The sequence below is a fragment of the Schistocerca nitens genome, chromosome 7 (genome assembly GCF_023898315.1).
Source record: "Schistocerca nitens isolate TAMUIC-IGC-003100 chromosome 7, iqSchNite1.1, whole genome shotgun sequence".
Lineage (NCBI taxonomy): Eukaryota > Metazoa > Arthropoda > Insecta > Orthoptera > Acrididae > Schistocerca > Schistocerca nitens.
The window spans coordinates 522,285,130-522,429,308 of record NC_064620.1 but is presented as its reverse complement, the minus strand read 5'-3'; the positions used below and the strand labels follow the sequence as shown (position 1 = coordinate 522,429,308).

At 44.3% G+C, this 144,179-nt stretch overlaps 1 protein-coding gene and 1 pseudogene across 1 annotated transcript; both read right to left on the bottom strand.

Moving 5' to 3' along the window:
- Positions 1–31,918: 31,918 nt before the first annotated feature.
- Positions 31,919–32,035, bottom strand: LOC126196266 (5S ribosomal RNA; annotated as a pseudogene).
- A 19,672-nt stretch (positions 32,036–51,707) lies between these two features.
- Positions 51,708–111,315, bottom strand: LOC126195731 (facilitated trehalose transporter Tret1-like). Its single transcript, XM_049934360.1, has 5 exons — positions 111,141–111,315; positions 91,309–91,597; positions 80,112–80,391; positions 59,042–59,350; positions 51,708–53,937 (listed from the first exon to the last, which is right to left on the bottom strand). The coding sequence occupies exons 1-5, from the start codon at positions 111,313–111,315 to the stop codon at positions 53,437–53,439; spliced, it is 1,554 nt and encodes a 517-aa protein (XP_049790317.1). The 3' UTR covers positions 51,708–53,436.
- Between the last annotated feature and the right edge of the window lie 32,864 nt (positions 111,316–144,179).

Below are 144,179 nucleotides of genomic sequence, written 5' to 3'. Positions count from 1 at the left end.
TTTGCAGCTGCAAAATATGGATAAAATTAAGTCTATGGATTTGTTCTCAGTCTTTAAATGCTGAGACTGGCGTAGATAGACCATTTTTTAATAAGTTCTTACTTTTCACTGAATAGCCATGAGTGTAAATATTTATTAAAAAAGTATAACATCTCTATTACAATCACTGATTTTGGGAAACTCCTGGCTAAATATTATTCAGTCATAGTAACAATGAGAGATCCCCAGCTGTGGGATCGATTTTCCGAAACCATCTATACAGCGAAGTAGGTTAAAATCCTGGGTATCACCCCTACAACCATTCAAGCTGGTGGTTTGCGAGTAATCGACGAAAAAACAAAAATGCGGAATTTTGCATGGCATTTAACAGCATTGAATAAGTGAAATCGTATTGACTGATTTCGTGATGGAATGTGCAAAAGCGTTGTGGGTTCAAATCATGTTAAGAGACTTAAGTTTTTTGTTTTTAAATCTTTATCGAGATGATTTTGATCATTAGTTTTCTGCAGTTAAGGAGTTTAAATTTAATTTTATATTTCTATTCCTTTGTCACACCATTTTTATCATCATACCAACTTCTTCATTTGCCCTCGTTTTTCTTCATATCATTCTTTTTCCGTTTGAAATCTTTGTGTGGCTTTAATTTATTTTATGTATTAATTTCGATTTAATTTCTCCTTTCGTTTAAATCTTCATCTGCGTTATTTTTTCTGTATTGCAATAGGAATGTAGCCTATATTTTCAACGTATGTATGACGATTAGTATCTAAAAAACTGCGCATCTTTTAGTAAAAATACATTTTGGACACCATTGCACAGTCGATATAAATAGGTTATTTCGTCTTTTATTTTTTAACCGATAGACTGACGTTTTGAAATATTTAAATATTATGGTAGATAAATATAATTAAATTCACATTCACAAAAATTCCGAGCGGAAAAAGGATGGTAGGAAGAAAAATGGGGGCAAATGAAGAAGTTGGTATGATGATTAAGATGACGTGACAAAGGAATAGAAATTTTTAATTACATTTAAACTACTTAATTGAAGAAAACTAATGATCAAAGAATTTCGATAACGTTTTAAAAAGACAATTAATTTAAGGCACGTAACGAGATTTGAACGCACAATCTTTGCACATCAAAGCAGTACTCTGTTCATTCCACCTCGGAATTTGTCGACACAATCCTTTTTATTCAATGTTATTGAATGCCAAGAAAAATTCCTAATTTGTTTTTCTGTCGATTACTCGCAAACGAGGGTCCGCCAGGGTGAATGGCTGTAGGGAGTGGCACCTGGGTTTTAACCTACATCACCGTATAGACGGTTTCAAACAATCGATCTCACCGCTGGGGACCTCCCCTTGTAAGTACGATGCATTCATCCGTCACTAAAATGACTAATGCACCCTAAATTCAGCGTAGCAGAGGTGCTTGATGCAATATATCTATTGCATGCATACATCCACGTTTCACGCGGGCATGGTGTGTCGTCAAGAAACGGCCAAATGGAAATCGTGACAACCCCAGCACCTTGCTAATACGTTTCAAGAACTATTACAAGAAAGTGCGCATCTAAGTACACCATGTCTTGTGCAGCACAGAATCTACGGACTGTGAAATATGTATTATATTAGGATTTCATAATCACGGGTGGACTTACAAAGAATATTTGTGCCTTAACGACTCAAATATTTAATAGAGCATGCAGTGCATTGTATTAATTTGCAACAAACCCCTGGCAATACCGCTGGGGAGTGGCCGTTAGTTTGCTCGCGGGCAGGTGCAGCTAATGTAAGCTGCCTGCCAAGTAGCCGTACTGCACGTGTTCTGCACACGCAAGAGTCACGTGACCACCACTACTCGTGGGCGCGTGGCCAAGGCAGTATGGCCCCTACGCTACAACCCAACTGCCAGATTGCCCGCGCCTCAGTTGTTTGCACACCCGAGTCCATCGCTGACTGCAGGCGTCCTGCTGCCCACGGGCTGACACTCGAGCCAGGGATGGGAAAAAACCGACCAGTATTTTCTCGATATACGTTTGGTCTCGGTTATAACAGATGTTTTTTATTTTTTAATCATAACCCGCTACAAAACCGTAATATCAGTTAGCCGTAGTAGCAGTGCTAAAATGTTTCGTTCATAAATAAGCCTTTTTCTAAAAAGAAGTAATTTTTATTCGTAATATTTGCACTGATTTGAAATATTGCGTTATTGTAGAATATGGGAAAAGGGATCAGTGCTATTTTAAGATTAACTATGCCGACAGAAACGAGCAACAAACATATTGCATAATAATTAGTACAGCATTGCTGAGACAATAATGTCCCTTTTGCTGTGTGTTGTTGAAGGTACGCGTGTACGTGCAGTCTGCAAGATTTGTCCCCGCCTGATCTATACTGAAATTTCACGCTATCGTCGTCAGATATCCGTCGTACTGCAGAATGGCACCAACACTATTCTGGAAATAGTTTTAAGAGATGTCGCAGTAATGAAATAGATGTTTCATTTACTGTAAAAGATTAACGACTTGTCTGCCAGTTCTATGAAATAATAAGAGTGAAGAAATTATGGTAACAGCAATAAATTAAAAACTTAATAATTCATTCATAGTACACAATAAAAATAGGAAATAGCTGATCTTGTCCCTATGCCTACATAATTAGCTTTACTTGCATGTAGCCCTTGAAAACGGACAAATTAACACGAACAACGAAGTTGTACAGCCTCAGCTTTCATCTTTTAGCACTGACTACTCTTGAAGACCAAACAGAGGTTTGATCCTCGATTACAACATGATTTTTGAGCTGAGTTACAAAAAATTAGAATCAACCACCTACGACTTTTCGAGAAAAGAAACAAACGGTGGACGGACTCAGTTTTCTTATTTGCTTGTTTAATTCAGTATTTTGATTCCATGTATCTTGTAACTGAGAGTGTAAAAATTTTTCATTTCTATATTTATTACAGGGAATAATAGGAATAAAAACAGAAAGTTGGTTACTTCTCAAGACGGTTATTCTGAGCGTTTTTACCAATCAGGTTAAACTGGTATGGAAAAAAGCGATGTAACCGAAAACTGGTTGTTTTAACGATAACCGCAATCCCTAACTAGATCTAGGACACCCTATATGATACCTGGTAATTAAGGAAGGCAGGATGGGGACGGGGCCCAAATCAATTACTGTTGGTTTACTTTGCAATTTCACTCATTTATTTTAATAAATAATTTTTGAAAACAAGACAGTGAAGTCGCAATCAAACTTTTAAGGCACGTAACCACAATCACGGCTCAAGGACTTTAACACGAAATATGGCAATTATTTAAAATTTAACAAATACATAAAATATAGACAGCCAATAATTTTGAAGACAAGCCAACGTGGTCGCAATCAGAATTTTAAGGCAACTAACCGCAATCACGGCTGAAGGCCTTTAACGCCCAAAATGGCAATTACTAAAAAATTGTTCAAACATACATACAATGCAGACAGGAAATAATTTTGGAAAACAAGCCAATGTAGTCGCAATCGGAATTTTAAGGCAAGTAACCACAATCACGGATGAAGGCCTTTAACGCCAGAATCTCAATTATAAAAAAATTAAACAAACAAACATAAAATACAGACAGCAAATTATTTTGGAAAACAAGCCAATGTGGTCGCAACCAGAATTTTAAAGCAAGTAACCACAATCACAGATGAAGGCCTTTAACCCCCAAAATGGCACTTATTAAAAAATTTAACAAACCTACATAAAATACAGACAGCAAATAATTATTGAAAACAAGCCAGTGTGGTCGCTATCAGAATTGTAAACCAAGTAACCAGTATCACGGCTGAGGGCCTTTAACGCTAAAATGGCAATTCTAAAAATTTTAACAAATATACTGTCAAATGGCAAATGGCATAGCAAAAGTTAATTAAAAAGAAACAAACAACAGATCACCAAACAGGTGAGACAAATTAAGGTAAGTTAATAATACAATAATAAAATAAAACACAAGGGCCAGTGACAGAGTGTGCTCTAGGAGTCGACCTCTGAGTACGTCAAACCAAAAACACTTTCGAGAGCCAAGAGAAAGGCAACCAAGAGTTGGATTAAGATCATAAGATGCCAACTCGGACTAGTGGCAGTCTAACGAGCGACTAATGATAATCTTGGTGAGGTTACCTGACATCCAACAAAACAAATGCAAGATTTAAAATTATGCCAAAGCCGGAACTGGCGGCAGTCTGGGCTCCGCTCGCAGAATACTGTGCTTAGAGCGCCCGGAACAAGAAGGAATGACTCCCAATAAGGTAGAAGAACGCCACCCAACCTACAATCAAGAAGCTGTGAAACTTACACGCCTCATTGGACAGCGGCAGCAAGTCGAGGAAATGTACACTGCCGTTACATACACTAACCCCCAGAGCAGGTAACTGCAGCGTTAGCGGCCAAAAGACAGAAAAATACAGCTGGTTGAACTTAACAAGCAGGCCGATGTGGCCGAGCGGTTCTAGGCGCTTCAGTCTTGAACAGTGCGACCGCTACGGTCGCAGGTTCGAATCCTACCTTGGGCATGGATGTGTGTGATGTCCTTAGGTTAGCTAGGTTTGTGTAGTTCTAAGTTTAGGGGACTGATGACCTCAGATGTTAAGTCCCATAGTGCTCAGAGCCATTTGAACCATTTTTTTGAACTCAACAATGTAAGAAGCTGAAAATAGTAAACAGTAATTAGAAGCTCAGGAAGGCTAATCAGATCCGCCTTCCCCAGGTACTCCACTCGCTGCTTTTTGCTTCGGCGACACTACGAGCAGCAACGCGAACCCAAGTCGCTGGAGAATCGCGAGATTTCACAATGGTGGAGGTTTCTCTATGCGAATAGCAATGCACTCAACTTAAACATGCAGGATCCGGTTTCGACGAGGTCTTGCACCCTCGTGACCACTGCCCTTCGATCTGGCAGTCCATACAGGCTGCCAGCGGTCCCGGCGTGTTGTCATTCTGCTTGGACCTCGCTGCTCCTGCGTCCCCAACTGAACTCCATACTCACACCACACGGAAGACGCACCAGGTCGCCTAAAGATAGGGCAGCAGAACTACATATCGATAAGCGCCACTGCTGCCACTAGCGGACAGGCAACGCTTACGAAACCGAGTGGCGCCAGTGAACATGAGAAGAAGACAAACAACGCAACCATGCCAACTTCGCGATACGGTCTGGCAGGAACCTACACACGGCACCAACGCGAACCACAGCATGGCTCACTATAGTAGCAGAATATCCTAAACAAGCATTCTCAGAAGCCAACACTCGGCAGTTCGGGGTGTTAAATGAATAATGCATGTCATATATTGTTTAAACTACTTACTGTTTAACAAACAACTGCCTGCCATATCGATGTTGATGACGCTACTTCGAAAAACAAAATACGCAATCGTCTGTGGCGTGTCGAGGGTGTAGTATTCTACACTGCACAATTCATGACTACTTGCCGAAAATGTAGCAAGATTCATCACAGGAACTTGGAGACATTGATTTAATTTATGGTACAACAGGATGTAGTGTCTGGAGAGCCGATCGAATTTGTAGAGAGATGAGTTTCGCAACACGTAATCCAGCTGTACGTAGGCGTGTGTAGATGTACGAGAATGTGGACAGAGAGCTGGCCACAGTTCTCGACAAAGAATTGTTCACGCCATAGAATTTGAAGAGATGATGTTAGATTGCGTGCGAGATATTTCATCAATAAGCACTCGCCAAGTTGATCTTGAAATGCGCACTTCGGACAATAGAGTGTGAAGAGTAGGCCTACTGGCGTAGCAGAAAATTAATCTCTATCACATACCTGTACAAGCAATGGGTTAGACGATTTTAAACCCATTACTTTGGAATGCATGTCCTGAGACTGTCAAACAAAAAATAAATATTCATCTGCGGTTAGTAGCTCCTTATCTCACAGTTCTCACTATTCGTCCATAGTGGTTACAGCTATAAACTTTAGCTAAACCCAAACAAAATTTTCCATGACATAAAGGCTCTTATTGTGGTGATAGATCGTATCAGGCGCGGTTCGAGAACACTTTTGAACACAAGCATCATATTACTTGGGTCTCCCCTCCTTCCGCCCCTCCCTCACCACACCTCTTAAAAGACACCAGTTGGCTCACCTTACGCTCTTGGTAACACCTTTAAAAATAAATCTGTATCTAGTGATCGTGGAAATTGGTTGTTTTTCCTTTAAAATAAGTAGTATGTGGACATTTATCTTTAACAAAAATAAATTTCTGGATCTTATTCCAATGCTAAATATTAAAACAATAAACAATTTCCAATTTTTAGTGAAAGCAGAAAGCATATTGTTGCTTCAATAAAAATATGCTATCTACAGGGTGTTTCAAAAATGACCGGTATATTTGAAACGGCAATAAAAACTAAACGAGCAGCGATAGAAATACACCGTTTGTTGCAATATGCTTGGGACAACAGTACATTTTCAGGCAGACAAACTTTCGAAATTACAGTAGTTACAATTTTCAACAACAGATGGCGCTGCAAGTGTTGTGAAACATATAGAAGACAACGCAATCTGTGGGTGCGCCATTCTGTACGTCGTCTTTCTGCTGTAAGCGTGTGCTGTTCACAACGTGCAAGTGTGCTGTAGACAACATGGTTTATTCCTTAGAACAGAGGATTTTTCTGGTGTTGGAATTCCACCGCCTAGAACACAGTGTTGTTGCAACAAGACGAAGTTTTCAACGGAGGTTTAATGTAACCAAAGGACCGAAAAGCGATACAATAAAGGATCTGTTTGAAAAATTTCAACGGACTGGGAACGTGACGGATGAACGTGCTGGAAAGGTAGGGCGACCGCGTACGGCAACCACAGAGGGCAACGCGCAGCTAGTGCAGCAGGTGATCCAACAGCGGCCTCGGGTTTCCGTTCGCCGTGTTGCAGCTGCGGTCCAAATGACGCCAACGTCCACGTTATCGTCTCATGCTCCAGAGTTTACACCTCTATCCATACAAAATTCAAACGCGGCAACCCCTCAGCGCCGCTACCATTGCTGCACGAGAGACATTCGCTAACGATATAGTGCACAGGATTGATGACGGCGATATGCATGTGGGCAGCATTTGGTTTACTGACGAAGCTTATTTTTACCTGGACGGCTTCGTCAATAAACAGAACTGGCGCATATGGGGAACCGAAAAGCCCCATGTTGCAGTCCCATCGTCCCTGCATCCTCAAAAAGTACTGGTCTGGGCCGCCATTTCTTCCAAAGGAATCATTGGCCCATTTTTCAGATCCGAAACGATTACTGCATCACGCTATCTGGACATTCTTCGTGAATTTGTTGCGGTACAAACTGCCTTAGACGACACTGCGAACACCTCGTGGTTTATGCAAGATGGTGCCCGGCCACATCGCACGGCCGACGTCTTTAATTTCCTGAATGAATATTTCGATGATCGTGTGATTGCTTTGGGCTATCCGAAACATACAGGAGGCGGCGTGGATTGGCCTCCCTATTCGCCAGACATGAACCCCTGTGACTTCTTTCTGTGGGGACACTTGAAAGACCAGGTGTACCGCCAGAATCCAGAAACAATTGAACAGCTGAAGCAGTACATCTCATCTGCATGTGAAGCCATTCCGCCAGACACGTTGTCAAAGGTTTCGGGTAATTTCATTCAGAGACTACGCCATATTATTGCTACGCATGGTGGATATGTGGAAAATATCGTACTATAGAGTTTCCCAGACCGCAGCACCATCTGTTGTTGAAAATTGTAACTACTGTAATTTCGGAAGTTTGTCTGCCTGAAAATGTACTGTTGTCCCACGCATATTGCAACAAACGGTGTATTTCTATCGCTGCTCGTTTAGTTTTTATTGCCGTTTCAAATATACCGGTCATTTTTGAAACACCCTGTATTAAAGTAGATGTAAAGATTTAAAAGATGAAATTTGTGTTATTTTTTTAGCTTCGTGAAGGAACTTTGTAAGTCAATAATTTTCGAATTGTTAACATTGTGCAGCCCTGTCAGCAACTGTGATAATTGAACATGTAACACGTCAGCCTCAGTTGCAAATAGAAACCAAACATTACCCAGGTTTCAGCCAAAATAATTTGGCCTTCTTCAGAAGCGAGTGACACTAAACTACTGCATGCCAAAGTTTGGCCAATTCAAGTATAAAACTGTAGCACCGTAGTTAACTAGTCATAATCTACATTACTTGGGCTGGAGAGAGAGTTCCAGTGCAGCTCTCGCGGCCTACCGACCTCGTCCGCGCAGTGGGGCCTGCTGTTTCTCTCCAGCCCAAGTAATGTAGACTTATGACTGGGTACTACGGTGCTACAGTTTTATACTTGACATGGCCAAACTTTGGCATGCAGTAGTTTAGTGTCACTCGCTTCTGAAGAAGGCCAAATTATTTTGGCTGATACCTGGATAATGTTAGGTTTCTATTTGAAACTGACACTGACGTGTTACATGTTCAGTAATTTACAAATTATTTCTCTTTCTTTCGGAAAGAACGGTACAGAGATACAAAAAAAATTGCCTGATTTTATAGTGACGTTTTAAACATAAGACGCCCATCGACTGCATGAGATGTACCTTACATATGAAGAAAATTCACTAGTAAGTAGTTAAATTTCAGAAAACTGGCCATGAAGATAGTTAAAAATTCATTAAAACGTTCAAAATTTTCATGTACTCTTCTGAAGAGGCTAACACAAATTTGGGTATGATAGCGAAAGATAAATCCAGAAAGGAACAAACAGTCTTGAAATAATGAGTTACTGTTGCAGCGCCAGCGTCAGGGACTGGAGTGATGTCTGCGAAAGATAAATATTCTCTCAATAAAGTCATGTGCGGTCGATACGTGGAACACAAACTGTAACATGTAATGTGCTGAAGTAAAGAGACTGAAAATTTTTTACACTGACGCGGGATTTCTGATGTTCGAATTCGTTTCTGATCGTTAAGGCATTTGTTCACTACAGAGCCCGTTTGACGCCATTTTCATACTACTTTTTGCATTGTAGGCTTTGCTGGTGGTTTTGCCAAAACACTTCCAGTCTTAAACTCTTGCAGAAACAATTCTGCACACGTTTTCCACAGATTGTGCTAAGCATAATACTCGACAATGAACACACGCTATTTTATAGACAACACCATTTGGTGCTGCGTTCAGCTGGTCACGTTTGCACCCTTCACTCAACACGTCATGACACAGCGAAGTACTCGGCCCCCAGCATGGGGGAGCTGTGCGTGTGCAGACATGTGACAGCATCCCACTTGTGCATTGCCAATGCTGTTTTCAGCATTTTTTGTGATGAGCTGTTCTTCTGTTTATTAAAAAAGATTAAATTCCGCGTCAGTCGTATAAATATTTTCCAGGCCCGTTTTATTTTGTGCATCCTGTAGCATTGTACTTCAAGTTAAGGTACGTTTGCACCCCTCACTCAACACGTCATGACACAGCGAAGTACTCGGCCCCCAGCATGGGGGAGCTGTGCGTGTGCAGACATGTGACAGCATCCCACTTGTGCATTGCCAATGCTGTTTTCAGCATTTTTTGTGATGAGCAGTTCTTCTGTTTATTAAAAAAGATTAAATTCCGCGTCAGTCGTATAAATATTTTCCAGGCCCGTTTTATTTTGTGCATCCTGTAGCATTGTACTTCAAGTTAAGGTACGTATTTCTTCAGACAGATTTCAGCTCAATTAGAATTGGTCTTGAGCAACAAATTTACATTCCAGATACACTGTAAGAAAAAAAAGGCGTACCACTAAGGAATTATCCGAATGGGATGGAAATCGGTAGAAGTGATGTACATGTACAAACAAATAATTACAATTTCAGAAAAATTGTGTGATTATTCAAGAGAAAGAGCTTCATAAATATAGCAAGTCAGTAACATTGAAAGGGTCTTGCAGTCCCCTTTCATTATCATTTTATTTGCTTTCCAGTGATACAAAACTCTCTGGTAGGCGTGAGTGAATGAATACGTGTGTGTTTCATGTTGCTATACGGTGGTTTAGTCTGCTGCAGAGAATCAGCGGTAGTCGTACAGAATGGCCAACCGCTGTAGATTTCAGGTAGGGAAAGAGGTTTGCTCTCCTTGTGTGAAAGTTACCGGTGTTAGGATGGTGGCGGAAGCCTCATGTCTGGTTTTTCCTGACCACGGAATCGCGTGGAAGACGTTGGAGTGTGTGAGACGGGCAGTCTGCTCCCAGAGATCCGAGGGTCTGCAGCCGAGCTCTCTTAGAAGGACGATGAGTTGGTTTAACTGCGTGGCGCCTTGTCTCGTAGCGAGTGGGGAGCTTTTAGCTTTTGGTCTCGCATCTCGTCTTACAAAGATTATTCAACATTGTCGCAGCAAGGAAAGCAAGGCTTCTGCAGACTTTCAGTTTGATTCCTAATGCAGACTTTGATCCATAAGAAGAACGTAACACAAAGGTGTTGCATATGTAAGAAGTGCGCCCTCCGTTCAGTGTGTACGTTTGTCTGCCTGCAACTGCGTTTGTATACGTTCTAATCTTTCCTGAATCATAATAATTTTGCCTCTTCATGAATTTTCTTTGTCTCAATTACCTTATGTCCGTTGGAAGCCATCCACGTCGAGAGTTTGTTGGCCCACTGCCATCACCCTTTGTCCATTTAAATGTGCCTTCTGAAAAATGTTAATTGTTCGCGGCTGCGTGGTTTAATGTGGTTAAATCTTGGCCACGGTATGTAGAAATTGTGTCGCCACAAACCACGTGGGCGTACGAGTGTGTTGGGAATCGTGCACTGTTTCACAAGAAATTGTACTTAGTTACCAGGCAACAGCAGTTGTGTAGATGCATCACATAAATGTTTTAAGGAATAAATAATTTTGCCACCAATCTTATCCTATGTAACTATGTTAAGTCTCTATTACCTACGCCAGTTACCTTTTAGTTTCCTTGTTAGCCCATACATAGCGTTTCCATTCGCACAGGTCCAATAATTGGTGTTCCCTTTTTATCAAAAACAAATTCATTAGAATAGATGTTGTTTTTAGGGGTGCTGCAGCAAGCTGCTCTTATGTACAGTGTTCATGCATTATTTACTTTATTTTAATATTTGACTCACGTGAACAATGCCTGGAACAAACTAGTAATTACATACCATTCTTTACGAGTGATGGTGCAATGAATGTTCTCTTATGAGTCTTTTTTCTTACGATTAAATTAATTAATTTTCCGATTCAGCCGAACCCTTTATTGCCGTGTAGCTAGAGTTGGTGGCGACCAAATCTTTTACGTTGATTTCAATGTCAGATAGCATTTGCTTATTGAAAGTGAGCTTCACGCAACTTACACATAACGCCAATTTTTTCCGCTACTTACACATAGCGACCATGACGCAACTTCACTTACAACATGTTGGTCCACATTGGGCCCTTATGTAATTATTCGGCTTGACACTGATTGACAGAGTTGCTGGATGTCCTCCTGAGGGATGTCGTACGAAATTCTGTCCAAGTAGTGCGACAGATCGTCAACATCCGGAGATGGTTGGAGGGCCCTACCAACAATTCTCGAAACGTTATCAATTGGGGACAGATGTGGCAACATTGCTAGACAAGGTATGGCTTGGTAAACACGAAGGCAAGCAGTAGAAACTCCAGTCGTGTGCAGGCGGGTATTGCTGAAAGCCCCACATGGCTTACCATGAAGGGTAACGAAACGGGGCGTAGAATATCATCGACGTACCGCTGTCCCGCAAGGGTGTAACAGATGACAATCGCAGACGACAACCAAACTGCCCTGCTATGAAACAAAATGGCACCTCAGACAATCACGCATGGTCGTTGGACTGTATGGCGGGCGACCGTCACGTTATTATCCACCTACTGTCTGGAGCGTCTCAGGACACGTCTTCCCTGCTCGTCGGGGCTCGAATCGGGATCATCACTAAAGACTGTTCTACTCCGGTCAATGAGATTCAAGGCCGAAGACGCGCCACACAGTGGCGGGACATAACCTCGCTGCCACCCGCCATACGACCGGATAAACAGGTATAATAGCCTGGCGTGCCATTTCTTTTCATAGCAATACCCCTTTGGTTGTCATACGCAGCAATCTTATAGAACCGCGGTATGTCGACGAAATTCTTTCGTTGCCCTTGATGACAAGCCATCCTGGCTTGTATTTCAGCAAGATAGTGGCCGCCCGCACACGGCGAGGGTTTCTACTGCTTATTTTCGTGCTTGCCAAACCCTGCCTTGGTCAGTAAGTTTGGCCGATCATTCCCGAACTGAGAACATTTGTAGTATTATGGGTAGGACTCTGCAACTATCTCGGATTTTGACTATCTAATCCACCTTTGGATAGCATTTGGCACGATATGCCTCAGCCTCCCCCCCCCCCCCCCCCCCTGAACTATGGACCTTGCCGTTGGTGGGGAGGCTTGCGTGCCTCAGCGATACAGACAGCCGTATCGTAGGTGCAACCACAATGGAGGAGGTGCAGCCTTTTCAGTAGTTGTAGGGGCAAAAATCTGGATGATTGACTGATCTGCCCTTGTAACACTAACCAAAACGGCCTTGCTGTGCTGGTATTGCGATAGGGTAAAAGCAAGGGGAAACTACAGCCGTAATTTTTCCCAAGCGCATGCAGCTTTACTGTATGGTTAACAAAAAAGAATGACTAGAAGAAGGGATCGGTTGCTAGGACATGTTCTGAGGCACCAAGGGATCACAAATTTAGTATTGGAGGGCAGCGTGGAGGGTAAAAATCGTAGAGGGAGACCAAGAGATGGATACACTAAGCAGATTCAGAAGGATGTAGGTTGCAGTAGGTACTGGGGGATGAAGAAGCTTGCACAGTATAGAGTAGCATGGAGAGCTGCATCAAACCAGTCTCAAGACTGAAGACCACAACAGCAACAAGATGCCTCAGGAGCAAATCCAACAACTCTCTCAATCAATTCCAAGCCGAATAACAGCATGCATAAGGGTCATATGTGGACCAACACGTTATTGACTTGTTCAGTTTATGAAGTTCTTTCTCTTGAATGAGTCATCCAATTTTTTTGAGATTGTAATCCTTTGTCTGACTATGTATGTTACGTTTACCAATTTCCGTCTCATTCGGATAATTTCCCCGTAGTGCGTCCATTTTTTTTGTAATACTTTGTAGATTTATACTATCACAATATTTGCTACTAAAGTTAGTGGCCTCTTGTAACCACAGATTCGCAGTCATCTCATTAGTGGTTAGTTTTTAGACCAAGTTTTGCTTGTGCTATCTAGTGGTTTCAGTGATGTCAGTTTCTACAGGTTCACATATGGAACAATAGTTGTCACCTTGACAGAAAAAACACTTATATTCTTGAATCTTTTTTTATAAACCTTGTGGGAAGCAATACCATTTGACTCTGAACATTAAATACATAGAATCAAACTAACCTCTTGTAGAGTGCGCAGTAATGCTCGGTTTAGGCAGAGGTACCTTCAGCATGTACTCAAACTCGAGTACTAAGGTATCAGTGTTAACAAATTGACTGGCCTCAAGTATATATCCTTTAGCTAACTGTGCGGTAAAACTTTTATTTTCTGATCTTTATATATTTCTTCGCAAGGATCATTGGCGTTGACACTCAGTATATCTTCACATTCCCCTGGTTTTCGAAATGAGTGCAGACTATACTCTACAAAGAACTCATGATAAGATTTACATTTCATCTGGAGAACCGTAATAGCTCGGTGGTGAAAAGTTTTGTGTACGATTTTTACACATAACAGTTAGGAGAGGTAGGCTACAGAGCGGTGCGGCAACTGCCGTCATAGGAAAGCTGGACAGGAGCAGAAATTAAATGGTTCAAATGGCTCTCAGCACTATGGGACTGAACTTCTGAGGTCATTAGTCCCCTAGAACTTAGAACTAGTTAAACCTAACTAACCTAAGGACATCACACACATCAATGCCCGAGGCAGGATTCGAACCTGCGACCGTAGCGGTCTCGCGGTTCCAGACTGCAGCGCCTAGAACCGCACGGCCACTTCGGCCGGCAGCAGAAATGATTAGCGGACAAGTTAACACAGTAAACACAAGATTTGCTTAACTTGTATTTCTCCAAGCGTACGAAAACTCATTCCAAAAGATACAGCAAGAAACAGAGTCCCGTATCAAGATATTAACACGGAAGAGGCTCCATGCACAACAGCACAAACACTGGTGTCGGAGACGCGACTGCATAGCGGCACGTAGCAAGTGGCTCTGAGCGCAAGTGGGCTGACTCGCTGCCGCCGGCCATTCTACTATATATCACAGCAGCGGAGGGAGGGTGCTCGTGGTATGCAGCCGCTAGAAGCGTGGCTCAGCGGGTGCACACCATTGGGTCTGCCAGATCCCGCATGACTGCTGTCAGCGTCAGCGTCAGACAGAGACTTGCAATTTCACGGGTATGACGCCGTGGGGTGGTATCAATATGTGGCACCACAAAAACAATTTAGGGAAGGTTGAATAATTTGGCAATACTAAGGTCAGGATTGTCAAAATATGTCCTTTGCCGTTTGCCTTGGCAATAATGTGAGGATTTGGAAGGAAAATGCTCCCAGTGCGATCGAACAATTGCCATATTTCTGTTGCTATTTTAAACGATCTTTTGCTGCGTTTTTCTCTTTTGTCTTATACTGCAAACGCACCAGCATTCATCGTGTTTACAGCTGTTTGTAAACGACGTTTGGTAAATTGCACAACTATCTGGAATATGGATTTACAACCTATTGTACGACTGTGGCTATGTTTTAGGTGATAAATATATAGTGATGTGACAGAAGTTATGGGATACCTCCTAAAAATGTATCGGACCACCTTTTGCCTGATGTAGTGCAACAACTCGACGTAGCATGAACTTGTAGTGGACTGTTAAGGCAGCCAGTCCACAGTGAAGTAGCCGAAAGGGCACGCGTCAACTCACGCCGTCTGGCGTTAAGTCTGGAACAGGATTCGTAATGAATGTGATAAAGAAAAGAACGTAGCTACTAGAACACTTAACTTTTATATCGTCCTTTGGTATACAGCATTCTTGATGATACAAGTGAGACTATCTTGAGATACATGCAATGGTACAAATGGCGCCTTGCTAGGTCGTAGCCATGGACTTAGCTGAAGGCTATTCTAACTGTCTCTCGGCAAATGAGAGAAAGGCTTCGTCAGTGTAGTCGCTAGCAACGTCGTCGTACAACTGGGGCGAGTGCTAGTCAGTCTCTCGAGACCTGCCGTGTGGTGGCGCTCGGTCTGCGATCACTCAGTGGCGACACGCGGGTCCGACATGTACTAATGGACCGCGGCCGATTTAAGCTACCACCTAGCAAGTGTGGTGTCTGGCGGTGACACCACAGAACTCAACAAGGAAGTACCCCTGATGAATAATTTAGTCACGCTGCCTCTATTTTTTTTTTTGTTTGTTTGAGTTATCAGTCGTCTGACAGACTCAAACATTCTACACACCAATATGAATAGTTTCCCCAACGATTTTAGAAATTCTGATCGAATTTAACTATTCTTTCCGCCGTATTTGATTTGAAGACTTCCAAAGCTCTTGCCCGCATCTCGTGGTCGTGCGGTAGCGTTCTCGCTTCCCACGCCCGGGTTCCCGGTTTCGATTCCCGGCGGGGTCAGGGATTTTCTCTGCCTCGTGATGGCTGGGTGTTGTGTGATGTCCTTAGGTTAGTTAGGTTTAAGTAGTTCTAAGTTCTAGGGGACTTATGACCACAGCAGTTGAGTCCCATAGTGCTCAGAGCCATTTGAACCAAAGCTCTTCTAAATTTTGATTCTAGTGTTTTCGGATCTCCTATCCCTTCCCTGTCGACTCCTATTTCTTTTTTGTATAACATCATAGAGACTCTCAGTGTACTCTTGCCACCCATTCGCTCTCTCGTCCGCATTTAACAGTGAAATTTCCATTGCGCATTTAATGTTACCGCCCTTGCTTTTAATTTCACCGAAGATTGTTTTGACTTTTCTATACACTGAGTCAGTCCTTCCAACAATCATTTTTTCTATTTCTTCACTTTTTTCATGCAGCTATTTTGCCTTAGCTACCCTGCACGTTTTCTTTATTTCATTCCTAAGTGACTTGTATTTCTGTATTCCTAAATTTCCCGGAACATTTTTGTACATCCTTCTTTCATTGATCAACCTTCTTTCGTCGATCAACTGAAGTATTTCTTCTGTTACCCTTGGTTCCATCACAGCATCCTTTTTTGTATCTAAGGTTTTCTTTCCAACTTCTGTGATTGCTTTTTTAGAGATGGCCATTCCATTTCAAATGAGCTGTCTAGAGAGCTATTCCTTATCGTAGTATCTATATTCCTATATATAGCGTTCCATAACTGACTAAGTGTTGCCACTGCAGGATTTTGTGCACGAATTGACCTCTGCATTACGTCCCATAAATGTTCTATGGGATTCATGTTGGGCGATCTGTGTGGGCAAATCACCGCCTCGAATTATCTGGAACGTTCTTCAATCCAGTTGCGAACAGTTGTGGCCCAGTGACATGATGCAATGCTGTTTGGACACACGAACTCCATGAACGGCAGCAAATGGTCTCCGTAGCCGAACATAACCGTTTCCAGTCAATGATCGGTTCATTCGGACCAGGGGATCCAGATCATTCCATGCAAACACAGCCCACAGCATTTTCTACCTACCACCAGCTTGCACATTGCCGTGTTGATAACTTGGGCCTGCTCCACACTTGAACGCTACCTTCAGCTCTTACCAACTGAAATCGGGACTCATTTGATGAAGCCACAGTCTTCCAATAGTTTAGGGTCCAATCGATGTGGGTACGAGCCCAGAGAGATGCGCTGTTAAATAGGCACTCGTGTAGGTCGTCTGGTGCCATAGCTAATTAAAGCGAAATTCTCCCGCGCTGTCATAACGGATACGTTACCGTACATCCCACACTGATTTCTGCGGTTATTTCACGCAATGCTGCTTGTCTGTTACCACTGACAACTCTACGCAAACGCCGCTGATCTTGGTTGTTATGTAGCCGGCCGATGTGGCCGTGCGGTTCTAGGCGCTTCAGTCTGGAACCGCGTGACCGCTACGGTCGCAGGTTCGAATCCTGCGGTGTGGCCGTGCGGTTAAAGGCGCTTCAGTCTGGAACCGCGTGACCGCTCCGGTCGCAGGTTCGAATCCTGCCTCGGGCATGGTTGTGTGTGATGTCCTTAGGTTAGTTAGGTTTAAGTAGTTCTAAGTTCTAGGGGACTGATGACCACAGATGATAAGTCCCATAGTGCTCAGAGCCATTTGAACCCATTTTGGTTGTTATGTGAAGGCCGTCGGCCACTGCGTTGGCTGTGGTGAGAGGTAATGCCTGAAATTGGTATTCTCGGCACACTCTTGACACTGTGGATCTCGGAATACTGGATTCCCTAATGATTTCCTGAATGGAATGTCCTATGCGTCTAGCTGCAACTACTATTCCGTGTTCAGAGTTGGTAATTCCCGTCGCGCGGCCATAATGACGTCGGAAACCCTTTCACACGGTGCAAATGATATCTCGGTCAATGCGCTGCCCTTTTATACGTAGTGTACATGATATTACAGACATCTGTATTGGTCCATATCGCCGTTGCATGACTTTTGTGACTCAGTGTATGAACAACTACGGTTCCGTCCAGCTTAGTTTCAAAAGATGTTTTAGAAATTTTTTTCTTTTCTATTGAACTTAAAATCAACTATCTTGAGAGTTCTTTCCACCTATAGCCCAAAATCTGTCATGCACCTGCTCTTATATTTTGGGTTTATTTTTACAAATCATTCTCTTGCGCACCATTCCTTATTGACTTCAAATTTCTTAGAACTGGCTGTCTTACCAGTTGTTGGCGAAACATAACATTGTCCAAAATTTTTTGCCCTCTTCCCAAACTCTTTCTTCCACTTCCTTTTATGAATTTTATGTTTTCTTCCAATAGCATTGTTCTCATATTCACTCTCCTTATGGCTATATTATCAAAATCACCTTCCATACTTCTTTACAGTTTGTTGTCGCTTCGAATGTGATGTTATCAAAACTAAATTCCACGCTAAATAGACCACACCATTACTGAATAAGTCTCAGCACAGCGCACACGGCCGGCCGGATTTTCCGAGCGGTTCTAGGCGCTACAGTCGTAAACCGCGCGACCGCTACGGTCGCAGGTTCGAATCCTGCCTTGGGCATGAATGTGTGTGATGTCCTTAGGTTAGTTAGGTTTAAGTAGTTCTAAGTTCTAGGGGACTGACGACCACAGCAGTTAAGACCCATAGCGCTCAGGGCCATTTGAACCATTTTGAACAGCGCATACGAAACACAAGCTCGAGCGGTGCGGAAGTGTTTGTCTACTGTCTACAACGGTCTGTGGAACAACTTGGCGTCGCACGGCCGTCAGATATTTCTAGAGGACGTTGTGTCTCTCGGAGAATAATAAAATTTTCTCAACGGAAGTACTTGTTAGTACAGATTCAATATTTGCAGGAAACAGGAAAACGACTCAATGGACTTAAAGTTGTTATTCCAGGGAATGACTTAGTTACAAAAGGAAATGATGATGGCTGTGTTCCATTCTCAATTTCTTTGCATTCCGTCAATCGGGAGATTTAAAAGTGATATACAAACGACACCTCTACAGGCATGGGTTCCTCATCAAAACTTTATCTAAAAAAATCCCCTGTACAATCCATAAGAGTCTCTAATTGTAATTGTGAAGCACCCCTTATACACTGTAAACGGTAACGACCTTATACAGTAAACCCGAAATTGCCTTTAACTCTGTCCATTTAACCCCGTTATAAAAAAGGCGTGTAGTAATGTGATTCATTTTAAATTATTTACAGAGAATAAAGAAGTTTTTAGCTCTGTAACATATGGGTGACGTATATGCTTTCTGGCTACGAAAAACTATTTTCGTTGCAGGCATATAGTTAGTCTAATAGTGCCCAGGTACGGCAACGAGAAAAATACAGAGATATGACGAGTGTATCCAATGATACACTGCTACTAAAGGGATAGCAAGATCTTTTGGCTGCATAAGAGCCCATACACATCATTATCAAGTGCAAAATGTGGATATCACATTACTCTAAATCTTTATTTCGGTAGCTTTCAGTTGAGTTCACAAGTTTACTTGTTAGTGTCAGACCTGAATTCCCAACCCTCGTCACTGTCTGGGATGTGTCCAGTGGAAGTCATAAATTTTTACAACCTCCACTTTCCGTTCTCCACCGGCCTCTGGACCCTCTTTTAAGACTTTTTCACGACTAGTTACGCCAATTACCTCTCATCTTCTGCGTTTATCCCCCTCCCCCTCTCCACAAGTTTATGCGGCTAGTCTAACTCCCTCGGTATCGATGCACTCCTTTTTTTTCTTATAGCCGTACGTCATACACAACCGCAGACATTTGCTAGAACAAGTCGCAGGATGACTCGTAGTACCTTGTTTCTCTCTTCCAGTGATTATTGCTGCTAACCGTGTGACTTCCTCACTATTTCCTTTGTGGTAATTTGAGTCGTTGATTTAGGCTCACGTCACATTTATCACAGTAGCCGGTCTGCAGCTTGGGACAAGCGCTCTCAGCTATAGCCGATTACGGTAACTAAGTTCCGCTTGATTATGCAAACCACAAAATCAACTTATTTAATATTTCTTGCCCAAAAATGTTTGGGCACATCGTTGTACCGTTGTAATTGGAATCTTATTTTATTCTGTTCTTAATTTCCAGGTTTTGTAGGACCTTCAAATACTGGTTAGGCAGTTTGTATTGTTTTTCTTTTAAAATTAAACTTCTAGGATGAGCTACGAAATTAACTGTGCAGTTCATTTGCGCCTCCATTAGAGGCAAACATTAACACTGCACTGGCAGTGCGCTATTGATGCGGGCAACGCTCAACCTACACTAACATCTCGGCCCTCTTTAACGTCGTGGAGATCGATTATGTTACACCGCTCTGAAGCTCATGTATTTCTTAACGAAATAAATCTTAGATCGTTATAATTTAGTAATCAGGTTTGCGAAATAATTTATAAGCAAGTAAATGCATGGATAAATCCCGTGGGATTAATGATGTTGTCAAAATAGGCTATTTAGCGTTTAAATCAAGTAAACGTTTGTTGACAATAATTCATACATTTACGAACTGCAGCGGTACACATTTGTGAGTTAAAATGAAACAAAGATAACTAATAATAATAGTGCTGCAGACCAACGTAAACAGTACACGTGCTTGCAAAGTTCGTTAAACAGTCCGCTGAAATTCGAAAGCAAACTCTTGAAGTTCGGAAACATAGTTTCTCACTATTAATACGACATAAAACATTATCTTAATTAAACAGTGCGACAACTGGAAAACGAGTCCATCATCATATGCGAGTCTCATTGACAACAATGTTCTCAGCTGCCTCAAAACATATAAGTAAAATTTGTACCGGTGCTCAAACTCAATCACCGTTATCACAGCCAAATATTTTAAGTCTAGCGAAAGGTTAGAATACACACACCAAAAAATGTTTTGTATCACCCCGGTTCCCAGAACTCCGAAAGATAGACGTTGACTGTGGATATTGTATCACAGACACAGTCCCTTTGACTGTTCAGAGATGCGCTACGCTCGCAGGTTCGAATCCTGCCTCGGACATGGATTTGGGTGACGTCCTTAGGTTAGTTAGGTTTAAGTAGTTCTAAGTTCTAGGGGACTGATGACCTCATAAGTTAAGTCCCATAGTACTCAGAGCAATTTGAACCATTTTTTTTTTGAACTGTTCAGAGATGTCACTAAACCCGCCCAAAGATGTAAACAACCATGCATGAGCAGCTCCTATTTGACGGAGGGGGGCCGACAGCCGATCAGTTCCACTCATTCCACTAGGAAGGGGGTACACGACTCTTGTTGTCTGTAGTTCAACCATGCCTACACGGTCAATACCGCGGTTCGATCGCGTCCGCATTGTTACTTTGTGCCAGGAAGGGCTCTCAATAAGGGATGTGTCCAGGCGACTTGGAGTGAACCAAAGCTATGTTGTTCGGATATGGAGGAGATAGAGACAGAAACTGTCGATTACGTGCCTCGCTCAGGCCGCGCAAGGGCTACTACTGCAGTGGATGACCGCTACCTACGGATTATGGTTCGGAGGAACCCTGACAGCAACGCCGCCTTGTTGATTAATGCTTTTCGTACAGCCACAGGACGTCGTGTTACTACTCAAACTGTGCGGAATAGGCTGCATATTGTGCAACGTCACTCTCGACGTCCATGGCGAGGTCCATCTTTGCAACCACGACACCAGCACGGTACGGATGGGCCCAACAACATGCCGAATGGGCCGCTCAGGACTGACATCACTTTCTCTTCACTGATGAGTGTCGCGTATGCCTTCAACCAGACAGTCGTCGGAGATGTGTTTGGAGGCAACCCGGTCAGGCTGGACGCCTTAAACACACAGTCCAGCGAGTGCAGCAAGGTGGAGGTTCTCTGCTATTTTGGCGTGGCATTATGTGAGGCCGACATACGCCGCTGGTGGTCATGGAAGGCTCCGTAACGGCTGTCCAATACGTGAATGCCATCCTCAGACTGATAGCGCAACCATATCGACAGCGTATTGGAGAGCCATTCGTCTTCATGGACATCTTGTGAATGACTTCCTTCAGGATAACGACATCGCTCGATTAGAGTGGCCACCAAGTTCTCCTCACTTGAACCCTATCGAACATGCCTAGGATGGATTGAAAAGGGCTGTTTATGGACGTCGTGCCCCACCAACCACTCTGAGAGATCTACGCCGAATCGCCGTTGAGGACAATCTGGACCAACAGCACCTTGACGAACTTGTGGATAGTATGCCACGACGAATACAGGCATGCATCAATGCAAGAGGACATGCTACTGGGTATTAATGGTACCGATGTGTACAGCAATCTCGACCACCACCTCTGAAGATCTCGCTGCATGGTGGTACAACATGCAATGTATGGTTTTCATGAGTAATAAAAGTGACAGAAATGATGTTTATGTTGATCCCTATTTCAGTTTTCTGTACAGGTTCCGGAACTCTTTGTGTTACGGTGCTCGCTTATTTTCAAGTCCGTATCGATCTTAGTGCTGAGTTTTCACTCAGATGGCGCTTTGGCGTTAGGCGGTTGTTTCCGTGTGTGATCGCTGGCCGCAGCTTACTTGGAGGGTGTGAGGAGGAAAGAGGTGGCGGCCTTGGCGTGAAGATAGTTCGGCTCGGCTGGGGTTGTTTTGCGTCTGGACGCCGAGTGGGGCCCGATGGGAAGACCGGACCGTGTTTTTACGGTTAATAGTGTGGACAGCGGTGTGGTGTGCCGTTTAACTTGATTCGCAAGGGGAGCAAAATCTCGCCTGTTGTAGTTTGTCGTGCCTGAGTTTGAAATACCTTCTATGTGCGGCGGGATGTCATTTCGTCCTCCTGTCTCCCGTCGCTGGGATTGCTATCCTCGTTTACCGTCCCATGGATGTACACTCCTGGAAATTGAAATAAGAACACCGTGAATTCATTGTCCCAGAAAGGGGAAACTTTATTGACACATTCCTGGGGTCAGATACATCACATGATCACACTGACAGAACCACAGGCACATAGACACAGGCAACAGAGCATGCACAATGTCGGCACTAGTACAGTGTATATCCACCTTTCGCAGCAATGCAGGCTGCTATTCTCCCATGGAGACGATCGTAGAGATGCTGGATGTAGTCCTGTGGAACGGCTTGCCATGCCATTTCCACCTGGCGCCTCAGTTGGACCAGCGTTCGTACTGGACGTGCAGACCGCGTGAGACGACGCTTAATCCAGTCCCAAACATGCTCAATGGGGGACAGATCGGGAGATCTTGCTGGCCAGGGTAGTTGACTTACACCTTCTAGAGCACGTTGGGTGGCACGGGATACATGCGGACGTGCATTGTCCTGTTGGAACAGCAAGTTCCCTTGCCGGTCTAGGAATGGTAGAACGATGGGTTCGATGACGGTTTGGATGTACCGTGCACTATTCAGTGTCCCCTCGACGATCACCAGTGGTGTACGGCCAGTGTAGGAGATCGCTCCCCACACCATGATGCCGGGTGTTGGCCCTGTGTGCCTCGGTGGTATGCAGTCCTGATTGTGGCGCTCACCTGCACGGCGCCAAACACGCATACGACCATCATTGGCACCAAGGCAGAAGCGACTCTCATCGCTGAAGACGACACGTCTCCATTCGTCCCTCCATTCACGCCTGTCGCGACACCACTGGAGGCGGGCTGCACGATGTTGGGGCGTGAGCGGAAGACGGCCTAACGGTGTGCGGGACCGTAGCCCAGCTTCATGGAGACGGTTGCGAATGGTCCTCGCCGATACCCCAGGAGCAACAGTGTCCCTAATTTGCTGGGAAGTGGCAGTGCGGTCCCCTACGGCACTGCGTAGGATCCTACGGTCTTGGCGTGCATCCGTGCGTCGCTGCGGTCCGGTCCCAGGTCGACGGGCACGTGCACCTTCCGCCGACCACTGGCGACAACATCGATGTACTGTGGAGACCTCACGCCCCACGTGTTGAGCAATTCGGCGGTACGTCCACCCGGCCTCCCGCATGCCCACTATACGCCCTCGCTCAAAGTCCGTCAACTGCACATACGGTTCACGTCCACGCTGTCGCGGCATGCTACCAGTGTTAAAGACTGCGATGGAGCTCCGTATGCCACGGCAAACTGGCTGACACTGACGGCGGCGGTGCACAAATGCTGCGCAGCTAGCGCCATTCGACAGCCAATACCGCGGTTCCTGGTGTGTCCGCTGTGCCGTGCGTGTGATCATTGCTTGTACAGCCCTCTCGCAGTGTCCGGAGCAAGTATGGTGGGTCTGACACACCGGTGTCAATGTGTTCTTTTTTCCATTTCCAGGAGTGTATATCGATGGGCTACGCTGCTCTCCGTACTCTACTAGACGCTGGTGATGGAAGTGCGTCGTTCAGCGGCACGTTAGTCTGGGTGCTTTATGTTTGATGTTCAAGTGCATAGTCTTCGAGTGGCACTACTTAGAGTTTGCCTTCGCGGTTCTAGGCGCGCTGTCCGGAAGGGTGCGACTGCTACGGTCGCAGGTTCGAATCCTGCCTCGGGCATGGATGTGTGTGATGTCCTTAGGTTAGTTAGGTTTAAGTAGTTCTAAGTTCTAGGGGACTGATGACCACAGCAGTTGAGTCCCATAGTGCTCAGAGCCATTTGACCCATTTTTTTTAGAGTTTGCCTTGCGCAGTTAGATTGGAGTTTATTTTGTCTTGTGGTGCTTCCGCTTTCCGTTAACGAAGGTTAAGCTTGATTCGGCACTCCGTACGACGCTTGGCACCTCAGCAGGCGGGTCGGGGCCATCTTCGCGACTAAACGGAAGCCTTTGGACTGAGAGGTCTTGTGTTTTGCATATTGTTCATAAATTGTTGTTTCGGTATTAAGTTGACTGAGGTTTCTTATGGATTTCCCGGCATTTGGTCTGTTGTCCGGCCCGGGCTAGGTCTCGTTATTTTAAAAGTCGGTCCTTGTTTTGCCTTGGTACGATTTTGGTTTACTGCCTGGTGGTTCTGGTAGTACGCCGGGTCGCTGTGGTTGTGTTGTATTTTGTATGGGGCTGTGTGCTCGGAGCCGTGGAGTACCATTTGTGTGAACCTTAAGCTCATACTCATATGATGTGATTTTCTTAAATTATTGTATTTTTATGTCATGTTATTGTTTTTTAAATTTGATGATCACTGGTGTAATGTTCCAAGTATTAAAATGTTTCAGGTAGCTATTACTTGGGTGGAACGCGCGGAACCGCAACGGAGAGAGTAGTTGCGTGCCGTACCTGTCCGTTGTGGGCGCGGCCTGTTGTCCATTGTTTGTTTTGGTGCACCTAAGTTTAAGTATTGTGTTGCCTCCTCCCTTGCGGCCCTGTCGTGTTGTTCTCATAAACATTTTCTTCAAGGCACTTCAGTTAATTTTTTGCTAGTATTATTTTAATTTCTTACATTGGTAAAACTGTGCGGCCTTCATTATGCACACTGTTTGTCATAATGTCTCATATGTCATGATGTGTGAGTGTAATGGTGCAATAAATTGGATGATTGTTATTTCTGTTTCGGCGCCCTTCATGCCTCCTTTCTTGTCCCTATTGGTACGCTATCCTTGTGTTGGTAACCCACATCATCGGAACCGAGTTGACGCAAAACTCTTTTTGATGTGTGTATCTGCCTATGCCCACCCTAAACTGTCCTGTCCAAGCCTACTCTCAGAATACTTATTCTGCCTCCAACGAAAAGTTAACATGTTTAATTAGCGTGGCTGCTTCGCTGCCCACAATGTTTCGGTTGCCGCCGAACAAACTCACCTGCAGAATAACATTCACAAAAGATGAAAGCCTCCAACAGTGGAAGATCGGACCAAAGACTGCTGCTAGCTCTTAATAACCTTCCGTGATGCGTCTATCTTAAATAATAGAAACTATAAGTAAAACTATAACTATCATTCAAAACTAAGGCTCTTTGTACATGTAAACACAATATTAGAAAAAAAACAATAATTATCACAGTTATTTTGTGACCGCTCATTACAAAAATAATACAGTATTACATAATTTATTAGCAAAATGATTACATCCGGTTTTGGAACGTAAAAGAGTTGCGTTAAATTATAATACAGATGTGCCCAGCTTTTAGAAAGAACGTCCTGCTGCATTATAAATACATGTCCTTTTGTGCATGTATTTTATTATTAATCTCACTTCCGTAGCCATTTAATTTCACTCAGCTGTACGTAGTCATTGTCTGGGATGAGTAGATGAGGAACTAGATGACTCACGCTGCCTTCACGCTATGTGTAGCTGAAACTTCCTGGCAGATTAAAACTGTGTGCCGGACCGAGACTCGAAATCGGGATCTTTGCCTTTCGTGGGTAAGTGCTCTACCATCTGAGCTACCCAAGTACGACTCACGCCCCGTCCTCACAGCTTCACTTCTGCCAGTACCTCGTCTCCTGCCTCCCAAACTTTACAGAAGCTCTACTGCGAACCTTGCAGAACTGGCACTCCCGAAAGAAAGGATATTGCGGACAAATGGCTTAGCCGCAGTCTGGGGGATGTTTCCAGAATGTAGTAGGAGACGAGGTACTGGCAGAAGTGAAGCTGTCTGGACGGGGCGTAAGTAGTGCTTGGGTAACTCAGATGGTAGAGCACTTGCCCGCGAAAGGCAAATGTCCCGAGGTCGAGTCTTGGTCCGGCACACAGTTTTAATCTGCGAGGAAGTTTCATATCAGCGCACGCTCCGCTGCAGAGTGAAAATCTCATTCTATGTTTATCTGTTCAGAATTTATAGCTCTGGCAAATTTACATATTTGTATTTTGTAAAAACCGTCTGTAACTTTAGATATACATACAGGATTTGAAATATAGCCTATTGTGGTGTTTTCTGCTGTCATCAGCTTTTATTTTATATGCCGTATTATGTGATCTAGTGATTCATTTGTTATTTATTTCTATTGTCCAGCATATCATTCATAGTTAAAAACGATAGTGAGTTTTTTAATACTTGTCTTACAAGGGGAGATAAAAAAAATTCCGTTTGAGGGAGATGATGCAGCGTATACGTAGCGCGATTCCGATGGGGGTATGTAACCGTCGACATGTGGGCAAGGGATTAGTGTGCCATTCGTGTCTTTCCGATGCGCTTGCGATAAATGTGGAAACGTTAACTGTGGCGCCGTTATTACTAAATGCGTACAAACAGGACCAGCGTGATGTTATTCTTTTCATGGCTGCTGAAGAACAAACACTGGTAAACAGGCATAGGACAATGAAGAATCTGTATGGGGGAGCATCGTTGTGGGATGGTGCGCTACGTTCCATGCAAACGCACGTCGCTATATCGCAAATATCGAAACGCAGAAGTTACGCCAACTCCACTGGGAGACAATCGAGCATCCGCCTTATTGTCCTGATGACTCCCCACCCGATTATCACTCCTTCAATCCCTTAAAAAAGGCCTTGAAGGACCGACGACCCCTGTCGGACTAGGATGTGCAAAAGGCAGTTAGGGGCTTCTCCACGCAGCAGGTGCCTTATCAAACGCGTATCTTCAACCTGGTATGTCGGTGGGATGATGGCCTCAACGCTCACCTTGGTTTTGATAATTGACACATTGTTTCTGAACTGTACGCCCTTCGAACGGAAACTTTTTAATCGCCCCTTGCAGAGTATGCTTAGAGTTGCACTGATCTTGTCATGTCGCTGTGATTTTTGTAGTCTATTTGGTCTTGTTGTGTCGTGTGTGGAAGATATCTAACCTAGTTTCCCTGAAAATGCAATATCCAAATTGTATTTCATTTACTATAGTCGATGTGGGTCTTCCGCAACCACCTCAGTCAAGCGTGTGTGGACCCTACGTTTAAGTTACCGGGTACACTGGTCATTCCGCTTACATGGGACGCTCCTGCCCTGCTCAGCTGCTGCACTGACGGTTAAGACATCATTCTCCAGTGCTCGCTCCGCGAATCTACTGTTCATGTCACAGCATGTGCATGACGGCTAGGACAAGAATGCAAACTATGACAAGTTATCTGAGCAGTTAGCGAAGACTGTACAGAGCCTAACCAACTGGGAATTAAGAGCATAATAAAGTACGAGGGACGTTCAGTAAGTGATACGACACTTTTTTTCTCGGCCAATTCTGTCCGATATCCCGCAGCTTGGACGGACACAGTTGTGACCCCTGCAACGTGGAACGTGCGGACACTCTCTTTCGAGGTAATCGATGGAGCACAATCAAACAACTCGCTGCTAAACTGGACGTCTCTGTTGGTAGAGGTCACATACTCGTCCACCAGTGGGAGTACTCGAGAGTGTGTGCCGCTGGGTTCCTCGCCGCCCAACAGAAGACCATAAAGAGCAACGAAAGACCATCTGTGCGGAGTAGCTTGCACGTTACGAGGCTGATCCTGACAATTTTTCGTCGAACATTGTCACAGGCGATGGAACGTGAGCTCATCACTTCGAATCTGAAACGAAACGGCAATTCATGGTCTGGTGCCACACCAGCTCTCCTCCAAAGAAAAAGATCAAGGCCGCACCGTCAGCCAGTAGAGCCACGGCGACGGTCGTCTGTGTCACTGAAAGTGATATCCTCCCTCATAGTGCAACGATCAACTCTGAAGCTTATTGTGGTACTCACAGGAAATTGAAGAAACCATTTCGCTTATTCATTGCAGCAAAAATGTAAACGAAAGATATTGGTCTGTTCTTCCGTATCCACTCTGCAGCCCGCTTGTCCCACTTTCCGATTTCCCTCTGTTTGGCCCAGTGGAGGATGCACGCCGATGGGAAGCAATACATAGATGATGCAGAGATTATTGATGGAGCAAGACGTCGACAAGTGGAGTGCTACTATGAGGGCATACAGTACCTCCCAGTAAGGTGGTGTAAGACCATTGAATTGAATGAAGATTATGCTGAAAAATAGAGTTTAGTACCCAAAAGAAAATGTTCAAATGTGTGTGAAATCTTATGGGACTTAACTGCTAAGGTCATCAGTCCCTAAGCTTACACACTAATTAACCTAAATTATCCTAAGGACAAACACACACATCCATGCCCGAGGGAGCACTCGAACCTCCACCGGGACCAGCAGTACAGTTCAGGACTGCAGCGCCCAAGACCGCTCGGCTAATCCTGCGCGGCGTAGACAAAAGAGTGGGGAATAATATGGTGTACTGGAATCCTCAATAAACTTGCTTTTAGGAAAAAATGTGTTGCATTATTTATTCAACGCTCCTGATGATAGTACAAATGTGCCGAGACATGTTTTGTCAAGAAAAGTAACAGAAACAGACTTTACAGACTGCACAAAGTCCCATACTCAACAACTGTAATCGGCTGCAGTTGAGCCCAGCTGTCTCAAAAGTCACAGAGCTAATTTGATAAATGTGACAACAGACCAATACCAGTATCTCTAAATTTGTTCTGAAAAAAAAACAACCAAATTACTGGATCCAAAGTACGCGGTTCCGCCATTTGCAGCCAGGTGACAAGCTTCGAATTCATGAGGAACGTATGGCATAGTGGAAATGGCGCCGAGGCCGCACAATGTGGACCAACAGTCGCCTGGTACTGTGCATCAGCCTTCAACTTGTTTTTGGCAACAGGTCGCGGTTGTGTGTAACCTACGCCCAAAATAATTCATGGCATCTGTACTGAGGGAGCAAGTACTCTGTAGGGTGGTACAAACAACATTCAGTTAAAAAGATGGCGGCCGGGCGGTTCTAGGCGCTACAGTCTGGAACCGCGCGACCGCTACGGTCGCAGGTTCGAATCCTGCCTCGGGCATGGATGTGTGTGATGTCCTTAGGTTAGTTAGGTTTAAGTAGTTCTAAGTTCTAGGGGACTGATGACCTCGGAAGTGAAGTCCCATAGTGCTCAGAGCCATTTTTAAAAAGATGGCGCCGTGAAATTCTGACGCTACTTGCGTTGTATTCTGGGGACTCTTCGTGACGCAGGAGGATCCCCTGCTAGTATAAATAAAACGTTTATCTTGGATGTCTGATGGGCACATTCTCTGTATTCCGTACAGGACATTCCTAGAGTAAGAGCAGAAGAGGAAAGTCTTCGTACGGGCTCATCTCAACTGCTTAAGTGCCACCAGAGCTGTGTAAAAACCGTCACTGAATATGCTGAATTCTGCTGGTGGTGCGTTCTTAATATGATGTCCGGGAAAATTGCGGAACAGACAAATAAGCCCCCTTGCTTGGAGACATTTGTGTGTAAAAGACAATTGTATGTATGTTGTTGGATAAAATTTTCCCTGTTCAATATACGCAGAAGTAGTTTAAGATTAATAATGGGTCTCTCTACCAGCCAAGGTGGCTGCTCGCTCCGACATTCTCGAAGAACCTTCATTACTGCTGTGTTGTTTACGTACTTCCATCTGATTCGCCCCAAATCCCTAATGGGTTTGTGGCTCATGGTGTGTTCAGATGTAATCGCTCTGGTGGAGGGTGGGAAATGTTGGAGGACGTTGAGATACTTTCACTGACTAACTTTTAACGGCACGTTGCATGGTCAGGAGCTGCTGCCGGGAGAAAATGGGGTAGAAAATGAAGGCTCTCTGGCTTCGAGAAAATGATGGCTCTCTGGCTTAGACACGGAGACTAGCTCTTGTTTCCACAGTCGCAGTGATCCACATCAATAATGGATAAAACTTTTACTAGCTCATGCTGCCTCATGGTGTAATACGTCAAAATGGTTCAAAAATGGCTCTGAGCACTATGGGACTTAACTTCTGAGGTAATCAGTCCCCTCGACCTTAGAACTACTTAAACCTAACTAACCTAAGGACATCACACACATCCATGCCCGAGGCAGGATTTGAACCTGCGACCGTAGTAGCAGCGCGGTTCCGGATTGAAGTGCCTAGAACCTCTCAGCCACCGCGGCCGGCTGTAATACGAGGGCTATTCCGAAAGTAAGGTCCGATAGGTCGCGAAATGGAAACCACGGTAAAAATCAAAAATGTTTTATTTGCAACAGTTAGATACACCTTGCAGCTACTTATCTCCATAGTCGCCGACCCGACTTAGACGTGTATCGTAGCGTTGTACCAACTTTCCCATACCATCGCTATAGAAGGCAGCCGCCAGTGCTCTCCGCCAATTCTCTACGCTGGCCTACGGCTCGTTGTCTTGTGCCGAAATGTTGTCTTCATAACCAGCGGTTCATGTGACCTGAGCTGAAACTCAGAGGGAGACAATTACGGGCTGTATTGTGGGTAATCTCACATTTCCATTTGAAAACGATGCAGGAGCATCTTCATTGCCCCTGCAGAATGCGGCTGAGAATTGTCTTGAAGACGAAACAGCACGACAGTTATGTAATGTTAGCTGCATAGCTTCAGGGGAAATTTCTCACCAGGCCCCCGTACTTGGCGGCAGACACTATTTTCTAGACATCTTTACGCACTCACTGCGAGCTCAGAAATGAGAAGAGCGACGTGATGCTAACTGGGGTTATACTAGAGACACTACCCAACACATCTGTGCAAAGCTTTATCGGATTTTCATAGTCGTTTCCATTTCGTGACCGATCGGACCTTACTTTCGGAATAGCCCTCGTACGTCCAGCACCATCAGGTACGTAGTTCGCTCTGAACCATACACGGTATGGCCACAGTCTAGACGAGACCGAAAGCATCCTTTATAAAATTTAGATGTACTAGATCTATCTGTACCTCAGAACTTTCCATCGATACACTTTAAAATACCTAAAACTTTCAGTGTTCTTATTTTAAGTTCCCGCACATTTGGTAGCCATTTGAACTTTCGATCAAATGTCAGATTAAAATGTAGAATGCTGTCTTGAAAACGTAGTTTTGGTTCATTAAAATGCGACAGATATTATTAAAATGAACACCCATTGTTTTACCTGTTGAAAAATGAAAACATGTCGTTTATACCCAATCCTCAAATTCTGAAGCGTCAGCTGTAGTGCAAGGGTTGTTTATGCTAGTGAGGAGCAACAAATCTCAAATCTTAAAATAGCCCAGTGGAAGCTAAATTCCTTCACTGCAATTACAAACGACATTTATACTCACGAAAGCAACGATAAGCGAGAGAACTATTGCACAGTCACCTTAACGGCCCAAACATTCCAGTAGTTTATATAATATATTATATATATATATATATATAGCACTCCGTCTGCAGGCCGCAAGTGGCCCATCGGGACCATCCAACCGCCGTGTCATCCTCGGTTGAGGATGCGGATAGGAGGGGCGTGTGGTCAGCACACCGCTCTCCCGGTCGTTATGATGGTTTTCTTTGACCGGAGCCGCTACTATTCGGTCGAGTAGCTCCTCAATTGGCATCACGAGGCTGAGTGCACCCTGAAAAATGGCAACAGCACATGGCGGCTGGATGGTCACCCATCCAAGTACCGGCCACGCCCGACAGCGCTTAACTTCGGTGATCTCACGGGAACCGGTGTATCCACTGCGGCAAGGTCGTTGCCATATATATACAGGGTGATTCAAAAAGAATACCACAACTTTAAAAATGTGTATTTAATGAAAGAAACATAATATAACCTTCTGTTATACATCATTACAAAGAGTATTTAAAAAGGTTTTTTTTTCACTCAAAAACAAGTTCAGAGATGTTCAATATGGCCCCCTCCAGACACACGAGCAATATCAACCCGATACTCCAACTCGTTCCACACTCTTTGTAGCATATCAGGCGTAACAGTTTGGATAGCTGCTGTTATTTCTCGTTTCAAATTATCAATGGTGGCTGGGAGAGGTGGCCGAAACACCATATCCTTAACATACCCCCATAAGAAAAAATCGCAGGGAGTAAGATCAGGGCTTCTTGGAGGCCAGTGATGAAGTGCTCTGTCACGGGCTGCCTGGCGGCCGATCCATCGCCTCGGGTAGTTGACGTTCAGACAATAAGGTTTCATAACTAACCTTTTTCGTAGGACTCTCCATACAGTTGATCGTGGAATTTGCAGCTCTCTGCTAGCTCTGCGAGTCGATTTTCCTGGGCTGCGAACAAATGCTTACTGGATGCGTGCTACATTTTCATCACTCGTTCTCGGCCGTCCAGAACTTTTCCCTTTGCACAAACACCCATTCTCTGTAAACTGTTTATACCAACGTTTAATACACCACCTATCAGGAGGTTTAACACCATACTTCGTTCGAAATGCACGCTGAACAACTGTCGTCGATTCACTTCTGCCGTACTCAATAACACAAAAAGCTTTCTCTTGAGCGGTCGCCATCTTAGCATCAACTGACGCTGACGCCTAGTCAACAGCGCCTCAAGCGAACAAATGTACATCTAAATGAAACTTAATAGCTCCCTTAATTCGCCGACAGATAGTGCTTAGCTCTGCCTTTTATCGTTGCAGAGTTTTAAATTCCTAAAGTTGTGGTATTCTTTTTGAATCACCCTGTATATATAGGAAACATTCCTCACACACAAGTAAAGAAAAGATGTTATGTGAACATGTGTCCGGAAACGCTTAATTTCCATGTTAGAGCTTATTTTAGTTTCGTCAGTATGTACTGTACTTCCTCGATTCACCGCCAGTTGGCCCAATTGCAGGAAGGTAATGTTGACTTCGGTGCTTGTGTTGACATGCGACTCATTGCTCTACAGTACTAGCATCAAGCACATCAGTACGTAGCATCAACAGGTTAGTGTTCATCACGAACGTGGTTTTGCAGTCAGTGCAATGTTTACAAATGCGGAGTTGGCAGATGCCCATTTGCTGTATGGATTAGCACGGGGCAATAGCCGTGGCGCGGCACGTTTGTTCAAATGGTTCAAATGGCTCTGAGCACTATGGGACTCAACTGCTGCGGTCATAAGTCCCCTAGAACTCAGAACTACTTCAACCTAACTAACCTAAGGACATCACACACATCCATGCCCGAGGCAGGATTCGAACCTGCGACCGTAGCAGTCGCACGGTTCCGGACTGCGCGCCTAGAACCGCGAGACCACCGCGGCCGGCGGCTCGTTTGTATCGAGACAGATTTCCAGAACGAAGGTGTCCCGACACGAAGACGTTCGAAGCAATTGATCGGCGTCTTAGGGAGCACGGAACATTCCAGCCTATGACTCGCGACTGGGGAAGACCTAGAACGACGAGGACACCTGCAATGGACGAGGCAATTCTTCGTGCAGTTGACGATAACCCTAATGTCAGCGTCAGAGAAGTTGCTGCTGTACAAGGTGACGTTGACCACGTCACTGTATGGGGAGTGCTATGGGAAAACCAGTTTTTGCCGTACCATGTACAGCGTGTGCAGGCACTATCAGCAGCTGATTGGCCTCCACGGGTACACTTCTTCGAATGGTTCTTCCGACAATGTGTCAATCCTCATTTCAGTGCAAATGTTCTCTTTACGGATGAGGCTTCATTCCAACGTGATCAAATTGTAAATTTTTCGGAATCAACATGTGTGGGCTGACGAGAATCCGCACGCAATTGTGGAATCACGTCATCAACACAGATTTTCTGTGAACGTTTGGACAGGCATTGTTGGTGATGTCTCGATTGGGCCCCATGTTCTTCCACCTACGCTCAATGGAGCACGTTATCATGATTTCATACGGGATACTCTACCTGTGCTGCTAGAATATGCGCCCTTACAAGTACGACACAACATGTGATTCATGCACGATGGAGCTCCTGCACATTTTAGTCGAAGTGTTCGTACGCTTCTCAACAACAGATTCGGTGACCGATGGATTGGTAGAGGCGGACCAATTCCATGGCCTCAACGCTCTCCTGACCTCAACCCTCTTGACTTTCATTTATGGGGGCATTTGAAAGCTCTTGTCTACGCAACCCCGGTACCAAATGTAGAGACTCTTCGTGCTCGTATTGTGGACGGCTGTGATACAATACGCCATTCTCCAGGGCTGCATGAGCGCATCAGGGATTCCATGCGACGGAGGGTGGATGCATGTATCCTCGCTAACGGAGGACATTTTGAACATTTCCTGTAACAAAGTGTTTGAAGTCACGCTGGTGGTAAGTTCTGTTGCTGTGTGAAAGTTTGGCCGTATCTTTCTGTAACACCATATATATATATATATATATATAATATCACGAAGAAGAAGGTTAATTAGATGAATGACGAACATTAACTTCACTTAGCGAAGGTTTATTCGGCACTTGCACATACAAGAGCGCGGAACGGACTGCCTCCGCCCAGAAAGCATACAGTATATTTACGGCTACAGAACATTCCAGCGCAATGATTCTTCACATTTGTGGATACTTCTAGAATGTACTCGAACCGAATATAGCAATTAGAATTGTACAGTCCAAATGAACTTTGAACTCCGACTTTCCATGTAACAGTTCACTATCATAGCCACTACACCACAGTGCTACTCAGCCTCTTCTGCCACATTGCTCCATCCTTAAGAACAACGTCTCGGTGTTACGTCGTCCTTGTCCGGGCACGAGTCATCGGTCCTGCATACTCCGACTCCCGATGACTGATGTTCGCCCTGGCGGTGATCCTCTTAGAGCTTATTTTGCCGCTACGCTCTTCGTCACCTTTCGGCTCGTTGCCTGTCTTCGAATTTACCCTGGGTTGCAGGATCCTTATAGAGCTTGATTCGAAGGACGTGGACCGTATCTCTGATCCCTCGTCGTCTTATGTCGGGTCGAAATCTTCAACTTTATAAGTAACGTCAGACAACTGTCTTACAACCTTGTAAGGTCCAAAGTAGCGCCTGAGGAGCTTCTCAGAGAGACCAACCTTCCGAACAGGAGTGAAGATCCAGATGAGGTCACCAGGCTGGGTTCAATGCCAATGGCTCGCGTCATACCTTCGGCGATCGTTTTCTTGAGCCTGCAGCATGCGGAGTCGAGCCAACTGCCGAGCTTCCTCACCTCTGGTTAACACCCGGCCCATGTAGTTGTCATCCACGTTATCAGGATGTAACGGAAACACAGTGTCCATCGTCGTAGTCGCCTCACGCCCATGTACCATAAAAATGGCTAAATCTTGTGGTGTCTTGTTTGGCGGTGTTGTAGCAAACGTCACGAAAGGTAGCACAGTATCCAAGTTGCTCTGCTCAACATTGACGAACATTGATAGCACGTCGGCCAAGGTCTTATTGAAGCGTTTCGTAAGCCCGTTAGTTTGCGGATGGTAGGCGCTCGTCATGTGATGAGTAATGTTGCACCGACGGTTTATCTCTGTCACAAGATTCGATTGAAAAACTTTATCTCGATCCTTAATTAAGGACCTTGGGGCAACGTGTTGGTATGAGTCGGCCAGGTGGTTTCTGAGGAACTGCCTTTCTTCTCTGACACTCTCGACAGTGCGACACATAATGACGCACACTCCTAAATAAACCTGACCAGAAAAATCTCTTGCGGATTCTATCGTATGTCTTAATAAATCCTAAATGTCCGGCCTCAGATGTGTCATGGAATTTCTGTAGAACATCTAAGCGCATGTGTTTAGGAATCACTTGTAGCCACCTGTTCCCAAACGGATCAAAGTTTTTCTTGCAAAGTAATCCATTAACTACCTTAAATTGTCCTCTCACATCCTCTGGTCGAATTAAGGCAAGCATAATTTGAGATATCTTGGCGTCCTTCTTCTGCTAGGCAGAGAGATCACTTAGCGCAGGGAGACGGTCACTATCTTTATCAAAGTCTTGATGGTCTTGCACACGGTTTCTTCAGAGACAGTAGGCATCTTGGTGTTTTCTTCCACTTTTGTACACTATGGTAATGTCATACTCTTAAAGACGTAGCGCCCAGCTGGCAAGTCATCCTGTTGGATCCTTAAGTCCTGTCAACCAATAAAGTGAATGATGGTCTGTAACAACTATGAACGCCCTTCCATAGAGATACTGTCGAAATTTGCACATGGACCAGATCACATCAAGACATTCTCTTTCTGTAGTTAAGTGCTTTCTCTTGGCTTTTGTAAGTGTCCTAGAAACATAGGCTATAACCTTCTCTTTTCCATCAAAAAATTTGCACCAGAACAGCACCGATCCTATACCCACTGGCATCTGTGTGTAGTTCTGTAGGTGCTCTCTTATCATACAGACCAAGTACAGGGTCAGTCGTCAGAGCTTTTCGCAGCACATCGAAGGAATCTTGTTCAGCACCACCGCAGATAAACTGGGCATCAGCTTTTAACTACTCTTGGAGTTGCCTGGCTTTGATACAAAAGTCTTTGATAAAACGACGGTAATAAAAACATAATCCGAGGAAGCGTCTCACATCTCTGATACTTTTAGGAATAGGAAATTTCGTTACAGATATCTCCTTTTCTGGGTCTGGCCGCGCAACTTTGTTTGACACAAGGTGCACAAGTATTTTGATTTCTTTTGCTCCAAATAGACACTTTTTTTGATTACGTTTCAGTCCGCCTTGTTGGAGACACTTAAGAACGGCCCTCGGTCTTTTAATGTGTTCATCAAATGTCTCTGAGAACACTATAATGTCATCTAAATAACCAAGACACACCGTCCACTTCAGGTACCTTAGAAGATTATCCATCACCCGTTCAAAAGTTACTTGTGAATTACGCAAACAAAACGGCATTACCTTACACTCATACAGGCCCTGAGAGGTGCTGAATGCACTTTTCTCACGATCAGCCTTGTCTACCGAGTACATGTCCAAGGTTGAGAAAAACTTAGCCCCCTTCAGATAATCTAGTGTATCGTCAATTCGTGGAAGAGGGTGTAAGACGTCGTGGTCTCCTTCATTGCTTACATATTCCGCCCTCACAATCATATTCCGCACATGAAGACGCTTCATTCGAACCCAAACTCGCTAAGATAGAGTGAATGTTGTATGAATTCATGTAAACGATATGCAAATAACTAATAAATCGCAAGGGCGCGCCTTGGTTGAAATACTCGAGGGTGGCGTGCACACATACATTCCAGACACGACGGTCACAGGAGCTTTTAGTTCGAGAGAAGCAACCGCACGCCAGGAGGCCAGTCCCAACCCATCTACGTCGGGCGGTGGCCGCCCATGGAGCGGACAGCGTTCGCCCGAGGGAAAGGAGGAACGACCCCATGTTCGGCTTAAAAGCAAATTCCGCTACATTATGTGGGAGTGGCCAGCCTACGCATTCTTTACACATAGCACGCAGTTTCAGAGATTTTCACACGGAGACAGCAAACGCCAAACGCCGATACTACAGATTTCCGGATTGGTCGCCTTAAACGAAACGTCGTTCTCCCGTTTTAGAAGAGCAATGCCGATTGGCAGACGATATTTCTGACGCCTTGAGCTGAAGGAGTAATGGAAGAGACCGAAAGATATACCCCTTCACGTCTGGCGTGGAGAGGCGCCGTTCCGTAGTCGCTCTTGGAGCGAGGAAGGAGTCTCTGCTCAGTACTTCACTGGGAGAGCACCTCTGTCGAGAGTGAATCGAAGTGAGACTCTCTAATTTGAGTCCTTGCGATTAAGCGATGTTCACTGTGTTGGCCGACACATTTATTGTGCGGTGTGAACGGACAGAGTTATGGTTAAACGCCTGCGGGCGAATTTTTGAGTGGCATCGCGATGGACTGGTTATCTGACCGGTGTACCACGCCAATAGTTAGACTAGGGGCGAATAGAAATCCTTGGCTTCATCAAGGCGTAGGGAGAGTTTGATTGGCGAAGGTCAATCCAGATAGAACTAGAGTTATCTTATTTGTCAGCAGCGAGCGGCACAGACAGCAGTCATCGCAGCTTACGGTATTGTGCGCTACAGCTATTGCGAGCCCCATATTTCCTCCACAACAGTACACTTCACTGCATTTCATACGCGACAGCCTCGACCATACCTAGCAACATTCTAAAGGATAATTATTCAAGTTGAGTAGGCGCGCCTCTCAGCCATTCTGCCAAGTCAGCAACAATGTTAAACTTTGCATAGAAATTTCATTAGCGAATCCTATCCTTGAGAGGTAATTTCACGTTCCGAAAAGAACCAGGAAATAACTTGTTCAATTCATAACTAAAAGTGTCATTGTGATTTCTCAGAACTTTTGCAAAATAAATAATAACTTTCGTTAGTTTCATGTTTTTCTTACACTAACTAGCACTACACCAGTATCCAAGTATCCCACTAGTTACGTAAGGAATTTTGTGAATTTTTGTGTCATTTCCTTACAACGGACGACTCCAGAAGATATTTATTGCTGAAAGTTTTTCAGGCATTTCTCTTTAGAACGTTAGGAGCGTCTGTCTGAATTCTGTAGTAGTGTGGGGGTGGAAATTGCATCTTGCAGGAGCCACAGGGTAAGGGGTACATCTCAGATTACTCCGTTGCACAGAATAACAGAATCTCAGATCAACCCCACGCTCACAAACGATATTTTTAGTTATCTTATTAAGCTTCCTGTAATCAACACAAAAGCGCCCACTGCCATCCTTCTTCCTGACGAGGACCACTGGTGACGACCATGGGCTCTGCGAAGGCTGAATAATGTCATTCTTCATCACTTTCTCTATCTCGACGCGAATTAGTCAATTCAATTGCTGACACACAGTATGCTCTCTGGCTTATTGGTTGATGGTCTCCAGTGCTAATCCGGTGCTTCGCCGTCGATTTGTCTAATTTGCTCTTCACCTGTGGATTGAAGTATTCAGATAACTTTTGAAGAATGGCAAGTAGCTTCTTCTGTTGTTCCTTAGTGAGATCTGGTGATAGTCGAGCTAGAAGATCTTGTCTCGTAGTGGTAGCGCTAATTTCGCTCAAAGGCTCGACATGGGAGGTTTCTATGACGCTCAGCTGCTCTGCAATTAACTGCTCAGCGCTTGCCACGCACATGCGTCTTGGAGGGATCTGCGGTTCTCGGCGACAGTTAACTATACACAATTCACCGAATCTGTTCTTAAACGAGACGACAGAGTCTGGGATGACAAAGTTATTCTTCAGTGGTATGCTTCTCTTACATTCAACTACAAGATCCATGGGTTTATGCATGGCGTGACACGTGACAGTTACCTTTCTAGCGCTGACTGCAGGAATGATCACTTCATCCAGCACACATAGTCTCCACACACCCGGATGCGCATCTTTCTGTCCACAGTATCTCATCTCGTCTAGCATAATCTTCGAGCGACCACAATCTATAATTGCCTGAGAAGCTTTCATAAAGTCCCATCCGAGAATGACGTCATGACTACACTCTTGTATGACTATGAATTCTGATGGCTGTGTATGGCCACTTATACCCACACCAGTGGTACATCTTCCTGTAGGTTTTACATATTTCCCATGAGCCACCTTCAGCAGAGATGGTTTGTTGTCGACGAAAACAGTTTTCTGCAACTGGTGACAGTACTTCTCCGAAATGAATCAATATGATGCTCCAGAGTCCACAAGAGCTTGAGCTGGTCGGCCATCCATGAGAGTATCGACGTAATTTCCTATCATTTTTTGTAGTGATCGACGGCGGAGGATTTTTCTCTTCGGCGGCCTCACCTCCAAGGAAGGGAGTTTCTAAACGGAGATTGAGACTTTGATCGGCGTGTTGGGGAGTGTCCTCTCCAGCGGATAGCTTGCGGATATGGTGACCTACGTCGTCCTGCACCCACATCTTCTTGTTCATCTTCGCCGTCCCGGAGTTGGCGTCGGCTAAGATCCGTCTGTTGTCTTCTGGTGCGGGCGTCATCAAATATCCGCCACCTTACTCGACAATAGCGCACCACATGTCCCAGTCGTCCGCATTGGAAACATACTGGTTGGGTATCCTGGGTCCTCCAGACGTCAGTCTTCCTTGGTGCCCAAAGAGGTTCCTCATGCGGCATTGTAGGAACGTAACTCCGCCTGGGTCTCGACTTTTTCACCGTTTTAAAGGGAAATGAAGGACGAGACATTGGGTTCAATGCCTGTTCCACTTCCTCCCTTATGACCTCTTGAAGCGTCTCGTTTTTTTTTTGCTCGCCGTGCAATCCAAGTACCTTCTGAACTTCCTCTCTCACTGACGAAGAACACTTGTGAAATCAGTTGCTTCCTCCGTCACAGACATCGATACGACGTTTGGAAGCCGTTCAAACTCCTTGCGTGTAATTCTTTTTTGCTGCATTGTCTCAATATACTGACACCATTTTATGAAGTCGTCTGCTGTCGAAACCTCCTTTAGGAGTTGGGCTTGATACATGTCCTCAGCGACACCCTTCATGAGATGTGCAAGCTTATCTTCCTCCTTCATTCTAGGATTGACTATTTTGCACAGCTCCAAGACGTCTTGAATGTAAGATGCTGTAGTTTCTCCTGGACGCTGTGCCATGCACTTTAATTTATCTTCAACCTTGCGCTTCTGTCGTTGTGTGGCACCGAAATACTTGCGCAGTTCCGCCTGGAATACTTCCCAGCTTGTGGACTTCTCCTCGCTGTTCTCGTACCGTTGCTTGGCAGTGCCCTCCAAGAAGAAAAATACGTCAGCCAAACACACGGTGTCATCCCATTTGTTAAATTTGGCTATACGCTCATACACCTTCAGCCACTTATTTGAATTTTAGCGATCGTCAGCAGAGAACCCGGAAGGGTGTCTCATATGGTGGCACACAGTTGTTCTCATCGTAACGTCCTCTTCTTCTTCTGTCTCCGATAGATTGCGATCTGTCGAATACGGCTCGAACTCGGCATTCTCGCTTCCCGAGCACGGGGTTCCGTGTTCGATTCCCGGCGGGGTCAGGGATTTTCACCTGCCTCGAGATGACTGGCTATTTGTGTTGTCCTCATCATTTCATCATCATTCATGAAACTGGCGAGATTGGACTGAGCAAAGTTTGGCAATTTGTGCGGGCGCTGATAACCGCGCAGTGAGCGCCCCACAAACCAAACATCATCATCACCACCATCGGGTTTCTCGCCACGTAAACCGCTGCCTCTGTCGTGGCCTGATGGGAGCCACTGTATCGTCAATAATGAGCGTTATCACAAGTTCCCATACCCAGCGTATCCACCAGTATAATGTCACGTAGAAGAAGGTGTAATTAGATGAATGACGAACACTAATTTCACTTAACGAAGGTTTATTCAGCACTTGCACATACAAGAGCTCGGAGCGAAGTGCCTCTGGCCAGAAAACAACAGTATATATACAACTACAGAACATGTCCAGTACAATGATTCTTGACATTTGTGGACGCTTCTACAATGTACTCAAACCGAATATAGAAATTAAAATAGTACACGCCAGGTGAGGTTTGAACTCGGGACCATTCATGCAACTTTTTAGTATGATAACCCCTACACCGCGGTGCTACTCATCTTCTGCTGCGACGATGTACAGAATATTTGAAAAGAAAATGAAGGTGCTGTTAGATTATGATCAGTTTGGTTTTGGGTAAGTTACAGGCGCCGTAGATGCAGTTCTGAAGTTGCGCTTGATACTGGAAGCAAGACTGAAGAAAAATCAAGATACGCTCATAAGGTTTGTAGACCTGGAAAAAGAGTTCGACATTGTAAAGTGATGTAAACCATAGGGAAAGCCGGATAATATACAATATGTACAAGAACCAAGAGGGGACAACAAGAATGGAAGATCGAGAACGAAATGTTGGGATTAAAAAGGATATAAGACGTGGATGTATTCTTGTACACCTGATGTTCAACCTATGCATCGAAGAGGTAATGAAAGAAATAATAGAAAGGTTCATGAGTGTAATTAAATTGGGGTGAAATGATATCAGTGATAATATTCAGTGATAACAGTGTTATCCTCAATGAAAGCGACGAATAATTGTAGGACATGCTGAATGAAATGAATTCTACTGAACACAACGTATGGACTTAGGAAAACCGAAGAAATAGGAAAGTACTAAGTAGTACAAGAATAGCGAGAGACTTAACATCAAAATTGGTGATCAGGAAGTACACGAAGTTAAGGGATTCTGCTATGTTGGAAGCAAAATAACCCATTACAGACGAAGCAAGGAAGTCGTAAAAAGGAAAGTAGTAAAGGCGAAGAGGATATTCCTGGTCAAAAGAATCGGCTTTAGCATGAGGAAGTAATTTCTGAGAACGTATGTTTGGAGCACAGGTAATGAATTACGGAGAGCGGGAAAATTGGAACAGAGTAGAGATGAAACATATGAGATGTAGTGCTACACAGGAAATTAAGTGGGCTGATAAGAAATGAGGAGGTTCTCCTTAGAACTGGCGGAGAAAGGATCAAGAAGAAGACAAGAAAAAGGGACAGGAAGATAGGACTTGTGTTAAGGCATCAGGGAATAACTTCCACAGCACTAGAGGATAAATACTGCAGGGGAAGACAGAGACTGGAATATACACAAATAATTGTGCACATATGGTGCAAGAGCTACTGTGAGATGAAGAGGCAGAAAAAAAGAATTTGCCACGCACAGCATCGAACCAGTCAGAATGGTGTCTTCAGAAGAAACTCACGAATGGTTTGTGTTCGTTGGGACTTTGCTGTTTGTATTATTTTGATAACAACCTTTTATCGATAATATACGAGTTTGAAACCCAACCTAACTTCTGTAATTGTCTTATCGAACTGTTTCCGTTGGCGTTTTCTTTGACTCTGCAGAATATGAATCTCCGACTCCTTAAGTTTTACCTTCATTTTTAGTTCAACAGGCAGAGGAGATCCGATGTCTTCTTAGTTTCCTGAGACCGCCCGTCGGAAACTGGCGCCTCAGTCTCCTCAACGACGAATTAAAAATTACCTACTCATCATCCCCAGCTGATACATTATTCAGGGGTAGCGGCCGTGGATTTGCATGTTTAACAGCGTGGGGCCGCTCAGCCCTCTTCGGCCAAAGAACGCCCGGTAAGCGCCCTGGCGAGGCCAAGCAGTCGATGTTTCCGCATGATGACCATGTGTGAAGCTAGTGTAGGAAGTATGATAACGAATACAGTTCATTTTAAAATGTACTTCTTTTGCGTTGCAAAGTTGCCATCGATAACAATACACTTATTTCAGTGAATACGAAATTATTTCATCCCACTGCGAAAGTCAAGTTCTTCAATACATTACATTTTGCAATGGACCTCTTCATCGATTGCAGAAAATTTCTTCCGGAGAAACCGTAGGTAAGGAATGGTAAGGAACCAATTAGGACGGGATGAGAAGGAATAAATTAGGGCTAAATTAGGAAAGTGAGTCAGTGAGGAAAAATTCATATCCTAGAAGATGAAATATTGTTACAATGACTATCGATCTGTGGGCTGGTTCATTGCCCCAGTGAAAGAACACTCGGTTGTGTACCTGTCTTAGTTGTTTTTTCAGAAATATTCGGTTCAGTAAAGAAGTACAGTTTAGGCGTGTTGTGTCTCTACATTTCTTTTGAGTAACCGCACAAAAGTCACCGAATACTTATCTGTGACGCAGACAAAGTCATCTTCGCCTTCTTCGTATGACATTTACCACATAAAAAGTAAATATGCCATTAACAAAAATTCACATGGAAACACCTACATGATTTGGCACTACCATTTTATGAAGATGTTAACGCCAAATTTCTGTTATACATTTATATATAAAAGAGGAGCTTTTAACAACTGCTCAATCTTAGCTACGCGCAACATCGGATGCTGGTAATAGCAACCGTCTCCCTGTATTTTAATTAATCAGGTATATTTATTTAACTGTTTCCTTCAATTGTGTCTATAAATATTGTTGAAGGTAGATATTAGTTTATAGAGCTGTTTACCTCTACTGTGATTTTAGATGAGAAGGTAATCTAGACTGTTTAGTTCATAAGTTTAAAATATAAATTACTTTTGTCTCACGACTGGGCTGTAGGCTTACGATTCGTCGCCTTCTTGGCTGTTTGTGTGTCAGTGTCACTGTTTACTAATTCAAACATCACCATATTTTACCTTTCCAGTGCAGAAAAATCTAATATTGTCACAGGAAATCGACTCGTCATTATCTAATAATTAAGTTAATCACATTACCAAAGAGCTACTTAGTTTTGAGTCAAAATTCTTGTTCTATGGCATTCGGGAAGCGCCCATCTAACTTGTTCTGCAGCTAAGAAGCACTGTTTCAATTTTTGGTCTTCTGGTACCATGTTATGAACTTATTTTCTATATTTTCCTATATGGCAACCTCAACTGATAGCAAGGGTCCGCTTTTATTTCTGCACTTCTATGAGCACGGTGGAACTCAGTAATCTTTAACAGTAGTACCTAATTACTTTAATCACATTACCAAAAAGGCAATTAGTTTGAGTCAAAATTCATGTACTATATACAGGAGATCACATTCAATTTTGGTCTATGCAGCTATCTGACCATTCAAATAAAACTGTTCAGTACTGGTTCGAAACTCTCTTTCATAAGTCTTCCCCCTTCGTTAAAATATAGGCCTACCACGCCAGCGCCTGTCTGTAGCGGAACGACCTAACTGAAACTGCATGGGAGCTTCGCTATCTCTCCACGTCTTGAATTGTCATCAACACCAATTTCTATTTCTCAACAAATTGTAGTTGGAATTTATGTATCTGAAGTATATTCAAAATATGAGAGATTACTTGCTCACATTTAGAAGTGTGACAACTTCCTTATGACCTCGCGATGCTCATAATGTCCACGTTTAACTAGTGAAGAGTGATAAATTAGGCCACGCTCAAATGCACCTGATGGAAATTGGTGTTATTTCCTGTAGTCGCCTACTGGCGGAAATTCCCACGCAGTTACCATCGTCACAACTACTTCGATGCATAAAACCTGAATAAATTTTACAGGGTTACGAAGCTGTTCACTTGTGTAATGACTGTAGCCAGGAATAAAAGAAGTGAACACACTAAAGATAAACACTGTGACCCATAAAGGTGCTGTGGGGAAAAACTGATAGAAGGGGCACAGGCAATCAATCCTCGCGCGACACGGTAATGTGCAAACGCTCAGCTCAAGATGTGTATCGACCATATTCTGGCTGTTACTGTATAGTACCTACCGTGGCCACTCCAAAAGGTAAAGATAGTCCCCACGGATTGGTGCCAATGAACAATCTGTTTTTTGTTGTTATTTTTGCGTGAGCTGTATCTTTTTCATACGAAACTGTATGGTCCCCGAGCACAGCAAAGAAATATTCATTGACAGAATGGGAAGCTGCATACTTGTCTCAGAGTTTTTGCAGCTACCGGTAATGTCACGTACCTTCTTTGATAGTGCCCTAATGAGATGTCATTTACTATGGTCTTCCACCAACATTATGATGGTCAATGAGAAGTACAGTTTTTTTTTGTATTCGTGTTGTTTCTTATGTATGTAAACGATAGTATGAACCTATTGCCAATACATACAATATTTCTCATGAATGACACGAAGTATGCTGTTGAAAGGACGGATCATGGTGAACCGTGTCTACATATTCCTATGGAGGTCACATTTCGTATTTACTCCACGGTAGTGAAAATCGATTATAACAATCCGTAAATATAAGCTGTTGCTTCACCTCACTTTATTCGTCCAGTACCCAAGTTGAACATTATTTCTGCCATCCAAAGTTGGATGTTGGGCATCAACGCGCTGACGTCCTCCAGCAATCATAGTTAACATCCTATACCACTCGACTGATTTCAACCAAATTTGGTACACATGTACCTTAATGTCAGACAGTAAATGCTGTGGAGGTAAGAACCACGTACCTAACTTAGTTCAGGAAATATGATGTCGTAAACAGCGAGATGAGTGAAAAACTGCCGCATCATGCCTGACGTTTAAATGTATTATTTCTGTGCTACGATCTATATTTGCAAAAAATTTCGCAGACGGTATCCATATATGTCGCTAGATGCACTAACTTAAATAAAACTGCCGCATCATGCCTGACGTTTAAATGTACTATTTCTGTGCTACGATCTATATTTGCAAAAAATTTCGCAGACGGTATCCATATATGTCGCTAGATGCACTAACTTAAATATATCATGGTACCACAGATAGCTCAGGAGATATGACGTCATAAATACTGAGATACGAGAAAAACTAATACATAGGGCATGACTTTCAAATTTATCATTTATCTTCTGATAAGTCTGTTTGCAACAAATTTTTCAGACATTATCCACATATGTCGCTGAATGTACCTACAAAATTATATCATATTATGACACAAAGATCAGAAGATATGACGTCATAAACACTGAGATACGTGAACAACTGCCGCTTCATGCTTGACGTTTAAATTTATTACCCCTTTCTACTAAAACCATTCGCAAATATTTCACATATACCGCTGAATGTGCCTACAGAAATACATCATTGTAAAACACATATTTCAAGAGATATGACGTCATAAACACTGAGACGCGAGAAAAATTGGCGTATCAAGCATGAAGTTTCATACATTTATTCTTTACTACTAAGACACTCGTACAGTCGAGTCAGAAAATACCTGACACTTGTCAGCGCTTTTGACAGCGTTCAACGTCGACGCGCCATCGGCTAAAGTCGGAAACAGCAGCCGTCTGTAGAGCTGTGAAGAGGCCCTGCCACACAGACGTTTACAAGATCTCCGCTCTCAGAGTACAGACCCTGTTCGGGACCCTGTATCGTAATTTGGATTCTGTACTTACACATTTGTATAAAATGTTCGAATGTGAAAGTGCAATGTCGAGGGAGAGAGGGAAAGAGAGAGAGAGAAAGTGTTAGGGGTATAGGTGCGGATACTGATAATTTCTACCTTAATGTGTTCCTACTTCAGTGTATTGGTTGTTTTTTTCTCCGCATCTAACTATCTTCCCGCAAACACATCACGCAAATTACTACCTGATTTTATACAGCGTGTACCGTCATAACTGCACTGTGAAGAGACAACGCAGGTCAGTATAGGCTGTCCATTTTGCGTCCACATGTCTACATTTCAATATATGACCTGCTGTCCAGGCAAAATATATATTGATTGATTGCTTGAGCCACACGTACTTGGAGCTACTAACTAACGTAAAAACATACTGCTAGTAACAGTTGAAATTACTAACCTGTAAATGAAGTAAATACTGATGTAATTTTGTTTAGCACATTGTCCTCAGTCATCAAAAGAAGTGTGCTCCTAACAGCCTGTATACAGGACACATATGTTGATAGGACTCATTCTGAGGCATCAAGGGATCATCAATTAAGTATGGGAGGAGTGTGGAGGGTGAAAATCGTAAAGTTAGACCAAGAGATGAATACAGTAAGCATGTTGAAATGGATGTGGGTTGCATTGTCACGGAGATGAGGACGCCTGCACAGGATACTGTAGTGTGGAGAGCTGCATCAAACCAGTCTCCGGAATGAGCACCTCGACAACAACATGTATATGAAGACAAAGACAGAAATTAATAAATGAATACGACTATGCTGAATATTTTATTATTGCCAGTTATTAAAAATTGTATCATTCATTGTCAGTGAAGCGCTTTTGACATAATATCAGCAGGAATTAGTATAGCGGGAGTAGTATTCGTTACCAGTCGGAAGGATCGACAGCAAACCAACACCGACAACGACAGTTCAGGTACACACGCCGACGTCACAAGCTGGAGATGAAGAGACAGAGAAAGTATACGAGGATATTGAAAGGGTAATACAGTACGTAAAGGGAGATAAAAATCTAATAGTCATGGGGGACTGCAATGCAGTTGTAGGGAAACGAGTAGAAGAAACGGTTGCAGGAGAATACGGTCTTGGAGCAAGGAATGAGAGAGGAGAAAGAGTAATTGAGTTGTGTGATAAATTTCAGTTAATAATAGCGAATACTCCTTTCAAGAATCACAAGAGGAGGAGGTACACTTGGAAAAGGCTGGGTGATACGGGAAGATTTCATCACGGTCAGACAGAGATTCCGAAATCAGATACTGGAGTGTAAGGCGTACGCAGGAGCAGATATAGACCACAATGTAGTAATGATTTAGAGTAGGCTGAAGTTTAAGATATCAGTCAGGCAGAATCAGCACGCAAAGATGTGGGATACGAAAGTACTAAGGAATGACGAGATACACTTGAGCCTGTCTGGCTATAGATACAGCAATAAGGAGTAACTCAGTACGCAGTACAGTTGAAAGGGAGTGGCCATCTCCAAAATGGGCAATCATAGAAGTTGGGAAGGAAAACATAGGTACAAAGAGGGTAACTGCGATGTAACCATGGGTAACAGAAGAAATACTTCAGTTGATCGATGAAAGGAGGAAGTACAAAAATGTCCCGGGAAAGTCAGGAATCTATGAAATAAATAGGAAGAGCAGGGAAGCTAAGACGAAATGGCTGCATGAAAAATGTGAAGAAATCGAAAAAGAAATCATTGTCGAAAGGACTGACTCAGCATATAGGAAAGTCAAAACAACAATAGGTGAAATTAAAAGCAAGGGTGGTAACGTTAAGATTACAACGAGAATTCCACTGTTAAATGCAGAGGAGAGAACGGGTCGGTGGGCTAAGATTGCCTGATGTGATAGACGAAGAAACCGGGGTCGATTTAGAAGAGATAGGGGCTGCAGTATTAAAATCAGAATTTAAAAGAGTTTTGGAAGAGTTACGATAGAATAAAGCAGACGGGATAGATAGCATTCTATCAGAATTTCTGAAATCATTGTGAGAAATGGCACCAAAACGACTATTCACGTTGATGCGTAGAATGTATGAGTCTAGCGACATACCATCTGACTTTCGGAAAAGTATCAACCGCACAATTCCGAAGACAGCAAGAGCTGACAAATGCGAGCACAATCAGATTAACAGCTCATGCATCTAAGTTGCTTAAATATATAATATACAGAAGAATGGAAAAGAAAATTGAGGATGTGTTAGATGACGTTCAGCTTTAGGAAAGGTAAAGGGACGAGAGGGGCAATTCTGATGTTGCAGTTGATAATGGAGGCAAGACTATAGAAAAATCAAGACATGTTCATAGGATATGTCGACGTGGAAAACGCGTTCGGCAATGTGAAATGACTCAAGTTATTCGAAATTCTGAGAAAAAGAGGGGTAAGCTACAATACGTACAAAAGCCAAGAGGGATTAATAAGAGTGTACGGCCAAGAACGAAGTGCTCGGATTAAAAAGGGTGTAAGGCAGGAATGTAGTCTTTCGCCTCTACTGTTCAATTTGTACATCAAAGAAATAAAAGAATCGTTGATGAGTGCGATTAAAATTCAAGCTGAAAAGGTATCAATGATACGATTCGCTGATGACATTTCTTTCCTGAGTGAATGTGAAGAAGAATTACATGACCTGCTGAATGGAATGAACAGTGTAATGAGTACAGAATATGGTTTGAGAATAAAAGAAAGAAAGATGAAAGTAATAAGAAGTAGCAGAAATCAGAACAGCAAGAATCTTAACATCAGAACTGACGATACGTAGTAGTAGATGACGTTAAAGAATTTTGCCACCTAGGCAACAAAATAATCCATGACGGATGGAGCAAGGAGGACATAAAAAGCTGACTAGCACTGGCAAGAAGGGCATTACTTGCCAAGAGAAATATACTAGTATCAAATATAGGCCTTGATTTCAGAAGGAAATATCTGAGAGTGGACGTTTGGAGCACATCATTGCATGGACTGTGGGATAACCGGAACAGAATAGAACCGTAGCATTTGCGATTTGGTGCTACAGACGAATGTTTAAAATTACTTTCACTGATAAGGTAAGGGATGAGGAGGTTCTGCGCAAAATCGGAGAGGAAAGGAATATGCGGAAAACACTGACAAGGAAAAGGGACATGATGATACGACATCCGTTAAGACATCCGGGAATAACTTCCGTAGTACTAGAGGGAGCTGTAGAGGCCAAAAACTGTCGAGGAAGACAGATATTGGAATACATCCAGCAAATAATTGAGGACGGGAGTTTCAAGTGATCCTCTGAAATGAAGAGGTAGGCGCAGGGAAGGAATACGTGGCGGGTCGCATCAAACCAGTCAGAAATTTGAAATTTATGGAAATTGTTTGACCTTAGTGGGATGATAGGTGTTCCCTGCGTGCTTGTACGGTTGCGAGACCTGGACCGCGAAAGCCAGTGACAATGACGCTTTCGAGATGTGATGTTGGCGGAAGATGTTAAGCGTTCCATGGACAGAAAGAAAAACCATTGCTTCCGTTATAGAAGAAGTTGGCATCACATTATTATCGTTTGTCGGCCAAAGATACTTCAGTTCCTTTGGCACATTCTGAGAAGAGAAGGAGATAATTTAGAAAAGACCATCCTACAAGGCAAAGTCGAAAGCAGAAGATTACGAGGAAGACCGGTAAGTAGGTTGCTAGTTCAAGCGGAGAAGATTACCGGCCAACCTCTTCAGAAGATATTAAGAAGAGGTGAAAATCGCTGTGGATGGAGACGTCTAGTCGACAATTCGGTATGAATGACGAACTGAAGTCATGACAGTTCAAGAGCGAGTAAACCGACTGATGATGATAATGTCTCTTTGAAATAGAATTTACAGGCAATCTACTTGTACTATTCTGAAATTCTAATCTGAATGCCTGATTCTCTCGTGTAGTGCCCTACCGGCGGATAATACTTTTCTGTGAAACATCTTGATTGTATTTCAAAATGACATGCGTCAGAAGCTTGTCGGTTAGTAGAGTACGTGAATCTAGTGAAGCATTCCAGCGACCTGCAGTTTAGCGTTGTATATGAACCGCAAAGCGATATCGCGTTTTTCACTCGGCAGGCGGTGTCATAGCCGTTAGAACTCCAGCCGAAGATGAAAAATGCAAACGTGATCCGCTAACGTGGAGATATTTCATGTAAATGACGATGGCGTTGTGTCTGAGAGTGAACTGATGTTTCTACTTTAATGGCGGACGTATAACACCAGCGGTAACCGATGCAGTCGTGTCAACGCAAACAACACGTTTTAAATGTTTGAACGCTGTGTGGGATTGTGTAATGCTGTGGCACAGTTTTACATAACATTCTTCCCTCTAGCTTACTACAAGAAAATAAAACGTTGTTTTTCCCCACTAAAAAAACCGCGGACATGCTTAGTTAGTAACTGCTGTACACCTTAGCTGAAAATTCATGAGTAGCTCGCTTCTTTTGTTTCTTAGCTTTCAGTAATGAGTAACAGTGTATTGCAATGACTTGTAAAACTCCAGAAAAGGAACACTCAGCACCATGTGACAGTTACTGTGTAATCTGAAAGTGTTCATCGGAGCTGGAAATGTTTACGAAAGTAACAAAGAACTTTATTCAGATTTGCACATAATATAACACAGAAACAAATTTTCACAAGAAGATAATTAATCAATTATAATTCTACGATATACAGCAAGAAGTCAAGAAGGAAATGCGGTTTCCTCTGAGTGATTAACACATTAACTTGTATGTCACTAGGGGGTACCCCCATATATGACTAGTCACTGGAACCAAAACGCTCGACTTCTGTAGGATGACTGTTCAAATCTCTGTCCGGCCATCCAGATTTGATTTATTCGTGGTTTCCGCAACTCATGTCAGGTAAATGCTGGGATGATTTCTCTGAAGAAAGGATGGCTGATTTCTTTTCTCACATCGACCACAGTCCTTGTTCTCAGTCTGCAATGACCTCGTTGTGGACGTGGTTCTAAATCTGAATCTTCCTTCCGATACAATGGCGCACATATGGGTTCTCCATTCCGAGGCTGCACCATCCGGAAACAACGTGCTATAAATACTATATCGATGGATAGATATAGTGGAGATACTCTACGCTTGAAACTTCCTGCCAGATTAAAACTGTGTGATTGATTTTTCTCATTATGGGAATACTGAAGGGCATTCTATTTTATTTTCTAAAAACCATTCAAAGGCCAAGATCACACAAAAATTTTTTTTTATTGAAGACAACCGCTTTCAACAGTCTTAGCTGTCATCTTTAGATCTTAAACATTTTTTTGTAGTAAACCATGTTCATTTTACGCTGACCTCATGTACTAGATGTCAAGTGGATAAAATCCACCACATTATAAACGTTTGCCGTCGCTAAAATATTTCAGACCACACAGCATCTTTTATCAACTAAAACTGAGTGCCGGACATGTACTCGATCTTGGGACCTTTACCTTTCACAGGCAAGCCATGGAGCTACTGAGATATCCCACGACGAATCACAACCCTATCTCGCAGCTTTACTTCCGCCAGTACCTGATCTAGAACCTTCCGAACGTCACAGATGTTCTTCTGCGGCGGCAGTGAGAGCTGGTTGTGAATCGTGCATGGAAAGCTCAGACAGTAGAGCACTTGATCGTGAAAGGCGAAGGTGCCGGGTTTGAGTCCAGATGGCTCACAGATTTGATTTTCCAGGAAGTTTCAAATCAGTGCGTACTGCCCCGCAGAGTAAAAATACGTTCTGGATACTCTGTACTTCTCCGATTCGCAACAAACGAAGGTCAATGTCGTCCGAAGAAGCCTCGTTGCATCAAGACAGCACATTTCTCCACACAGCAGGAGCAATACTACGCAGTGGATTGTTTCATATTCATCATATAACCCACGCTTAGTGCAGAGAGACTGTCACATTTTTTGTCTGTCGATGACACGCTTCACGGCCCCAAATTCACCACAACGTTATAGATCTGGCATCAGGGGCAACGCAGAACATCATTTCCAGCAGGGACATAGGATGCAACAGATGTGTGGAGAAATGAAATGTTCATTTATACCCAGTGACTATTGTTTCAAAAGCTATAAGGAAATTATATAAATATAGCTCAAAAACAGGCTGAAGTTCCTGGACAAAGACTTGTAATCTCTGTCAACGAGTTCATTGTCATTCGTTGAACGTGACTGACAATCATCAAAGCTTGTTCTGGACAGAGATCGACACACGCATCTGGTGTACGACGAAGCTGTCCAGTTGACGTATATAGAGCATACCGTCCCGGAAATCATCTGCGAGTGGTGCAGTACATTTTTATTTACGTGTATGAAGGTTCTGTACCGAACATAATCATAACTACGAGACTGGGTCTACAGTTTCCTTGCCACCTTTGAGATCCCTCAGAATATCCTCCAGCGGTCGTCCTTTCGTCTCGGGCAGCGTTGAAAGCCCGATGATGGAACACGCGAGGCAGATAGCCGCGAAGAACCAGAAGGTGCCGTGGACGCCCATGGCCTCCGACATGAGTGGGTAGAGCTTGGTCATGAGCGCCGCCGACCCCCAGATGGCGCTGAAAGCCAGGACGGACGCCACGCCTCTGACGCGAGGAGCGACGATCTCTGACAGCAGTATGTACGGCAGCGGGCCCAGGCCGAACGCCATCATCAGCAGGTAGACGGAGAGGCACGTGACGGGCAGCCAGCCGATCAGCGAGACGTCTACGTCGGTCTCCGTCCTGAGGTAGAAGTACACGCCCAGCACCGTCACCGAGACCCCGACGCACACGTTGGAAAGTAGCAAGATGACGCGACGTCCCAATCGGTCCATGAGCGGCGCAGATGCAACACCACCAGCCACCTGCCGGGAACACACATATCGCGTCCTCAAATAACAGAAGTGACAAAATTCGATGTTTATCAGTAAGAATCAAAGCAAAATGGCATACAGTCCAATACCTCTAGAGAACACTTTTCATAAAAAGGAAAGTGGAGTGTAACATTACTCTTCAGGACAATGACTGGTCCATTTTCATTTAATTGAAGGGTGAGGGTTAAGAGGGTGGGTTGGGCGCGGAAGGTGGTGGGGGAGGGGGGGGGCAGAAGGAGGGTGGTGGCAAATGGTGTCGTTTTTAGATTCACAATTCGTCTTCAAATTTTTGACTTGTGATACGCACAGTTCTGTGAATTTAATCGTTAAATCAGGAATTGAAGGGTGAAATGACTGTTGGAAACTGGAGAAGGGAAGTTTACGCCTTTCAGCTTTCGCATATCCTCACATTTAATCCAGTAAGAAACACATCAACGTAAGTGATATATGAAACATGTAGGTATTTCCAGGCTGGAAACATCCCCCAGGCTGTGGCTAAGCCATATCTCCGCAGTAGCCTTTCTTTCAGGAGTGCTAGTTCTGCAAGGTTCGCAGGAGAGCTTCTGTAACGTTTGGAAGGTAGGAGACGAGATACTGGCAGAAGTTAAGCTGTGAGTACCGGCCGTGAGTCGTGCTTCGGTAGCTCAGGTGGTAGAGCACTTGCCCGCGAAAGGCAAAGGTCCCGAGTTCGAGTCTCGGTCGGGCACACAGTTTTAATCTGCCAGGAAGTTTCATGTAGGTACTGTTGAAAAATTTGCTATTCAGATAGAGGCGCTGAACTTTTTAGATAAATAGGATGTAGTTAAAAATTAAGTAAACAGTAAAGAAACATAGTATGTTAGTTTTTCAGCCTGACATTGTGTGACAAAGTAAGTTGCACATATCCTGGATGAACACTTCTGAAGAGCTAAATGGAGTTGTGAATTCCGCAGCCACTCCACACAGCAGCTATGCCAGGATTTTCTACTATAACAACACCACAGTAATCTAGATTTGTAAATGCTGAGGTCTGTAATTCTACAACCGTTCAAACATCTCTTCGAACTGCTCTCCGAACAGCTTCTTTATATTTCTGAAACGTTGGAGAGGTGGTAGCTTCCTCTTACACGCTGCAGCTGTGTGATCCGTCCAGTTTTAGGCTTTCGTCCACTACCGTTGTTACTATGGTCTTCAGTCCGAAGACTGATTTGATGCAGCTCTTCACGCTAGTCAGTCCTGTTTAAGCATCTACATCTCTTCATAACTACAGAACGTACATCCATCTGAACTGTTTACTGTCTCCCTTACAATTTTTACTCCCCATACTTCCCTTCATTACCCGACTGGAAATTCCTTTATTCCTGAAGATTTATTCCACCAACTAATCCACTTTTCTTGACAGGTTGTGCCATTTATTGCACTTCTCCTAGATTCGATTTCGTATCTACTCGTTAGTTATTCAAACTACACATCTATTTTTCAGTATTTTTCTGTAGCATCACTTTTCAAAAGCTTCTATTCACTTAAGCCGGCCGTGGTGGTCGAGCGGTTCTAGGCTCTTCAGTCCAGAACGGCGCGACTGCTACGGTCGCAGGTTCGAATCCTGCCTCGGGCATGGATGTGTGTGATGTTCTTAGGTTAGTTAGGTTAGTTCTAGGGGCCTGATGATCTCAGATGATAAGTCCCATAGTGCTCAGAGCGATTTGAACCATTTTCTATTGTCTGAACTGCTTATCGTTTACGTTTCACTTCCATACAAGGCTAATTCCAGACAAATACCCACAAAAAATATTTCCTAACACTTATATTTATGTTACACGTTGACAAAACAAACTCCTCTTTTTCAAAAACGCTTTGCTTGCTTATTACCTTTTTTGTTTTTGGGCCACAATCATGTAATAATGTTTGAATCAAATTTCCGCAGTTTGACTGTACAACTTCTTTATGTTATATTACTATCATGATTTCAGCCGTAAGCCATTGTCAAGTACAACACTGATAAAAGTTTTGTGCAAGTGCATAGAAAATGAGAAGGACTCTATTTTTATAAATATCCAATCATTATATTAATTGTGCATTTCTTACTTCATATTTAATGCATTATATCTCTTCCATAACATATTGGTTACAACACATGGTATTTTAATGACCATATTTATGTACAACACACAGACGCAGTCTATATTAAGATTCGACAGATGGTTGTTCTCTGTCACCGTTATAATTGTTCTGCATTGCACTGATGTATGGATGTTTCTCATTTAAACCAGTATATGATGTAGGGTACTCATTTCGGCACGATGTCATACTTTCGTGCTGTAAGCATATTGTTTACACCTTGTATTCACAGATAACACATTCTTCCAAACATGTTCTTACAGATGTACTCACAGATAACACAGTTCTTCCAAAGATGTGTGGATTATAGAACATAGACTTACAACCTACAATGTTCATGTTTCAAATTATGTTCACCTCACATGTAACTAATGCACTGATGTTCATTCTGTGGTTCGATTGTTTTATGTCTGGAAACATACATTTCTGTGGTTTTGAACTAGAATATCAAGTTCAATAGGATCTTGACAATGACTTCGCTTAACAAAGTCTAATTATAGCCAATATGTAAGTAGTATTATTTCGATAATTTTTATTCTGATGTTGAGAGGGCGTACTGATGCTAAATTTTGGCCCTTCCCACATTCTGTGCATTTGTACAAACTTAAGAATGGGTTAAGCCTAAATCATGATAGTAATATGAAATAAGGAAGTTGTATACTCAAATGGCGAAAATTTAATTAAAAAAAGCTTTTCTTGCTGTTGCCAGTCTACATTTGACATCCTCCCCACTTCTGCCATCATCAGTTTGCTACACGAATAACAAAACTCATCTACAATTTTCAGTGTCTCATTTCTTAATCTAGTCCCTCCAGCATCACCAGGTTTAATTCGATTACTTTTGATTACTCTAGTTTTACTTTTGGTCAGTTATAATCTCATTTCAAGACACTATTTATTCCTTAAAATGCTCTTCCAAGGCCTCTGGCGTGTCATGAGGGAATTGGAATGTCATCGCAAACCGCAAATGTCTCATTTATTCTCCCTGAACCTTAACTGTCCCTCTACATTTCCTGCTGTTTTGCTTTACGGTTTGTTCATTGTAGAGATTGAATTACATTGAGGCTAGACTACAATCCCGTCCCCTCGTTTCTCAACCACTGCTTTCGTCTCATGTCCTTCAACTCTTATAATTATAGTCTGGATTCTGTAGGGGAGACCGGGACGGAATGAACTACCGGGGGAGAACGGTCTCGGAGGTCTAATTTCGTCTAGAGCCGCTACAGTGCTCTCAGAGTGACAAGTGTTTATCAAACCTATGTCTGTTACGGTTTAGTAAGGTTGGAGCTGTTGTAACGCGCCAGTCACTTAGTCTGCATACAAAAAATGAGCGATCTCGCTGGCTTGTTGTAACCTAAAAGACCATTTCCATTCAAGGTAAATCGGTCATAGTTTTTTCTTCACAATCAACGTGTAGTCCTCCTACATCAGCATGTTCTTATCTATCTTTGTGTACAATGCTGTTGTAAAAGAAGTGTTAACATTTGTTACCGTATATTGTCTCAACAGATTTGCGTTTGGGGACAGTGTGGTGTACTGGTATAGTCTGTTGTGCCCCGGTCGCCTTTTATTCTTCATTTGATGAATTCTACTGCATGTTGTGCCTTTCTCGTCTGCAGATGGTACGTCTTTATTTACGGAAATCGGAGAGATGAAATTGGTCCACGAAAAATATGCGTCCATCAGTAACTCCACTGCGTCAAGCTTCCCTAATTTTAGCCTGGGAAATGTTACTCCAATATCCAGAGCTACACCAGGAAAGAAACGAGTGACAAGAAAGAGAAGTAAAACTGTACCCTAGCATCATCTCTCTACATCATTGCGCTACAAGAAGCGGTAAAAAAGTCCTGGGAGCTAAAGAAGCTAAAGAGAGTAGAGAAAGATTAGGCTGCTAGCTCGAGAAGAAGAAAGTGAAAGGAAAAGGAAAGGCTCTTCAGTCAAAGAAGAGGAAGACGTAAGAAAAAGAAATTGACCCCATACAAAATGAAACATCCGAAGACGACGAAGATGCGGCACGTACATATTGCAGGAAATTATATTCCACTTCAGTTGACGGATGGTTCAAATGGCTCTGAGCACTATGAGACTTAACATCGGAGGTCATCAGTCCCCTATAACTTAGAACTCCTTAAATCTAACTAACCTCAGGACATCACAGACATCCATGCCCGAGGCAGGATTCGAACCTGCGACCGTAGTAGTCGCGTGGTTCCAGACTCAAGCGCCTAGAACCGCTCGGTCACCGCAGCCGGCAGGTGACGGATGGATTGCTTGTCAGAAGTGCAGGCAGTCTGCTCATAACTCATACACTGGTGTAGATGGTGAGGACGTCGAAGCCCAGCTTACATGTAAGATGTAGCATATAAAAAAAAAAAAAATAAAAAAAGCGGGGTTCATTCCACCCTGTGTACTGGGGGGAATGGACTTAAAAACTCTTTCTCAGTTTATTGCTGTAACAAACCAAGTATGATAGTTTATGTTATTAAGTTTTAGATAAAAGGTTCCTAATTTTTCTAAAAAAAAATTCATTATTCAGCCATTTTGATCCAAGCGTTAGGCGGAATGTTCCACTCGGTCTCCCCTACAAGCTGCGGATAACCTTTCGCTCCCTGTATTTTGTCCTTGGTACCTTCAGAATTTGAAAGCGTGTATTCCACAGTACATAGTCAAAAGCTTTCCCTAAATCTATAAATGCTACAAACGTAGATAAGTAGTATCAGTTTTGCCCTTTGTGTTTCAGGATTTATCCCGCAACAAGACTAATCTTGCCCGAGGTCGGCATCTAACAGTTTTTCCTTCTTTTGTAAACGATTCGTCTCGGCGTTTGGCAAGCTTGACGTTAAACATGGTTCGGTAATATTCGCACCTGTCAGCAGCACCTGCGTCCTTCGGAATTGGGATTAGTACATTCTTCTCGAAGTCTGAGGATATTTCGCCTGTCTCATATATCTAACTCGTGTACACGCCGGCATCGACCGCAGCAGGGTGGAACACGTACCTGTAGCAGACCTATGACGATGGCCGCGAGCTCTGGCGAGAGAGAGCTGCCGGACTCCTGGAAGATGAAGACGGCGTAGTTGACAACGGCGAAGAGGCCGCCCATCTGCTGGTTGATGGCGACCACAATGACGAGCGAGATGCCGACCAGGCTGACGGCGGAGCACAGTCGGCCGCCCACCGCCGCCCCATGGGCTGCGCCGGCCCCGCCGCCGCCGCTGTTGCTATCCCTGCCCAGCGACGCCTCCAGCCGGGCCATCTCGAGCTCCAGTTGGTCCTCCGTTATCCCGCGGCGCAGCCAGCGGAGGGACTGCACAGTCGAATACGTTGTCTTTCATATCATCCGTGTTCAGCAAAATAACCCTCGACTGACGGAGAAAGGGGGACATAAAAGCGGATTAGCACTGGCAAAAAGGGCACTCCTTTGTAGTGTTGTAAAATGCCTGGCCACTTATAAGTCGGGGCAAATTATCAAGATAAATGCCTGGACAAATGACCAAAATTCATAAATGACCAGGCATTGATGACTTTTACAGATTAATTGATAAGCGGCGCTTATAAAAGAAATTAAGCTGATATTTTGTGGTGGAAAAGGTGTTTTGCAACACTGCTACTTCAGTGGTTGGTAACCAAGTTGAAACAGCTGTTTGAAATTTCGGGGAGAGTTATTAGGGAAATAAATTGGATTGTAAACATAACTTTTTACATCGCTAATGAGGTCACTCACTGGGTTAGTACGTAATAAAAAAAAAGAAAACGGCACTCAAGTACAAAAGTAATCTTTCAAATAAAGTATTGTTTATGTTAAGTAGCTAGCCTTTAGGTACTATTTTTATTTATACTAAGAAACAGCAAAAAATTAAAAAGTTGTTCTCAACCGCTGTACCTAATGCAAGCACTTTTTTTTCAAATTCTGAGGGCACTTGAATCACTTGTTGGTATTCTTCCCCGTTTTGTCGAAATGTGACTGTTCCTCTTCCGTAAATCAATATTTACAAGATACTCGTTTCCAGTTTAAAGTGAAAAAGTTCCAAGCAGGTCATTTTTCCTTAACCTTCTTCCAACTGTTCAATAGCCTACTGTCTACAAAACTGTAAATAACACGAAGCTCACGCAGCTCACTCAGCCACATAGAGATGAATGACTCTGAGGCGGACAGACCAGTGCTGCCAGTTCCAATTAGCTAAATAACCCACAGAATTTCATGAAATCCACTCCTGGAAATGGAAAAAAGAACACATTGACACCGGTGTGTCAGACCCACCATACTTGCTCCGGACACTGCGAGAGGGCTGTACAAGCAATGATCACACGCACGGCACAGCGGACACACCAGGAACCGCGGTGTTGGCCGTCGAATGGCGCTAGCTGCGCAGCATTTGTGCACCGCCGCCGTCAGTGTCAGCCAGATTGCCGTGGCGTACGGAGCTCCATCGCAGTCTTTAACACTGGTAGCATGCCGCGACAGCGTGGACGTGAACCGTATGTGCAGTTGACGGACTTTGAGCGAGGGCGTATAGTGGGCATGCGGGAGGCCGGGTGGACGTACCGCCGAATTGCTCAACACGTGGGGCGTGAGGTCTCCACAGTACATCGATGTTGTCGCCAGTGGTCGGCGGAAGGTGCACGTGCCCGTCGACCTGGGACCGGACCGCAGCGACGCACGGATGCACGCCAAGACCGTAGGATCCTACGCAGTGCCGTAGGGGACCGCACCGCCACTTAACAGCAAATTAGGGACACTGTTGCTCCTGGGGTATCGGCGAGGACCATTCGCAACCGTCTCCATGAAGCTGGGCTACGGTCCCGCACACCGTTAGGCCGTCTTCCGCTCACGCCCCAACATCGTGCAGCCCGCCTCCAGTGGTGTCGCGACAGGCGTGAATGGAGGGACGAATGGAGACGTGTCGTCTTCAACGATGAGAGTCGCTTCTGCCTTGGTGCCAATGATGGTCGTATGCGTGTTTGGCGCCGTGCAGGTGAGCGCCACAATCAGGACTGCATACGACCGAGGCACACAGGGCCAACACCCGGCATCATGGTGTGGGGAGCGATCTCCTACACTGGCCGTACACCACTGGTGATCGTCGAGGGGACACTGAATAGTGCACGGTACATCCAAACCGTCATCGAACCCATCGTTCTACCATTCCTAGACCGGCAAGGGAACTTGCTGTTCCAACAGGACAATGCACGTCCGCATGTATCCCGTGCCACCCAACGTGCTCTAGAAGGTGTAAGTCAACTACCCTGGCCAGCAAGATCTCCGGATCTGTCCCCCATTGAGCATGTTTGGGACTGGATGAAGCGTCGTCTCACGCGGTCTGCACGTCCAGCACGAACGCTGGTCCAACTGAGGCGCCAGGTGGAAATGGCATGGCAAGCCGTTCCACAGGGCTACATCCAGCATCTCTACGATCGTCTCGATGGGAGAATAGCAGCCTGCATTGCTGCGAAAGGTGGATATACACTGTGCTAGTGCCGACATTGTGCATGCTCTGTTGCCTGTGTCTATGTGCCTGTGGTTCTGTCAGTGTGATCATGTGATGTATCTGACCCGAGGAATGTGTCAATAAAGTTTCCCCTTCCTGGGACAATGAATTCACGGTGTTCTTATTTCAGTTTCCAGGAGTGTACTTGAAATTACCAGCCCCTCACTCAATTTTCATCTAATACCTATTTCCAATAATAGCAACAACACAAATATTTACTTAGAACAGCCGGCCGCGGTGGCCGTGCGGTTCTGGCGCTGCAGTCCGGAACCGCGGGACTGCTACGGTCGCAGGTTCGAATCCTGCCTCGGGCATGGGTGTGTGTGATGTCCTTAGGTTAGTTAGGTTTAAGTAGTTCTAAGTTCTAGGGGACTTATGACCTAAGATGTTGAGTCCCATAGTTCTCAGAGCCATTTGAACCATTTTTTTTTACTTAGAACAGCTGGAATTAGAGTAAAAAAAAGGTTATCCCTAATGATTTTAGTTGGGAATGTGTCACGTAGCGGTTCCAATTCGACAATTCCAAGAATCGTGAATTCTCTAGGAATCGACTAGTATCGGAATGGAACGATTCCAGCATCTTGCACATCGATTCTTTGTTATCAAATCTTCTTTATGTTAGTTTCCTCGTTTTATCTTCACAACAGTACAGCCATACGAAAGTAGATAAAGAAAGGAGTAGAACAAAAAACTATACTTTGTCTCAAATGTCACTACAGCTGACAAGAAATTTTTTTTTTTTTTTACTGAAAACAGTTTAACGTTTAAGGGTACATTTGTTATGAAGAAACACATGTCAGCAGTTTAATGCATGCGGTAATATTCTTTTATCAATAATCATTCTTCAATAATATACAGATATTTGACAGTGATTACATTAGAAAACGATGACCTAAGGACAATGTTTTTTTACACCGGATTATCACTACACAGCCGTTCAACGCGGTGTGTTTGTACGTATGTACGTATGTATGTGTGTGTGTGTGTGTGTGTGTGTGACAGAGAGAGAGAGAGAGAGAGAGAGAGAGAGAGACCAAAAATGAAGAGTGGAACTGGTAAAAAAGGACGTTATAAATGATAAGTAGCTCTCAGCAAACCGCGCAAAAAAAAGAAATGCTTCTCTCTTCTTTCCTTACGTTCTTAGTAATAAAGGTGAGTGTAAACATTTACTAACCTTTAATATCGGGAGTATTATCCCATTTCCCTATTTTAGTTGATAATTATACATTCTAGCACGAAAACTTTAAAAAATGCTTTTTTTTTATAAATGCCCAGATTTTGGGCATTTAAAACTGCTTTGCGCAAATTCCCGGGAAATGCCCTTTTACATATGTCCAGCCCGTGGGGAATTTTCCTGGCCCACGTCACCACTCCTAGACAAGAGAACTTTATTAGTATCAAACACAGAACTTTATTTGAGGAAGGAATTTCTGAGATAGTACGTTTGGAGGACAGCTTTGTATGGTAGTGAAACATGCACTACGGTAAAACCGGAACAGAATAGATTCGAAGCGTTTGAGATTTGGTACTACAGATGAATGTTGAAAATTAGATGGACTGATAAGGTAAGGAATGAGGAGGCTCTGCGCAAAGGAACATATGGAAAACACTGACAAGAAGAAGGGACAGAATGGTCGGACATCCGTTAAGTGAAATAACTTCCACTATACAAGATGGAGCTGTACAGGGTAAAAACTACAGAGGAAACAGAGGCTGGAGTACATCCAGAACATAATTGAGGACTTCGGTTGCAAGTGCCACTCTGAGATAAAGAGGTTGGCACTTGATATGAACTCGTTGTGGGCCACGTCAAACTAGACAGAAGACTGATGACTCGAAAAGAAAATGTTCATTATCTTTAAAAAATAATAGTGTTATATAAAGTAGGTGGCGGATAGCAAAAATATCACTTAGTTACTTAGTTGGTTTATGTTATGTTCCAAGGATCGTATTGCACGATAGATCGTAATGATGTGTAACAAGTCATTTACATTCACATTGCAAACTGAACTTAATTTTTTTTTCAAAGAAAGAAGATGTACAAATAAAGAGTTAGTAAGTCCTACCCACCACCTTTCACACATTACAGTAACAGAAATTCTTCTGCGGAATAGGAGGAGTTGCCAAGGTGACCGAGCGAGGTGGCGCGGTGTTTAGCGCACTGGACTCGCATTCGGGAGGACGATGGTTCAAGCCAGCGTCCGGCCATCCTGATTTAGGTTTTCCGTGATTTCCCTAAATCGCCTCAGGCAAATGCCGGGATGGTTACTTTTGAAACGTCGCGGTCCACTTCCTTCCCCATCCGATGGGACCGACCAACTCGCTGTTTTGTATCCGCCCCCAAATCAACCAACCAACCCGCTTGTCACTGCCAAGGAGAAAATTTATTAGTTTTTTTTTCAAATTTTACTTCTATGTCTGTCAGTATTTTATATCACGTGGTAAGTGATCAGAAATATTTGTGGCTGCATTGTGCGATCCTTGTTGTTATAAAGACAGCTTTAATGTAGAATGATGAAAGTCAGTTTTTCTTCTGGTATTGTAATTATGTACATAATTGTTCCTTTTGAACTGTAGTGGATTATTTACAACAAATTCCATATGTACTATATGTACTTTGAGGCAGAAGTCAGAATGCCCAACTCCGTAAACAGATGTCTATCAAATGATCGTGGGTGAGCGCCACATATTCTTCTTACAACGCGTATTTGCGAAATAAAGGCTTTCTTTCTTTAAAATGAGTTATCCCATAAAGTTATCCCATAAGACATTATTGGATGAAAGCAGGCAAAATACAACTTACTGATTTGTCTCTCTCAAAGATTTGTAGTGTCATCACACATGCAGGATGTCCCCCGGAGGAATGTTCATTATCCTGGGAGATTTTTTAAAATGACGAAATAGTGCGACAGTTAATCGATCGACAATTCTTTATTGTATACACTACCGCTTTCGATACAATTAAATTTACGTCATCTTGTGTAAACTGTAATAATGAAGGTATTGCGTTAGAAGACAGTGGGAATGGATCCTCAAATATAAAATGTCAGGTAAGGACTACGCAGCTAAAATTCCTAAAATGAATTAACATAAATTAAAAGATAGAACAGGACGTTACTTACATCATTCGTATGGCACACGCATGCTACATTTATAGTATGTAACGAATATCATTGCCTGAAACAAAAATAAAACAGCTAAATATCAATATCTAGCTTTCTAATCCACTCCAAAATCATTCCACGTGCCCTAATAGCATCGAAGGACACACTCCTCTGTTACACGTCCGATAAATTGTTTCAGTGCATCACGGCCACAACTCGGAGAATCCATATACCCCATTTATAGAGCAAGTCATAGTACCTTCCACATCCAAGGCGGGTGCTATTTAACTCCAACCACAGTTTCCTTTCATGTTCGTCGCCAGCAGTATCACTGTTATATTTCTCGAACCATTCCCGCTCTGGTAATTTGACAGTTGTTGTTTCAGAGATCTCTTACTTTGCTGTTACTTGTAACCTGCTGTTCAGCGTACAGTAGTGGCGGCTGTCTCGAACGCAGCCTATTTCTTCGTACGACAAGGACGTCGTGATAAATGGGTAATTCCTTACTCTCTGGTATATTATGTGGTAATCTCAAAGCAAGGTTTCAATTTGTAACGGAACATATTAAAGGCTTTACTTTAATGAAGTATGCGATCCCTTCCAAATTCAACCAGTTTAACGAGTATTTATGATTATAGAAAAGTTATTGTGTATGTTAACAATGATTGCACAACATGTCTCCATAAACAGTCAACCCATTAAATTATACTGAATAACTGACCCATACAAAAGTTAATATCACTTGATCACTGATACAGCAAATGTCATCATGTAAAAACACTAAGTTCATCTTAAATAATTAATATGAAGTACGAAAAATAGTGGCCAACATAGGTATTTTGGATCTCCTTAAATAAAAATCACCCAGTGAAACCTATTTGTTCACTAGGAGCGTTTTCACTCAGTATTCACGTAATCAATCCTATTTTAGACGAAAACCAATGTAATTCTTCATAATTCATGTTACTTACTTATTTATGCAAATTAGAGAAATCAATTGACAAACTTCTAAAAAACAGCCTTTTTGTAACAAAGAATTATTCTGTCAAGTCAACAAATCTGTCTGTCATGTTAATAACATGTTAAATTATGTCACTCGATGCAAATTAATAACTTTTCTGCACAAATTATGATAACAGATGTACATGTGACTCATAAGCTATATCTCTTTTTAGTAGTTCTTTGACAATGTTATAAATACAAGCAACGAGAAGGGTCGAGAGAGCAGTCGGAGGCAGTAGGGCAGTCGGAATGTCACTTTGGTGAAGTGTGTTTCTGTGTTATTGTTTGGCAAAACAAGTCAAAGAACATGTAAAGGAAGTACTACTTTGTGTTGTGTTATGGTCTTTGGTGGACAGTGGAATCAATATGGCCACCAAAGTAATAAATGTTTGATGTTTACATACGTGTTGGTTTCGCTCGTTCTTTATCATCAAAAGCACATGAAAAACACGGAACCTCATGTGTTTACCCTAGACAACCAAATTTAGAGCCAGCATCAGCAACGAGACACCGCAGCGATCCAGCAAGCAGCAGCGATTACTACAATACAATATTTTGTAATGGCGCCAACCTAACATCAAGTGCTAACAAGCTCCGTAAATGGGAGTGAAATAGTGCGTTTATCAGCAATTAGCAAAAGATATCTACGACGACTTGTGGCGGTCCATTTACAAATTCTGAGAATCTGTGGTGGATAGATATTGCTTAGCAGCGGAAGCCAGTATAAAGGAGTGGTCTGATTGTACCAGTTACATTCGGGAGGACGACGATTCAATCCCGCGACCGGCCATCCTGATTTAGTTTTTCCGTGATTTCCCTAAATCGCTCCAGGCAAATGCCGGGATGGTTCCTTTGAAAGGGCACGGCCGACTTCCTTCCCCATCCTTCTCTAATCCGATGAGACCGATGACCTTGCTGTTTGGTCTCTTCCCTCAAACAATCCAGTCCAATCATGTACCAGTTATCATGTGCATTGTGTTGTTGAACTGCACATCGATGTGGCTGGTATGACAGCTATTGCGTGAAGCACATTACCCTGCTCCCGAAAAAACCAGTGCCAGAGCCAGCGTACGCAAAGCCTCCACTGAAACCCAGTAGGTTGTGTCACACAGTCTGTGAATGATGTTGTCGCGATTTTTTGTCTTGGCTGATGAGTTTTCAAGAAGTTTTTAGTAAGATACAGTGCGGTCGAATGTGATACCAAAATACTTGGAGTACTTATTGTGACGGAGAATATTGCCATGAGATTGTACCTTGAGCTCATGTTAGCTTGTTTGTTGTTAAGGTGAAAAGTACACACCTCGCTCCTACTGGTACTAGGCTTAGGCGTCCATTTTTTGAAGTATGAGTTAAGGGCCGCTAAGTCCTGTGTTAATGTTCCCTTTGACTGACCAAGTTCTTTTGATTGACAAGCCATAGCGTTAGATACAAATAAAATCACTTAACCATCTGCGGTCATTCTCATCCCAATGTTGTCATGGAACAAAAGGGGGACCTAGACAAACCCGAAAAAAAGGACATCATGACCGGACAACAAAAGCAATCAGAATCTTGAAATACGTAAACTGCAATAAAGAGGCGAAGAGAAATCTCATGTTGCGTGGAATTACTTACATAAATTCCATAAAAACCGTTTCCTCAGTGCTGTACGACCGGGAACACTAACAGCAAAACCATGTACTGTAATAGTAAATGCTAGCCTTCAGTACTGAGGCCGCACACGACCCCTAGCGCAGGCGCGTTATGATACAGATAAGTTCAAATGTTTAAATGTGTGTGAAATCTTATGGGACTTAACTGCTAAGGTCATCAGTCCCTAAGCTTACACACTACTTAACCTAAATTATCCTAAGGACAAACACACCCACCCATGCCCGAGGGAGGACTCGAATCTCCGCCAGGACCAGCCGCACTACAGATAAGTGATTAGTGAACTGTTTAAACTTGAAAATCGGGGAGTAACAGCAGAAAGGAGACGGAACCATCACAACACTGGAAATGTTACCTTTCACGCACACCTTAAGTTTCCAGAATAATGTCAGTGCATCCATTAATTGCATCTAGAGGATGAAAATGAAGACTTCTTAAGATTTCAACTTCTTCCAGGAAACTGAGTATCCGACCTTTCTCTGCACTGTGTAGAATAGTTAAATTATCGCTAACCTGCCGCAGCTGATGCTGGATATCAATAAATCGCATTGTCAAAGCTGACCTAAAATTGGCCAAGACTTCGTGTTGTTTAAATCTCATATGAAAATGCCGCCTGTTTTGTCAGTGTATCTGCTCTTACACAACTGGCTTCTGTCACAATGAGTGCGATACACGCCAGGATAAACGTAAGGATCCTCTTTGAAAATGTAACGGTCCCTTAACGCAGTGCTCAATTTTTTTGGTATGAAAAATGTCGGAGCTATGTTGGCTGACATCGGTTTCTGTCCAGTCCTGTGTGATATGTATCCATGATATGGAAACTTACAAAACCTTTTCTTTTTCTCCACTGGGTACAGAGCGATTCTCTTCCATGCACCCTCGCGCTCCACTCGGTCTTTTTAATCCAGTATCTCAATCATAGACCCCCCGATATCCGCTAGGCGCAGCAATATACTTGATTAGACCGAACTCGCTTTCATGTGCCTTTGATGTCCGGTGAACATTATTTAACCTGTGTAGGAGGGCCCGGAAGGCTCTAGTTTCACATTTAAAAGGGTGTTTCGACGTTACATTCAGAACTAAATAATCCGTAGCCTCTTTTCTATGCATGTCAAACTTTACCTTGCTTTCAGTTGAGGTATGTGACAGGAACGATCATTCGGAGCAAAAGAGTCTAGTAAACATGTACTTTAGAACATCTTAAGAGCTATGAGCACTTCTTGATCTTCGATACCGTGAAACAAAACTCTACTGCTGCAAGCTCTTCGCTTTCCTTATTTTTGGAGAAGGTAGAGGTGAGCAAAGCAAGAAAAAATGTGCAGTAAACACGGACTCTGATATGCATGCCTCATGAGCTGTGAGCACTTTTTTGAATAGAAGAAACGTGTTTCACGGCAGCGAAGATGAACAAGAGCTAAAAGCTTTTAAGGTATGCACTTTAGAGTTCATGTTAACTGAACTTTTTTCTTGGTATGGTCCATACTACCATATTCTCCGAATATGGAAAGCAAAGAGCTTGCAGTAGGAGAAATTTGTTTCGCACTATAGAAGACGAAGAACTGCTTATAGCTCGCAAGGTATGCATGCTCTCAAGGTATGCATATTTACTGAACTTTATTGCTTCGATTGATCGTTTCTGTCATATTCATGAATATTGATCTTTCCTCTGGGTCACCCCGGATACATATCAAAATCTTTGAAAAAATCGGTTTTATACTGACACGAATTATCTGAAGAATGGTGCAAAATTGAGACGACTCACCTCAGGGAATATCAGTTTGGGTTCCGGCAGTAATTGAAGAGACGCTGACAGCTGCGAATCGCCTTCATACTTTGATGCTTGATGTGTTCCCTGACGGCGATGTAGTCTTTCAGCAGTATAACTGAAGATGTGCGCGGAACAACATGATGACCCTCAAATGTAAAAACTTAGAGATAACTGTTGCCATCTGTTGCTGGAGACGGAAACTATCGAAACTAACATTAGTCTCACCCCTAAATATCAATTAGGGGTGAGACCAATGCCAATTTTGATAGCTCCCGTACCCAGCAATAGATGGCAACACGTATCTCTAAGGCCTTACGTTTGAGGGTAAGCCCGTTTTTCCGCGCATGTCTTCAATTGTCCGCGTCTCTCAGCCGGACCGTGCTACAGTGGTTTGAGGAGAATTATAGTGAACTCGCTTTGATGTCTCGGCGATTAGTTTCGCCTCATGTAAGTTCTATGAAACCCTTATACGTCGCTATCGACCATCACAGCATACGCAAATCAGCGGTCCGTTATTTACGCGAATTGCACGACCTGTGCGTAGACATTTAATGCCACATACCTCTACAAACTTATCAACAAATTATCGGATCCCTGATACGCTGTATCAGTGATATATTTCGTAGCAAAGACGGACAAACAACTTATTAAGCAGATGGTCATAACTTTTGACTCATCGTTGTTTATATAAGATATTTGAAGGAAGGTCTCTGATAGATTATATAATGGTAAGACAGACGTTCAGGAACCGGGTTTTAAATTGTAAGACATTAACAGGGGCAGATGTGGACTCTGACCACAATCTATTGGTTATGAACTGTAGATTAAAACTGAAAAAACTGCAAAAAGGTGGGGAATTTAAGGAGATGGGACCTGAATAATCTGACTAAAGCAGAGGTTGTACAGAGTTTCAGGAAGAGAATAAGGGAACAGTTGACAGGAATGACGGAAATAAATACAGTAGAAGAAGAATGGGTAGCTTTGAGGGATGAAGTAGTGAAGGCAGCAGAGGATCAAGAAGGTAAAAAGACGAGGGCTAGTAGAAATCCTTGGCTAACAGAAGAAATATTGACTTTAATTGATGAAAGGAGAAAATATAAAAATGCAGTAAATAAAGCAGGCAAAAAGGAATACAAAAGTCTCAAAAATGAGATCGACAGGAAGTGCAAAATGGCTAAGCAGGGATGGCTAGAGGACAAATGTAAGGATGTAGAGGCTTATCTCACTAGGGGTAAGATAGATACTGCCTACAGGAAAATTAAAGAGACCTTTGGAGAAAGGAGAACGACTTGTATGAATATCAAGAGCTCAAATGCAAACCCAGTTCTATGCAAAGAAGGGAAAGCAGAAAGGTGGAAGGAGTATTTAGAGCGTCTATACAAGGGCGATGAGCCGGCCGGTATGGCCGAGCGGTTCTAGGCGCTTCAGTTTGGAACCGCGCGACCGCTACGGTCGCAGGTTCGAATCCTGCCTCGGGCATGGATGTGTGTGATGTCCTTGGGTTAGTTAGGTTTAAGTAGTTCTACGTTCTAGGGGACTGATGACCTCAGATGTTAAGTCCCATAGTGCTCAGAGCCATATGAACCAAGGGCGATGTTCTTGAGGACAATATTATAGAAATGGCAGAGACTGTAGATGAAGATGAAATATGTGATATGATACTGCGTGAAGAGTTTGACAGAGCACTGAAAGACCTAAGTCGAAACAAGGCCCCGGGAGTAGACAACATTCCATTAGAACTACTGACAGCCTTTGGAGAGCCAGGCCTCACAAAACTCTCTCATCTAGTGAGCAAGTTGTATGAGACAGGCGAAATATCCTCAAACTTCAAGAAGATAATTCCAATCCCAAAGAAAGCAGGTGTTGACAGATGTGAAAATTACCGAACTATCAGTTTAATAAGCCACGGCTGCATAATACTAACGCGAATTCTTTACAGACAAATGGAAAAACTGGTAGAAGCGGACCTCGGGGAAGATCAGTTTGGACTCCATAGAAATGTTGGAACACGTGAGGCAATACTGACCCTACGACTTATCTTAGAAAATAGATTAAGGAAAGGCAAACTTAGGTTTCTAGCGTTTGTAGACTTAGAGAAAGCTTTTGACAACGTTGACTGGAATACTCTCTTTCAAATTCTGAAGGTGGCAGGGGTAAAATACAGGGAGCGAAAGGCTATTTACAATTTGTACAGAAACCAGATGGCAGTTATAAGAGTCGACGGGCATGAAAGGGAAGCAGTGGTTGGGATGGGAGTGAGACAGGGTTGTAGCCTATTCCCGATGTTATTCAATCTGTATATTGAGCAAGCAGTAAAGGAAACAAATGAAAAATTCGGAGTAGGAATTAAAATCCATGGAGAAGAAATAAAGACTTTGAGGTTCACCGATGACATTGTAATTCTGTCAGAGACAGCAAAGCACCTGGAAGAGTAGCTGAACGGAATGGACAGTGTCTTGAAAGGAGGATATAAGATGAACATCAACAAAAGCAAAACGAGGATAATGGAATGTAGTCGAATTAAATCAGGTGATGCTGAGGGAATTAGATTAGGAAATGAGACACTTAAAGCAGTAAAGGAGTTTTGCTATTTGGGGAGCAAAATAACTGATGATGGTCGAAGTAGAGAGGATATAAAATGTGGACAGGTTCAAATGGTTCTGAGCACTATGGGACTTAACGTCTATGGTCATCAGTCCCCTAGAACTTAGAACTACTTAAACCTAACTAACCTAACGACATCACACAACACCCAGTCATCACGAGGCAGAGAAAATCCCTGACCCCGCCGGGAATCGAACCCAGGACCCCGTGCTCGGGAAGCGAGAACGCTACCGCGAGACCACGAGCTGCAGACAGGTAATGGCAAGGAAAGCGTTTCTGAAGAAGAGAAATTTGTTAACATCGAGTATAGATTTAAGTGTCAGGAAGTCGTTTCTGAAAGTATTTGTATGGAGTGTAGCCTTGTATCGAAGTGAAACGTGGACGATAAATAGTTTAAACAAGAAGAGAATGGAAGCTTTCGAAATGTGGTGCTCCAGAGGAATGCTGAATATTAGATGGGTAGATCATATAACTAATGAGGAGGTATTGAATAGGATAGGGGAGAAGAGACGTTTGTGGCACAACTTGACTAGAAGAAGGGATCGGTTGGTAGGGCATATTCTGAGGCATCAAGGGATCACTAGTTTAGTATTGGAGGGCAGCGCGGAGGGTAAAAATCGTAGAGGGAGACCAAGAGATGAATACACTAAACAGATTCAGAAGGATGTAGGTTGCAGTAGGTACTGGGAGATGAAGAAGCTAGCACAGGATAGAGTAGCATGGAGAGCTGCATCAAACCAGTCTCAGGACTGAAGACCACAACAACAACTCTTGAAGTCAGAACAGAGACTCATAATTTCGCTCTTTCTGCGTATAGTGCAAGACAAGTATATTTTCGAGGAATAGATAAGGTGATTTGGTGAGAATGGCACGACCTCTCTTGTGCTGTAAGTTATGTCGTCCTCCCTCGGCGAATCAGCTTATCTGTTGCGTGACTGCTTCGCTATCTCCACAACAGAGCGCCTCGCAGTGCTGCCACAGATCTCACGTTAATTACACAGCCAGAAATTAACCGCTTACGTCTGGCATGACGTCAGATGCGACGTTGCGAGAACAGGCACGTTCTTGACAAGTGCGTTGCTGTAATAGTCAACAGTGCTGCTAAGGGATCCTATTCGACGTAGGCAGAACACAGTTTATAGTCACTCGCACAGGGGATCACTGAAAGTCCGGTGGAACAAACAACAGGTGGTTCCTATGGTCGACGATGTCGGAGTTCAGGAAGTCAACGGCTGGACAGAAGCAAAGTCCAGAGCGTGACAAAACCTATCTTGAAAGTGCACAAAAAGTCCAGGGAGCGATCCGAATCGTAAAACGCAAACAAAGGCAAGATCACTTACTTTACTATCAATGGCGAGGGGTATCATGATCACTGACCGATTCAAACTTTATTACAGGGGACTCTCTGCAATTTCCTTTATCTAAAAGGGAAGTCCAATGGAGGCTGTAACAAATTATTTATGAATCTATTCCAAGCTACAGAGACCAACAAGTGAGAACGAAATATGAGACAATACAATATACATGTTTAGTTGAATGTTAAATCGAAATTCACTTCTTCATTGTGATTGAGTAATTAAGTGACAGAAAAATCGTTTTGAGATACGCACTTTTTTAATTTCAGTAGCTACGACATCGTTAAAGTACACATATGAAATAACTTATAGGAACCAAGAGAAATCTAAATTTATTGTATGTTGACAGAGAATCAGACGTCATGTACGGCGTATTACTCCAGACAACTGCGAAATATGTGGAGGAGGGCTTATAGACAGATCAATAACATTTGAGAAGCTTAATTAGCAGTACAGACAATGGTCATTTAAGGGCAGCATAAGATAGCGCATAAATCTCGTAAAATTGTGAGGAGGACAGGTAATCACTTCCTGTTTATGCAATATTACGAGTACATAACAGGACTGAATGAACCGTTGTAAAGTATTTTGAAGGAAGTAGAGAGAACTGCATCCAAAGGTTTCAGAAGTTTGCTGACAAAAAACGAAGGTCAGCATCGAGCTTATAGGATATTAATACAGAATTATCATATGAGTTGAAACACACACACACACACACACACACACACACACACACACAGACACACACGTTTCAAACAACAGAATATGCCAGAATAATTGAAGAAGGCTGAAGTATTGTCACTACATAAAAGAGTGCAAGAGCTCTCTATAGAAACTTGAAACGTCAGGGATTCGCACAAAATTGTTTCATAAGCGCACAAGCTCGCTGCTCGCCAGTATTCTGTTTCTTCCAAAGTATAACATTTCGAACAGGCTGCACGGCATAGCTCGCTGCTGCATTTATTCTGTGTGTAGCCACGTGAGGCATGACTCAATGAGCTCAAGGACTTTGATCTATGACAGCCAACCAGATGCAAGATCTGCCACAATCGTACGGACGTTGATCTCCCATATGATCATGCTGCAGCTCTGAGATCAATGCACTGAGATGACCAAACATATGGGGTACCTCCTAACAACGTGTCGGACCTACTGCCTGGCATAGTGCAGCAACTCATGTGGCATGGACTCCACATTTCGCTGGAAATATCCTGTAGAAGTACTGAGCCATGCTGGCTTTATAGCCGTCCGTAGTTACGGAAGTGTTGCCGGTGCAGGATTTTGTGTAAGAACTGACCACTCGATTATGTCCCATAAGTATTCAATGGGATTCATGTCGGGCGATCTGGGTGGCCAAACCATCCGCTCGAATTTTCCAGAATGTTCTTGAAAGCAATGGCGGACAATCGTGGCCTAGTGAAATTGCCATCTACAAAGTTCCATCGTTGTCTGAGAACATGAAGTCCATGATTGGCTGAAAACGGTCTCCAAGTAGCAGAACATAACCGTTTCCTGTCAATGATTGGTCCATTTGGGCCCAAGGGACCAATACATTCCATGTAAACCCAACCGCCACCAGCTTGCACAGTGCCCTGTTGGCAGCTTGGGTCCACGGTGTCGTGTGGTCTGCCCCAGACTCGAATCCGACCATTGCTAAGTGAAGTCGGGACTCATCTGACCAGGCCACGGTTTTCCAGTCGTCTAGCGCCCAACCGATATGGTCACGAGCCCAGGAAAGGCGCCGCAGGCGATGTCAGCTGTTAGCAAGGGCACTCGCGTCTGTCTTCTGCTGGCACAGCACATTTACACTCTAATGGATACGGTCGTCGTACTTCCCACATTACCTTCTGCGGTTATTTCGCGTGGCGTTGCTTATCTGTTAGCACCGACAGTTCAACACAAACGCCGCTGCTCTGTGTTATTGGGTGGAGGCTACTGCGTTGTCCATGGTAAGAGGTGATATCTCACATTTGGTATTGTCGGCACACTCTTCACACTGTGGATATCGGAATATTGGATTCCCTAAGTATTTACGAAATGGAATGTCCCGTGCGTCTAGCTCCAGTTACCGTCCCGGGTTCAAAAACTGTTAATTGCTGCCGTGCGGCCATGATCACGTCGGAAAGCCTTTCGCATGAATCACCTGAGCACAAACGACATGACAGATCGACGAGTGCACTGCTATTTTGTACCTTGTGTGCGTGATATTACGGCCACCTGTATATGTGCATATCGTTATCCCATTACTTGTCACTTGGTGTATATACTGTTGGTTTAAAGAGATTTCCACGTGTGCATCACTTACTTTTCTTCTACGATGTATTATTTACGATTCTTGTTTCTTGCAGAGTAACTTCTCGCGCGAAGTGATTATTTAAATTGTAATGGAACACTGTATTGCCTTGTGTTTCGTTCGGAAACGCGGATCCACGAGGATAAAGATATACAGTTGTGCCTCACATATCCCTCAGGACTTGGACAAAACACCACCTGTTATACGTCGTAAGATAGCAACAGACATTGAACGCAAAAGAATTAAATCATTTATACCCTCTCCATGGCCATCAATTACGAAGATTGGGGCTGCAATCCTAAAGAAGTTTCTTAATGCAGCGTCAACACTAACTCTGTCTCCACATTCTGTCAGGCAACAACGATGGGCAGCTGATGTGATCTACTTTAGGAACCTGCTGAGCGTCTACCGCCTGGAGGTACTTCAGATTGGTCCAAGCAGAGATCACTGAACAGGTTAAGATCAGGAGCTGGTAAATCCAGGGGCAACCTTGTGAAATGGGAACTTCCCAAAGGAGCAACGCAATGTGAATGGAGAGGAGATAATGGATCACCTGCACAACTGTCCACGGTGCCCTGAGTCATGCAGTGATGATGAGCTGGTGAAGGCTGAAGGTGGTACAGTAGTTGTTGCTCAGTTCTGAGCTAAGATCATGTAGTTCATTAAGTAAGCTGAGTAAAATGTAAATTATTTAAATTGAGTTTTTGTGATATACCTAAACATTGTAGAGTCAGGTGAACTAGAGCTTTGTACGGCTTCTGACTCGGGTAAATAAATTTAACATATAGGCCTTTCGGCTAGTCAGATAAAGCATCAGAATGAAGGCATTCTGGCTGGCCATTTCGTGCTGCCGTTTCCTGCTCTTTCTTACGGCGTTTCTGTAACTGCTGTCTTCTCACAGGAGTTTAAGAACTTTATCTCCAACAATGTTAAAACACCGGCAATCATGAGAAAATTATTCACCCTTACGATCAGTGAAACCTGGTAGTCAAGGAAGGCAGGATTCGGTAACGATTGTGGACGGAGCCGTAATCAGTTACTATTGGTTCCCTTTTGCAATTACACACATTTATTTTAAAACGGTAATTCCAAACTCATCATTAAATCAAGATATCACACGTTATTAATGAAGAAATAAACAACTGTGTAATTAATAGTGCTTTCAGAGCGTTACGATTTACCAAATGAGCATAAAATACAGAAACAGAAAATAATGTTTTAAAAACAAGCCAGTGTGACCCCAATTAGAATTTTAAGGCAAGTAACCACAGTCACAGCTGAAGGCCTTTAACCCCAAGAACGGCAATTATTATAAATTTAACAAACACTGTAAAACAGCAATGCAATAGCAAAGGTTAATTTTAAAAAGACAGGCAACTAATCACCAAACAGGAGAAACAAAATGATGATAACTCGGTAGCACAACCATTTAAATTTGCTGTAACACCAAGAATGGCAATTATATAAAAAATTTAAAAAACATACAGTAAAACAGCAAATACAATAATAAAACACAAGGGCCAGTCAAAGACGGTGCACCAGGAATCGACCTCTGAGTAGGTCCGGCAAAAAACACTTTCACGAGCGATGAGATAGGCAGCTTAGAGTTGCATTTACTTCACAAGATGGTAACTCAGACTAGTTGCAGTCTAACGAATGACTAATGAGAATCTTGTTGAGGCTACCTGACGTCCAATAAACCAAATGCAAAGATGTAAAAATACGCCAAAGCCGGAAGCGGCGGACTGCACTATGCCCCCAGAATACTGTGCTTAGAGTGCCCTGAACGAGAAAGGAATCACTGTCACCAGAGTAGAACAATCGCCAACCAACCCTCAATCAAGAAAGCTGTCAAAACTACACGCCTCACCGGACAGCAGCGGCAATACGAGGAAACGTACACTGCCGTTACATACACTAACCCCCAGGGCAGGTAACTGGGGCGTTAGCGGCCACGAAGGAGGAAAAATACCGATGGTTAAACTTAGCAAATAGTAACAAACTGATCTCAATAAATAGTAATTAGAAGTCCAGGAAAGCTAATCACATCCACCTTCCCCAAGCACTCCACTCGCTGCTCTTCGCCTCGGCAACACTACAAATGGCAACACGAACCCAAGTCACTGGAGAACCGCAAGATCTCGCAATGGTGGACGTTTCTCCACTTGAATCCAAATGCACTCAACTTAAAGCTTGCAGGATCCGGTTTACGACGAGGTCGTGCACCCTCGCGACCACAGGCCTTCGATCCGGCAGTCCATGCGTGCCACCAGCGGTCCTGGCGTGTTCTCGCACTGCGCGGACCTGGCTCCTCCTGAGTCCCCAACCGAACTGCCACTGACACGTCCCGGAAGAAGAACCACGTCGCCCCAAGACATAGGGCCACAGTTACTACATATCGATAACCGCTGCTGCTGCCACTATTGGAGAGGCAGTGCTTGACAAACCAAGTGGCGCCAGTCAACTCGAGAAGAAGACAAACAACTGCAACAATGTAACTTCCTGGCAGATCAAAACTGTGTGCCGGACCGAGACTCGAACTCGGGATCTTTCGCGGGCAAGTGCTCTACCAACTGAGCTACCCAAGCACGACTCACGCCCTGTCCTCACAGCTTTACTTCTGCCAGTACCTCGCCTCCTGCCTTCCAACCTTTACAGAAGCTCTCCTGCAAACCTTGCAGAACTAGCACTCCTGAACGAAAGGATATTGCGGAGACATGGCTTAGCCACAGCCTGGGGGATGTTTCCAGATTGAGATTTTCACTCTGCAGCGGAGTGTGCGCTGATATGAAACTTCCTGGCAGATCAAAACTGTGTGCCGGACCGAGACTCGAACTGGTCCCGAGTTCGAGTCTTGGTCCGGCACACAGTTCTGATCTGCCAGGAAGTTTCATATCAGCGCACACTGCGCTGCAGAGTGAAAATCTCATTCTGGAACCACAACCATAGCTAAACGATACGGTGTGGCCTCCAACAGAGGACAGAAACCTACCAACAGCACCAACGCTAGCTGCAGCGCTGCTCAATCTGCCTAGTTGGCTCTGAGCACCACTCATTTAGGATTACGGAAAGCCCAGTCCATTAACTTCAGGTGGAAAAAAGCCCCCTTCCTTCTGCAAGCAGGAACTAGTCAATGCGTCTGCTTTACCTAACAGGGACGGCACACACGGGTGGTCAGGAGATTATATGTTATACAGGGTGGTCCCGAATTCATGGTACAAACTTTAATGGTAGGTACAGGACATTGTAACAAGGATTTATTGTATAGGAATGTATAGTCGCAGGTGACGCGGTGAGGCGTAAACAGGGGAAAGAGAAATGGAGTGATCGGTTGGTGTCACTGCCGGTAGAGGGCAGTAGATGAACATGATGTATCGCAGTAGGGACAAGCGCCATTCACAATTGTGCTGCCGTAGACGATGGGTGACTTTACGTATGCAGAAAAAGCAGACATGCATTACATGTACGGCCGTGCAAATGGTAACGCCAGAGCTGCGTTACGAATGTATCGCGCGGAGTATCCTAATCGACGAATGCCGGATCATAGAATTTTTCAACGGTTACATCGTCAACTTTGTGAAACAGGTACGTTCGACGTCAACAGACATGACGCTGGTCGATTAAGAGCTGTACGCACTCCACGACTGGAAGAACGCATCTTGAACATAGTGGCTGATAGACCCGAGTCAAGCACAAGAACTGTTGCGCGTGACGTACATGTGAGTCATCAGACTGTATGCAGAGTGTTAAATGAAAATCGCTTACACCCCTTCCATTTTCAAAAAGTACAAGCATTGAATCCGGCAGATTATCCTCTTCGCGTGAACTTCTGCCAGTGGTTGTTGCAGCAATGTGCGTTGCAGCCGGATTTCGTAGGTCATGTGCTATTTACAGATGACGCGACATTTTCACGCGAGGGTGTCTTTAATGCGCACAATTCCCATGTGTGGGCAACAGATAATCCACATGCAACGCGTCCACATGCGTATCAACAACGTTTCGGTATTAATGTGTGGGCTGGTATTGTGAACGACTTTTTGATTGGGCCATACTTACTACCCACGCGACTCTGTGGCGAAAGCTATCTTATTTTTCTGCAAGAAGTGTTACCAGAACTGCTGCAAGATGTTCCGCTCGCCATTCGTAACCGCATGTGGTTTCAGCACGATGGAGCGCCAGCACACTTCAGCACTGCTGTACGGAATTACCTGAATGCCACGTTTGGTGCTAGATGGATTGGGCGTGGTGGACCAGTCCCTTGGCCACCCCGATCTCCTGATTTCTCTTGCCTCGATTACTTTTTATGGGGACATCTTAAGAGCCTTGTTTATGAGACTCCAGTTGACTCAGATGAGGATCTCGTTGCTCGCATATCTGTAGCTGCTGCAGGTGTGCGTGAAATACCAGGCATCTTTGAACGTGTACGCCAATCGCTGCACCGACGCTGTCAAGCATGTATCGCTCATGGTGGACGCAATTTTGAACACTTACTGTAAACATGACACTTGTCAACAACGATTTCAATAAAATCTTTCGTTTTCCTTTCGGCCGTTATTTCCCCTGTTTACGCCTCACCGCGTCACCTGGGACTATACATTCCTATACAATATATCCTTGTTACAATGTCCTGCACCTACCATTAAAGTTTGTACCATGAATTCGGGACCACCCTGTAGATGTTTATACATTTCTCCGCTGAGCTATCTCAAAAGAAAGAGAATTAGTTAGAGCCGTGATCCCGGAGATCCATACATCAAGAAACATAGCTGTCCAGCATGAAGACATACAAGATGATCTACGTACCTTCTTGGCGTCTTCGTACTTCCGAGCACTCGTTAACCAGAACGGAGTTTCTGGCATGAAGAAGTAGGTGACGACGTAGAGTACCACTAGGAGGAGACAGACGTAGAGGACGACGTCGTAAGTGAGGTAAGCGCCTACGATGTAAGCGAAGAGGATGCCCGAGTTGCCGGCGAGCGCCAGGAAGCTGCCCAGCGCGCCGCGCACGTTGTCACTGGCGATCTCGCTCACGTAGATAGAGGGCAGCACCAGCGACCCGGCCGCGTTCGCCCCGGCCACCACCCTGAGACAAAGGCCGCTCGTCACGTAGTGCCGGTGGCCATTCTGGTCTACTTCTCAGCTGTCCATCGTGAATAGGAATGTTGTGAATGTTGGAAAACTGCATCCCTTTTTTCTAACCCCACACTTTGGACATCATTGGTGAGATGTGGCGTGGTCCGTATCAGTACGTCCAATGGCTTGATATGATCTTTGTTTGGTGAGTAAGATGATTGTGGCGCCGCGGTCGGAACCGGTGGCAGACTCGTGAGGTCAAGGTCACAGCTCTAACGGTCTCAGGCAGATGAGACAAGGAAACGAGCGGCTGGGGCCAGTAGTCACATGGCTGCGTATGTTTTTGACAGGTTGGCTCTGTGACGGAGAGCGAGTATAGGGAAGTGTTTGCGCGTCTACATAGAGAGAGAGAGAGAGAGAGAGAGAGAGAGAGAGAGACATTGTTAGTGCCTTAGTGAGGAGTGTGGGGTTCGCAGTCCTTATGAAGAGCCGGCCGAAGTGGCCGTGCGGTTAAAGGCGCTGCAGTCTGGAGTCGCAAGACCGCAACGGTCGCAGGTTCGAATCCTGCCTCGGGCATGGATGTTTGTGATGTCCTTAGGTTACTTAGGTTTAACTAGTTCTAAGTTCTAGGGGACTAATGACCTCAGCAGTTGAGTCCCATAGTGCTCAGAGCCATTTGAACCATTTTGAACCTTATGAAGACAACTGGTTCCGCATTCCTGGAGAAGGCTTCAAGATAGCAAGGGGGTTCTCTTCTGCAAATCAGACGCACTAATTTCGAGTGTGGCGCCTTGGGAGGGGCTGCTGCTGTTCCCTGGATGGGGACGTGGCTGTGTATCGAACCGAACCCGATTTTGCTGAAGGTTGACAAACCTTGGAAATCCTCCCTAAATTTGGTGGACGCAGAGTATTTTTTTTAGTTTGGCGAGCACTAGGTGAGAAGTAGTGAACTTGGTCTGCAAATGTGAAACGGTTGCTCTCCACCATCCTGGTTTTCAGTATTTAGTAATTTTACGGTTTATGTTGGCATTGTATGTCGAAATTTAAAGGTCAAACTCATGTCATTTAACGCAGCGTTGGTAATTGTCATCAGTGAGCTAGGGTCCGTGAAGTGAATTGGTGTTTAGCAGATATTCTAACACTGTGTGGTAGGGATTGCTCGTCATTGGCAAGTTTGGATACTGGTAAATTGTTCGCCGTTAAGGTGTGCCAAAGGGTAAATTGTTCATACCCAGGTTCTTTTGGTACTGATAGTTGTGTTTCCAGGATTGTGCCCACGGTTCAAAAAATGGTTCAAATGGCTCTGAGCACTATGGGACTTAGCATCTGTGGTCATCAGTCACCTAGAACTTAGAACTACTTAAACCTAACTAACCTAAGGACACCACACAAATCCATGCCCGAGGCAGGATTCGAACCTGCGACCGTAGCAGTCGCGCGGTTCCGGACTGAGCGCCTAGAACCGCTAGACCACCGCGGCCGGCGTGCCCACAGTTAAGCGGCATGTTAAACTATAGTGCCGTTATGGCAATTTTAAATGATAACAATTAATCTTGTGGTCCCTTCAGGGGTGCTAATTAATAGTAAATTTATTGTGGGTTTAGGATTAAAATTTTAAAACCAAGGTGGAGATTATTTAGTGGATATGTTCATTGAATATTTCAGTGATTAAGGAGTTTACACGTGTTGCAGGAAACCTTACCGTATTTTGTGAGTTTGCTGTTCAGTTGATGGTATGTGGAGGCCATTGTCACGCATGGGCGTAGCTAGTTGAGGGTTGTGTTAAATCACAATATCACTGGTCGGTATATTATTGTATTACCACATGCGTTTCTGAGAGATTATAAGGATCTTGAGAACATTATTCCATTTGAACCAGCATAAGAAATTTTGTGAGAATTCAGCTGCATTTAAGTATGTTTAAGGAATTTCTTATTAAGAATTTTATTCCAACTAAACCATTTATTTTGTTTGGAATTGGTGGTTGTTTTTACTGAATCATTGTTGGAAGGAGCTTATCAGAAAATTTCCAAATGCTATTACACGGCCTGGGTGTTTAATGTCCAATAAATATTTAATTGAATGTAGTTACATATCAGTTATTTCCAGCATCTTTTCTAATTCATAAACCTAACTTTGCCTATCACAGTCATGCATTTTGTTTTTTGTGTTTTAAATATTTTTTCTTTAAGTAAGATTTCACCGTTACGATTGATTAACGGCCGAGTATCCAATACCATGTAATAGTTTCCAGGAGAAGTAGATCAAAGCTGATAAAATAGTAGTTTATTTTATGTACTGTACGTATGTCTGTTAAACTGGTAGTAATCTGGTTGTACTTCACAATACGTCATTCCAGAAACCTCCATATAACCCTTGCAAGACTACACGCCTAACTAGGAACGCTGGGAACAATGACAATTTAGTTCAGAGGCCAGGAAACCGGATCAGCCACAGTTTTTTGGCACACTGCTGAACGTTAAAACTGTAACATCGTAAAGCGGTATGCATTAAAACCTGCACGTATTGGCAAATGATCAGCATTTCTGTGTATTCGTACAAAATAGGAAAGAATAACGCCATTTACATTCGTTATATACACTCAAGAGCCAAGGAAACTGGTACACCTGCCTAGTATCGTGTAGGCCCGCGGCGAGCACGCACAATTGCCGCAACGCGTCGTGGCGTGGTCTCGACAAACGTCTGAAGTAGTGCTCGAGGGAAAGGACACCGTGAATCCTGCAGGGCTGTCCACAAATCCGTAAGAGTACGAGGGGGTGAAGAGCTCTTCTGAACAACACGTTGCAAATCGTCCCAGATATGCTCAGTATTGTTCAAGTCTGGGGAACCTGGTGGCCAGCGGAAGTATTTAAACTCAGAAGAGTGTTCCTGGAGCCACTCTATAGCAATTATGCACGTGTGGGGTGTCCCATTGTCCTGCTGGAATTGCCCAAGTCCGTCAGAATCCACAATGGACATAAATGGATGCAGGTGATCAGACAGGATGCTTACATACGTCTCACCTGTCAAGAGTCGTATCTAGACGTGTCAGGGATCCCATATCACTCCAACTGCACACGCTCCACACCGTTAAAGAGCCCCAACAGATTGAATAGTCCCCTGCTGGCATGCAGGGTCCATGGATTCATGAGGTTATCTCCATACCCGAACACGGCCATCTGCTCGATACAATTTGAAACGAGGTTCGTCCGACCAGGCAACATGTTTCCAGTCATCAATAGTCCAATGTCGGTATTAACAGGTCCAGGCGAGGCGTAAAGCTTTGTGTCGTGCAGTCATCAAGGGTATACGAGAGGTCCTTCGGCTCCGAAAGCCGATATCGATGATGTTTCGTTGAATGGTTCGCACGCTGACACTTGTTCATGGCCCAGCATTGAAATCTACAGTAATTAGCGGAAGGGTTGCACTTCGGTCACGTTAAACGATTCTCTTCTGTCGTCGTTGGTCCCGTTCTTGCAGCATCTTTTTCCGACCGCAGCGACGTCGGAGATATGATGTTTTACTGGGTTCCTGATATTCACGATACACTCGTGAAATAGTGGTAAGGGAAATCCCCACTTCATCGCCACCTCGGAGATGCTGTGTCCCATCGCTCGCGCGCCGATTATAACACCACATTCAAACTCACTTAAAATCTTGATAATGTGCCATTGTAGCAGCAGTAAGCGATCTAGCAACTGCACAAGACACTTGTCGTTGACCGTGGCGCCGTATTCTGCCTGTTTACATATCTCTATATTTGAATAAGCATGTCTATACCATTTTCTTTGGCGCTTCAGTGTGTGAAAAGTTCAAAAATGGTTCAAATGGCTCTGAGCACTATGGGACTCAACTGCTGTGGTTATCAGTCCCCTAGAACTTAGAACTACTTAAACCTAACTAACCTAAGGACATCACACACATCCATGCCCGAGGCAGGATTCGAACCTGCGACCGTAGCAGTCGCACGGTTCCGGACTGCGCGCCTACAACCGCGAGACCACCGCGGCCGGCCGTGTGAAAAGTTTGTGCAGGGGTATCTCATTCATAAATCACGTTTGTATGTCATTGTCTGTGAGCAATCTTTCTCTGCCTCGTGTGAGAAGGAGGAATATGTACATGTACGTATCGGAATTCGACGGCGACAAATTTGATAAGTATCCAGACCGTGGTTTCCTCAATACCGCTTTTCGTCTTCATCGGGACCGCAAGACTGTCATGTGAATATGGAATTGATAGATTCAGTACGGCACAGGACACTACCCCGTGCTGTCCAGGAGCTCCACTGGGCCACATGGCTAGCACTCGAGAGGACGGACATAACGTTTGCTCAGGTAATCAGGAACATACAGAGTCATCAAGTAGCTTGAGTCAGATATGGACATGTTTGTGACAATTATCCACATGTATAACGCGATGACATCTGGAGCACCATGGACTGTCAGCAAGGAGACCACTATTGCAGCTTACCTTGTCGTGGTAGCAGAGAGAGGTGTGCCAAGGGACGTGTGCTCAATGAGAACACTGGACACAGGAGTGTCACTACATCATCTTTTCAGATGAGTTCTACGTACAGCATCACCTTGGACGTATTCCTATGTGCAGGCTCCAAGGAGAACACACATTTCCCACTGCGATCGTCATCATCATTCCAGCCCAGGATCTATCATGATGGAATGGAATGCCATTGAAATCACAGGACAATCACCTGTGATTCACGTAGTATCTTCGAGGTCTTAGAGGCATCTTTCAATAAGAAAAAGCAAGACCACATGTTGTCCGTCCTGTCTCGACGTGCTTCGATACAGAGTGTGTTTGACTGTTGCCTTGGCCAGCATGTTCTTCATCCAATGAAAACATGTGGTCATGGATTGTGGCGAGAGTGGCACGCCACCATCCAGCTGGCCTCCGATTTTTTTCCCGGACTGGAAAGAGATAGAAACATGCGCATTATTTTAAAATGAGGCCGCGTTCATCGTCAATACGTCCCAGAGATGGCAGCACTGTACGGCAGATGGAATTTTACCGCCAGCGGCGAAAATGAGAACTGTTTTAAATACTTAAAATGGCGATGTTTTCCTTACTTGAACAGCGTGCAATCATTCGTTTTCTGAATTTGCGTGGTGTGAAACCAATTGAAATTCATCGACAGTTGAAGGAGACATGTGGTGATGGAGTTATGGATGTGTCGAAAGTGCGTTCGTGGGTGCGACAGTTTAATGAAGGCAGAACATCATGTGACAACAAACCGAAACAACCTCGGTCTCGCACAAGCCGGTCTGACGACATGATCGAGAAATGGGAGAGAATTGTCTTGGGGGATCGCCGAATGACTGTTGAACAGATCGCCTCCAGAGTTGGCATTTCTGTGGGTTCTGTGCACACAATCCTGCATGACGACCTGAAAATGCGAAAAGTGTCATCCAGGTGGGTGCCACGAATGGTGACGGACGACCACATGGCTGCCCGTGTGGCATGTTGCCAAGCAATGTTGACGCGCAACGACAGCACGAATGGGACTTTCTTTTCGTCGGTTGTGACAATGGATGAGATGTGGATGCCATTTTTCTGTCCAGAAACAAAGCGCCAGTCAGCTCATCGTCGGTTGTGACAATGGATGAGATGTGGATGCCATTTTTCTGTCCAGAAACAAAGCGCCAGTCAGCTCAATGGAAGAACACAGATTCACCGCCACCAAAAAAATTTCGGGTAACCGCCAGTGCCGAAAAAATGATGGTGTCCATGTTCTGGGACAGCGAGGTCGTAATCCTTACCCATTGCGTTCCAAAGGGCACTACGGTAGCAGGTGCATCCTACGAAAATGTTTTGAAGAACAAATTCGTTCCTGCACTGCAACAAAAACGTCCGGGAAGGGCTGCGCGTGTGCTGTTTCACCAAGACAACGCACCCGCACATCGAGCTAACGTTACGCAACAGTTTCTTCGTGATAACAACTTTGAAGTGATTCCTCATGCTCCCTACTCACCTGACCTGGCTCCTAGTGACTTTTGGCTTTTTCCAACAATGAAAGACACTCTCCGTGGCCGCACATTCACCAGCCGTGCTGCTATTGCCTCAGCGATTTTCCAGTGGTCAAAACAGACTCCTAAAGAAGCCTTCGCCGCTGCCATGGAATCATGGCGTCAGCATTGTGAAAAATGTGTACGTCTGCAGGGCGATTTCGTCGAGAAGTAACGCCAGTTTCATCGATTTCGGGTGAGTAGTTAATTAGAAAAAAATCGGAGAACTTGAATGCACCTCGTAAATTCTGTGTGATTGTCCACCCAGACAAAACCCACTGTTGCTGCCAGAGATATCAGAAATGTGCACTAAATTTGACACCCTGTATACTGCGAAGTCGTCTACACATTTAATCACATATTCTTCTTACTATACGGTATACACTCAAAAAGGAAAATTATATTATTTGAAATGTTAACGACCAGCTGTGCAATAGACAAAGTTCCCCGAGTTGGCATAGAGAAACTGTTGGTATTCCAGTTCCGATAAAAATGCTATAGTTTAAGATGTGTGTTCTCTGATCGCTTGAACGTACCAGCGAACACTGTTAGTGACACTTTATAATGTACTTTTCACCAAAGGCATATGTCCATGAAGAAAGCGTACTGGGGCTCCATCATATTAGCACCACATTTGTGCATGAAGATCAAGTTGGATACTTTCAACTATGTGGGAAATAAGTCTCCCACAAATACAGTGTATACTGTCCATAAACAAGACGTGCAAAGCGAGTTGGAGCTCCAACATGTTAGAACCTCACCCATTCACAGAAATCAAGTTGGATATCTTCCAATTACTCAAGGAGTAAGACTCTCAGAAATACAGCATATACTGGTGCAGTTAAGTGGCAAAGAAGCAAATGTGGATAGATTAACAACTCATTGGTTATGTTTGTCTACAAGTTGACTGAAAATTTGTCAGTGGCTTGTCATAGCTGTTCCTTGGCCTTGATCAATGGTTCATATATGACTGTTCCGACTATTGAGCAATTTGTCTCTGGTGAAACAAATCCCATTTGAGAAAATACGTGTGCAGAAAGGTGAGAATTGAGCACACGACATTCCAGCACCTAGTACCTCAATACAACACGAGGCATTTGGTTACCTTGAGAGAGCAGATACGTGATGAAGCACGTGACTGCCTTAAGTGGTAAGTGTTGTGATGAGGCATTTGGATACCTTAAGACAGTGGAGATGTGACGAGGCATGTGGCTATATTAAGAGAGAAGCGGTGTGACAAGGCATTTGGCTTCGTTAAGAGAGCTGAGGTGTGAAGCGGCATTTGGCTACCGTCAGAGAGAGGAAATGTGTCGAGGGAATTGGATAACGTAAGAGATCAGTTCTGTGACGAGACATTTGGGTGCCTTAAGAGAGCAAAAAATTGAGAAGGCATTTGAAAACCTTAAGAAAGTGGAGATGCGACGAGATATGTGGCTACGTTAAGCGAGGAGGGGTTAGACGAAAGATTTGGCTACCTTGAGAGCTGAGTTTCGACGAGGCTTTTAGTTACCTTAAGAGATTAGCGCTGTGACAACGTATCTGGCTAGCTTAATAGAGAAGATATGTTATGAGGCATTTGCCTACCTTAAGAGATCAGCACTCTGACGAAGCATTTGGGTACTTCCTATGAGTAGTAGGTGTGTAGCTACTTTCCACACATTACTCTGCACAACACCTGTTTCACAGGGAACTGACTGGTTACAGGATGAGGAACCACTTAAATGAATGGTTCACATCCACGTACTGCTTAATCCAAGTCAAGAGTCTGTAGAATTCGTTGTCTCCAAAGACGTTGTAGTGTGTGAGCTCTTTTAAGGAATGAAACAGTCATGAAGACGAGGTATACGTCAGATGTCTCTAATGTTGATATTTCTGCAATGAAATCTGCCATCTTCCTTCAGTTGACATTTTTCTGTATGCCCACGAAAATAATCTCTATTACTTTACTAACAGGGTGCAATTCACTAGGGCTAGTGCTATGCCTATTCTGGTGCGACTCAGACTCCTCCAAATCTTCCATCTCACGATGATTAGGAAGAACTCCACTTAGTGCTGGTAAAATTTCCTAACATCATGCTTTCCTATAGCTGCGGTTGGCCGGAATATAAAATAGTTTGTCTTCTATCTTAACTCTAGAACACTGGTGTGTTACTTACCAAACTTGATACAAAATATTGTTTTATACCCCACTGCAATCGTAAATTTTACGAAGATTTGGTAATCTAGGGTTAACTTTTCGCCGCTGAGAGTGGAGGGCAGGCATTTGGAAGCTCAGTAAGGCCGTTTTTGAGGAATATGTTGCGGGAACGGAGTCTTCTAGGACCACAGGAATTTCTAAATAAGTAGGTGGAGATTGACGAAGGCAAGCTTAGTGTGTTTTGACTTGCTCTTCGGGAGCTGTGGTCCGCACATCCGGCCACTTTGTATATCGAGGCGTAGGTGAGATAAACCAATAACTAGTCTGCAAGTTTCATTTAACCTCGCGTTTGCCTGTTTGGCGTGAACTGTTCTGGACCACACTGGGCAAGCATATTCTGTTGTGGAGAAGCCTGTCCGCGTTGTGGTTCTCAGAATCTTCGCTGACTCCTCAACAAACCTTATTGCCCTAATATATAAAACACTAAACTCCGTTCGAACAGGCATTGCAAGGCCCAACGGTACCGACCAGCCACCGTGTCACCCTGATCCCACAGGCGCCACTGGATGTGGATATGGAGGGGCATGTGGTCAGCACACCCCTCTCCTGGCCGTATGTCAATTTATGAGACCGGATCCGCTACTTCTCAGTCAAGTAGCTCCTCAGTTTGCCTCTCAAGGGCTGAGTGCACCCCGCTTGACAACAGCGCTCGGCAGACCGGATGGTCACCAATCCAAGTGCTAGCCCAGCCCAACAGCGCTTAAATTCGCTGCTCTGACGGCCCTAATATGTAAGATGTGCCCAAATGAAAAGAAGAATACAGTTATATATGCAGATATTTTAATAAAATTATAATTACAGTTGATGTGAATGAGTACAACTACAGGTAACTGTCATTGGCGTTGATACATCAATCCCAGCGCGTAGGAAGGGATTGGATAACTTCAATGTAGAAACTCCTAGTCGCGAAGGGTCCAGTATTCCATAGAGTCCGGCACCTCAGAACTTTCAGAGACTGTTTCAAGTGGCCAAATATATATGTGTCACATGAGATATATCGGGACTGTAAAGGGCATGCTCCAAGACCACCATCCAAATTTCTGAAGCGCTGAAAGGTCTTCTTGGCCACATATCGCACCTCATAACGCTGCCACCACCGGAATATTGTGCATCGTGAGAGCCACTGCCCTACGTACACCTCTTTCATCTTGAGATGAATTTGTGAAGCATGCTCCTTTCTCTCACAAAGAAATTGGATAACCACTCATCATGCTACCTGGGAGGGATCCATCATGCAATGAACACACAACACTGCTGTGTCGTCACAGCCAGGGAAAAAGCATGACAGGTGCAAAGTTGCGAGCCGGCACCCGTGGCATAGAGACTCGCCTCTTGAGCTAGTTCCACCAGCGCCACGGGCAGCGCTGAGGATGAAGGTATCGATTTCCCCCGCCATTTGCCGGCCTAGTACAATCCGCGAATGACTGGACGACAAGGCATACTCGGAAGATAGAAGAGCAGCTCTCCCGACTTGGTTATAGATCATTGTCCAGGGCTGACTACACAGGGAACGTCGTTTATTGAATCCTTGGAAAGGAAGTGACAGTTGTTATAAATTGCATTTTCATATGTATTGTGAAGCTTCCCTACGATTATTTGCACTTAGCCATTGAGGGCTTTTTTGTGTTATATTACATGCAGTGTTGCAGACTTATCAGCCAACTAATCATAAAGATAAATAAATCTTATTAACTCATTTGTAGCCGCACGGAGTGGCCGCGCGATTAGAGGCGCCATGTCACGGATTGGACGGCCCCTCCCGCAGGAGGTTCGAGTCCTCCCTCGGGCAAGGGTGTGTGTGTTGTTCTTAACATAAATTAGTTTAAGTAGTGTGTAAGCCTAGGGTTCAAAATGGCTCTGAGCACTATGCGACTTAACTTCTGAGGTCATCAGTCACCTAGAACTTAGAACTACTTAAACCTAACTAACCTAAGGACATCACACACATCCATGCCCGAGGCAGCATTCGAACCTGCGACCGTAGCGGTCGCTCGGTTCCAGACTGTAGCGCCTAGAACCGCACGGCCACTACGGCCGGCTAGGCCTAGGGACCGATGACTTCAGCTGTTTGGTCCCTTAGGAATTCACACACATTTTTAACTCATTTGTGTGACTGTGTTACTAATTTGTTGAAGTGTTGTAGAAGCTTTGTTCTCCTATACTGTTACCTGACCCTGGGGCATAGCCGTGTAATAGTGGAAGGGAGAAATTGTCTTAGCGGTGTACTGCACCAGATGCCGTTTCACGAAGTCGCGCCGCGCGGGGTAGCCTAGGGACCGATGATCTTTGCGGTTTGGTCCTATAGGAATTTACCACCACCACGAACTCACAAACTCGGCCTACCGTAACAACAATGGCAACTCGGCCTCCACAGCAATAGCGACGAGGCCTTTACAAAAACTGGTGACGAGGGTTCACAAAAGAGATAACTCTCCAGAAATGAGGAAAATGCTGCGAAGCCGTCTACTCTACTTGTGCAACTGGGAATACTATACCATATGTTGGAAAACACATTCACACACTGGGGTTACATACAACACCGCTATAACGAAGGTCCCATTTTCAGTTGGGCGTACCTTGTAGATAAACACACTGAAGATACGATACACATGTTTAAAATTTTTTGAACGTCCACCGCCAACACACTTAAGGAAATGAACTTGTGGTACGGTGACAGCACGAGTGGGGACGTGTAGTTGGTTGCACGCACCTGGCGACATAAAGGACGATGGTGGAGGAGGAGGCTATCTTGAGTATCCAGGTGAGCAGCAGCGGCGCGATGGTCAGGTAGCCGAGCGCTTTGCGGCCGATGCGCGCCGTCAGGCCGCAGTAGAGAGGGGTGAAGACGAGCGCCGCGATGGGCTGCAGCGACGACACCCAGGAGACCTCGTCCGTCGTCAGCGGCGGGTCGCGCAGCCCCGCCTCGGCGGACTGCAGCTGCGGCAGCGCCATCGCCGTCCAGCCCACGCCCGCTCCGTACGCGAACGTGTTCAGGTTCACTGCGGGCAGCACCGCGCTTTGGTTACAACTACTGGAGAATAGCACTGTCTCTGGTTAATGGCTAGCAGGCTTTGGCCAAGCAATGCGGGCTACTGCCATGTTTACTGCAGTATTAGCCATAAAAATTGCAACACCAGGAAATGTCTAATTGGGGTGAACTCAACTACCAGGTTGCTAGTCACAGGCGTCCAGCGTGGGCTGTAATTATCGTATGGCGCCGAAACTTGGTAGGTATTCTAAAAGGCTGGAGGCTAAAAGGCTGTTACAAGCATTAGTGTGGCGCACAGAAGTACCAGTATAGTTACGCTGTTATTTACACCGCTGGCCATTAAAATTGCTACACCACGAAGATGACGTGCTACAGACGCGAAATTTAACCGACAGGAAGAAGATGCTGTGATATGCAAATGATTAGCTTTTCAGAGCATTCACACAAGGCTGGCCCCGGTGGCGACACCTACAACGTGCAGACATGAGGAAAGTTTCCAAACGATTTCTCATACACAAACAGCAGTTGAACGGCGTTGCCTGGTGAAACGTTGTTGTGATGCCTCGTGTAAGGAGGAGAAATGCGTACCATCACGTTTCCCACTTTCATAAAGGTTGGATTGTAGCCTATCGCGATTGCGGTTTATCGTATCGCGACATTGCTGCTCGCGTTGGTCGAGATCCAATGACTGTTAGCAGAATATGGATTCGGTGGGTTTGGGTAATACGGAACGCCTTGCTGGATCCCAACGGCCTCGTATCACTAGCAGTCGAGATGACAGGCATCTTATCTGCATGGCTGTAACGGATCGTGCAGCCACGTCTCGATCACTGAGTCAAGAGATGGGGACATTTGCAAGACAACAACCATCTGCACGAACGACGACAACGTTTGCAGCAGCATGGACTACTGGCTGCGGTTACCCTTGACGCTGCATCGCAGACAGGAGCGCCTGCGATGGTATACTCAACGACGAACCTGGGTGCGCGAATGGCAAAACGTTATTTTTTCGGATGAATCCAGGTTCTATTTACAGCATCATGATGGTCGCATCCGTGTTTGGCGACATCGCGGTGAACGCACATTGGAAGTCTGTATTCGTCTTCGCCATACTGGCGTGTCACTCGGCGTGATGGTATGGGGTGCCATTGGTTACACGTCTCGATCACTTCTTGTTCGCAGTTACGGCAATTTGAACAGTGGACGTTACATTTCAGATGTGTTACGACCCATGGCTCTACCCTTCATTCGATCCCTGCGAAACCCTACATTTCGACAGGATAATGCACGACCGCATGTTGCAGGTCCTGGCCAGCACATTCTCCAGATCTCTCACCGATTGAAAACGTCTGGTCAATGGTGGCCGAGCAACTGGCTCGTCACAATACGCCAGTCACTACTCTTGATGATCTGTGGTGTCGTGTTGAAGCTGCATGGGCAGCTGTACCTGTACACGCCATCCAAGCTCTGTTTGGCTCAATGCCCAGGCGTATCAAGGCCGTTATTACGGCCAGAGGTGATTGTTCTGGGTACTGATTTCTCAGGATCTATGCACCCAAATTGCGTGGAAATATAATCACATGTCAGTCCTATTATAATATATTTGTCCAATGAATACCCATTTATCATCTGCATTTCTTCTTGGTGTAGCAATATTAATGGTCAGTAGTGTATATTAGTGGAGAGCCGATTTACCATGGAAAAAAAATTAGTTCCAGTTTTGGCCACCAGCTGCATATCAGGCTCTGTGAATGCAAGAATGACGTGTAGAAACATTTCCGTATGTAATGTATTACGAATGGGATGTGGACAGAAAAGGTAAAACATGTGAGAAAGGTATAAGGAAAATTTGTTATTAAACGCTGCTTGCACAATTTGTTCAATATGATGACCAAGGACGTCGACGAGTTGCTGCATCTGTAAAACGATGTGATCAACAGTTGCTTGCAGCAGCTCCTGTGGAAGCTGAGTAACGTGTTCCTGTATACTGGCCTTCAGATTAGATAGACACCGAACGTGTCACTGGTAAACGAGTTCTCAAAACGTTCAGATGTGTGTGAATTCCTACGGGACCAAACTGTTGAGGTCATCGGTCCATAGACGTAGAGACTACTTAACCTAAGTTAAACTAACGCTGGGAACAACACACACACCAATGCCCGAGGGAGGACTCGAACCTCCGGCGGGAGTGGCCGCGCAATCTGTGTCATGGCGCCTCTAACCACGCGGCCACTCCGCACGGCAAACGAACTCTTTTAGATATCCACAGAGCCAGAAGTCACATGATTCAGATCAGATGATATTGCAGGCCATGCATCTGTAAAACCTCTGGAGATAATACGTTCGTGGAAGATTACATTAAGCAGATCTTTCACTGGGCGAGCAGCATGAGGAGTTGCCCCATCTTGCATGAAAACAGTGGCTTCCACACAGTTTCACTGTTTCACAGCAGGAATCACTTGCTATGCGACGAAGTCTCGATACTGTGCAGACGGCATGATATACCTGACGACCGAGCGGTCTAAGGCGCTGCAGTCATGGACTGTGCGGCTGGTCCCGGTGGAGGTTCGAGTCCTCCCTCGGGCATAGGTGTGTGTGTTTGTCCTTAGGATACTTTAAGTTAAGTAGTGTGTAAGCTTAGGGACTGATGACCTTAGCATTTCAGTCCCATAAGATTTTACACACATTTGAACATTTGAAAGTACCAGACGAGGCCTTTAAGAGTATTCTCTTTAAAGAAGAATGGACTGAGGATAAAGGTGCTTGTGAATCCACACCACACAGTCACATACGGCAAGTGCAATGGATCTTCGTGCACAAACTCGCGGTTTGACAGTGCCGCAAAATCGGCAGCTCTGCTTATTCACTGCTCTCTGTTGTGTAAAATGTATGCCATAACTGCATAGAATATTGTCCGGCCACATGCCATCAACTTCGATTCGTGCCAGAAACTGATGGAATTCACAACGTAGCTGCAGTTTAGCTGCTACACTGTCTGGATATTGTAGGCTCCAGTGTAAAATAAACTGCAAAACTTTCCATACTGTTGACCATACTGGTGACACAGCACGAACACTAGCATTACCTGGGTATTGGCTGCATGGTCAGTTACAGCAACAGCAACCACACCAACTGCTTCCATTGGGATAGCCCGCCTTCCTCTTCCAGCTACCACACCAAGCTCACCCGTGTTTTCGAATTTCATTATCATCTTCTTTAAACCATTTAATGACATTGGGCCTCCCCTCAAACCTTCCAGTCGACGATACTCTCTCAATGTGGCACTGTAATTGGTGCCATTCACCTAAACCAGTTTCACTGACAGTACATGATCGGCCTTCTCGATAGTCATACTGTTCACTCACGTTATGGCTTGTCAAATGACGGCGTGAATGTCATACCTTCATACATTTAGTGTAGAGCGACAGATTTGCAACTGGTGGCCAAAGTTGGACTAATTTTTTTCCTGCATAAATCAGTTCCATCAGACCCAAGATTTTTATTTCTTGGCGACACGGGGCACTTTTTTATGATTCAGGTGGAGACCTCCTGTATCGAACATCTTTCAAGACGGCCGTCAGACGGTTATATGTTCTTCAAGTTTCTTTGAAAAACGACAGTGTCATCAAATTAACAAAAACACTTAGTCCATTTAAGGGGTGTAAGCAGGTTGTCCATCTTATGTTCGAAGAACGTTCGACTGTTGTTGTTGTTGTTGTGGTCTTCAGTCCTGAGACTAGTTTGATGCAGCTCTCCATGCTACTCTATCCTGTGCAAGCTTTTTCATCTCCCAGTACCTACTGCAACCTACATCCTTCTGAATCTGCTTAGTGTATTCATCTCTTGGTCTCCCTCTACGATTTTTACCCTCCACGCTGCCCTCCAATACTAAATTGGTGATCCCTTGATGCCTCAGAACATGTCCTACCAACCGATCCCTTCTTCTGGTCAAGTTGTGCCACAAACTTCTCTTCTCCCCAATCCTATTCAATACTTCCTCATTAGTTATGTGATCTACCCATCTAATCTTCAGCATTCTTCTGTAGCACCACATTTCGAAAGCTTCTATTCTCTTCTTGTCCAAACTATTTATCGTCCATGTTTCACTTCCATACATGGCTACACTCCATACAAATACTTTCAGAAATGACTTCCTGACACTTACATCTATACTCGATGTTAACAAATTTCTCTTCTTCAGAAACGGTTTCCTTGCCATTTCCAGTCTACATTTTATATCCTCTCTACTTCGACCATCATCAGTTATTTTGCTCCCCAAATACCAAAACTCCTTTACTACTTTAAGTGTCTCATTTCCTAATCTAATTCCCTTAGCATAACCCGATTTATTAGACTACATTCCATTATCCTTGTTTTGCTTTTGTTGATGTTCATCTTATATCCTCCTTTCAAGACACTGTCCATTCCATTCAACTGCTCTTCCAAGTCCTTTGGTGTCTCTGACAGAATTACAATGTCATCGGTGAACCTCAAAGTTTTATTTCTTCTCAATGAATTTTAATACCTACTCCGAATTTTTCTTTTATTTCCTTTACTGCTTGCTCAATATACAGATTGAACAACATCGGGGAGAGGCTACAACCCTGTCTCACTCCCTTCCCAATCACTGCTTCCCTTTCATGTCCCTCGACTCTTATAACTGCCATCTGGTTTCTGTACAAATTGTAAGTAACCTTTCGCTCCCTGTGTTTTACCCCTGCCACCTTTAGAATTTGAAAGAGAGTATTCCAGTCAACATTTCAAAAGCTTTCTCTAAGTCTACAAATGCTAGAAACGTAGGTTTGCCTTTCCTTAATCTTTCTTCTAAGATAAGTCGTAAGGTCAGTATTGCCTCACGTGTACCAGTGTTTCTACGGAATCCAAACTGATCTTCCCCGAGGTCGGCTCCTACCAGTTTTTCAATTCGTCTGTAAATAATTTGTGTTAGTATTTTGCAGCCGTGACTTATTAAACTGATAGTTCGGTAATTTTCACATCTGTCAACACCTGCTTTCTTTGGGATTGGAATTATTATATTCTTCTTGAAGTCTGAGGGTATTTCGCCTGTTTCATACATCTTGCTCACCAGATGGTAGAGTTTTGTCAGGACTGGCTCTCCCAAGGCCGTCACTAGTTCCAATGGAATGTTGTCTACTCCGGGGGCCTTGTTTCGATTCAGGTCTTTCAGTGCTCTGTCAAACTCTTCACGCAGTATCATATCTCCCATTTCATCTTCATCTACATCCTCTTCCATTTCCATAATATTGTACTCAAGTACATCGCCCTTGTATAGACCCTCTGTATACTTCTTCCACCTTTCTGCTTTCCCTTCTTTGCTTAGAACTGGGTTTCCATCTGAGCTCTTGATATTCATACAAGTCGTTCTCTTATCTCCAAAGGTCTCTTTAATTTTCCTGTAGGCAGTATCTATCTTACCCCTAGTGAGATAGGCCTCTACATCCTTACATTTGTCCTCTAGCCATCCCTGCTTAGCCATTTTGCACTTCCTGTCGATCTCATTTTTGAGACGTTTGTATTCCTTTTTGCCTGCTTCATTTACTCCTTTCATCAATTAAAATCAATATTTCTTCTGTTACCCAAGGATTTCTACTAGCCCTCGTCTTTTTACCTACTTGATCCTCTGCTGCCTTCGCTACTTCATCCCTCAAAGCTACCCATTCTTCTTCTACTGTATTTCTTTTCCCCATTCCTGTCAATTGTTCCCTTATGCTCTCCCTGAAACTCTGTACAACCTCTGGTTCTTTCAGTTTACCCAGTTCCCATCTCCTTAAACTGTTACACAGTCCAAAATGGCATAACTTTAAGCTTACAGTGCCATTAGGTCATATGAAGTTAGTGTTTTCTCAGTCAGCTTCATCAATATCGATTTGCCAGAATCCTCCTGCACGTCTATATTTCAAAAATACTTTGCTCCTTTCGAGCAGTCGAGGGTGTCTTCAATGTGCGGCAATGGGTAGTGACCTCTCTTCATGATTTTGTTTAGTCGTTAGTAATCGGTGCACAAACACAAGGACCACAGGACAGGACCAAGGACACTTTGTGGGTTTAATAATATATTGCAGGATCCTCCCCACTTCCTTTCAAACCGTGTCATTCACCTAGAAACATCCTGTAAGAGCGCTGGCTAATTTGTAGATGATCTCCACTGCTGATATGGTGTTCTACCATCGGCCACTTGGTCTGTCACTTCTCCAGTCTGGATCTGAAAGCATTTTAAAATTGGCGCGGCGTGGCTAACGCTCACAACCATTGTTCCTCAGTCAGACTCGATCCTGTTGGGAGTTTATTCGATAGTAATGCATTGTCTGTAGTGGTCGCGCAGCACGAGTCTTCGTCGATGACACAAAGCTGCTTATCCTGGTCTGGTTAGGCTATCTCTATGCACCTTCCTTTTAGGGATGAGTTGTAGGCACTCGTAACAATGAGTGATTCAAAGTTGTTCTGTAATATATAAATCCCAAAGAAAGCAGGTGTTGACAGATCTGAAAATTACCGAACTATCAGTTTAATAAGTCACAGCTGCAAAATACTAACACGAATTCTTTACATATGACCTAATGGCACTGTAAGCTTAAAGTTATGCCATTTTGGACTGTGTAACAGTTTAAGGAGATGGGAACTGGGTAAACTGAAAGAACCAGAGGTTGTACAGAGTTTCAGGGAGAGCATAAGGGAACAATTGACAGGAATGGGGAAACGCTTATGATCGTCGCTGGCATGTGAATTTTATTTGTGAGCTTTAGTAGCTTCTGTCAATCGACAAAAGCTCCACAGGTTGAGTGTATCATTTGACGACCAGAACTCGTCTTGTTGATGACGACAGAATAACATCTTCAACGAACAACCGCCCAGAGCGATATTTTCATGTGCACTTGTTGGAATAGCTTCATCAGTCTGGAGCCCCGATCTTCCACTGTCTATGACTGCTTGTAATCCCATCCGAGAGTAACATTTATACTACATTCCAAGGTGCTGTGATTTGTAACTGATAGTTACTCTTGCAGTAGCCTACATGCTCCTCTCAGCTTCACTTATTTCCCTTTTGCGAGTTTCAGCACAATCGCTTTCGTATCACTGTATTCTTTAGCTGATGACGATAAGCATACAACGTTACAGAAAATAAAGCCCCTGAGTTGAGAGCCGGGACAGGTTGATCATTAGTGATGACGTCAGCGAGATTTCCTGATGTCTTGATGATTGTCGTTCAATGAGGATTTTCGTCTGTTGTGGCCGATATCCATAGATGGTTGGTTCAAATGGCTCTGAGCACTATGGGACTTAATATCTGTGGTCATCAGTCCCCTAGAACTTAGAACTACTTAAACCTAACTAATCTAAGAACATCACACACATCCATGCCCGAGGCAGGATTCGAACCTGCAACCGTAGCGGTCACGCGTTTCCAGACTGAAGCGCCTAGAACCGCACGGCCACACCGGCCGGTATAGGTGGTTGCTTCGCTTAGTTTTCCTGAATTCGGCGGTCAGGAGAGCTGCTTGTACGGCGACGAGAACAGCAGTGGCGCGTTTGCGAGCGACCTAGTCCAGGATACAGCGACGGGTTTCGTGCCACAGGTCAACTACAATTGTCTGCAGTTGACTGGTGTGAGTAGGATTGTTGTGATAGTCGGCGTTCGGCGGTGTAAAAATCTTGCAAACACGTCTTCTTTCTCTGTAGTAGCGTTTAACATATCCAGGTTGCTCACAGTGAAAACATACTGGCGTGTTGTCAACCGTGATCGAAACGTCTGTTCTTCCCACAGGGCGTCATACTTTTCGGAAGAGTCGGTTGCATCTACGGTAGTCGATTCTGCGTTATTGTTTGACGGCTGCGGTGTAAGTTCGAGTTGGCCGAATCCATTCTTCCTGGCGTGTCGACACTCGACAGGTGCTAGAGATTGGTGCTAAAGCTAGACAGACTTCTTATCCAACATTCCCTATTACCTCCTGACGTATATGATCGACATTAATCTATTTCTTAGTCTTGAGATATTTCTGGCTACCATAAAATGCGAGGTCGTGGTGGCTTTCTTCAACTGCCATAGGGACCACACTCGGGAGTCTGTCATATTCCTTTCCTCCAGTTCTTCCTTTTTCTTTTTTTTCTGTTGTATTTTCTCTAAGCGCTGGCACCAATATCTGAATTCATCGGTCGGTGTTACGTTTTTTTTTTTACCAGAAGAGCTTGGCATATGTCTTCTGCTATTGCTTTCATCAACTGTGAGATTTTTCTGGGCTCTGCTACATTCGAACTCAAAATGTGAAATAAGGCCGAAGCATTCTGTAAGTAGGTCTGTGTGCTTTCCCCATGGCCCTGGTCCCTACTCCTCAATTGATCTTCCGCTAAGCAGACTTGCCGCAAAATGTCACCAAACGTTTTTCTCGTGTCGGCCTGGAAGCTGTCCCAGATATTGAGCTTCACTTCGTTGTTCTCCAGCTACTGCTGGCCTGTGCTCCTCAAGGAAAAGCATAAATTTTCCAAACACATCATGTCATCCCACTTCTTGTATTTGGCTACTGGATCGAATCCTTTCAGCAATCGTAACATGTAAGCTATAACGACTGGCGTCTTCATTAATTAAAACTTCCGGGCTGAATGCCGTGGTCCATATATAAAACTTCTTCTCCTTCCTGACGTTTCGTTGCCTACTGCGGGCAACATCTTCCGAGGTGAGTCAGCGACTGGCTACTAGGCGCTGGAGGTCCCGCTTATATAGAGCGCTTAGATGGTGCCACCACTCATCACATACTTTCGACTTTAAAACTATCTCTGACTAGTGCCATCTCTCTCGATTACAGGTAATCGATTGTCACTTCGTTGGTGCAAAGTCGACCGCCATATCTTGTCTAGATTTAATCCTTCTTCTTTTTTATTAAAATTATTTTCGTGCTTGTAGATCTCTATAGCTTCTCTATATATGGGGGTATAATAATGTGATGTCCTGGCTATCACGTTTGTCTCACTAAATTTTATTTCGTGATCACCGTCTTTGGAAACGTGTTCCGCTACAGCTGATTTGTCAATTTGTCCCATTCTACAGTTCCTTTTGTGTTCCGTTAGGCGGATATTAACACTCCTTTTAGTTGTTCCAATATAAACCAAGTCACAGCTACAAGGAATTTTATACACACCTGGGGTAGCTAAGGGGTGTCGTGCGTCTTTCACCGATCTTAAACTTTCACTAATTTTCATGATAGATCGAAAGATTGTCTCCACTTGAAACTTGGCCAAAACTTTCCCAATACGGTCCGTGATGTTATGAATAAATGAAAAAAAAAACTTTTCCAGCCAACGGTTGTTGCTGTCGTGTATTTTCGGACACTTTTCTTCTAGGGTGGAGTGCTCGATCTGTCTCGTTGTCAGTGTACCCTTTCAGCAAATTCGTCGGGTTCTGACGAGCGGCTCAGGAAAACACCGATGGATGCTTGATGTGCAGTTGCTGTTTTGGGACCCTTTGGTTTCCTGAATATACCGCCCTCTGGAATAATGTACAGCTTGTATTTCGGATCCTGTACGTATAGGCGACGGCATTTACGTTGGCTAGTTACAGTCATGGAGATGTAGGCGTTTTGAAGTACCCAGCGTCTCCACTACGTAATGTCACGTCTTAACCAGAATCAAATCCAAATTCGAAAGCGGGGTCGCGAATGAAATACAACAGTTACCACCGAAAGCACGTTTATTATGAACACCAACATACAGCCAGAACAGTACTGAACTCTTTATTGGATAGCGCAGCTATTTATACAGACATCGAATACTCCGTAATATAAAAAGATTACAATCACAAGAAATTTCGAGAAACTTCCACAATCACTAAAGGCTAAATAAAAAATAATAGCTGGTGGTTGGGCTTGAACTGGCGACCAGCAGATTACTAGACAGCGGCGCTAACCACAGCTTCGCACTGTACTCACCACGGCGTGCTCCATTGTTGGAGGAGGAGATGAGTGTTTGACGTCCCGTCTACAAGGAGGTCACTAGAGGGGAGCACAAGCTGCGATTAGGGAAGAATGGGGGAAGGAAATCAGCCGTGCCCTTTCAAAGGAACCATCCAGACATTTGCCTGAAGTGATTTGGGGAAATCATGGAAAACCGAAATCAGTATGGACGGACGCGGGTCTGAACCGTGGTCCTTCCGAATGCCTCGCCAATATTAAGCAGACAGAAAGACGGTACTAGAGACTGGAGTCTCGCTGCTATGTGTAGCATCATGATGGAGCTATCTTTGTGCTGAGCCTCCGAGGAGAGCGTTCGTTGCATGATTGTCTTCGTTTTCGTCTTGAGCATCCTGCAATTGCTACGACGGTGTGGAGTGTCGCTGGGTGCATAACGCGATCTCTTCCGGTTTGGATTGACATAATTTGGAAACTAATCGTGATATTTTTGATTTGTTAAAGCCTGTGACTGTGCCCTATCTGCGAAATTTCTGTGATGTTATCTTCCAGTATGATAACACAATACAGCAGTTGTCTATGATGTCCCGACATACCTCCTTATAGAGAGAGAGAATGGCGTTACCGTCCGTGTAGAGGAAACTGGTACCATTTACAACTCTGATTAGCCGCGGATGACATAACATTATCTCTAACCTCTGCATCTCTAATCTATAACGGAATACCTCCTTGCACGATTCAAGATGTGAAGAGCATCTTTCAACCTGACGATTCCTCACGCCAGCAACTCACCATGGCTGATAAGGTCTTTTCGATCGAATTTCCGTGATTATCCTGGGTATCAAGAGAGCCGATGTACATCACGGAGAGGTATAGTGTTGAAATCTCGACAGTATATTTTCCAAGAAGAGTCGGACATCATATTGCTTTCTTCCACATAAATTTCGCTAAATGACCATGACGAGAAAACAAGAGAAATTGGAGTCTATACACAGGTTTATTGACAATCATTCTTCTCATGCACAATTCATGAATGTAGCAGGAGAGAGAGGGGTATATAGAGGTACGAGAAACACCCTTTGACACACATCGCAACGTGCCTTGCAAAGTATAAATGCAGATGAATATTTAGATTCCTTGTTGCTACAGATAAAGTGTGAGTCGTTACAAAAACTTGGAGACATGCGTGTAGTGTATGATGCAACGGGATGTAGTGCCCAAAAAGCTGAAAATTTATGAGATAATGGCTTGTTCAAACCGCCCAGAGCTGGTACATGTTGTCACACAAAACTGTTGCTGAAGCAGGACTTGAGGAGACGATGCTGAGACGTCTCGGAGAAGATTCGTCAACAAAATACTCGCCATCTTGCCCATGATCTCCATACTTCAAAGACTTCATACAGTATGTGGGCAACAACATTTGAAAGCGGTTTGGTCAAATAACTTCAAAACCAGAGTTCAGTTCTTTCAATGGAAGCGATGAGACTGTCGGTCGTCACTTCGACCAGTTGCTTTGAGGTTAAGTCGTTCCTGCACAGGGTAATTTGCTTATGACAGTAAAAAATTAAACATTCATCCGACCATTAGTATATTAAAGTATTCCGTTTTGGATTCCCTACTACGGTGCGTAATTTCGTCGCTGCACGCTCACGGTTCCCTATGTATGTTTGCAATGCTACTAACCCAAACTTTATCTAGTTGATGCTACGTATGAGTGAGAAACACCTTCATATGGAGGGTGATTCCAAGATGAGGTAAAAAACTTTCAGAAATGATGAGAAAGGATAAATTATCAACTTGACACAAGGAACCCTGGCCCGGAAATATTCGCATCGAAAGTTATAAGCAAAAATCTTTCTGATATATCTTTCATGTGAATATATGTACCAATAGAGTTGTTGCTAAGACTGTAGGGAGGAAACTTTCAGAGGTTGTAGTATGGACGAAAACAAGGAAAAAAGTCTGGTAAATATGAACACTACGACGCCTACCTTAAGAATTATGAACACTTGTTCATCTTCGCTAGTGTGAAACACACGTCTTTTACTGAACAAGTGCCTATAGCTCTAAAGATATGCATTAAAGAGCCCATCTCTCAAATTGGTTTACCCTTCTCCATTATTTCTGAAAGTTTGTAACATCACCACGGATCACCCTATATGCAGCTTTCTGCTCAGAATAGCGCTAAGCTTTGTATCGAACGTCCAGAACGAGAATGAAATGACAGGACCGGGCGGTGTGGAACAATGGTAACACACTGAACTTGTTTTCAGAAGAACAGCGCTTAAAATCCCCGTCCCACAGCCATATTTAGGTGCTGCATGACTTCTGAAAGTCCGGGATGTTTCCTTCGAGGGCCGAGGCCGATTTCCTTCCCTGCCCTTCCAAAATGCGAGATTTTGCATCGTCTCTAGTTACCCCGTCATGGTTGAAATGCTAGAACTTAATCTTCCATTCTCTGACAGTCTCAGTATACGTCAATGGTTTATCACACAGGGGTTATTAAAACCACCCTCATAGGTTTCACAGATGATACAATTATCTATAATGAAGTACTGTCTGAAAAAAGTTCCACACATATTCAGACAGTGATAAGATTTCATAGTGGTGCGAAGATTAGCAACAGGCTTTAAAAGTTCAGAAATGTAAAACTTCGCACTTCACAAAACGAGAAATGACTACAGTATCAATGAGTCACGGTTGCAATAGGTCGATTCAGATGAATACAAAAGAAACAATTTGTAGGGATATAAATGGGCCGGTCAGACAGGCTCAGTGGTAGGTAAAGCAGGTATCGGACTGGACGTGTACAAAGGAGAGCAGCACATTTGGTCACAGGTATTTTTGACCCATGGGAGGGCGTCACAGAGAAGCTGAAAACACTGAACTGGTATTGAAGATAGACTCAAACATTCCGCGAAAGCGTGCTTGGAAAGTTTGGCTAAGCAACTCTAAATGATGACTCTAGGGATATGTGTATACTACAACCCCCTCGCATAGGGACCGGAAAGGCAAGATTAGGCTAATTATAGCACTCTAGGGGCGTTGAAGCAGTCATTCTACTCGCATTCCCTACGTGAATGGAACGGGAAAAATCTGTATTGACTAGTGCAATGGGAAGTACCGTCTGTGATGCATTTCACAGTCGATTACAGAGTAGCGATGTAAATGTAGATAATGCAGCAGTATCGGTTTGTTCGCTGACGACGACGGTTACGACGATGATGTCGTTGTATACAAGAAAGTACTGTCGTTGGAAGATCGTAAGGAGTTGCAGAGAGACCCGGAAAAATATCTGCAGTTGGTGTAATGAACGACGGCTCTCTTTAAATGTAGATAGTGGTGAATAGTGAGCCGTGCGCCTGGCTTTGTGGCAACAGTAGTGACTTCTACACTACTGGCCATTACAATTTCTACACCAAGAAGAAATGCAGATGACAAACGGGTATTCATTGGACAAACATATTATACTAGAATTTACATGTGATTACATTTTCACGCAATTTGGGTGCATAGATCCTGAGAAATCAGTACCCAGAAAAACCACCTCTGGCCGTAATAAAGGCCTTCATACACATGGGCATTGAGTCAAACAGAGCTTGGATGGCGTGTACAGGTACAGCTGCCCATGCAGCTTCAACACGATACCACAGTTCATCAAGAGTAGTGACTGGCGTATTGTGACGAGCCAGTTGCTCGGCCACCATTGATCAGACGTTTTCAATTGGTGAGAGATCTGGAGAATGTGCTGGCCAGGGCAGCAGTCGAACATTTTCTGTATCCAGAAAGGCCCGTACAGGACCTGCAACATGCGGTCGTGCATTATCCTACCGAAATGTAGGGTTTCGCAGGGATCGAATGAAGCGTAGAGCCACGGGCCGTAACACATCTTAAATGTAACATCCACTGTTCAAAGTGCCGTAAATGCGAACAAAAGGTGACCGAGACGTGTAACCAATGGCACCCCATACCATCACGCCGGGTGATACGCCAGTATGGCGATGACGAATACACGCTTCCAATGTGAGTTCACCGCGATGTCGCCAAACACGGTTGCGACCATCATGATGCTGTAAACAGAACCTGGATTCATCCGAAAAAATGACGTTTTGCCATTCGTGCACCCAGGTTCGTCGTTGAGTACACTATCATAAGCGCTCCTGTCTGTGATGCAGCGTCAAGGGTAACCGCAGCCATGGTCTCCGAGCTGATAATCCATGCTACAAACGTCGTCGAACTGTTCGTGCAAATGGTTGTTGTCTTGCAAACGTCCCCATCTGTTGACTCAGGGATCGAAATGTGGCTGCACGATCCGTTACAGCCTTGCCTGTCATCTCGACTGCTAGTGATACGAGACCGTTGGGATCCAGCACGGCATTCCGTACTACCTTCCCGAACCCACCGATTGCATATTGTGCTAACAATCATTGGACCTCGACCAACGCGAGCAGCAATGTCGGGATAGGATAAACCGCAATCGCGATAGGCTACAATCCGACCTTTATCAAAGTCGGAAACGTGATGGTACGAATTCCTCCTCCTTACGCGAGGCATCACAACAACGTTTCACCAGGCAACGCCGGTCAACTGCTGTTTGTGTATGAGAAATCGGTTGGAAACTTTCCTCATGTCAGCACGTTGTAGGTGTCGCCACCGGCGCCAACCTTGTGTGAATGCTCTGAAAAGCTAATCATTTGCATATCACAGCATGTTCTTCCTATCGGTTAAATTTCGCGTCTGTAGCACGTCATCTTCGTAGTGTAGCAATTTTAATGGCCAGTAGTGTATTTATTGATTGTCGTCCGTGGTTTAGTGTTCCGATCAGAGACGATGGTCTGAGGGTCTTTGACTATTTAAGCGCTCGCGGCGTGTCGGTTGCTCTCGAGTCCTTTCAAGTTTGGTTCCGCGGTGGTGCGACGGTACTCCGCGGGTCACGCGCCGGTTGACAGAGTGAGAGAGCGAGTGGGCGGAGGAGTGAGGGGCGCGTTGACCGCTGTGATGGTGCGGAGCCGGCGTGCTCGCTGAGTACGAGTGCAACGAGAGTACTGTACTCGAGTCTGAGGGGCCAAATTGCACTGGCGTTCACAAGCACCGGTGACCGTTTGTTAGTCTGATTGGTTTGGAGGCTGAAAGGCTGTTTCAAGCATTTGTGTGACACACAGAAGTACTAGTATAGTTACGCTGTTATATACTACTCTGTTACAGAATTGCTCTGCTGAGTGTATGTGTTGTGAAACAGTTGGTTGGTCTAAGCGATTTGATATTAGTAATCTGCCCACGTTCTACTGTTCAAGTTTCGTTCGCCCGTTAAGAAATGTCTTAACTTCAGGTGACTATAATTTAGCACGGTGTGCATATTTAAAGAACTATCACATGCTGTTGTTGTTGTTTCATCGTACTTTACATGTTTTGTGCTCTAAACGGAGTTCACCCATAACGTAAAGGTTAGCTGGGCGGATTGGTTGGTTGGTTTTTGGGGGAAGAGACCAAACAGCGAGGTCATCGGTCTCATCGGATTAGGGAAGGAAGTCGGCAGTGCCCTTTCAGAGGAACCATCCCGGCATTAGCCTGGAGCGATTTAGGGAAATCACGGAAAACCTAAATCAGGATGGCCGGACGCGGGATTGAACCGTCGTCCTCCCGAATGCGAGTCCAGTGTGCTAACCACTGCGCCACCTCGCTCGGTGCTGGGCGGATGATCACTGAACAGTTTAAATGGTTCAAATGGCTCTAAGCACCATGAGACTTAACATCTGAGGTCATCAGTCCCCTAGAACTTAGAACTACGTAAACCTAACTAACCAGGATTCGAACCTGCGACCGTGGTAGCAGCGCGGTTCCGGACTGAAGCGCCTAGAGCCGCTCTGCCACAGTGACCGGCTGAACTGTTTATAATTCTAGTATGGTTAAGTGGGGTGAGCCTGTTACTTCTTGTTAACCCAGCAGGTATTTCTGAACTCGTTGTTGACTTACTGATTGTATGTGGAATACGAATAACTAGCTTAAACTGTTCGCACTGCTGTTGATACGGAGTTGTTTCATAAAGTCATGCGCTCTTACTTGTATTGGTCAAATAATTACTTCTTCTTGAAGTCTCTGGAAGTCACTCATATTGTTGGTTTTAATCTGATATGAGAGGGAGCAATCATCTGTTGGCTTAATTCACAGACGGCTAAATTAAAAGGTTAAAATTAAACGGGTCCGTGGCGTTTAATGCTAAGGAATAATTTTAATACTTGTGACTGCTTTTCATTGTAAATTTTATGTCTGTGTGTGTGTGTGAGTGTGTGTATTGGGGTTACTTATGTCTTTTGCCGTTGTTAAACATCTTAATTAAGCGCTGTAGCTTCTTGTCTGTGCCTGGTGCTAGTAGGTTCGCGTTACAGGTATCGTAAGTTATTGTAAGCAGAAGCGTCAAGAGGCGTACTATTGTAAAGGGAAAGGCCAGCAAGTGTACTGAAGGACATGCCATTTGTAAAGCCCGCATCTCGTGGTCGTGCGGTAGCGTTCTCGCTTCCCACGCCCGGGTTCCCGGGTTCGATTCCCGGCGGGGTCAGGGATTTTCTCTGCCTCGTGATGGCTGGGTGTTGTGTGCTGTCCTTAGGTTAGTTAGGTTTAAGTAGTTCTAAGTTCTAGGGGACTTATGACCACAGCAGTTGAGTCCCATAGTGCTCAGAGCCATTTGAACCATTTTGAACCATTTGTAAAACTAATATCAATACTGGGGTGCATAAACCCACCCACCACCACAGGTTATGTGCTGTTGTTTATCCGTGGTTGCAAATGGGTTTACAAGGCTTGTATCTGTTGTTTAACTGATTGTCTTGATTGGTGTCTCGTGCCAGCCGTTTGTGAAATTGTAAGTTGTAATTATTTCTTTTAAGGAGAAAAGGTCATACTTGATGATTCTTTATACCTATTGTTTATTGTCAATATTATTTTACAGTCCGCAATCGGAGTTGTTAAGTTAATAATGTTCTTTAAGCTGGTTATTAGACTTTGGTTACAGTTTTTTGTACTGACCATTACTGTGCAAGTGTTTAGGGTTTTGAAGAGACTAACATTAAACCTGTTTCTAAGGTATTTTGTAAAGTGGCTTGGCACTATACTACTCCTACATCTACCATTTCAAGTATCTTGAGCACGTCACATCGTATAAGCACGTAAGAAGCGATATGAAATGGAATGATGATGTAAAATCAGTAGTAGGAAACGAAAATGGAAGACTTACATTTGTTGGAAGGGTTCTGGGAAAGTGTGGTAGGTCTGTAAAGGACATCACATACAGATTGTTGGAGTGACCGGTTGTGAAATATTGTTGCAATGTCTAAAGTCCTTACTGAGTAGACATGACAACACACAACAGACATCAAACGAATTGTGAGGTATGGTGCTAGAAATCTAAGAGGTCAGTATAGCCCACAGGAAAGTATGAAATAAATGTTCAGGTAACTTTTATAGCAATCCTTGGAGAAAAGGACAATGTAGTTCTCGCAAAACCCTTTCCGGCAGGTGTAGGGAATCTTTATTGGAAAATGAAACTTCCTAGCGGATTAAAACTGTGATTCAAACATGGAACCTACGCCCACAGCGGCCCAGCGTCGTGCCTATTGAAGTATCCAGCCACGACTTAAGACCCGCCCTCACAGCCTTACTTTCGGCAGTGCCGTCTGTCCTACCTTCCAAACTTCACACAAGTTGCAGAAGTTGCCCTGCACACCTTGCGGGATACGGATAACGCGGTAACATGACTTAGCCATCGTCTGAGGGATCGTTCCCACAGTGAATTTTCACTCCACATAGAAATGTGCTATTATTTAGAACTTCATGGCAGATTAAAAGTGTGTGCCAGATCTGAACAGAAGTCTCAGGTTCGAGTCCCGGGAAGTTTCAAATCAGCACACACTACACTACTGAGCGAAAATTCGTTCTAGAAATATATTCTAAAGTGATTGTTCGACCCTTACACATCCCTCACCGTATATCTCTCATACGGATATTCAGAGGCATTTTCCTCTCGCACAGAACGCGAATGGAGTAGTACAGCAAACTGATAATACTCGTACGATGTATCTTCTGCCATGCACTGTGCAGTGGCTTGTTGAATATAAATATACACTACAGGACATTAAAATTGGTACACCAAGAAGAAATGCAAATGATAAACGGGAATTCATTGGACAAATATATTGTACTAGAACTGACGTGTGATAATATTTTCACGCAATTTGGGTGCATAGATCCTGAGACAGCAGTACCCAGAACAACCACCTCTGGCCGTAATAACGGCCTTCATACGCCTGGGCATTGATTCAAACAGAGCTTGGATGACGTGTACAGGTACAGCTGCCCATGCAGCTTCAACACGATACCACAGTTCATCAAGAGTAGTGACTTGCGTATTGTGACGATCCAGTTGCTCGGCCACCATTGACCAGACGTTTTCAGTTGGTGAGAGATCTGGAGAATGTACTGGCCAGGGCAGCAGTCGAACATTTTACGTATCCAAAAAGGCCCGTACAGGACCTGCAACATGTGGTAGTGCATTATCCTGCTGAAATGTAGGGATCGCAGGGATCGAATGAAGGGTAGATCCACGGGTCGTAAGACATATGAAATGTAACGTCCACTGTTCAAAGTGCCGTCAATGCGAACGAGAGGTGACCGAGACGTGTAACCAACGGCACCCCATACCATCACGCCAGGTGATACGCCAGTATGGCGATGACGAATACACGCTTCCAATGTGCGTTCACCGCGATGTCGCCGAACACGGATGCGCCCATCATGATGCTGTAAACAGAACCTGGATTCATCCGAAAAAATGACGTTTTGCCATTCGTGCACCCAGGTTCGTCGTTGAGAACACCATCGCAGGCGCTCCTGTCTGTGATGCAGCGTCAAGGGTGACTGCAGCCATGGTCTCCGAGCTGATAATCCATACTGCTACAAACGTCGTCGAACTGTTCGTGCATATGGTTGTTGTCTTGCAAACGTCCCCATCTGTTGATTCAGGGGTCGAGACCTGGCTGCACGATCCGTTACAGCCATGCGGATAAGATGCCTGTCATCTCGACTGCTAGTGATACGAGGCCGTTGGGATGGAACACGGCTTTCCGTATTACCATCCTGAACCCACCGATTCCATATTCTGCTAACAGTCATTGGATGTCGACCAACGCGAGGAGCAATGCCGCGATATGATAAACTGCAATCGCGATAGGCTACAATCCGACCTTTATCAAAGTCGGAAACGTGATGGTACGCATTTCTCCTTCTTACACGAGGCATCACAACAACGTTTCACCAGGCAACGCCGGTCAACTGCTGTTTGTGTATGAGAAATCGGTTGGAAACTTTCCTCATGTCAGCACGTTGTAGGTGTTCCCACCGGCGCCAACCTTGTGTGAATGCTCTGAAAAGCTAATCATTTGCGTATCACGGCATCTTCTTCCTGTCGGTTAAATTTCGCGTCTATAGCACGTCATCTTCGTGGTGTAGTAATTTTAACGGCCAGTAGTGTATTTGAACATTGCACTACCTACGACTCGAAAGCCAACTCACTTCTCTATCCGAGCGATTTATCTCCCGATTACGGAGAAATATGCCAGCTGAGACAACTCTGTTCGATCTTACCGACGAAAGCGGCGAGGAACTGGGGCCAGGTGGAGTACTTGGCTTCGGCCCGGCGGGTCTCTTCGGCCTTTCGCTGGATGGCTGCCTCGATGGCAGCTGGTGCTGCCGACGCGGCCGTCGCGAAGACACCGCTGAGGGCGTTGCTATCTACCGCGTCGGAGACCAGCTGCTTCATGGCGGGCGTGTTTACTCGGCGAGCGCACGGCAGCAGGCACCTTAAGTACCGCTTCTGCTACTGCTACCTGAAGATGAGGGCTGTAAATCACCGCGGCCGGAACGCTCGAGTACGCACAGCGGGAGCAGACTTGAGCGCTTCGTATCAGTACGCGGCGGATGACGCGCAGCGTCTTGTGTCTACAGGAATCTCCAGCTCTGCGGTTCAGCTCATGTAACGTCTTTGTTACCCTGAGGCAGTTTTTACTCTTAGCTTTAGATACGGATCACGAGGTTATGTTGGCGTGCACACAACAGACACGGATCAGGTGTCTTGTTGCTATGTGCCAAATCCTTGAGTCTAACTGAACACTGGGAATTTTGAGGAACTATAAATGTAATAATATTCTAGATCACAGTGAGTGGCAGAGAAGATAACTGAAACTGAACAGATCAAATTTCTCGGTCGTAAGCTGTTGTGGAAAGTCCACGTTCAGGATCTTGTTCAATGACTTAATACTGCCATTTTTACTATTGGAACGGTATCAGAAGCGAGTGATACTTCGACAGAAAAATTAGTCATTTTTGCTTATTTTCATTCGCTTATGTCGTATGGTGTTATATTTTGGGGTAACTCTTGCCATTCTACAAGGATGTTTTTGGCTCAGAAACGGGCGGTTCGGGCAATAAGTGGTGTGAGTTCACGAACCTCTTGTCGACCTCTGTTTACGAGTCTGGGTATTTTGACATTGGCCTCTCAATATGTATATTCCTTATTGTCGTTTATGGTTACCAATATTAGTTTATTCCCAAGAATAAGCAGCTTTCACTCGGTTAATACGCGGCAGAAATCAAACCTGCATTTGGATCGGACTTCCTTAACTCTTGTGGAAAAAGGTGCATCCATTTTCAATAAGCTGCCACTCGAATTAAAAAATCTTAGCAGTAATCCACGCGCTTTCAAATCGAAACTGAAGAGTTTCCTCATGGGTCACTGTTCTGTCGAGGAGTTCCTTGAAAAATGAAACTGATTCTTATTGTATTGCTAATAGCGTTTACTTAAACTTATGGACTGACTTTTTTCAGGTTCATGAACATTTATTTTTATCTGTTATTACTTTTATGTTGTAATTTCATGTACTGACACGTTCCATGACCTTGGACATTTGCTCCTCAATTTGGTCCTACTGAACTTGACGTGTAAATAAATAAATAAGATAGGAGGTCAAGGGAAAACACGATCCATCCTATTTCAGTAGGGCGATTACCATGTAGACAACAATAGCCTACCGATTTCAAAACAGCAGTAGAGTGATCTGTTACGTTTAGAAACAGCCACGTAACGATTTGTCATTACCGAAATCTTGGCTTGGTGAAGCTGAGAAAATAAACTGAATTACTGGACAAAATTTTAGTGAATGGATTATCATTCCAGATATGCAGCGGCAGTTTCAATGATACTTGTCACCCAGCATTGAGTTCATAGCTATTACCGACAGGGTGAAGTTGTCAAACTAAGATTTCACGCTGAATTCTCTTATACGAAATTTCGTGATAACTTAAAATGGGCCGTGATATTGACCGAATAATGATATGCATTTTTCTCAGTGTTGCTTCGCTACTTTCTAAACTTATCTGTTGCTGTTATAATTCACGTTTAGACCCTATTGGGCCATGCTGTGCACAACAACGGGCATTTTCAGGGTTTTGTTATAGCTTTTGTTGTGCCCTGAATTTACGGCCTGAAAATTTTTCTGTCTGGTATATCAGGTTGTGTTTTTCTTGATCCCTTTCGGTCTTCTGTAACTCTACTGATTCATTCTATTGTTTCAACTTCAGTTTTATCACGGGTTTCGCAGGATTCATCGAACAGACTTGTTAATGTGGTTGGTTTCATTTTCCTAATATGCCTGCTGTTTTCATATCCGAATGAATGTTCGTACATTTTTCAGGTTCCGTATTTGCTTTTAATCTGTGTGCTCCTTCTGAATATTGTCCCGATTTCTTTTCGTTCTCTCTTCAGGATTTCTGCAATATTTTTCTTCCTTTTAAATTTGGTGTTTCAGCTCTGTAAAGACACTCTGGTTTGGCGATTGTGTTGAAGTGTACGATTGTAACCAATCATTTCCAGGCCAGTTTCCTGAACGGTTTCACCCAAAAACTGGAACTGAGAAACTCTCTCGATTTTCCCGCATCATGTAGTTGCTAGACATGTGACTTGTTTTTGCAAATGGTATTTGGAGTTCTACTCTGCTGTTTCTTGATGAATTTCCTGTTTGATTTTTCCGAAATTTCTCTCTCGAATTTTATGTTCGATTTTATACCACGTAGTGTTTCACTGGGAACTGAAGTCGTTTTGAGGTCGAGACCATGTTCTTTCAGCATTTGGAAGAGAGACGTACGGCTCACTGAGTCACAAACTTTTTAAGAACCTACTAATAAGCGATCTGCTTTTTTTATTATGAAGTTTTGACACCTGAAAATTAGTTTGAGAACTAAAATTTTCCCCATGCAAGATCTACTTAGATTTAGAATTTTCAGTGGGACTGGTAGAAAGGAAATACGCCTATTTTTGTTCACATACGCTGCTTCTCCCTGTCTGTTTGCCTTCTCGAAGCAGATATTTCGGGGCTGACATTTATTTAGCTTCGTTTTAAAAGTCCTAGTGCTACTTTTCTGGAAGTCTTCAATGTCATGAAGTTGACTGCTCTCTTACTGTCAGTTTGAGCACCTAATTAATTTTGAAGTTTCTTTTAGAGTTGTCATGAATATGTCATGTGGAATTTCTGATTTGTCACTATTCCATGTTTTGAATGCCTTTACGGTATCATGATTTAGCAGCTTGTACAGAATCTACACCCCACCAAGGGTGTTTTCTCCGCTTCTGTAAAGGAATTTCGTTTTTCGCAGTTTTGATAAACTTGTGTTTGAGTTGATCCCAAGTTTGTACTTCATTCGGGTTATGTAATGGTCTGTGTCAGTATTCGCCCCTTTGCGTACCTGATTCTTTAAAATCTCCTTGTGATGTCTGTTGCATGATCTGTGCTACAACCAGCAGGTTATAGTTCGATTACTGGGGAAGAAAATGAAGAAAAATAATCTACTCTCTGTAAAATTTTTTGAAACATTCGTTCAAGTATATTGAACACGGTGACAAGCTAACTGAAGAAGAAAGAAAAAAAAAATGTACCTCACCGTCACATGGAATACGAGGTCATTAAAGACTCAATTGCAATTGAATAAGAGATGACAGCTATATTGGAGAAGTAGGGTTCTTGCCTCTAAGGCAAATGACAAGTCTCACTTGCCTTGGACGTCGGCGCGACAGTCCGGCGCAGGGTGGGCAATACTGTCAGATCGTGGTTGGTAATAGTGAATAGACGGGAAAAAAATGCAACAAATCACTCTGCAGTTCCGCGCTAGTGTAGGAGCCACGGCACAACATTTATACGTCTGCACACCGCGACTTACGGGCCACAGACTCTGGCCTGAGCGCAGGACCAGCACTACTAGCCGCTCGGATAATAGGAATACATCACTTATAAAAGCTGTAAACGGTCTGTACAAGTCTCATTATTTCTGCATAACTATGGCCATACAGGGAGAATGAACAGACTTTGAACGCGTAATGGGAGTTAGACACATGAGAAATTCAGTTTCGGAAATCGTTTGGGAATTCAATATTCCGAGACCCACAGTATCAAGAGTATTCCGAGAATAACAAATTCCAGGGATTATCTCTCACCACGGACAACGCAGTAGCCAGAGGCCTTCACCTAACGACCGAGAGCAGCGGCGTTTGCATAGAGTTGTCAGTGCTAACAGACAAGCAACACTCTGTGAAACAAATGTGGGACGTACTACGAACATAGGATAGTGCGACGATATGTGGCGATAATGGGCTATGGCAGTAGTCGACCGACGATAATGCTTTTGCTAACAGCAAGGCATAACACGCTGCGCCTTTCCTGGGCTCGTAACCATGTCGGTGGGATCCTGGACGGGGAGAAAACGGTGGGCTGGTCAGACGAGTCCAGATTTTGGTTGATAAAGGCTGAGTGTAGCCATGTATGGAAGTGAAACGTGGACGATAAATAGTTTAGACAAGAAGAGAATAGAAGTTTTCGAAATGTGATGCTACAGAAGAATGCTGAAGATTAGATGGATGGATCACATAACTAATGAGGAGGTATTGAACAGGATTGGAGAGAAGAGAAATTTGTGGCACAACTTGACTAGAAAAAGGGATCGATTGGTAGGACATATTCAAAGGCATCAACGGATCACCAATTTAGTATTGGAGGGCAGCGTGGAGGGTAGAAATCGTAGAGGGAGACCAAGAGATGAATACACTAAACAGATTCAGAAGGATGCAGATTGCAGTAGGTGCTGGGAGATTAAGAAGCTTGCACAAGATAGAGTAGCATGGAGAGCTGCGTTAAACCAGTCTCAGGACTGAAGACCATAACAAACAAAGGCTGAGGGTAGGATTGCAGGGTTAGAGTGTGGCGCAGACCCCACGAAGCCACAGACCCAAGTCGTCAACAAGACACTGTGCAAGTTGGTGGTGGCTCCATAAAGGAGTAGGCTGTGTTTACATGGAATGGTCTGGGTCCTCTGGTCCAACTGAACCGATCATTGACTGGAAATGGCTACGTTCGGCAACTTGGAGATCATCTGCAGCCTTTCGTGGACCTTATGTATCCAAACAACAATGTCACGTCACCAGGCTACAATTGTTCGCGATTGCTTTGAACAACATTCTGGACAATTCGAGCGAATGATCTGGCCACCTGGCCCTCCCAATACGAATCCCATTGAACATTTATGGGACATAATTGAGAGGTCAGTTCGTGCACATCATGCACCAACATCATGCAGCCTTTCGTGGACCTTATGTACCCAAACAACAATGTCACGTCACCAGGCTACAATTGTTCGCGATTGCTTTGATCAACATTCTGGACAATTCGAGCGAATGATCTGGCCACCTGGCCCTCCCAATACGAATCCCATTGAACATTTATGGGACATAATGGAGGGGTCAGTTCGTGCACATCATGCACCAACATCATGCACCTTCACCTCTTTCGGAATTATGGACGGCTATAGAGATAGGAAAACATAGGTACAAAGAAGGTAGCTGCGAAGAAACCATGGATAACAGAAGAAATACTTCAGTTGATTGATGAAAGGAGGAAGTACAAACACGTTCCGGGAAAATCAGGAATACAGAAATACAAGTCGCTGAGGAATGAAATAAATAGGAAGTGCAGGGGAGCTAAGACGAAATGGCTGCAGGAAAAATGTGAAGACATCGAAAAAGATATGATTGTCGGAAGGACAGACTCAGCACACAGGAAAGTCAAAACAACCTTTGGTGACATTAAAAGCAACGGTGGTAACATTAAGAGTGCAAAGGGAATTCCACTGTTAAATGCAGAGGAGAGAGCAGATAGGTGGAAAGAATACATTGAAAGCCTCTATGAGGGTGAAGATTTGTCTGATGTGATAGAAGAAGACACAGGAGTCGATTTAGAAGAGATAGGGGATCCAGTATTAGAATCGGAATTTAAAAGAGCTTTGGAGGACTTACGGTCAAATAAGGCAGAAGGGATAGATAACATTCCATCAGAATTTCTAAAATCATTGGGGGAAGTGGCAACAAAACGACTATTCACGTTGGTGTGTGGAATATATGAGTCTGGCGATATACCATCTGACTTTCAGAAAAGCATCATCCACACAATTCCGAAGACGGCAAGAGCTGACAAGTGCGAGAATTATCGCATAATCAGCTTAACAGCTCATGCATCGAAGCTGCTTACAAGAATAATATACAGAAGAATGGAAAAGAAAACTGAGAATGCGCTAGGTGACGATCGGTTTGGCTTTAGAAAAAGTAAAGGGACGAAAGAGGCAATTCTGACGTTACGGCTAATAATCAGGACACTTTCATAGGATTTGTCGACCTGGAAAAAGCGTTCGACAATATAAAATGGTGCAAGCTGTTCGAGACTCTGAAAAAACTAGGGGTAAGCTATAGGGAGAGACGGGTCATATACAATATGTACAACAACCAAGAGGGAATAATAAGAGTGGACGATCAAGAACGAAGTGCTCGTATTAAGAAGGGTGTAAGACAAGGCTGTAGCCTTTCACCCCTACTCTTCAATCTGTACATCGAGGAAGCAATGATGGAAATAAAAGAAAGGTTCAGGAGTGGAATTAAAATACAAGGTGAAAGGATATCAATGATACGATTCGCTGATGACATTGCTATCCTGAGTGAAAGTGAAGAAGAATTAAATGATCTGCTGAACGGAATGAACAGTCTAATGAGTACACAGTATGGTTTGAGAGTAAATCGGAGAACGACGAAGGTAATGAGAAGTAGTAGAAATGAGAACAGCGAGAAACTTAACATCAGGATTGATGGTCACGAAGTCAATGAAGTTAAGGAGTTCTGCTACCTAGGCAGTAAAATAACAAATGACGGACGGAGCAAGGAGGACATCAAAAGCAGACTCGCTATGCCAAAAAAGGCATTTCTGGCCAAGAGAAGTCTACTAATATCAAATACCGGCCTTAATTTGAGGAAGAAATTTCTGAGGATGTACGTCTGGAGTACAGCATTGTATGGTAGTGAAACATGGACTGTGGGAAAACCGGAACAGAAGAGAATCGAAGCATTTGAGATGTGGTGCTATAGACGAATGTTGAAAATTAGGTGGACTGATAAGGTAAGGAATGAGGACGTTCTACGCAGAATCGGAGAGGAAAGGAATATGTGGAAAACACTGATAAGGACAAGGGACAGGATGATAGGACATCTGCTAAGACATGAGGGAATGACTTCCATGGTACTAGAGGGAACTGTAGAGGGCAAAAACTATAGAGGAAGACAGAGATTGGAATACGTCAAGCAAATAATTGAGGACGTAGGTTGCAAGTGCTACTCTGAGATGAAGAGGTTAGCACAGGAAAGGAATTCGTGGCGGGCCGCATCAAACCAGTCAGTAGACTGATGACCAAAAAAAATAGAGACATCATGGATCAATATCTTTGCAGGGAACTTCCTACGCCCTGTGGAATCCATATCACTTCAAGCTGCTGCACTACACGACACGATATTAGGAGGTATGCCATGACTTTTGTCACTGCAACGTAATCCTCAGCGTTGTTCTGTAGCACCACAATTCAAAAATTTCATCCTTTTCTATTATGTTCGATTCTTATCTGAAATGTTTATTGTCGACAGACTACAGTCCAGACCGACACCTTCAGAAAACACTTCCTGACATTCAACAGCAGGTCTTCATCGGTTCCTATGGGCGTTTTATACGCCAACGTCTTTCCGTAACCACAGAGAAAAAATTCCAGACGTGCGAAATCCGGCTACCGCGCTGGACATGGATCAGGCCCTTCCAATCCAATGATCATGGTACGTGTTGCTCAGGTGCTCCCGGACTGTGCACCGTCGTGTTGACACCATATCCTTTCGCGGACAACAGGGGGTACAGTCTCCTAGAGCTATTGCAGAACATCTCGCAGGAACATCACGTAAGATGGACCTGTCAAACGAGGAGGCAGCAAATAAATTCCTATTAGGTGATCTTCGACGTTGACAGAGAATCGTTGCTGGTTGCCACCGATGTGAGTGGCGCGGATGTTGTCCTCACGCCAAACATGGCTATTCCGGCTACTGGAAACACCGTCATGGGTGAATCCGTGAACAATACAAACTACTCAGTGGTGTACGCTTTTTAACACCCGCTCCCTATTCCAACAAACTCCCGGGATCTTTGGCAGAGCGCGGCAGAATTGCATCTCCCGTTGCAATATATGCATTGAGGCTGACGGTTGTCGCTTTGAATAAATAGTATCAGCTATGTTGGTGTTATGCTGTGTACGTTGTGTATGCCATAACACAATAAATATGCATTTCCAACCATTGGTTCCCTTCCTCAATATAATCAGTTGCGCATCTACTATTACATGTTGTCTGGTCGGACGAGTCTCGTTTCAAATTGTATCGAGCGTATGGCCGTGTACGGCTATGGAGACAACCTCATGAATCCATAAACCCTGCATGTCAGCAGGGAACTCTTCAAACTGGTGGAGGCTCTGTAATGGTGTGAAGCGTGTGCATTTGGAGTGATATGGGATTTCTCATACGTCTAGATACGACTCTGACAGGTGAGAGTCATGTAAGCATCTTGTTTGATCATCGGCTTCTGTTCATGTCCAGTGTGCATTCCGACGGACTTGGGAAATTCCAGCAAGACAATGCGACACCGGATTAGCCGAGCGGTCTAGGGCGCTGCAGTCATGGACTGTGCGGCTGGTCCTGGCGGAGGTTCGAGTCCTCCCTCGGGCATGGGTGTGTGTGTTTGTCCTTAGGATAATTTAGGTTAAGTAGTGTGTAAGCTTAGGGACTGGTGACCTTAGCAGTTAAGTCCCATAAGATTTCACACACATTTGAACAATGCGACACCCCACTCGTCCAGAATTGCTAGAGAGTGGCTCTAGGAACACTCTTCTGAGTTTAATCACTTCCACTGGCCACCAGACTCCCCAGACATGAACATACTGAGCATATGTGGGATTCCTTGCAACTTGCTATTCAGAAGAGACTTCCATCCTCTTGTACTCTTACGGATTTAAGGACAGCCCTGCAGGATTCGTGGTGTCAGTTCCCTCCAGCACTACTTCAGATATTAGTCGAGTCCATGCCACGTCATGTTGCGGTACTTCTGCGCGCTTGCGGGGGCCCTACACGATATTGAGCAGGTGTACCAGTTTCTTTGGCTCTTCAGTGTAGTTTGGTACTATTCACGCATATCACCACCTGTTTTATCTCGAATTGGCATTGTTACTGTCGTCTTGAAGTCTAAGTCTGTCGCGCTTATTCATATATCTCGCCCATTAGGTTCGATAGTTTTGTCATAGTTGGCTATCATAAATACCTCAACAATTCTGACCAAATGTTTTGTAACCAAGGGTCCTCTTTCCACATAGGTCTCTCTGTGCTGATAAAATTTTTCTCGCAGTATCGTATCTTCCATCTCATCTTCATTTACTTCCTCTTTCTTTCAGCATTGCGCAACATGAAGAATAACTTTTTCGTGACCCCGTAAATGTCCCCCATTGCGACACATAAGTTTGAAATTTGCCTCAAAGTTGTTTAAACCCTTCCTCTGTAATAATACAATAGAGTGACGCCCCGCGACGTTGTCTCTATGACGCTGGACGCTGGAAACTGCTAGATGTCGACACACACACACACACACACACACACACACACACACACAAAAGAAGAGGTCACAGCTCAGAAATTCGCGTGAGCTGTGAGGTTGGCTAGTGATGTCACATTGGCACCAATTTCACCTTAATTATGCCCATGTCACCGTGGACGTGTCGCGCTATGGGGAGGTCGTCACACCCATCTTACCAACATTTTCCCCCTTCATCTGGCATGTCTGCGATGGAGACCAGAACCGCGACACCCAGAGTTAATTCACGCAGTTTTCTTATGGATGGCTGAGGAAAACATTTCAGGAACACCGCCGCTCAGAATCGATACGAAAAGGCCTCAGAGGAGGGCATGAATGGCGTCAATGAAATCACCCCTTCCCCGGGGTGTTGATTCCGATGCATTTCGCGGCCTAAAACGATGGTGTGCAGTGTGATAAACAACATGACGACATTCTTGACAACGTTAAGACAGCATTGCCACCCCCTGGGAGTTTCAACCATGAACCTGTTCTGATCCATTTGGAGTGATGTGCGACCCCAATTTTTGCTCTGGAATACAATATGGAGGGATCCTCCAAAAACATTCGATGAAATTTGAACGTGATCCCAACCAAGCAGCAAAGACTGTTTACGGTTTCTCAGTCCTACTGTTTCGAGCCCTCCCCTGGTGTGATCATGGGGTTGGGGGGGGGGTGTTAATGAAATGGCAGATGGTCCCTCTGAGGCTGCCTCGCTCCTCTCCCAGTTTGGTAGCACCCTCGGTGACACTTACGCACCTTTGCTGAGCATGTTAAAAATATACTTGTCAGAAATTTAGACACCAGCTCATCCTCGCGACTGCTCTCTGAAGGTAGGCAAACCCATTTAAGTGTTGCTGAAAGGATTGCCTAGCCCTCAGGCACTAGAATGGCCACAAGGTTGAACTGGTTTCTGACAGGGACATTTTTAAAGTGCTCAACAAAGTTGCGTGAGTGGTACCGAGGGTGTTGGCAAACTGGGGGTCTTGAAGGGTCCCTTGCTGTTTTATTCATTCAAATGTTAATGCTGCAACCCCCACCCCTCCGCATCTCGCTGGCTACCACCATTCTCATGTACACCGCAGAGGCGTCAAAAAGATGAATGAAATATGGATAGACGGCCGGAGTGGCCGAGCGGTTCTAGGCGCTACAGTCTAAAACCGCGCGGCCGCTACGGTCGCAGGTTCGAATCCTGCCTCGGTCATGGATGTGTGTGATGTCCTTAGGTTAGTTAGGTTTAAGTAGTTCTAAGTTCTAGGGGACTGATGACCTCAGAAGTTAAGTCCCATAGTGCTCAGAGCCATTTGAACCATTTGAAATATGGATAAGAGTGGTTATGACGGCCTTCTCATCGTTTGACTGACCACGGTATCTGTGGACAGGTGGTGAAATGTGGTGGCAATGTAACATAAATAACTCACTTTAGAACTGACTTGTGACCTTTTCTGAGCGTGTGTCGACATCTCGCCGATTGAAGAGTCGTCGTGACCGGGAGGTGGGGAGGTGGGCGGGGGGGGGGGGGACGTTGTAGGTCGCCACGCTTTTGCGCCATACACCGGTAGGTTTCAGGCAGCTTTGAGCGAAATTTCAAACTTGTCCGTTGCAGTGGGAGACAATTACGGTCTTTCGAAAGAGTGATCCTTTAATTCTCTTGTGCAGTTTATAATAATATCTTTACGTACGAGGGCAGTTCAGTAAGTAATGCAACACATTTCTTTTCTCGGCCAATTTTGGTTGAAAAAACCGGAAATATCTTGTGGAATATTTTCAAACATTCCCGCTTCGTCTCGTATAGTTTCATTGACTTCCGACAGGTGGCAGCGCTGTACGGAGCTGTTAAAATGGCGTCTGTAACGGATGTGCGTTGCAAACAACGGACAGTGATCGAGTTTCTTTTGGCGGAAAACCAGGGCATCTCAGATATTCATAGGCGCTTGCAGAATGTCTACGGTGATCTGGCAGTGGACAAAAGCACGGTGAGTCTTTGGGCAAAGCGTGTGTCATCATCGCCGCAAGGTCAAGCAAGACTGTCTGATCTCCCGCGTGCGGGCCGGCCGTGCACAGCTGTGACTCCTGCAATGGCGGAGCGAGCGAACACACTCGTTCGAGATGATCGACAGATCACCATCAAACAACTCAGTGCTCAACTTGACATCTCTGTTGGTAGTGCTGTCACAATTGTTCACCAGTTGGGATATTCAAAGGTTTGTTCCCGCTGGGTCCCTCGTTGTCTAACCTAACACCATAAAGAGCAAAGGAGAACCATCTGTGCGGAATTGCTTGCTCGTCATGTGGTTGAGGGTGACAATATCTTGTCAAAGATTGTTACAGGCGATGAAACATGGGTTCATCACTTCGAACCTGAAACAAAACGGCAATCAATGGAGTGGCGCCACACCCACTCCCCTACCAAGAAAAAGTTTAAAGCCATACCCTCAGCCGATAAAGTCATGGTTACAGTCTTCTGGGACGCTGAAGGGGTTATTCTGTTCGATGTCCTTCCCCATGGGCAAACCGTCGGATTTCCATATGTTTGGCCCAATGAAGGACGCAATCCGTGGGACGCACTACGCGGATGATGAAGAAGTTATTGATGCAGTACGACGTTGGCTCTGACATCGACCAGTGGAATGGTACCGTGCATGCATACAGGCCCTCATTTCAAGGTGGCGTAAGGCCGTAGCATTGAATGGAGATTACCTTGAAAAATAGCGTTGTGTAGCTAAAAGATTGGGGAATAACCTGGTGTATTTCAATGCTGAATAAAACAACCCCTGTTTCAGAAAAAAAATGTGTTGCATTACTTATTGAACTGCCCTCGTACATTTCAATTGTGCAGCTCTTCGTCTTCTACAGCGGTGTAGCCACGCGGTCTCGGGTGCCTTGTCACGGTTAGTGCGGCTCCCCCCGTCGGAGGTTCGAGTCCTCCCTCGGGCATGGGTGTGTGTGTCGTTCATAGCGTAAGTCAGTTTAAGTTAGATTCAGTAGTGCGTAAACTTAGTGACCGATGACTTCAGCAGCTCGGTCCCATAAGACCTTACCACAAATTCCCAAAAAAGTCTTGTTGTTGTTGTTGATGATGATGTGGTTTTCAATGCGAAGTCTGGTTTGATGAATCTACCCATGCTGTTCCATCTTACGCAAGCCTCTTCATCTCCGAATAACTACTGCAGCCAACATCCATTTGAACACGCTTACTGTATTTACTCTTGGTCTCCCTCTAAAGTTCCTCCCCCACCCCCCCCCCACCCCCCACGCCCCCGTGTATCCTCCAAAACTAAACTGATGATTCATGTCTCAGAATGTACCCCGTCAACCGACCCCTTCTTTTAGTCAAGTTGTGCCACAAATTATTTTCTTCACAATTCTACTCAACACCTTCTCATATATAACGCGATCTGCCCACCTAATATTCAGAATTATTCTGTAGCGCCACATTTCAAAAGCTTCTATTCTCTTCTTAACTGAACTGCTTATCGTGCACGTTTTACCTCCGTACAATGCTGTAGTCCACACAAATGACTTCATAATAGATTTCATAACACTTAAACTTATATACGAATTTAACAAATTTCTCTTCCTCAGAAACGCTTTTATTGCAATTGGCAGTCTACATTTTATATCCTCCCTACTTCGGCTATTGTGAGTTGTTCTACTGCCCAAATAACAAAACTCATCTATTCCAGTTAGTGTCTTATTTCCTGATTAATACTCTCAGCATTGCCTGATTAGATTCGACTTCAAATCGTTACCCTTGTTTTGCTTTTGTTGATGTTAATCTCATATCCTCCCTTCAAGGCACTCTCCATTCCGTTCAGCTGCACACCGTGTGGAACCGTTTGGTCGTTAGCACTGCAAGTCGTCTACTTCAGGCGCCTTGTTTCGGCTTAGGTCAAATTCTTCTGCTAGAATATCTCTCATCCCCTTCTTCATCTACATGCTCTTCCCTTTCTATAATATTGCCTTCAAATTCATTTCTTTGTACGGAGCCACTACATACTCCTTCCATCTTCCAGGTTTCCCTTCTTTGTTTAGTACCGGTTTTCTATTTGATTTCACAAACCTCTTTCTCTTTTCTCCAGATGCTCGTTTAATTTTCCTGTAAGCGGTGTCTATCTTTCCTCTACTTATACGCATTTCTGTAGCCTCGCATTTGTCCTCTAGCCACTCCTGCTCAGCCACTATGCACTTTCTGTCAATCTCAGTTTTAGATGTTTATGTTATGTTTTATCCTCTCATCAATTAAATTCAATATCTCCTGTGATATCTAAGGATTTCTACTAGTCATCTTTTTTACCTGCTGCCTTCCATATTTCATTTCTCAAAGCTACTCATTCGTCATCTACTTTATTCCTTTCCTCTGTTTCAGTTAATCTCTGCCCAGTGCTCCTTCTGAAACTGTTAGCAAACTCTGATTCTTTCAATACACACCTCATCAAATTTCTATCTTTTTGCAAATTGCTCAATTTTCATCTGCAATTCATAACTAATAAATTGTGGCTGAAGTACATATCTGCTCCTAGAAATGAATTACGGTTTATAATCTGGTTCCAAAATCTCTGAAACCTTCCAGCGCAGCCGTGCGGGGTAGCCGCGCGGTCTAGACGCCTTGTCAAGGCCAGCACGGTTACCCCCGTCAGAGGTTGGAGTCCTCCCTCGAGCGTGGGTGTGTGTGTTATCCTTAGTGTAAGTTAGTTTAAGTTAGATTAAGTAGTGCGTAAGCTTAGGGACCGATGACCTCAGCAATTTCCAATTTCCTTCCAGTGCACTACGGCCGCTCAGGGGCGTCATGTATCTGGTTGTATGGTTGTGTGCATCGCATCGCAACGTACTTCACGCATTCTGCCTAAGTGCCTTAAGGTCCACTCTCCTCCACATTCGAGTATGTCTGTCTACCATCGCGTTCAACGTGCCGTACGTTTCAATAACGTAACAGAAATGTTAATCAAAAACTTGCTTTTTAAATTTCTTTTTCTTTTTGCTGAGAATTGTTTCAAACATCGGTGAGTTCATTTGTCGCATAAAGCTGCATATTTTAAGCAGGGCTGTCCTCGTTACGGGTATTACATGTAGATGGCTCGCTTGGCATGCCGTACATTACCTTTTGTTGCAGAGAAGCTTTCCATCACGTGCGCATCGACTGGTATGTCTCTCCCAAGATAGTAGTGACGTTTACGACCAAATGACATAAGTTGTTTTGGAAACAATGTCGGCGACGTCACTATTCTTATTTGCGAAGGCAACTGGGTTATCTTTAGAAGCTGATATCGACGCTTACTCACTTTGCAGAGGCTGCACGTTGTAACATTACTGTGCAGCTTTGCCAAGCATTTTCGGCATACAGTTTTCTGGAAGAAAGGAAATATGCAGACGCACCGAAACGTTTGGCCGAGTTGCAAGGTGATGGATGATGCAAGCAGTAGGGAATCTGCAGGCAGCCGTAAGTTGTATACTCCAAGACCAAGACTTTAACATTTCATGTAGTACAGCTACCAGTGTTAGTACTCCTGCTGCAGTACGAGTTTTGAAGACACAGTACTGTTGTACATCTGTATGCTGCTGCTACATCTGTTTTCTGACAGATAACACAGTATGATTTTTCTTCGGTTACATCCCTTACAATCTTCTGATTCATTGCTGGAATAAATCTTAAGGAACGTTTTTACATATACATAATAAGGTGACTTCCTAAAAGAGGACTAATAAGTGTTGTCGAAAGTAAGGCTCGTTTACGTAATAGTACACTGATGGAAAAAGAAACTGCAACGCCAAGAACGAGTTGTGCGTCGGTAGGCGTGTTTTTACGTCTGAAAAATGATGTATTTATTAAGTCTAGCGCTAGTAGCGCCACTACGAGGTACAAATCAGGTTAGCTTGAAGTACACGCTGTAGCGATCGTGAGTGTTAGTTACCTTGATGTTAGTCAAGACTGCCTTCAAGGAGACAGACGCCACTGTCAGCACCTCACTGAATTTGAACGGAGGCGTGTAATAGAGGTATGAGAAAATGGATCTTCCTTCTGCCATTTGCAGAAAGACTTGCGGGAATGTAGTCACTGTACTTGATTGCTGGCAGCGGTGGTGATGAGAATCGCAAGAAGACCAGGCACCCGAATTCAAAGGCATTGTCGAGAGGGAAGATCATGTTAGGTGTATGACTCTGGTTCATTGTACTGCAACTGCAGCAGCAATTTGAGCAGCCGTTGGCACCACAGTGACACAACGAACTGTTACAAGTTGGTTACTTCATGCACAGCCCCTAACTGGCAGCACAGTGACTCAACTAACTGTTACAACTTTGTTACTTCAAGCACAGCTTCGAGCCAAACGCCCTGTAGCGTGCATTCCGCTGACCTCAAACAACCGCCTTTTGCGACTTCAGTGGTGTCAAGCGAGAGCTCATTGGATGGCAGGGAGGAGGTCTGTTGTCTGATAAAGGTTGGTTTTGCCTCGATGTCACTGATGGCCGTGTGGTGGTTAGAAGGAGGCAAGTTGTGGGACTGTCCACGTGCTAGACACGCTCAACCTATACCTGGATGGTTATCCCAAGCACCATTACTGCAAGTTTGTGCGTCAGTCTGGCGATTCGCTACTTTGTGCTGCACTAATGAACGTAATTCCAGGAGTTGATTTCGAGCAGGATAACGCTCGTCCACACACCCAATATGCTCTACAGTGTGTCCACATGTTGCCTTGGTCTGGTCGAGCACCAGATCTGTCTCCAATTGGGCACATGGGCACGTATGGTACGTCGTCGGACGACAACTTCAGTGTCATTCACAAACAGCATTAACCGTCTCTGTGTTGAGAGACAAGTGCAATTTCGAACAGGATAACGCTCGTCCACACACCCAATATACTCTACAGAGTGTCCACATGTTGCCTTGGTCTGGTCGAGCACCAGATCTGTCTCCAATTGGGCACATGGGCACGTATGGTACGTCGTCGGACGACAACTCCAGTGTCATTCACAAACAGCATTAACCGTCTCTGTGTTGAGAGACAAGTGCAATTTCGAACAGGATAACGCTCGTCCACACACCCAATATGCTCTACAGTGTGTCCACATGTTGCCTTGGTCTGGTCGAGCACCAGATCTGTCTCCAATTGGGCACATGGGCACACATGGTACGTCTTCGGACGACAACTCCAGTGTCATTCACAAACAGCATTAACCGACTCTGTGTTGACAGATAAGTGCAATTTCGAACAGGATAACGCTCGTCCACACACCCAATATGCTCTACAGTGTGTCCACATGTTGCCTTGGTCTGGTCGAGCACCAGATCTGTCTCCAATTGGGCACATGGGCACATATGGTACGTCGTCGGACGACAACACCAGTGTTATTCACAAACAGCATTAACCGTCTCTGTGTTGACAGACAAGTGCAATTTCGAACAGGATAACGCTCGTCCACACACCCAATATGCTCTACAGTGTGTCCACATGTTGCCTTGGTCTGGTCGAGCACCAGATCTGTCTCCAATTGGGCACATGGGCACATATGGTACGTCGTCGGACGACAACTCCAGTTTCATTCACAAACAGCATTAACCGTCTCTGTGTTGACAGACAAGTGCAATTTCGAACAGGATAACGCTCGTCCACACACCCAATATACTCTACAGTGTGTCCACATGTTGCCTTGGTCTGGTCGAGCACCAGATCTGTCTCCAATTGGGCACATGGGCACATATGGTACGTCGTCGGACGACAACTCCAGTGTCATTCACAAACAGCATTAACCGTCTCTGTGTTGACAGACAAGTGCAATTTCGAACAGGATAACGCTCGTCCACACACCCAATATGCTCTACAGTGTGTCCACATGTTGCCTTGGTCTGGTCGAGCACCAGATCTGTCTCCAATTGGGCACATGGGCACATATGGTACGTCGTCGGACGACAACTCCAGTGTAATTGTAACGGCTCTGAGCACTATGGGACTTAACATCTATAGTCATCAGTCCCCTAGAACTTAGAACTACTTAAACCTAACTAACCTAAGGACAGCACACAACACCCAGCCATCACGAGGCAGAGAAAATCCCTGACCCCGCCGGGAATCGAACCCGGGAACCCAGGCGTGGGAAGCGAGAACGCTACCGCACGACCACGAGATGCGGGCTCCAGTGTCATTCACAAACAGCATTAACCGTCTCTGTGTTGACAGACAAGTGCAATTTCGAACAGGATAACGCTCGTCCACACACCCAATATGCTCTACAGTGTGTCCACATGTTGCCTTGGTCTGGTCGAGCACCAGATCTGTCTCCAATTGGGCACATGGGCACATATGGTACGTCGTCGGACGACAACTCCAGTGTCATTCACAAAGAGCATTAACCGTCTCTGTGTTGACAGACAAGTGCAATTTCGAACAGGATAACGCTCGTCCACACACCCAATATGCTCTACAGTGTGTCCACATGTTGCCTTGGTCTGGTCGAGCACCAGATCTGTCTCCAATTGGGCACATGGGCACATATGGTACGTCGTCGGACGACAACTCCAGTGTCATTCACAAACAGCATTAACCGACTCTGTGTTGACAGATAAGTGCAATTTCGAACAGGATAACGCTCGTCCACACACCCAATATGCTCTACAGTGTGTCCACATGTTGCCTTGGTCTGGTCGAGCACCAGATCTGTCTCCAATTGGGCACATGGGCACACATGGTACGTCTTCGGACGACAACTCCAGTGTCATTCACAAACAGCATTAACCGTCTCTGTGTTGACAGACAAGTGCAATTTCGAACAGGATAACGCTCGTCCACACACCCAATATGCTCTACAGTGTGTCCACATGTTGCCTTGGTCTGGTCGAGCACCAGATCTGTCTCCAATTGGGCACATGGGCACATATGGTACGTCGTCGGACGACAACTCCAGTGTTATTCACAAACATTATTAACCGTCTCTGTGTTGACAGACAAGTGCAATTTCGACAGGATAACGCTCGTCCACACACCCAATATGCTCTACAGTGTGTCCACATGTTGCCTTGGTCTGGTCGAGCACCAGTTCTGTCTCCAATTGGGCACATGGGCACATATGGTACGTCGTCGGACGACAACTCCAGTGTCATTCACAAACAGCATTAACCGTCTCTGTGTTGACAGACAAGTGCAATTTCGAACAGGATAACGCTCGTCCACACACCCAATATGCTCTACAGTGTGTCCACATGTTGCCTTGGTCTGGTCGAGCACCAGATCTGTCTCCAATTGGGCACATGGGCACATGGGCACATATGGTACGTCGTCGGACGACAACTCCAGTGTCATTCACAAACAGCATTAACCGACTCTGTGTTGACAGACAAGTGCAATTTCGAACAGGATAACGCTCGTCCACACACCCAATATGCTCTACAGTGTGTCCACATGTTGCCTTGGTCTGGTCGAGCACCAGATCTGTCTCCAATTGGGCACATGGGCACATATGGTACGTCGTCGGACGACAACTCCAGTGTCATTCACAAACAGCATTAACCGTCTCTGTGTTGACAGACAAGTGCAACAGGCTTGGAACTCCATCTAACAAACTGACATTCTGCACTGGTACGATACAATGCAATCACATCTGCATGCTTGTATTCAACATTGTGGCCGTTGCAACGGTTACTAATGTAGCAGTATTTCACATTTGCAGTTGGCTATAGAACGCTTACATTAACCTGTGGTCTTGCAGTTTCAATCACTTAAATATATTACCTATACAAAGGTATTCCCGAAATTTTATTGTTCTATATGAACTATTTTTTGGTGTTATGTTTTTATCCGTCACTGTATTATTGCAGTCGGTCAAGAAGTTAAGACCCTATGGTTTCCACAGGTCGTAAGTCAATATTGTGGCGCTATTACGGAAAGGGGTACCCTTTGAGTAACACGTTAATAACAAAAAGAATGTTGGTGTCGGAACTGGTCATACTTTTTTGTTTGTAGGTGTTTTTCTTTTTCATTCATGGAACCGACTGTCCACTAACCACTTCGGTTCTCCTCAGCCTACACGGTTTCTAAAAGTCACAGTAAAATTTTCATTATAAAAGAAGATTAAGATAGAGGATTAAAACACATAAAATATGTTGCTGAATATGACAGCACCGACTACTTGGTGGTTGTGAGTCCAGGCGAATAGTAGCTGCTCCTGCGAATTGTGAGAAGGTGGATGATTGGCGGTAACGCGGCAGTGCGTGTTTCGTGGTAGGGGAGGAAGGGGAGTTGTATGTGGGAGATATGGGTGCTAGATGCGGAGTAAGAATGGGAGGAGTAACTTGGAAATTGGAACAAACTTTGGCTTAGGGAAGGTAGCTCTATACATTTCTGGTCAAAAAGCACGAATTGGTTAATGTTACCTACGGACAGGATTTGGTGGTGAAAATGGGAGGGTACATGTTGATAACGCATGTGTTTCATCAACAGAAAAGGAGATGGGAGGTGTTGCCACAAAATGCCTGATCATTTCATCTTCAGTCTTTCCCTGGTGCGTCAGCCCCTCGGTGCTATTTGAGAGGAGTACTGTTCCAGAGGTGTAGGCTATTTGCTGGCATCCTGTTTCACTTTCTCTCATCATCTTACAAGACAAAGAAAACACCACACTATGCAAACATCCATTACGATCAGCCACATTCAACAGCTACAATTAAGACACAACTCTCGTGCAGCGCATAGTGAGCGACCATTGTACAATGAGGAAGAAAACCAGTAAAGCAATACGATTCTTATTTCTTTACCATCAGCCACACAACATGACGCACTCCAGGTCAAATGAGCTGAATTTTGCAGCAACTAATGGACATGAGATTGCCACGTTGTTGGAATTTCGGTAAAACGGTAGTCCTGTTACGGACGTTGTGGAAGTATTTGGTTGCAACAGATTTACTGTATAGTTGTCTGTACAGATACAGTAAGCCATCCTCCTGTCACAGAAGATTTCAAATGTTCATAAAAAGTCACGTACACGCTGTAGACCATGAAATTTACACCCAGAAAGTTAATGTGACCGGCGGGGTCAGGGATTTTCTCTGCCTCGTGATGACTGGGTGTTGTGTGATGTCCTTAGGTTAGTTAGGTTTAAGTAGTTCTAAGTTCTAAGGGACTGATGACCATAGATGTTAAGTCCCATAGTGCTCAGAGCCATTTTAATGTGACCCAGCGATAATGCAAGCTGACGTTTTAACGATAGTAAATGGCAAACTCACTCAAAGCGCAACAAAAGGGTGTAAGCTACTCGGAAGTAATTCAGCTGGATTCTGAACAAGTGCATGAAACTATTAACACATGCATCCCAACCTTTCATTGCTGAAGACCGCACCTTATAGGTCCGATTTTTACAAAGGCAGATGACTTTGTCGTCAGATACCTAATTAGCTTAATAACGTATAAACATACAGCATGTGTGGTGAATGCAGTGGTCCGCAATAACGTAGTCTCAATAGCTGAAAATCTCGGAATAATTGTATCAGCTTCAATTTACCTTGTTTGCTGAAAACCATTAATAAAATAAAGAAACAACTCAACAGGGAATTACTTGAGATTACAGACGAATTCATATCAGCTCGTTTTCGGAATCAAGTACAACGTGAGCAAAGACATGATATTCTGTTGGTGAATTCCGCACACAAAACACTCAAAATCGGTACAAATTTACCTAACCTGACTTCTGTCATAATTCCCAATTATATGAAAGCGATTTCAATGTTTGTGGCGGGCTGCTTTCTTACCATAATACGGATGGTTGATGGCCAAATGCCTTCATACTCACACTCGAAAAAATATAAGCAAAACTACTGACCACGGCGCGCTTTCCCGGACGACGAACAAGGGAGAAGTAGTTTCACCCCGCAAACTGTGGCGGAAAGGTATCGCGTTCTGCCGCCTAGCGTTTGCATTGGCAGAAGGCGGTCGAAGCTCTTAGCTACCGGTAAGACAGACCTGCCGTTTCTCGGTGTGGCAGCGGTACCTCATTCTGGCAGAAAGAACCGACGTGTGACTGAATAACAGTGATCGAACGAACTGTTTACGCCAAGAACAGAATGATTCTGCGATACGTGAAAGGCGTTCGTTCCCAAAACAGAACGTAATTATCTCTTCGTACTCGGTATGTGTGTGCGAGAGGTTCGTACCTCGGCTGGTGCTCACGTCCGCCGCTGGGGTGTTCCCGTAACACTGTGCCGATTGATTAGGTCAGCAAGAGACGCGAGTAGCCCGGAAAAGTCTTCTAGCGCCGCAGTCGGTCTGCCTGAAATGGATTCATCACTTCCAGGTCCTCTGTCATATGGTCAAAAATGAAACCGAGCGAGCTGGCTCAGTCGTTAGCACCCTGGACTCTCATTCGGGAGCCGGCCGCGGTGGTCTAGCGGTTCTAGGCGCGCAGTCCGGAACCGCGCGACTGCTACGGTCGCAGGTTCGAGTCCTGCCTCGGGCATGGATGTGTCTGATGTCCTTAGGTTAGTTCGGTTTAAGTAGTTCTAAGTTCTAGGGGACTAATGACCACAGTATTTAAGTCCCATAGTGCTCAGAGCCATTTGAACCATTTGCCATCTCATTCGGGAGGACGACGGTTCAAATCCGGTTCAGGCCAGCCGCGATTTCCCTAAATCGCTGCAGGCAGATTTAGGCCGATTTCCTTCCCCATCCTTGACACAGTCCCAGCTTGTGTTCCGTCTCTAGTGACCTCGATGTCAACGGGACGTTAAACACAATCTTCCTTCCTTCCTTCTTAAAAAGTGAATTGACAAAACCGTTTTATCATTTGCTAATAATGGATCGATTTGAAATCTATGAGGTGCGACAGTAAAGTAATGAAAGAAAATGTTGCTTACCGTTTTAGTCAAGATTAGTGTTGTCTCCATCAAAGTAGTTCTCTTCTGATAGCACACACTTTTTCCAGCGCTTCTGCCATTGATAGTAACATATCTGGATCTCATCTTCTGTAATATCCTTCAAGACGCTCGTCACAGCTTTTTGGACATCTTGTGTTGTTTGAAAATGGTGTCCCTTGACCACCGTTTTGACTCTTGGAAACAGAAAAAAGTCGCACAGAGCGATATCTGGTGGCTGTGGTAGTACTGAAATGTGTTTTGAGGTTAAAAATTGCTGTACTGACAGAGCAGTATGGGATGGCGTATTATTGCATACCAAGATCTGGAGTTATTATTAGACGAACCGTTTCTCGATTGATGTTCATTTCTTCTGCAATCATTTTCACGGATAATCTTCGATCAGACCATACAAGTTCAAGCATCCTGGCCAAGTTGATATCCATCCGTGAGGTTAGTGGTCGTCCACTGCAGTCTTCATCTTCGACATTCGTTCTGCCTTCACTAAACATTTTATGCCAACGAAAAACTTGAACTCTTGGCATAACCTGCTCTCCAAAAGCCTTCTGAAGCTTACCATAAGTTTCACCCAATTTAACGGAAAAAGAAATGGCATACCGTTGTGCAATATTATGCGGTTCCATTTGAGTGACGAGTGACGCAAACACGTGTTAACTTATTATAGCACAACTCACGACTGAGCAGTTGCATCGATGTGCCACTTGGACTAGAAGCAGCTTATAGACAAAGGTCAAAGATATTGTGCCTACGCAAGCAAGCAGGGTTGCCACATCTTACAAAGAAAATCAGCCTCATTACTTTATTGTCGCGCCTCGTATCTGCTATAGAATCCGAAACAATGCAGGAGAATAACCACAGTTACCACTTTGTGCCACGTGTGACTTGGGTTGTAGATGCATTTCGCAGGGCAAATCAAAAGGTGTGTTACAAGGGATCGTGGTTGGTAGGTGGGTACGAAGTGAATATGTTAGAGAAAGCCTCGTTTGCGTGCTAGCGTCCCTGAAATGTGGAGAAGAAAGTAGGCAGCTGGGGCCACAAAAGCTAAGCAAGGAATACAGGAGAAAATGTACTTTTTTTGGGGGTCAGCAGTCTTCTGCCTGCTTTGATGCGACCCGCCACGAATTCCTCTCCTGCGCCAACCTTTTCATTTCAGAGCAGCACTTGCAACCTATGTGCTCAATTATTTGCTGGATGTATTCCAGACTCTGTCTTCTTCTATGCTTTTTACGCTCTACAGCTCCCTCTAGTACCATGGAAGCTATTCCCTGATATCTTAACAGATGTCCTGTCATCCTATCCTACTCTCAGTGTATTCCATAATACTCCTTTTCTCGTCGATTCTAGAGAGAACTTCCTCATTCCTTACCTTATCATTCCACCAAATTGTCAACATTTTTCTGTAGCTTAATATCTCAAACGCTTCTACTATTTTCTGTTCCGGTTTTCCCACTGTACATGATTCACAACCATACGTTTCTGTGCTCCAAAAGTACATTATCAGACAATTCTTTCTCAAATTAAGACTTATATCTGATAGTTGTAGACTTGTTTTGGCCAGGAATGCCTTTTTTGCCAGTGTTAGTCTCCTTTTTATGTCTTCCTTAATCCGTCCGTCACGGGTTATTTTCCTGCCTAGGTAGCAGAATTGTCCTTGACTTCATTTACTTTGTGATCACCAATTTTTAAGTTAAGTTTCTCGCTGTTCTCATTTCTGCTACTTCGCATTATTTTCGTCTTTCTTCTGTTTACTTTCAATCCATATTCTGTACTCATTAGATTGTTCATTTTATTCAAAACATCCTGCAATTCTTCTTCACTTTCACTGAGGGCAGGAATGTAATCAGCGAGTCTCATCACTGAGATCCTTTCCCCTTGAATTTTGATTCCACTTTTGATGAAACGTCAGTTTGAAACTTCCTGGCAGATTAAAACTGTGTGCCCGACCGAGACTCGAACTCGGGATCTTTGCCCTCCGCGGGCAAGTGCTCTACCAACTGAGCTACCCGAGCACGACTCACGAGCCGTCCTCACAGCTCTAATTCTACCAGTACCTCGTCCCCTACGTTCCAAACTTCACAGAAGCTCTCCTGCGCACACTCCGCTGCAGAGCGAAATATCCGGCACACAGTTTTAATCTGCCAGGAAGTTTCATATCGGTGCACACTCAGCTGCAGAGTGAAAATCTCATTCTGTAAACGTCAGTTTGTCAGTAAATACCAGTTTAACTAACTTACAGAAGGTGCTCAATACGACCATCATTTGGATGGCAACTTCGGTGACAGATCGATTTGACGTGGAGGCCTAGTAGCTTGGCCCCTTCGCACGCTACACCTGATACCACTGGATTTTCATATCTGGGAGTACATGAAAACCCTGGTGTACGAGACTCTCGTGGAGTCACCACAAGATCTCGTAGCACACACGCAAGTACCAGATAGCGCCATCCGTCATACGCCGGGAACATTTCCAAGGATTTCCGGTCGGGGTGGCCGAGCGGTTGTAGGCGCTTGGAACCGCGCGACCGCTACGGTCGCAGGTTCGAGTCCTGCCTCGGGCATGGATGTGTGTGATGTCCTTAGGTTTCAGTAGTTCTAAGTTCTAGGGGACTGATGACCTCAGAAGTTAAGTCCCATCGTGCTCAGAGCCATTTGAACCATTTTTTTCTAGGGGACTGATGACCTCAGAAGTTAAGTCCCATAGTGCTCAGAGCCATTTGAACAATTTTTTCCAAGGATTCCGCAAGATTTCATTAGGCGATGCACAAAATGTACCGAAGTTGGTGGTTGTCATATTGAACACCTTCTGTAAGTCACTTATACTGGTGTTTACTGATATTAAAGTACGTTATCTCTTTTACTGCTTTGCCTAGCTTGTGTGGCCCAGACTGCCTACGTCCACCTCCACATTCAGCGACACTAGCATGCAAACAAACCGTTTTTGAACATAAATTTATTAGGAAAATATGCTCAAATGCTACCCATCTACCAACCCCATACCTTCTGACACACCCTCTATACGCGGTTGAAACCGCGTTGCGATCATGCGCACTGAGCACAGGCCATGGTGCCATCACACACACAGCCCTTTTTCTCGACACGGATCGTTTGTTTGGCGTACTTCTACGAATTTTTTAACAGTATCATACATTTTAATTGAAAAACTACTCACATGCGTGCGGAAAAAGAAGATCGCAGCGGTAATTTTTAAGAGCTAAAAACTAAAGACTTCAAGCTCTCGTGGCGGCTTTTTTATAGGAAACTTGTCCCTCCTGTCCCTCTTCAGGCAATGACTTTGCGGCCGTAGAGAGAGCGCCATATTGTTTGTGGCTTTAGAAATAATTGAAATTAACTAGTGGAATAAAAATGTGAATATATATGAACACCAAAAGGTGCAAAAAATTAAGGCAGTTTCATGACAACACTATCCTCTTGTTTGGAATTAATACCTACTGACCTGCTTGCTGTAGACATAAGCCCTTCCCCCCCCCCCCCCAAAAAAAAAAAACTCCACAATAGAAGGGGCGCAGTGTGGGGTCGAAGCACATGGCTGCGTTAGTCAGTCGGACATGTTCTTTTACTTTCTGTGTTATAAAATGCTTCTCTTACCTGTCAGGAGCCCAAAATACAGGCAATATATTTCTAATTACACTCATGCTCATAAATTAAGGATAGTTGCAGAATATGGTGCCACACAACGTGGCACTACACGAAACTGCGGCTAATAGCATAGGCACATACGGAACACACGAGACACAGATGTAAGTCCACGGTATTGGTGACAAATTGAGAAAACCGTCCCGAAACACATGTGCTACAAAACGCCACTGTTTCCTGCGCATGTACCCCGACATCAATATGGGGTATGATGGGGTATGATCACCATGCACACGTACACAGGCCACACAACAGATTGGCATACTCTGGGTCAGGTGGTCGAGCAGCTGCTGGGGTATAGCCTCCCATTCTTGCACCAGTGCCTGTTGGAGCTCCTGAAGTGTCGTAGGGGTTTGAAGACGTGCAGCGATACGCCGACCGAGAGCATCCCAGACGTGCTCGATGGCGTTTAGGTCTGGAGAACAGGCACGACACTCCATTCGCCTGATATCTTTTGTTTCAAGGTACTCCTCCACGATGGCAGCTCGGTGGGTTCGTGCGTTATCATCCATTAGGAGGAAGGTGGGACCCACTGCATCCCTGAAAAGGCAGACATATTGGTGCGAAATGACGTCCCGATACACCTGACCTGTTACAGTTCCTGTGTCAAAGACATGCAGGGGTGTACGAGCACCAATCATAATAGCACCCCACACTATCAAACCACGACCTCCATACAGTTCCCTTTCAAGGACATTAAGGGTTTGGTATCTGGTTCCTGGTTCACACTAGATGAAAACCCGGCGAGAATAACTGTTCAGACTGGACTCGTCCGTGAACATAAACTGGGACCACTGTTCCAATGACGGTGTACTGTGTTCTTGACACCTGGCTTTACGGGCTCTCCTGTGACCAGGGGCCAGTGGAATGCACTTTGTGGGTCTCCGGGCGCATAAACTATGTCTGTTCAGTCGTCTGTAGTTTGTTTGGAGACAACTGTTCCAGAGGCTGCGGTAAGGTCCCGAGCAAGGCTACCTGCAGTACTCCGTGGCCGTCTGCGGGCACTGACGGTGAGATATCGGTCTTCTTGTGGTGTTGTACCCTGTGGATGTCCCGTACTGTAGCGCCTGGACACGTTTCCTGTCTGCTGGAATCGTTGCCATAATCTTGAGATCACACTTTGTGGCACACGGAGGGCCCGTGCTACGACTTGCTGTGTTTGACCAGCCTAGTATTCTACCCCTCACACGTCATCAATATGTGTTCTTTGAGCCATTTTCAACACACAGTCACCATTAGCACGTCTGAAAACGTCTGCACACTTACTCGCTGCACCGTACTCGGACATTCACCAACACACCTCTGCATATGTGGACTGCTGCAAGCGTCACCGTGCGACGACCACAGTCAAATGCACCGCATGGTCATACCCCGAGGTGATTTAAACCCGCAAATCGCCCTCCAGAGCGTTGTTTCACCATGTATTAGCATTATCCTTAGTTTATGACCATGAGTGTATTTAGAGAGTGCCCTACGCTTTTCTCCAACGCAATTGTATCATCTACAGGTAAGAGAAAATACCAGTTGACTGAGCTGAGAAGAATTCGACTGATTATCGGTGGAATAACATACGACATGCTTGAAGACATACCTGGGTGATAAAAAGTAAGGAGAGTAGCGGCGCATCCTTTCGCATCGTGTACAAAGCACGTTTTACGTTTCCCCTGTATATTACCTCGGTGTAGGGAAGTTCCGAGATTATTTGTTTTGTTTTTGTGTGCTGCACGATGCGGTGGTAGTTACACGTGTTTTAGGTGTGGTATAAAGGAAATAGAAATAAAAAATATAAAAAATGTCCCACTGTTGATTTCTCCTCACCATTCCTAATACCTAGCCGGCGAGGGTAACACTGTGGCCAGGCCTGGGGTTATGACTCCTGCCCACTCTGCACTCCTCGCACTCGCCTCCAATGAAAAAGATATGTAAGTGGAGTCTTTTTATTGAGACCTGTGAAAGAAATGTAACAAAAAAAGTCCTGGCCATGGCATGAATAAAAAAAAACAAAAGAAGAAAAGTGTCTCTTCCGGGACGTGGAGGTGCACCGAATCGAATACGCCCGGCGGATTAACGATGAGGCTGGTGTGCCACCAAGCCTGAATGTAGCTTTTAGGCGGTTTCCCTGATCTGACTATGCGAATACTGGGTTGGTCACAAGTCGCACCTGTGTTACACGATTAGAAAACATTTCTCAAACTTAGCTCACTTTCACATGAAAATCGCTGCAAGCTGACAGTTGTGCTACACATTTTCCGTCCCATGGAGTAGCGGGTTAGCGACAGGAAGGGCATCCGCCCACTCCTTAAACTAACCATGCCACAGCCGTTAGTAGCCATGTCCAGCCTGTGCCAATGCGGGACAAAGGCACAAGAAAAAGAAGAACACAAATTCTGACCTCATACGCGAAAAATAGCTCTAAAGTAACAGATGGCCAGCCGCTGTGGCCGAGCGGTTCTGAGCGCTTCAGTTCGGAACCGCGCTGCTGCTCCTGTCACAAATTCGAATCCTGCCGCGGGCATGGCTGTGTGTGATGTCCTTAGGTTAGTTAGGTTAAAGTAGTTCTAAGTTTAGGGGACTAGGGGACTGATGACCTCAGATGTTAAGTCTCATAGTGCTTAGAGCCATTTGAACCAGTAACAGATGAAACGACACTGAAAACACTCCAGTCAGTTTTCCACACTCAAGGCTAACAAACTTGTTAAAATAAGCATTTATCTACTTTCTTGACGACTCCTGCGCATCTTCCGCCACTTCTTCATCCACAATTGCTTGCGGGCTGCAGTACTAAATAGATCTTTACAAAGTTACCTAATGTTTCGTTTTCTTCTGCTGAGATGCCTCCGGAAACTTCCAGTGATTGAAATATCTCAAATATTTATTTATGTATAGACTGTTCCACTGCTCCGATAGTTTGCCTCGAGCATTTGGTAATGCGGCTTGCCCTTCATGGTGTCCTGTACCCACACCACTCATTTCAAAAATGATTCAATAAACAAAAGTTTCCTCATATATGTATTTTGAGGTACGTTGTGTGTGTTAGCACTGCTTGACATATGAAGCGAATAATGAGAAAGTGAATGTTGTGTCTTCTTCTGTATGACGTGTGTCTCAATTTCGATGCTGAGTGTATTGAGAAGCGGCTCAGTCATTACTGTATTTGTTCCAATACGTGTTTCCAGACAATTGCGAAAAACGAAAGGCGTTTAGCGTCCAGTCGCCGACATGGTGGTTGGAGTTCGATCACAAGCTTCGATTAGGTAAAGTTAGGTAAATCTGTCTCCAACTCGAAGGTTGGCTTGAAGGGAGGAAGTTTGGGTTTCATGTCTCGTCGACATCGAGGTCATTACAGACGGAGCACAAGCTGGGATTATGTCAAGGATGGGAAGGGAAATCGTCCGTGCCGTTTCAAAGGAACCATCCTGCCGTTTGCCCGGAGCGATTTAGGGAAATCACGGAAAACGTAAATCTGGTTTACCGGACGTGGGTTTGAACAGTCGTCCTCCCGAATGCGAGTCCAGTGTGCTAACCACTGCACTGCGCCACGTCGCTTGGTGGGTTTGTTTGAACACGCCATTGCTTTAGTAGTAGTAGTAGTAGTAGCGATATTGTTGAAAGTGCTTCCTGCTACTTCTCAGTTCATGGACTGTGCGGCTGATCCCGGCGGAGGTTCGAGTCCTCCATCGGGCATGGGTGTGCGTGTTTGTCCTTAGGATAATTTAGGATAAGTAGTGTGTACGATTAGGGACTGATGACCTTAGCAGTTAAGTCTCATAAGATTTCACATATATTTGAACATTTTTACCTCTCAGTTGACTTACCCAGCTAATTATAGGTGAGTTTAGCATAGGTTCCAAACCATGGTGCAACTTGGCGTTTTGCACATACACAGATCATCGGCAAAAGTGAACGAAACGATAATTAACTGTAAAATTCTTGGTCTACTCATGTTTGAATCCCAGACTTTCGAATTTGTAGTGTGACACAAATCCAGCTCGGCTCTGAGGTACAGAAAATCGATGGTGTCGTTCTTTAATGGAGCCCTATCGGCGTTGGTCTTTAATGTAGGAAAATCACGGGAAATCTGTGAATGACTGGATGAAGAACTGAAATACAGAGTGTAATGGAAGTGCTCGATAGCTCATTTTTGGCTACGTATAGTACTTGCAGTTAAATTAAAAGAAATTGATTACTTGATGCACTCTATGAATTTACTATAGGATGCAGAGATGTTTGAAACTGTAGTTTTACGTTCTGTATTATTTTAACCCCTCCAATAAAATCGTCTTGTTCTGTTACATACTGAATATGTTTTCAAACATGGATCTCACATAAATGATTTTAATTTCATTATTTTTAAGAAAGTTGATTATTTCTCTTATATTAGATTTACTTAAAACTTTTGACTGTGCAATTGAAGACATTTACATTAAACTGTAAGAGTAACTTCAAAGAAAAGGTTATCGATAAGTGACTCCTTTGTTGCGTAAAAGGATTTCGTTGGTACATGTATAAGTAGTTGTAAGATAAAATGTCTGCAGCAAGTTATTTCAGCGTACATATTTTAAACAAAAAACTTGAATATTCTCCTGCAATCAGAAATATACCTCTAGCTGTAGAGCCAACAAATAAGTTGTAATACATCGAAGAAAATGAAAATTACTAAATTAATTTTTATAGCAATCTTTATTTGATGAATAATTCAACCTTTGCTCCTATTTTTCCCCAGTGGTAGAACATATCACGCAAGCAGCTGCAAATAAATAATTTGCGAGGTTTGTTGTAAAATTAATTACTGAAGACTGCTACAGAGGTGTGAAGAGTCTAGTGCACCACCTCTCGCAGTAGTATAATTATCTGTTCTCTTTTGCACTGCGTGATATGAGAAGCGAGGTATGAGAGAGTGGATGTTGTTTGTCCTTCGGTACGACTAGTTAAGTTCCGATATTGAGTATACTGAAAAGTGGCTTCCTTTTTTTTGGTCGAGTTGCGCCATAAATTTCTTTTCTCCCCCACTTTAATTCAGAACCTCCTCCTTAGTTTCTTCATCTATCCATCTAATCACCAGCATTCTTCTGTAGCTCCACTTTTCAGGTGCCTTCGCTTCTTGTCTGAACTGTTTGTCCCTACATGTTAGATAACTTTAGTGTTAAATGTTTGCTGTTCGATCAAGAAATCTTCAACTACCTTGGAGTAGGAAAATGGAATGCTGAAACTGAAACGTCTTAATTTAGTCTAACTTCTTACATGTATCTGTTGTCGAGACTCTACCAAATTCTACAACAGCTTTTTTCTCGGAAATGGGTGTCTGTGTGTTTCATGTAGCTAAATGTTCATATTATAATAAAGGAGATTGCTTACAAATTACTCGTGCGACAGGTTCTAGAATATTGCTCAAGCGTGTGAGAGCCGTACCAGATAGGAATAAGAGGGATATTGAAGGTGTATAGAGAATGGTCGCACGTTTATTTGATGCGTGGGAGAGTGTCACAGAGATACTTGAGGAACTGAACTGGAAGTCTCTTGAAGACAGACGTAAACTATCCCGACAAAGTTTCGAGAACCGCCTTTAAATGATGTCTCTAGGAATACACTACGAGGGTCGCCCAGAAAGTAATGCACCACATTTTTTTTCTCAGCCAACAACAATGGTAGGAATGCGAAACTTTATATATGCATTATTTGAAGTTTCCGGAGTGCGCGTGCAAATTTTTCGTTACCTCCAACAGATAGCGTAGTTGCAGTAATGCTTCAAAATGACGTCTGTAAGCCGGCCGGAGTGGCCGAGCGGTTCTAGGTGCTACAGTCTGGAACTGCGCGACCACTACGGTTGCAGGTTCGAATCCTGCCTCGGGCATGGATGTGTGTGATGTCCTTAGGTTAGTTAGGTTTAAGTAGTTCTAAGTTCTAGGGGAGTGATGACCCCATTTGAACCATTTTGACTTCTGTAAGTCATGTATGTTACAAGCAGCGTGTCGTCATTGAATTTATTAGTGCAAAGAAACAAACTTTTAGGAACATTCAGAAACGTTTGTGTGCTGTTTGTTGAGCATCTGTAATCGACAGAAGTACCGTTGATCGACGGACAAAGAGGGCGAGGCCACTACGAGATGGCGGTTCGGCAGAGCTCCAGAATTTGTAGCGTTCGAGCAGGACATCCATGGCTGTCACAACTGACGACATGCATCTTGCCGATGTGCTGATTCGCGAAGACCGACACGTAACTCGACAGTTGGCGCCGATGCCACCAATCAGCAAAGGAAGTGTGGATGCAATCAATACCCCAGGTGATTGTTTGAATCAACATGATAGCGCCCGGCCACCCACCAGTTTGAGGACTAAAGAAAACATCACTAAACATGGTTGGACAGTGTTACTACATCTATTCTACAGCCTTGACGTTGGGCCATTAAAGGATGCCATTCGTGGAAGGCATTTTGAGGATGACGAAGAGGTGATTCTCGCAGTGAAGAAACGGCTTCTTGACCAGGAAAAACAGTAGTACCGACAGCCGGCCGAGGTGGCCGAGCGGTTCTAGGCGCTACAGTCTGGAACCGCGCGACCGCTACGGTCGCAGGTTCGAATCCTGCCTCGGGCATGGATGTGTGTGATGTCCTCAGGTTAGTTAGGTTTAAGTAGTTCTAAGTTCTAAGGGACTGATGGCCTTAGAAGTTAAGTCCCATAGTGCTCAGAGCCATTTGAACCATTTTTGGTACCGACAGAGCATACACGCCCTTGTGTGCCGCTGGAGGAAGGCCATGGGAGAGGAAGGAGATTACGTGGAAAAATAGGAAGTGTGGAATAAATATCAGTCTTTCTTGTGTGTACGTTTCATTGTGTTCAATAAATAATTTTTGAAGCAAAAAATGTGGTGCATCGGCGGCCCTCATACAACTCTCTACGTAACTTCCTGGCAGATTAAAACTGTGTGCCCGTCCGAGACTCGAACTCGGGACCTTTGCCTTTCGCGGGCAAGTGCTCTACCATCTCTTTTTTTTTCGCATTTTGTTCATTGTTGATCGTTGTGTTCGGTCGTTGCGGACGTCGCAAGACATCCTGTTCAAGTTCGGTGGTTGATCCTTAGTTTTTTATTACAGAGGCCAACCGGCTCTCT

Coding starts and splice junctions, on each gene's coding strand:
- LOC126195731 (XM_049934360.1), bottom strand. CDS start 111,315: ATGAAGCAGCTGGTCTCCGACGCGGTAGATAGCAACGCCCTCAGCGGT. Junction 91,598..111,140: donor GTTCCTCGCCGCTTTCGTCG/GTAAGATCGAAC, acceptor TGCTGCCCGCAG/TGAACCTGAACACGTTCGCG. Junction 53,938..59,041: donor TCGTCATAGGTCTGCTACAG/GTACGTGTTCCA, acceptor TGTTCCCGGCAG/GTGGCTGGTGGTGTTGCATC.